The sequence below is a fragment of the Meleagris gallopavo genome, chromosome 3, assembly GCF_905368555.1.
Source record: "Meleagris gallopavo chromosome 3, MGAL_WU_HG_1.1, whole genome shotgun sequence".
In the NCBI taxonomy this organism is placed as follows: Eukaryota; Metazoa; Chordata; class Aves; order Galliformes; family Phasianidae; genus Meleagris; species Meleagris gallopavo.
The window spans coordinates 92,824,010-92,945,905 of NC_139406.1; the positions used below are offsets into that span (position 1 = coordinate 92,824,010).

At 44.8% G+C, this 121,896-nt stretch overlaps 7 protein-coding genes and 1 pseudogene across 10 annotated transcripts in view; 1 reads left to right on the forward strand and 7 right to left on the reverse strand.

Moving 5' to 3' along the window:
• Positions 1 to 3,984, reverse strand: part of LOC100540894 (lymphocyte antigen 6E) — a 5,928-nt gene extending 1,944 nt beyond the window's left edge. Inside the window, exon 1 of the mRNA XM_003205321.4 lies at positions 3,800 to 3,984. Within this exon, the coding sequence (XP_003205369.2) occupies positions 3,800 to 3,851 (52 nt within the window). The 5' untranslated portion in view covers positions 3,852 to 3,984. The remainder of the gene's footprint in view (positions 1 to 3,799) is intronic.
• A 10,955-nt stretch (positions 3,985 to 14,939) lies between these two features.
• LOC104910461 (lymphocyte antigen 6E-like) lies at positions 14,940 to 25,267 on the reverse strand. The gene is made up of 3 exons (XM_019614253.3): positions 20,621 to 25,267; positions 15,970 to 16,089; positions 14,940 to 15,321 (listed from the first exon to the last, which is right to left on the reverse strand). The coding sequence occupies exons 1-3, from the start codon at positions 20,670 to 20,672 to the stop codon at positions 15,110 to 15,112; spliced, it is 384 nt and encodes a 127-aa protein (XP_019469798.1). The 5' UTR covers positions 20,673 to 25,267; the 3' UTR covers positions 14,940 to 15,109.
• Positions 25,268 to 26,319: 1,052 nt separating this feature from the next.
• LOC100541044 (lymphocyte antigen 6E-like) lies at positions 26,320 to 31,540 on the reverse strand. Its single transcript, XM_003205322.5, has 3 exons — positions 31,383 to 31,540; positions 27,743 to 27,862; positions 26,320 to 26,971 (listed from the first exon to the last, which is right to left on the reverse strand). Exons 1-3 carry the CDS (start codon positions 31,432 to 31,434, stop codon positions 26,763 to 26,765), a joined length of 381 nt encoding a protein of 126 aa, XP_003205370.1. The 5' UTR covers positions 31,435 to 31,540; the 3' UTR covers positions 26,320 to 26,762.
• A 3,648-nt stretch (positions 31,541 to 35,188) lies between these two features.
• Positions 35,189 to 39,059, reverse strand: LOC100541197 (lymphocyte antigen 6E-like). Its single transcript, XM_003205323.4, has 3 exons — positions 39,008 to 39,059; positions 36,104 to 36,223; positions 35,189 to 35,602 (listed from the first exon to the last, which is right to left on the reverse strand). The coding sequence occupies exons 1-3, from the start codon at positions 39,057 to 39,059 to the stop codon at positions 35,394 to 35,396; spliced, it is 381 nt and encodes a 126-aa protein (XP_003205371.2). The 3' UTR covers positions 35,189 to 35,393.
• An 11,032-nt stretch (positions 39,060 to 50,091) lies between these two features.
• Positions 50,092 to 67,932, reverse strand: LOC146544812 (lymphocyte antigen 6E-like; annotated as a pseudogene). The gene is made up of 3 exons (XR_014882749.1): positions 54,574 to 67,932; positions 52,851 to 52,970; positions 50,092 to 52,226 (listed from the first exon to the last, which is right to left on the reverse strand). The product of XR_014882749.1 is annotated as a lymphocyte antigen 6E-like (transcript).
• A 151-nt stretch (positions 67,933 to 68,083) lies between these two features.
• TOP1MT (DNA topoisomerase I mitochondrial) lies at positions 68,084 to 79,841 on the reverse strand. Of its 2 annotated transcripts, none has more exons than XM_010709344.4 (14): positions 79,596 to 79,841; positions 78,350 to 78,465; positions 76,552 to 76,673; positions 75,659 to 75,781; positions 74,995 to 75,182; positions 74,526 to 74,670; positions 73,486 to 73,629; positions 73,101 to 73,286; positions 72,352 to 72,420; positions 71,403 to 71,517; positions 70,832 to 70,959; positions 69,983 to 70,077; positions 69,008 to 69,157; positions 68,084 to 68,527 (listed from the first exon to the last, which is right to left on the reverse strand). In XM_010709344.4, exons 1-14 carry the CDS (start codon positions 79,691 to 79,693, stop codon positions 68,425 to 68,427), a joined length of 1,782 nt encoding a protein of 593 aa, XP_010707646.1. In that variant the 5' UTR covers positions 79,694 to 79,841; the 3' UTR covers positions 68,084 to 68,424. The 2 variants fall into 2 exon arrangements, with proteins under 2 accessions (XP_010707646.1, XP_010707647.1); XM_010709345.4 differs by lacking the exon at positions 79,596 to 79,841 and adding an exon at positions 79,018 to 79,293.
• A 658-nt stretch (positions 79,842 to 80,499) lies between these two features.
• On the reverse strand, positions 80,500 to 86,966 carry LOC146544813 (uncharacterized). The gene is made up of 7 exons (XM_085221769.1): positions 86,923 to 86,966; positions 86,639 to 86,729; positions 86,461 to 86,525; positions 86,206 to 86,299; positions 84,392 to 84,450; positions 81,508 to 81,580; positions 80,500 to 81,375 (listed from the first exon to the last, which is right to left on the reverse strand). Exons 1-7 carry the CDS (start codon positions 86,964 to 86,966, stop codon positions 80,512 to 80,514), a joined length of 1,290 nt encoding a protein of 429 aa, XP_085077895.1. The 3' UTR covers positions 80,500 to 80,511.
• A 3,613-nt stretch (positions 86,967 to 90,579) lies between these two features.
• On the forward strand, positions 90,580 to 116,775 carry RHPN1 (rhophilin Rho GTPase binding protein 1). Of its 2 annotated transcripts, none has more exons than XM_085221770.1 (15): positions 90,580 to 90,778; positions 98,811 to 98,929; positions 102,157 to 102,285; positions 104,276 to 104,351; positions 104,757 to 104,834; positions 105,950 to 106,074; positions 106,472 to 106,638; positions 107,209 to 107,396; positions 107,528 to 107,684; positions 109,170 to 109,289; positions 111,273 to 111,467; positions 111,603 to 111,679; positions 112,901 to 113,047; positions 113,978 to 114,136; positions 114,450 to 116,775. In XM_085221770.1, exons 1-15 carry the CDS (start codon positions 90,677 to 90,679, stop codon positions 114,642 to 114,644), a joined length of 2,034 nt encoding a protein of 677 aa, XP_085077896.1. In that variant the 5' UTR covers positions 90,580 to 90,676; the 3' UTR covers positions 114,645 to 116,775. The 2 variants fall into 2 exon arrangements, with proteins under 2 accessions (XP_085077896.1, XP_085077897.1); XM_085221771.1 differs by having other exon boundaries at positions 98,814 to 98,929.
• Positions 116,776 to 121,896: the final 5,121 nt, after the last annotated feature.

A 121,896-nucleotide genomic window follows, 5' to 3' on the forward strand; every position in this document is an offset into this window, starting at 1 on the left:
ATACCAAGAGCAGGTCCATGTCAACCTGAAACACAAAAACAAGCTCAGGCTTGCAGGCTGGAGTCTGAAATTTAAGCTTGCTCACCTTTGCCACAGTGGTCACTGATGGGAAATGCCCAAGGTGTGATGTGACTACAGGTTTGAGTTTTTCATGGCGTGCCTTTGGCAGCAGGACACAAAGCTCAGCCTATGCTCAAGCTAACACATGGTAGAAATGATTTGCTAGCAAGAGCAAGCCCAGCATTTCAGCAAGGCCTGCAAGGACTTGTACTGCCCTGCTACCCAGGGAGTCATAGCATTACGATGGCAGCATAAGCAACAAACTCTTCTAATCTGGGGCAAAGGGAGAACAAATGAGCATGATTTCCTACATGGCAGACCCCCTAATGTGGTCTATCCCCTACATTAGGGGAATGGATTGTACTAGGCTAGCTCCCTTCTCACATCCTTCAGGTCTGCCCATGTAAAATCAAAGATTGGGAAACAGTATTTAGTGGAGGGAAATGGTTGCAGAAACAGCCTGGACCAGTGACTCAGCATTGACATGTGTATTTTGCAGTGGACAGATGATCTTCTCTGTATTTTACATACAGGAACATCACATCCACACTGCAACTGTTGACCTACATACACAGAGAGCTGGTCTATTCCCAACGCTTGACAGGCTCTGATTTTGGAGCATTCAGACTGCAAACTCTTCTGTGAAGCACTGCCTCTCTCTTCCTTGTTTATAGGATGCAAAATGGAGGAGAGGAAGATTCAGGATGGGGGGAAGTACAAGGCTGCCTTGTACTCCTGCTCCTTATCCCTCTCACTCCCATGGCAAACAGATTATCCTAAGAAGGGGATATCAGAGAAGCCCTGGATGATTTTGCTAAGACTTGGCAGTCCCTGCTGTGGTATATTTTGAAGAATAAATTGGAAAAATGTTGATAGCAGCTGCCCCATTCTGCTATGGGCCTGCATGACTTCTTGAGGTTCTTCTCAATCTTGTCTCTCTCAGAAAAAAAAAATAAAAAGCCCTTTACAGGAAAACTGGGGGAAAAAAAACAGTTGTGCTCAGAAGAATGATTTTTGAGCAGCAATGGCCAAGGCAGGGGAAAAAAAAGAATGAAGCAAAAACATAATAGCAAATCTCACAGAAACAGATCAAAGCAGGTTAGGGGTTGGGCCTGAATCCAGAGATGAAGCCAACATCACAACCCCCTAGCAAGAATTTCCTGGACTGTCTCATAGAGCCTTCAACCATCATCATCAGTCTGCCAACAAAGCAATATTACCCCAACATGCCAACAGCGCAGTCACAACCTACATAAAGCATCTGGGATTACCAGTTGACACCAGTTGAGTCAAGGCCACAGGGCAGATTCCTCATTGGAACATGCCTTTGGGTCTAGGAGAGGAGGAGGACTTAGGAGAGGAGGAGGACTAAGAGAAAGGCAGGACTGAGCCACTCATTGCAGGGCTATCATTGACTGTCAACGTCATTTCCATGGATTGGCATTCTTCACTTCACTGGCCAAAAATCAGCCGAGACATCCTAGGAAAGCCTGTCTCCCTCCTTTTTCCACTATCCCCAGTATGTCCCTACTCTCAAGTTTCAGCTGACTGTCCCAAACCCTTCTTCTTGCAACCACCCTGATTGCAAACTGAGGCTCAAGAAGGCAAAGCGACTCATTCCATCTCACTGGAATCATCAGCAAGCAGGAATTAAATGGATTATAGACTTTCCATGAGCATTATGGTAGCACATCCATTCCCGTAAGCATTCGCTTATTATGCTGAATGCACAAGTTGAGTGGTGCAGTACTATTCATTATGCCTTAAAGATTACAGATACATACACATCAGAAATATTTGTATGTACAAATAAAAGTGCCTCTAGGCATTAAATCTCCTGCCATTAAATCATTGTTCTTAACACTGTCCTGTCCACACCTTTTCCTTTGTCACATCTATCTATTACTCTTTGTCTAAGCGTAGACTAAGTCTTTCCAGGATGGGTAAGTCTTGCAGCATAGCTTAAGAGAGGAAATATTCAGTCTTAATTAACTACTGCTGCTTTCTGCTTAGGCAAAACAGAACTAAATGACCGACTGCAGAGTGAGGAGAGCAAGCAGGCTGCGTACTTCAGACAAAAGGCACAAGAGGGAAGCAGAATTATTTTACGCAGCTGGAGACAGAGCAAAGAGTTGGAGCTCAAGGCTAAAGGAAAAAAAAAAAAAAAAAAAGACTGAACAATGCAAAAAGAAAGCCTCGTTTTCATCAACTAGAAAAGGCAGTTTTCTTCAATAGGAAGAATTTATGTGTTTATTTGTTTGCTGCTTGGTTCCTTGGGGGAACAAAGGGCTTCTAAAGCAGAGCATATCATTTGGGATAATTCTTCAGATAAGAGGTTGAACCCCTCCTTGCAAAGAGCAATGCAGGGACAACAAAAAAGCCTTTAAAAGCCCACTCCAAAGCTCAGCAGCACCAGTGAAAAACGCCGAAAAATGCTGTTGCTTCGGCAGCTCTCCATTCATCCCTACGCCAAATGTTCTTTTCCTTACACTGCTCTTAGACAAGATTCTTACACACCATATGCCAGCTCTTCGGGGTACTTTGAACCCCAGGCAAAAAAAAAAAAAAAACTCCCTGGATGTGCTGGAAATGTTTGCAGATAAAGCAAACTCACAGCAAAGCCTTTCGCCTGGGTAAGAAGAACCTAATTTTAAGTGGAAGTGGGTTTTTTTGGAAGGGGCTGGGGGGGTGGGGGGATGTATGGGGGGGGGGGAATGCATTAACCTCTTCTTGCCTGGGCCTGAGCACATGCCAGCTGGGTTTTGACGGAGACCCAGAGCTTAAACTGCCAGTTGCTTCACAAACCCCAAGAGTAGGGGGATATAAGAAGGGCAGAAAACAATTAGTTTATTCTCATTGGTGTCCTCGAGAGCCACAGAGAGAGTCTGTGCTTTCTGACAAGAGGGTCAGATGACAAAAAATTCTCCCAGTTTGCCCTTTGTCTAGCTTTCTCCAAGAACTGCCATACGAAAACAACGCAGGGTTTTGCATGGCCCCATGGAGTTCGGCTAGGCAGAAATTGAGTCATGAAGACTGCAGACCTGCAACTTAGCCAACTTGCAGTTTCGCACCCAGCAACAGGCAGCACGTTGACCCTGGGTTCAAGAGCAGCTCCAAGACGTTGCTCCATACGACCCTGTCCCTTCGGGGTGCCACCTCCCACCTGCTGGCCATATCAGCCTGTCGTTAAGAACGCTGGGGAACAACAGCAGCTCAATCTCAAGCGGTTCTGCCCAGACTCGACTCCATCTGCCATTACCGGGGCAGGTCTCCATCTCACCCCCTCCCCCCCCATCCTCCTTCCTCTCGGCAGCATCTCAGCCCATTTCAGCGCCGTTATCCCGACTTGCTGCAGCGAAAGGGGGGAGCGGAGCCACCCCTGCTCTTTGTTCGAGCTGCAACTGGGAAAAGCTCCAAAATACAGACGTGCACAGCTGGAGGTGCGCACCTATAATACAGACACTGAAGTTCCAGCTGCAAGAGGAACACTGCTGAGAGGTCTTGGCAAGATCTCCCTCCCTCTCCCAGAACCTCCGCCAACCCCCTGCACCACTCACCCCCGTTCAGGGGGGAACGCCGAAAACCCCCCCACCACCACCACCTCTTTTCGCTACCCGCATGCCTACAACTTCCAGACCACCTCCTGCAAGACGCAGACCCCACTAATTCGCTCCCAAAGCAGCAAAAACCTTGAAGGACCTCGGGAAGATGTGATGGTATCCGGGGGTAGCCCTCTTACCTCTCTCCACGCACAGCACCGCAGCCAACACGGCGAACAGAAACGCCTTCATGGTGCGGCGATGGGGCCGAGGAGATGCGCAAAGAGACGATGAGCGCGCTGTGCTAGCGGTAGGGCTGAGCGCTGGGGGCGGGAAAGGGGCAATGGCGACGCCCAGCGGTCCGCCTCCACGCCCTGCGCCGCCCTCCCCCTTCGCCTCCCCGGCCTCAACTGGTTTCGTTTCCCCGCTCGGTCGCTCCGGAGGCCGGGAAAGGGGTAGGCGTTGAAGGGGGGGGCTTTGGCGCCCGGAGTAATTGGAGGCTACCTGAGATCAAAACCAGCCTACCTCTGGCTCCTTGCCTCCCTACCCCCATTTCAAGGCTTTTTCCACCCCGCCCCGTTCAGTTGATTTCTCTGGGGGAAGGGCATCAATCAGCAGGGGAACTCCTTACATGCAGATCTTCATTCGTGCATAACCCTCTTCGTGAGCAAAGCGTTGCATTCACAACTCTTTTCATCTGCTGTATTTATGACCCCAAAACACACAGGCACAGATCCCCTGCGTGCACGTGTGCTCCTGATACATCCACAACCAGCCTGCATGCCATGTGTGTGCAGCTCCCTCTGTGACCAAATTCCCTGCCTGCACAAACATATGCAAGACTCCTGACATGTGTGATGCCTTCTTTTCATGTATGCTGCATGCACAGCCCCATGCATACAAAACTAGATGGACTAGATTATCTTTAAGGACTTTTCTGACCTTAATGATTCTAAGACCCAAGCAAGTAAGGAACCAACTTTCTGACCTGCTTACCAGATCCGAAATGGGATTAGACGTAGACATAGAAAGTGCTAAGCTAGTCAGCAGAGACAGCATGGGACATTCTGATCTACGAGGCAGGACAGGTCTTCAGAGCACAGAGTGGTCCAATAAAAAGGATTGCAGTTGTGACCCAGGTTCGGTAGGTCCCAAAGAAATAGCGAAGTCTTGCAGGAAATGAGCTTGATAGAGGCCGCTGAGGGAGGGAGCCTAAGAAGTTTGCTGTTGAAGGGAGTCTGGGAATGCAGTTTTGACAAACTCTGTATGTCACAGCTGGGTTTAATTCTGCAGAATCAGCATTTTCTAGCAAATGAGTCTGAGTCTTGTCAGAAGAAATTCCAGCTCCTGACTTTTCAGTGTGCATTCAGAGTCCTCTACTATGAAACCAAATATGTGCCCACAAGCTCCCTCTTCCCTCATTTCTTTCACGGCTCATTTTTATTTATCATTACCAGTTATTCCAGCAGGAACTGGGTGTGTGTGGTGTGTTTTTGTGGTCTAACATCTGCTGAAATCAGCTGCTAGTGCTGTTTGTTGGTTTGCAACTCAGATGCACAAAACCTGTCAAGTTTCAGCTTTGAAATAGCTTGAGCATAATTCAGTTGCTCTGTGCACCATCGGTCACATTAACTCACAAGATACCAGTATCAGAGAGTGCCCAATGACCAAGTTCAGGCATTATCTGTGAGTCAGTCTGACTTTTTGTAGTCCGTATGTGAGCAATCTCATGGCACATCTGGTTATCAGGAAGGCAAAGCATGTTCTTTCATCCTTCCTGTTCCTTTGGTGTCTTGTATGCTTCACACATTCTCAACAGAAACATACAACACGTACAGCTCTCTGGTTTTCTCACCCTCAACAAATTTAGCATTATCAGTTCCATTACTTCATGGGGAGAGTTCTTTCCTCTGCTGGGAAGGAAGAAAGAGGACCTTAAAGTTACAGGACTACAGGATCTGGAGTCATCCCAGTAATACTGAAATGACAGGGTAAGGACAGCAATAATTATAGGATGCTGCCAGTAGAATAGGTGAGCAGAGTGCCTAGGGACCAATTTGCTATCGTAGATAATATGGAAAAAGTACCAGGTAAGGAAGCTCTTCTGAAAACTCACTGATCTAAAACCCACATCTCCCACTCCACAGGTAAGGAGGATGGCAAAGTTGTGATTGTCTCATGGCAGGGCTTTCTTTTCTAAAGCAACATACAGCCAAACACTGCTGAATAACCCAGCCTTGTAGGTTTGGGGCTTGTTGAATGAATTTACTGAAGTGTAGGGTTCCTACTGTGAATGGAAAGTGGAAAAATATGTCGTCAGAGGCAGTGAAAAAGGCAGAAGGGGTAAAATCCAGCAGCAGGAATGTGGTCTGCACTGGGGAGAAGTGGATTCAGGTAGAGATATGCTCAAGGTAATCCTTTTACCTTGGGAGGTAAAAAGAAGTAGCTGGAACTGAAAGCAGAGTAATGCTAGAGTTAAGTATTACACGGTTTGCTCTGTGCTGGGGAGAAATGGCCAGTTTGAAAATAAGGAAATGGAGATAATGGCAGCTTCTTTCATGGGTCAAGAGAAGGGGTTAGCAGGGATTAGTGCAGCAATTAAAACTGGAATTACTAGGTCTGCAAGGTTTTAGGGCTGAACTGGCACTTTGGGAGTTTGCTCAGCATTTGCATAGGCTGGTGGCATGCAGAGAGTTTCCTTCACTATATATTCTCTGTTTCAGGGCTTGGGGAGAATGCCTGACTCTGGCCATGGCTGTTTCTGTGAAGCACCTTCAACCCAGTGGGGTTTGCAAATGAGGTGTTTCTCCTGCTAGCGGAGCAGAATGGCTTCCCAGAGCAAATCTGCTAAAACCACTTTGCAAAGAATTCTCATTGGCAAGCCAAGCCACAGGTGTTTCTTTCGACTTTCTTGCCATCTACAGTACCAAAATACTCGCTCTCCATCACCTTGACAAGACACTCTTTGCTGCAACCCATGGGGACAAACCTGAGATAGCTGAATATGTGAGTGTGTAGACTTTGGGCTGCAGTATATACTAGAATAGGACCTTCATCTGATCAGTGCAAACAGAAGTCAGGAGCGTGCAGTCATAGTCAGGCTGACAGATTTATGAACTGTCGTTTGTAGTTGGTGTCAACATGTCAGATTTCCCTCTTTCCCAGAACCATTAAGGTGAAGGTAGTTCTCTGACTGCTGCATGTCCAATCAGTATCCACGGCAGCATTCTACTAATTCCATTCTGTATGACTCACACTCAGTCTTGCTTGTTTATTCTAGGCTTTTTGAACTGTGAAGCTTTAAGCAGAGGTCATTACTTAAGTAAAAGGTTGCATTCTGATTGCTGTTGTTGAAGTGTACTGGAGGATATGTCCCTGTCTAGAACAGCCAGAATGCCTCCAAATAAAGGTTGCTCTAGAATGATGCCCTCCAGCATTATAAACCAGCTCCTCTACCCAAACCTGACCCTTCTGTCCTTGTCTGGACTATGTGGCTGGCATGCATATCACCAGCCTTGTCAAGAATGAACCTTGGAGCCATGCTGTCATCATTTTAACTCCAGTTCTGTTTTTGGCCTCAATTTCTAGATGGCCAGTGGACTTAAGCCTTTTCTCCAGCCCTTTCTGCTTGATGACCCTTGGACCTGTATAGTACATATCCCATTTCCAGTCCTATCTCCATTTCCTGGCTGAAATTTGGACACATGTTGTAGCTTTGTTTCCATTCCTGGCATCTTTTGAACTGTAGTGAGGTTCTGCAGCCTTTCTGCAAAGGTTTCTGTGCCTGGGGACTTCTGTCCAAGTGCAGGGCCTTAAGTGCCTGGTGGTTCTGGGAAGAGAAGAAGCATTCCAGACCTTTCCCATCCCTTCCATCAAAAATGTGTCACACTGAAGCTGTAGGCAAGATGCTGGACTTCGGGAGATTTGTAGTACAAGTACTAAGTTCAGCATGAGTAAAATATGGTTGGATATATGTCTATGTGTGTGAAGGCACCCAGAAGAAACAGAAACACAAGGGTTAAGAGGAAATGCATGTGTTTACTGCTGTATTCACCCTTCTGTATTGGATTGCTTTCAAACAAAGCAGAACAACAAAGTGACATTAAGTAAGAGAATGGAGATGGGATGGGAGCAATAAAACACCCTGATAAGCTAAACAAAAGAACTGGGAAGTTCAGGATTTTTGAGTTAAAAGAGGCAAAATAAAAGGAAAAATGAGCCAAGACAGCTTCTTTCCTTCCAAAGGGTATAAGAGGCAAATCCAAAATCAGCTTGTGCTCTGTCAAGTACCTTAGAAGTATGGAGAGGACTGCATAGCTGTCATTTCTTGTTTAAGTGTGGCATAGAATTGACAATGGCCAGGTCAGCTGGCCAGTGTCACATATGTGCTGGTGCTTGTGAGAAAGTAAATAGATTAAATCTGTAAGAATAAGTTTGAGAGGGCAAAATCAACCTGCTTAAATATATTGTACGACAAAATTGCTTTCTTCTCCCGGAAGTTATTGCACTCCGTTTTATTACACTCATTTCCTCTAGACTGCAGAAAGAGAGTTTCTTGTTCCCAAGAGCACTGTCTGCAGGTTATCTAATTGCTGATTACATCTAATGCTGGAGCAGGCCCTGGAGCCACGGCAGGCCCCAGATGAACTATTGTGAACACCAGGCACAGAGCCAGTGCTTGCTTCCTGGTCCTCCTGCACCAGCACTGAACTTGTTTTCATGCATGATGAATCTCATTGTGCATAATGACAGTGCTCTGCATGGTGTTCAGGAGTTTACCTGGGTGAGAAATCAGCTGAAAAAGGAGAAATCCATATCTCATTCGTATTATGCAGAGCTGTGTCAGCAAATCTGGTGCTTGTACTGCTGATGCTGGGAACCCTGGAGGTGTTCTGGGGTTGAAAGGATGTCTAATCCTTTGGAGTGATCTTCCTACGTGATGTCAATGGAAGAGCATTTTTGGGTTACGTTTGGTTCTATAAAGCAAAGTCAAGCCTGAATAGTACAAGACAATTATGCTTTAATGAAAAAATCATAGAATCATAGAATCACCAAGGTTGGAAAAGACTTCCAAGATCATCCAAGCATCCACCTACCAATATTTCCCCACTAAGCCATGCCCCTTAGTATAACACCTAAACATTTTTGGGCTAGGAAAGGAACGGTAGCCAGAACCCTCAACAGCTATGAGAATGAACAATAGGAGGGAGAGAAGAGAGATGGAGGGGACCAGGAAGGATGTCCAAATTCATTCTTCTTCCCCAATAGACACTAATGAGATGCTGAGGACAGTATTTCTATCATGCATCTGGATAATGATAGTCAATCTGCTGATGCTGGAGGCAGTTCTCCCAGCAATCAACTCCAGCTCTTCTTCCCTTAGATGCTAGAAACCTTTCTGATCCTACCTAAAAACTCCTTTGTGGCCATATGAACCAACCCTAAAGCAGAAAGTGGAGAGAATGCAGCAGCTCAAGCTTTCCCACTGGGGAAGAGATTGGAAGGATCTCATCAAACTCCAGTTTACACTGCCCAGCGTGAAGTGTGCAACTTTTCCATAGATGTAGAGTTCAACAAGGCCTTTTTTTGTTCTGTTTCCCCAAGTACGAAAGATGTTAAATGCATGATCTATTGTAACTGCAACTTCTTTTTCTGCCAAATTACTGGAAGAGGTATTTCCTCATCCTATATTTGTGCGGATGATGTGTTCACAGTAACAGTATGCTTACCCTGTTCAGATTTCATTCTCTTTTGCAGATTCTCCTAGTGTGTCACCTGCAAGCTCAATCTATTTATTCTTTATTCTGTCTGTCAAGACGGTAATTAAAATATTGCATCATAGCAGAACCATGGCAAGCTGCAGAGGATTCCATTTGATACATACTTCTTGTTTGACAGCAAGCCATCGACAGTTATTTGCTTTTAACTAGTTTCCTTATGAGGCTGTCATGTGCTATGGTGGAAAAAGCTATATTAACGCTAAAATATGTGATAAGTACCAATTTTACCTTATCTACAGATTTTTCCACCTTGCCACAGGTGGGAATAACACCCATCTGTCACAAAGCTCTTGCTGTTCATTGCCATCTCCTTGATAGCCCCTACACCATTACAAGTTGTTCAACATTTTATTTCAGTTTTCTTTCCTGGACTGACTGCTCAGTATTTCCCCATGGTTTGCCCATCCCCTTTATAACAATGCACACTGCATTTGGGAATCCCTGGTTTCCCACCAGAAAAAAGAAGAGCAGATGAAACAAGCTTGGTTGCTATGATGTGCAAGATTTCTTTTCCTCTGTGCCTAGTTGCCACTTAGTTTGGTTAACACCCCTTACTGATGTGCATATGGAAAAACACACCTTTTGTTTTTGGCCTGCTTCATTTTCATGTTCTTGGTTTTGATGTGCTAGTTGGCACATCAGTTAACATGTATTAGATGTGGTTGCTGTCTCCACCTGCCTTCCCTTTTACCATGCATCTACTGCAGGCTGGAAGCAAAAACACATCTCCCAACTCTGGGTGTGGAACTCAAAGTTGTTGTGGGATTGCAGAACAGGAGCACCTCTAAGCATTATCTAAGTGTCTGCTCCCAGAACAGATCTTATGCTAAAGAAGCATCTCTAAGCATCATCTGGATGTCTGCTGCCAACAAATGCAGTTAATGTTGGAGATCACCAGTAGCACAATCCTGGGTATGGCTATGCACTGTTGCTTCATTGGAAAAGGCAAAATTGATTCTTCCCATGGAGGAAGAGGTGATTTGTCAGTCTATGCCCAAACTCCTGGGCCATAGGAACCCATATCTGTGACCTGCACCTTTCTCCAGCCCAGGAAAGGTCGTTACCAGTGTGAAGATGAGCTTGGATCTTATCCAAACAACGTATAACTCATGGCTTATGCCCAAGAAGGACAGAGATGTGATGGATTACCCATCTTTGAGACATTCCAGGTCAGGCTGGATCTAGCTATAGGTGTCCCTTTTCGTTGCAGGAGAGTTGGACTAGATGATTCTTAAGAGTCCTTTCCAACTCATTTCTATGACTCTACGTGTCCCTTTTCCTCTTTATTTCTCTCAAGGAATTTCAGTGATTTCCCACTCAGAGCATCAGCTTTGACAAAGTCCAGTCATAAACCCTACCTGAGTAGTTACTGTTGAGGGACATTCAGCTCCTCATTCACAACTGTGGGCTTTTAGTCTGGGAGCTAAGTGGATACAGGCATGACTGGTGATGAAACGGGTAAATCCTTTTAAAAAAATACTTAAAATAGTGAAAATCTGAAGGCATTTTTCCACAAATATTCAATCACCATAATCCTTGTACATCCAGGTGCTCTGGAATCCAAAAATTTCAAGAAAGGAAGGGGTTCCCTCTGAATCTGGAGACAGGGAGACATAGGAACTCCTCTGTTCATTTTGTCTTGTTGGAGATAATATTTGTTTGGGTGCTATCAGCATGCAGCACAAGGGTGTGTGGTGAAGAGAAAAGGAAGGCAACTTGAGTCTGCCCTTTGCACTGTACTTTTCTCAATCTTTGGCTCCTTCCCTCCCCGCCAGCTGACCTCTCTTTGCTTTCTCCCATTGAGTGAAACTGGTTGAGGCATAAATTACTCCTGCTTCCCCTTTCCTGTGCTAACTTGTCTGATGCTAAAGACAGTAATAGCTCTGGCCCTGAGCCCAGCTTTCCTAGAGTTTCTGGAGAGCATCTAATGTATTGCAGGGCCTCTTGGAAGATGTGCCTTCCATTTTCTCTGCATAGGGTATTTGTGGTGCACGTTTTTATGGTTTCAAGAAGCATCATGGTCACCATAGCCTGTAACATTGCTGCCAGCTCCTTCCCTTGGCAGAATCATTTCCCTCCCAGACATAGAATGAAATATCCAAAGCACGGGCCACACACCAGGCTCTAGAGATCACAGTGGAAACACAAAAGGTGGTCATCTTTAGCTGGTCATAGAACCATAGAATGTGTTTGGGTTGGAAGGGACCTTGAAGATCACCTAGTTCCAAATCCCCTACCAACCACTAGGTCTAGAACTCCAGGACTCTAGAACTCCAGGACTCCAACTTGGCCTTGAATGCCTCCCAGGATGAGGCATCCACAACTTCTATGGGCAGCATCTTCCAGCACCTCACCAATCTCTGAGTGAAAGATATCTCCCTCACACCTAATATAAATTTATCCTCCCTTAGTTTAAAATGATTCCCCCTTATCACTATCAGAGTATATAGGAAGTCTGACTCCCTCCTGATTGTAAGCACCTTTTAAGTACTGGAAAAAAACCAGTTGCTTTCTATCCTGGCAGTGTAAAACATCTCAAAAATAACAGAATCACAGAATGGTTGTGGTTGGAAGGGACCTCTGGAGATCATCTAGTCCATCTTCCCTGGTTGGGGGCTTATGGCCAACTTTTTGTCCACTCAGATTCCCAGGTCTTTCTCTGAAGAGTCGCTTTCCATCAGGTCTGCCTCCAGCTGTCTTGGTGCATAGGGCTATTCCTCACCAGTTGCAGGGCCTTGCACTTGCCTTTGTTGAATTATAAGAGGTTCTTCTCTGCCCATCCCTCCAGCTTGTCAAAATCCTTCCAAATAGCAGCACAGAACTCTGGGGTATCAGCCACTCCTCCCAGTTTTGTTTCATCAGCAAACTTTCAGAGGAGGCTTCACCAGAATCACTGATAAATTACTTAAACAATACTGGAACCAGTGTTGACCTCAGAGGATACTGCTAGCTACAGGCCTCCAAAAAACTCTGTACTGCTGATCACAACCCTCTGAGGCCTGCCATTCTCAATCCACCTCACCATCCACTCATCCAGCCCACACTTCCTGAGCTTGCCTATGAAGGTATCAAGGGAAACTGTTGCCTTGCTGACATCCCAATAGACAACATCCACTGCTCTCGCCTCATCCAGCCTGTTGTCCCATCACAAAAGTCAATAGGTTAGTGTAGCATACCCCTTTGCTGAATCCTTCTTGTCTTCCACATGCTTAGAGACAGCCTCCAGGATAAGCTATTCCATCACTTTCCCAGGAACTGATGTGAGGCTGACTTGCCTGTAGTTTCCTGGATCTTCCTTGCCCTTGTTGAAGACTGGGATGATACTTGCTTTATGATATTTGCTTTTTTTCCAGTATTCAGGCACCTCTCCTGATTGCCAAGACTTTTCAAAGATGATTAACCATGATGTCCACCATCTCCCCTGGTACTTGTGTTTGCATCCCATCAGGATCCATGGATATATGGATGTCAAATTTGCCTAAATGATTTCTAACCCAGTCCTCCTCAACCAAGAGAAAGTCTTCCTCTCTCCAGAATTTCTCTCTGGTCTCCTGAATCAGAGATTCCTTCATGCTGATCTTTGTAGTGAAGACTGAAGCAAAGAAGTCCTTCAGTATCTCTGCATTTTCTTCATCCTCTGTTGCCAGTTTTCCTGCCTCATTCTGCAGTGGGCCCATATTTTCTTTAGTTTTCCTTTTGTTGCTGATTCATTTGAAAAGCCCTTCTTGTTGTCCTTGACATCCCTAGCCAGATTTAATTGCAAATGTGCCCAGGCCTTTCTTTCACATTTATGCCTACTCTGACAATATCCCTATATTCTATCCTGAATGGCCTGTCCCTGCTTCCACTCCCCACACACCTCCTGCCTATGTTTGAGTTTTGTCAGGAATGCTTTGTTCATCCATGCAGGTTTTATATTCACTCTGCTTGATTTCTTGCCCACGGAGATGCATCATTCTTTAGCCTACGGGATGTGATCCTTGAATATTAACCTTGGATCTCTATTCCTTCTAGGGACTCTTCTCATAGTATTCATTCAAGAAGGTCCCTGAAGAGGCCAAAGTTGGCTCTCCTGAAGTCCACTTTTGCAGTTCTACTTATTACCCGGCTTTCTCCTCAAAGAACACAGAACTCCATTGTGAAAGGCCTCACCTGCTTTCTCCCCCGATCAAGTAGCCTGTAGCAAACACCCACAAAAGTGTCACCCTTGTTAGTCTGTCCTTTAATCCAGCACTTGATGGAGGTATCCACACTTCAGCTTTGATTTGCTATCTGGGTGCTCTCTGTAACTCTCCTATTCCCCCCGCTTTCCTAGCTTAAATCATTCCTTACCGGGTTGGCCAGACTGGCAAGGATGTGTGTTCCCCACTTTCTGAGGTTTATTCCATCTCTTACAATTAATTGTCGATCTTACTGAGTCCCATGGTTATAGAAACCAAGATCCTGTTGCCAGCACCAGCAATGGATCCTTCCAGATTTGCAGCCAAAAATATGCTGACTTTCAAGACAATGCTTTAGACAAATCATCTCATAAAAGATCTCATTTAGCCAGCAAATAAAGCATCTCATAAAAGGAAAAAAGAAAAAAAAAAAAAAGAACCACAACAACCACAAAACAAAGACTCTGAATTGTTTGGATGAGTCCTGGTGTCAGAACACAGCTGAGCTAGTGTTGCTGCCAACTCTTCCCTTTTTTATTTTTGTTCCAGAGAAGTGAGCTTGCAGCAGGGGTTATAACCAGGAAGCTCTGGGCTATTTATGTTAGTCTTTAGCTGCCTGCCCCTCTTCTCTGTAGACATCTCCAGGCCTCATACAGAGCTTTTCTGCCTCCCTTCAGCTGCAGCTCTTGGTGGGAGAGGAGGAAGCAAAGAGCCTAGAATCTAACAAAGCCCAGCACAATCAATCATTTCTATGCCATGGTTTTCTTAAAGCTATCTCACAGTCTCTAAATGACTGGGTTTGGCAATAGCAGTTGGGTTGGGTTGGCCCTGAAAAAAAAAAGGAAATAGATATGGAGACATTTTCTTTTCCAGCTGGACCAGGTCTGTGTATGCCAAACCATTTCCTTCTCTCTTCCATCTCCCCACTACCAGACATTGTATCTCCTCTCTAGGTCACATTTGTTCCTCTTTGCCTTTTCTCCAAACTCAGTTGGCACATCAGAGCTGGGAGATGAAGAATGCTCGTGATACCCTTCCAAGTACAAATTGCCATGGGAGCCAGAAATTGTTGCCGATTGAGGCTGGAAGAATTTCCAGAAATTTCCAGAAACAAGATTTACCTCTTCTTTCTTGTTTATGAACTGATGTGTGTTAACCAACGTATTGTGACCTGAAGAAGATACTGAACTTCTCCGCTGTGCTGACATAACTATTGAACTATTACCTGTGTTTCTGGCAGGGTGGATTGCTATTCCACATGGCGTTCAAAAACTCAAAGAGAAAAAAGTGTGTCTTTGAGAATATCTTCAGAGCTGTAATTATTTGAAGCCTGAACATGTCAAAAGGGTCTTTTACATGTTTTCTTAGATGACATGACTGTCTGAAGGCACTTCAGATTCAAGGAGGATTAGGAAATCAATGGGAGTTCAGCGTCTAACTTACTGAGATTCTTGAAAATCCCAGGCAAAGCTCATCTGCAAGTCATGAGCTCTTAAAGCAGTAATTATCCCAGTGTAACACACTTTTATTTCAGACAATAATGCCAACACAGGGTGCTTTTCCTAACCCATCACTGTCCACAGGCAAAAATGTAAGTGATACTAGCTAGGACACCCAGGAACGTCGCTGCATAGCTGCCTTGCTTGCTGCTGCCTCCATTCACATTGCACAATGGTTTTTCACAGCATGAAACATTCCGATGGGCTTGGTTTTGTTGCTGGCTTGTTTCTGGACACGTTGGAGAGCACATCTTAGAGATGACATATTTAGGCTTGTCAGAGTCTAATGCAGAGGAGAAGGGAAAAAAAAAAAAAAGAATAAAATGCAAGGATTATTGCTATAATGCTTTCCTAGCTAAATCTCCACTGGTGATTATTAAAAAAAAGAAGGGCAGGAAGCAGTCCCCAAGGCAAAATGTCCTCTCAGGACTAGCAGCAGTCTGACCATGTCAATACTGCTGATATATGATGAATTACTTCTCTGGGCTCCAAGTTAGATCAGTCTCTAAAGTGAAATTAGCATAGAATCATAGAATCGTTTGAGCTGGAAGGAACCTTTAAAGGTCATCTGGTTCAACTCTTGAGCAATGAACAGGGACATCTACAGCAGCTTGGTCTTGTTTGACCTTCAAAAGTCTGGGGTGAGTAGTCAGATGCTCTGTTGAACTTTTTCATATTACTCCAAAATAGACAATAAATAGGGAGTTTTAACCAGAATTATGGTTTAGCTGATGTTGCTATACATGGTGTCAGCATTTCCCCATCTCTTGATAACAGTATTAAGTGACACTGCAGTGTTTGCTATAGGGAGCAGCAGGGTTTCCTAACAATTGGTGACTGGGTCTATTGTTCCCATATGTGGCTGTGACTAGCATGAATTCATAGGACTCCTTTTCCTACAACACAAATAAAGAGTTGTTCAGTAACTTACTTGTTCCAACATTGTCACGGACAGTCACACAATATTTGTCTTCCTTTGTACACATGGAAATGGTTAAACAGTCCTTGTTGGACTCCTGTTCTTGGCACACATAGCACATAAACGGATAGCCTGGGGGGGGAAAAAAAGGAGCATGTTTTGTGGTTTAGGAACTGCAATACTGCAATCTAAATATCTACATTTTTCCTAGTTATATCCTGACAAATTCTCATGTGTGGATGACCAGCGACTTGCTTTATCCCTTGACCTGTAGCAGTAATGTTAAATCCCTCTCTGTCTCATATGTCTCAGACTGAGAAGTATTATTGATCTGTTTGCGATCTCTGGCAGCAGTAGATGTGAGTGGAATTCAAGGATTTGGGGGACGTTTATGATGGAGATTGTTGCTGAGCAAAAGCTTCTCTATCCTGAGAGGTCCTTCACATGGATTGTCAATGACTGCTCATTTGCTTCTCCAAAAGGGTTTGCCATGGAAAATTTGAGGATGCCTGAGTCCTGAAGTATTTTGAGGAGATGGACATTGCCTAGTGTCCTACTTTTCTTTCAGTTGTCTTGGAGAGTACTGTCACGTATCTTTTCTTGAGGTCAGACACCACTAACTGAGCTGGCCTAACCTCAGTCCTAAGGAGCCTGGGGAGAGCAGTTAGATGCTGTGTTGAACTTCTGCATACTGCTGTAAGATAGACAGTAAATGGGAAGTCTTAACAAAAAGAATGGTTTAACTGTATTTGTCTGAAATACAGATATTGAAGGTGACCAGCAGCACAGGCAGACAACGATGAGTTGTCCTGTCTGTCAAGGATGCTTATGTTTGCTGTGAGATACAGAAGGTTGTAAGGTAAAAACGAAAGCCTATGGAAAGTGATGATAAAAGGAGAGAAAAATTAAAACAGCAAACAAAAAACAAAAAACCCAGAAACACGGTGTGCATGAGAAACTAGATCCTAGCTCAGCAGATTAACCGATGTATAGACTTGGTTGTGGCGATTGCATTCTGAGCTTTCAAAATCACCGAGAGCAAAATATGTGTTTGTGTGTGTAGGAGAGGGGATTAGTTTATTTAAAAACACAGATATTTTTGGAAAGTGAATCCATGCAAAACGCTTGCCAAGCTCCTGGTAGATGTGGGGACACTATCAGCACGGAAAGGGCAGAACGCAAATAGAGGACATGAGTGTGGTTTTGTCTGATAAGCAGTTGGCTTCAAAGAAGTATAAGGGCAATGTAGTTCAGAGAAACTATTAAATTAGAAGTTCCTGATGATCATGTGACTGTTAGGTGAAGTCCTCAGTGACTCGAAAAAGAGAAATATCACTCCTATTCATAATAAAGGAAGGAAGGAGAACCTGGGGAACTACAGGCCAGTGAGTCTCATCTCTGTCTGGGAAGGTCATGAAACAGTTCCTCCCGGAAGAGATGTTAAGGCACGTGGGGGATGAGCAGGTGATCTGAGACAGCCAGCATGGCTTCACCAAGGGAAGATCATGCCTGACAAATCTGGTGGCCTTCTATGTGGAGTGATGGCATCAGTGGACAAAGAAGAGGCAACCAGTGTCATTTACCTGGACTTGTGCAAGGCCTTTGACATGATCCCACACCATATCCTTATCTCTAAATTGGAGAAATGTAAGTTTGAAGAGTGGACTATTCAGTGGATAAGGAACTGGTTGGATAGTCATAGCCAGAGAGTTGTTGTCAATGGCTCTATGGCCAGATAGAGGTCGGTGACTAGTGGTATCTCCAGCTGTCTGTCTTGGGACTGATACTCTAACATCTTTATGACATAGATGATGGGATTGAATGAATCTTTAGCAAGTCTGTAGATGACACTAAGCCAAGTGGTGCAGTTGTGTCAATAGTTTATGGGCTGGTTCAGCCCAGTTCTGTGACTAATGGGGTGGGGAGAACCCATGGAGCATCTGTAGCTCCCAGTGTACTACATGATGCTATGATGCAGAATATTGATAATAAAAATATCATAAAACCATGACAAGTTGATGCAGCAGAAGGAAGAGACCTTGAATAAAATCTGAAGGTGAGCCCTTATCATGAGGTTCAATAAAGCCAAGTGCAAGGTGTTGCAATTATGTTGGGGCAGTCTCAGGCATGCATACAGACTGGGAGAAGAAATCTTTCAGAGCAGCCCTATGGAGAAGGTCTTGGAGGTCTTGGTGGATGAAAAGCAGGACATGAGCCAGCAGTGTGTGCTTGTGGCCCAGAAGGCCAGCTATGTCCAGGGCTGCATCAAAAGATGTGGATGGCCCATCCCTAGAGACATTCAAGGCCAGGCTGGATGGGGCCCTCTGAAACCTGATCTAGTGCTTAATCTAGTGGTTGGCAACCCTTCCTCCAGAGGGCTTGGAACTAGATAATCTTTGAAGTCCCTTCCAACCCAAGTCATTCTATGATTCTATGAGAAAAAGTAAGGGAAGAGCAAGGAAAGATGGGGGAGAGAAGGGAAAAGGTCGGGAGGGGAGGTGAGGGGAGGGGAGAGGAGTAGAGGGGAGGGGAGGGGAGGGGAGGCAAAATGGAAAGGGGAAGGGAAGGGAAGGGAAGGGAAGGAAGGGAAGGGAGGAAGGGAAGGGAAGGGAAGGGAAGGGAAGGGAAGGGAAGGGAAGGGAAGGGAAGGGAAGGGAAGGGAAGGGAAGGGAAGGGAAGGGAAGGGAAGGGAAGGGAAGGGAAGGGAAGGGAAGGAAGGGAAGGGAAGAAAATCACTGAAAATGTACTGTAAGCAGAGTTCTAGGTGATTTTGATCTGTGGATGTAACAAAGGAATGAAAAAAAAAGAACGCATGCGGTTCAATAAAGAAAAGTATGTTGTACTAAGATAAAAATTGACCCCATAAATGTAGGATGAGAAACAACAGGTTGTGTTACAATTAAGAATGGCAGTGTAAACAGTGGGAACCAACAGTGTCACACTGTAGCAATGAAAACAAACATCACTCAAAGGAACACAGGCAGCAAGGTCATGTGGAAGGTATGCAAGGTGGCCTTTCCACTCTGTCAAGACCTCAGCTGAAACATTGATGTCCAAATCTGTATGTGGCACTTCAAAAAATATGCAAAGCACTTGGAGAGACCAGAGGAGAGGGAGGAGAAGTGGTCAGAGATCTTGAAAATACAGCCTTGTAAAAAATATTTGAAGCATTTAACTTTCTCAGTCAAAGCAAGATAACATTGAGGAAAGACACAGTAACTCTCTTCAAAGAAGAAAAAAGAAGCTGCATGGAAGGTAATAAACTCCCTATGGTGAAAACGGGAACTACACAATAAGAGATGGTCATTAGATATTTAGATTAGCTCATTGAAGGAAGAAGTGTCTGAGCAGTTCTAGGCTGTTTTATCTTCTTTTTTGGAAACTTTCAAAGCTGCATCTGACAAACATCTTCCTGATCTGGCCCAGCATTGGAGTGGGGAAAAGGATCTTGACCTTTTAAGATTTCTTCTGGTCATATGTTCTATACTGCTGAGATCATGGAAACAAATGAAACAGAGCATGTTTGTTGGGCTGTGAGACCAGATTGATCAGAATTTGACACAGGAATGGACTGGAACCCCAGATACACGAGAAGAATAAAATAATGGTTGTCTCCAAGTCTGCCTTTGTATTAGTATGGAAAGTTGTGATCTTTTAATCTTGAGTGTAGAAGTCTTGAGTTAGAATTACTAGCATTCTCTGATCTAGACTGGTCTACAGAAAGATGCTGTATAAAAAGCTGTCTTAACATCCATTTGCAAGTTAATATCAACACAGAACATCACCAGCCCACTAGATCAATAAAGTACGCCAATGAAATGTATTCTGCTAGAGTCTTGGATCTCACATCACTCAGGACTGGGCACAAAGTCATTTTTTTGTACAGTTACATACCCCTTTCCTCACCCCAAAACTGTCCAAAACTTGCAGGCACACTGAAGAGCCATCTGCCAGAATAACGTGGGAGTAAAGGTTTGATACATCAGAGAGCAAGAATTAATTAAATGCCTCTTTCTCAACCCCTGCTAGATATGTATCATGGTTTCTGGGAAACCATAAGGCGTGGGGAGATGTTGGCAATCTGATCATTATTCCTACGTGTCAGTAGCAAAGCAGCAATACACATGGATCAGTCTCAGAAAGCAGACACGCATTTAGAATACTTCAGGCTTCTTTTTGGAAGAAGTATGCCTTTAACATTGTGTATGCAAGAAAAGTTCTTTCACCTCTGACTCTGATTTCACCTATAAAAATCCTCACTGCTTCATTTCCTAGCGAACAGAACATGTGACACAGCACATGGCTCCCTACAATGAAGGAAGCAGCAGCATGGAAAAGAATGTAAAATATTTAAAACCAATATGAATAAAAAATATGCCTTCTTATGTCTTCTGGCACTTTCAACTTGCATAGCTGAGAAGGATCCTGTAGACCACTGTATGAATATAACCCAGCATACAGTGCAACATAGGACTATATCACTCAGTACTGCCTGCTGGAAAGAATTACTTTATCAGGATCTTATATCTGCAGCAAATAGAGAGCTCAGTGTTAATCAGGGTATATTTGGAAGTTGGCAGTTAGCATGGCTGAGCACTGCAATACTGCAAAGCTGTTGATAGCTCCCTAAATTCCATCATTGGTAACAGCATTAGAGGCTCACCTTGCTCCACACACAGGACAGCAACCAGCAAGATAACAGGAGTAGTCTTCATCTCCACCAGATCCTCTCAGCTCAATTGGGAAGGTGTTTGGAGGACAGGTTATATACCTTTTGAACAGCAGCAGTTTTACAGGTTCCAGGCATGAAGTCAACTGAAGGGTGTGTAAGGTGCATGTGGGAGTTCTCCATGCTGGAGCCCATGGTGCACGATAGCACATTGAGGAAAAGTCCCTTTAGCACCTCATTTATTGCTCCTCCAGTCTTATGAGTAATGGGAAATGGGAGCTGTCTCTTCTCTCCCTGATTGCCTTTACTTCCTCCTGTCTTTCCACAGAACCAGCAGCTGCACTGATGAAATAGCGGAGCCTGCAGGCAAAGGAAAACAGTCTTGGCAGTGCATTTTTGTAATCCCTTTTCCAGGGCTCATACCGTTGTCTTAATTGCTACACAGAACCAGAAGGCCAGACTCACACCTACGCTGATATAGCTCCAGTAAAGTCAATTTTACACTAAATGAAGTTGGATAATGGTTATTCAAACAAAATATTTTTCTCAAAATTTTGTGTCAGCCTTCATTTCTTTATCATTTTTTTTCCATTAGCTGCAGTTAATCCCTGTGTGCTCTCCTCTCTTCGTTGTATTTCTTGAATACCTTCTGAAATTCCATAAATATTTTATTTAATGACGTTTTGCTTCTATTTTAGGCATCTTTTAGAGAGTCTGCTTTTCTCCACATCCAGCACTTCCTGGAAATCAGATCTCTATTTACAATACCACAAATTGTCACTCTGGAATTCCTAGTCTATTTCAAAAAAAAGCCATCTCTCACAATGTCTCTTTTTCAATCTCTCCTCTTAAATAAATCATTTTCTCTCTATTCCTCTGTGTATCTCTCCTCTGAATTTCTTAAGATCATCTTCTGACATTCTGGGAAATAGGACATGTCTTGTAAGAGCTTGTGCTTCTACTTCAGTTTTCCTCCGAGGTGAGACTTGTCCTGCACAGCAGGGAGCAGAACGCACAAAAGAACAAGTTTTCAAAACCCCCTTTTTCTGACAATTATGGAATAACACAGCTGGTGGTTTTTGTAGTAGCCATCAGTAGTGTATTTTATTGGTCTTTGCGACACAAAGTGTCATTTCCTTTGTGTCTGAATCGTTTAACACTGGATGATTTCCTTATCCTCATGACATACTGACACTTTGCAGGCTTTTCCAAAACTTATCCAGCAATGGCATAATCAGGTGGTGAATTCCAGAGTTAATCAAGACCAATGTCAAAATACTCATCTCTTACCATGTTGTTGGAGATTTGTCAGGTTCACAGGGGACATGCTGGTAAAGATCAGATTAAACCTTTTTTTTTGCAAGAGGCAATCAAGTTTATTGTGTCTTATAAACAGGTTGTTGTTCATAATTAGTGAGTGTCTCTTTCCGCTGTTATTTTGCAATGAGGGTAAAAGGAAGCAACCATTTTCCCTTTGTTTTTCTCCTATTAATTATCCCATAGACTTTTGTTCTGTGTATTTCTTCACCCTTTCTCCACGTGTGAAAGATTGCTCTATTTATTGCCACAGATCCTTGTTTTGCCAGTGGATAGAGTCAGCACAAATGTCACAGACACCACGTTAAAGAAGTGTGTTTACTTCTGCTTAAATTTAAAGCAATTAGATAATAAGTGAAAGGATACAGCCAGAATAATACAGATCAAGGCAGTGCACCTAACCATTACTACATGACGATAGCAATACTCAGGGTTTCCACTTGTAGGCAAGGTCTCCAGCTTTGCTACAAGAGGGTCCATCTTTTGTATTGTTGAACAAACAAGATTACATGATAGGCAGAAACATCTGGTTTCATTTTTCCTTTGGAATTCACCTCAAGCCTGGCCAGGGCTAAAGGAGAAACAAAAGAAGTTTGTGTACTAGTTGGCCTTGACACTATACTTCTAAACAAGGAAAGGTTAATTCATTCTCATAGTGCTTTATCTAAGCTACATCTTTTGCTAATGAGATGTTTTGTCCAAGATACACATTTCGCTAATTATCATACATATTTTGCTAATGATCAGATACTGATGATATGTAACGCTGGGTTGTGAGATTCACTTAGAGGTCAACTTTGATTTGAGGCCTACTGTTCAGGCCTTAATACTTCAATCCCATCATGCAAATCTTGCCAACACCCATTTGTTTCCACATGAACTTTAATGAAATAGGATTTTGGCTCGCTCCTTTTATCAGATCTAGCTTATTAGTCATCAAGAGCAGCTAAGAACTGCCAACAAGTGTGTACTGAGTTTAAGAAGAGAAAATTGAGTAGGAAACTGCTGTATGTCAAACAATTATTTGGGAGCTGTTCTCAAAACATTAAAGTCTTTGCTATTCCCTGGGCTTATTACAATGCTGGAGCATGCTCCCTTCCCAGCATTTAGAACTAATTTGCAGCCCAGTGACTAAGTCACAATGATTCCTTATTTCCCAAGAGGACAGATTACAAAACTCAGAGCAGTCAGAGACAACAATTAAGCACACAGAATAGGGAAGCAAGCATCTCCTACTGACCTTAGCCTGGAGGAAGGCCTGAAGCTGGCCAATCAGGGGCACCAAGTGGGAAGAAAGATTGAGGAAGATCAAAATAGCTGTGGAGGCTGAGTCACCTCTGTAGAATGATCTCATCGATACCCATTTGGAAAATCTAAAATGGACCTCAGAATGGAGCTATGAGTTGTCTATAAGTCAATAGAGCCAAAGCTAATTTTGAAAAAGGGTTGGTTTTGCCACCTGTCGTGGTTTTCAGAAGCATTTTAGACCCTCTGAAGACCTTACTCTGATTTTAAACACCCACCTTGTCTCCTCCTTTGTCCCTGGTGCACTTGTCAATCTGATCTGCGCAAATAAGGGAAGAAAATTGACATTGTGAGGGAAAAATAGGGACAACACATTCAAGGAGAGCAGAAAGCAGCATAGAAATCTGTATCAATGGCGATAAAGCCTTGAGTTGAGGGAAAACAAGGGCCGAGGTCAAATCACCTCCTACACATGCCTAATTTAGTCAGGGCAAGGTCTCCTTGTCTGATTCAGATCCTGGCATTGTAACTGAGAGCACTGTAAACCGAGCTTTTATGTAATCCATGTAGAGAGAGCCAATTCCACCAGGAGCAATCCCAGCTATTTGAGTGAGGTACCAGTTTCCCAAGAACCCTCAAGGCATCTCAAATGTCTGCAAGGCAGATTGGTGCTCCCACGGGAAGAGTGTGTAGTCACTGTAGCCAACTAGAAACCCTGGGTGGAGAGATATGAAATTAGGCATGGAAGATGTTACATCAGGATTTCTCAGGCAGGCTAGCAGAGAGGAGTCTCCTGTTATACAAAAAGTATTGCCAAGGTAGCTTTACTATGGAAGAACCTCCTGTGCCTCAGGGCAATTGCTGTTCCCATCTCCAGATAAGGACCATTTTATGTAACATGAGATGTGGGTCAGTCTTGATGGGTTGTGTTGCTGGGCAACACAGAATGTAAAACCTTTGGGGTCACAGAATCACACAGAATCACAGAATGGCCAGGGTTGGAAGGCACCTCAAGGATTGTGAATCTCCAACCCCCTATCACAGGCAGGGCCACCAACCTCCACATTTAATATTAGACCAGGCTGCCCAGGGCTCCATACAACCTGGCCTTGAACACCTCCAGGGACAGGGCATCCACAACCTCTCTGGGTAGCCTGTTCCAGCACCTTAGCAATCTCATAGTAAAGAACGGGGAGAAACAAGGTGAGGTGAAGGCAGGCTGGGGCACACAGATAGAGCTGCTCCCTTTGGGACAGGATTCTGGCTTCCTCCATGCAACAGCCATAAGTAGAACATAGATCATAGAATTATAGAATCATTAAGATTGAAAAGACCACTATGATCATCTAGTCCAAGCATTAACTCATCAGAAATGCAGTCTTGAATGAAGTCCTGAATGGCAGAAGCAGGCTCTGTGACATGTCTTCAGATCTTTTGCCCACACATTTTTCTTTCATGTCTCAGCCTTCCTCTGAGCCCAGAACAAAGGAACCTTCCAAGCTCAGGTAGCACAGAGCACTACCTTCTTTTAAACCTTGATGCCAAGAACGGGTTTATATTTCCAAGTTCACCAGGACAAGACGTGTCCTGCAATCAGTGCAGTCACTATTACTGTCCCAGCCTGATCTTGGCCTGTACCAACTAACCTCATCCCTAAGAAATCCTAAGGCTGGGGATAGCAAAGAGACTACTTCAAATAGTCTGATTTTCACAACCATATGATCAGGTTTGGGGGCAGAGCATGGCCATTTGAGGGCAGAGCGTGGTCACAGAAGTTCTTGGCTTGTTCAAGATGTTCAGATGTGTATGCCACAGAAGTATTATCTTTAAATTTGGAAGGAGGGAATGAAAGGTGAAGGCAGTAGATTGGATAGAAGGCAGGACCAGCTCAGCTGAAGAGTGGCAGTGCAGAAGAAAACATAGGGACAACAAAGACTCTTATAGCTAAAGATGAATTATCCTTGGCCAGCCTTGCATTTGCACCAAGGAGAAAAAAAAGTGAGATGAATCTCTAGAAAGAAAATAAGTATTGGAAGCAAAGTCCAGGCTGGCATTGGATGAAGAAGGAAGGCTAGGAAATAGCTGGAGACTATGTAGTCAGATACAGAAGGGAGGAAGGGTGGACAAAAAGGGACAGGAGCAGGTTGAGTAAGCTGGGGCTGTAAGACCACATTTCCTTTGCAAACCTGTTATAAAGATCCAGATATTTCTCACTATTGCCATTCCTCTGCTCTCAGCAAGTCCCAGTTGAGTGAGCAACATGTACAGCTGCTCTCCCTGTGTGGTGAGTCTATGGAGTCAGAACCAGCTGAGTGAGCTGCACCCAGCTAATTACCCTGGGAGATCTTTGATGGAGTAATCCTAATGGAAAGCTTCTCCAGCTCAGGAGAAAGCATTTCAGCATTGAGTGACTCACTCTGAAAGAGTTTCAGTGAGCAAATCTCTCATTCACAGCTATTATCCACAAGGAAGGTCAGCAAAGGGGAATAAGTTCCTTCAATTTTAATACAGGTAGAAAACTTGACTAGCAAACATAAGAGATTTGTCCTCAGAGTTAATATTTGTTAAACACTCCAGCACACACAGGGTAGAAACCGCCTGTTTTTTTTCTGATGAGTTTCCTTTAAGTTCCTCTAGTTACTTTTCTTTCTTTTCAAGATAATCCGTAATGCTTATAAAGCAACTTCCACTAGAAGAAGTGATTTCTTAAATCATTTTAAGAAAAATTTAATGCTCAAGATCCCTTCATTTTCAGTCCTACCTTGTCCCCTCTGTTTGCCTGCTGAAGAGCTCAGCAGCCATTTACTTTCTGCCAGCTGACCCAGAAGAGAAATTGAAAGCAAGTTAAATAGAATTGAGTTTACTCTGAAATAGACTTACAAAATGACACTTCTACCAATACAAAAAAAAAAAAAAAAAAAGAAAGAAAGAAAGAAAGAAAGAAGGAAAGAAAACAACACATTGGAGGAAAACCTTAGAAGAGGCTTCCCAAAGTGAATGCAAAGTGAATGGAATATACTTCAGTGTTATTTCCGTTCAACTTGCAGAGTAACACTTCCACTTTTGTTGCTGGTAACGTGGATGCACCCAGCCGCTGCACCCTATGTGCCATACCACACACTCACACAACAGACTAAAATAATACTTTATTGTGCCCAGATTCTGTTTAACAAATCTAATATCAAACGGGAGAAAATGGTATAAAGGGAAAAATGGCACAGGAGAATGGTAGGGCCAAAATGAAGGGGAAAAATGCATGGAGTTACAAAGTTGAGTAGTAGGAGAGATGATGCCTGTATGGTACTCTGTGTATGGTACTCTGTGTATGGTACAGAGCATACATGGTGTTCCAAACACCATTCTGAGGTAGGGTCATGCCCTTGTGCATGGCTGTCAGAGCATGAAAAAGTATTAGTAAATTAGTATTAGTATTGAGTAAAAATATTTACTGATGGGATGTGACACACCAGGTTGAAGAGACAGGATGGCATTCACCCTAGCAGAAACTTCTGTACAGATGAGATACTGAACTCTTGCAGTGCAAGGCCGCATAGCTCCTTTCCCCCCATCCCATTTAGAGCCCCAGGCGGAGGATGCAGGCAAGACTGGCCAAGACACCCACAGCTATCATGGTGTAACTGGTTTTCACACTGCTGGCCCCACTGATGTTGCACAAGGAAGTCTGGCAGCAGTTAGTGGCAACACCTGCAATCCCTATATTCAGGTCAATTGTTGGGCAAAATGCAGCACATCGCTTGGTAATACTTTGCTGACGGTCATCACCTGAAGTGGGAGAGAGAGAACAAGGGGAAAAGTCAGATTTTTTTAATAAATGATAAATTGTCTGCACAATATGCAGTGGGGAATATATTGTTCTATACTGAATGCTGATGGTTTTCCCTTGGGCTTTGGCACGCTGCATCATTATTTGTTTATATATGGAGACCATCCCTTGACTTTAAGGCTCCTGTGCCATGTTCAGGCCTAGCTGAATGGAACCTGAAGCATGAATTCAGAGATCTAATGCATTTGTTTAGTGCAAGATGGCCACATTTCTGGAGATGTTCAAAGCCAGGTTGGATAGGGCCCAGGTCTAGTGCCTGATTTAGCAGTTGGCAAATGTGTCTATGGCAGGGTGTTGGAACTAGATGATCTTTGAGGTCCCTTCCAACCCAAGCCATTCTATGATCCTCTGTGGTTCCACGATTCTATGAAGATGTCATCATCATTTTGCCTTGGCTGTCCCTTCCACAGCACCTGGTCTTTTCTAGTTCCAACACTCTGTCAATATATCTTTAAGCCTATAGATTAGACAAGGTTGTTGTGCAGAGAAATCTTCACTTTTCCATTGTTTCCCTCTCCTGGGTGTGTTTTACAAGCGTTGTTATGATATATTGTGACAGAAATGAATTAGCTGAGTTCACACCCGAAGTAATATTTGATGTCTTTGTGACATGATCCTTCTAATTCTTCTGTCACATCTCCTGGTGGGAGGGCACCTGTAGTCAGCCTAATCTTTTGTCAAGAGAGCCCTAGGAAAAGCTTCACACTCACCGAATCCCTTAGTAGAATATGTTGTTAGACAGTACTTCTCATGGTCAGCACACGTGGTTGTACTGAGACACTGTATGTTGGAAGTTGCATCTTTGCATGAGAAACATGTCAAGGAGAAAGCTGCAAAAGAAGTGCACAACATCCATCACTCATCTCTAGAAATATTTGTAGGAACACTACAAAACTGGTGTCGCTAGTCCAGACTGAATATCTGTCAGCAGCCACAGGCAGGCATCCAGATTTGGACCAAAATTGCTCTTTGGGACCAAAATTGCTTTAAGTTCAAATTCTTGTGGTTTGCTTATTTAGTAATCTTCTAGGAACATCCCTTCTGGATACTTGAGTCTCACTTGAATCCATTTAAACTTCTTGCATCACAAATGTTTGTTGGAAAGAGTTTCTCAGTCTACTACTACTATAAGCATGTGGCTTTTGTGGACTCTTTCTAACCCAATTTCTAACACCTCTCCCCATCTCCATTTTCTGGCCAATAGTTGTTTTATGAAAAGAAACCAGCTGATTCCTGTCCACTCTCTTTCGTATCCCTGTCAAGTTATCTGAAAAGTCCTGGCCTATACATCCTTTCTCAGAACAGACAGGTGGACCAACATTGAGTTCTTTTAAAAATCTTGAATCCTAAAAGGAAGAGAAATTTGATATTTGTTATACTGAGTGTGACTTTTTTCCTGCATGTTCCCACAACCTATCTCAAATAAGAGACAAGCCATGTAGCTCTCCACCTCGGTATTTGGTGGGAAGAGGAATGCATGCATCTGATGAATTCATTCTTGGAACTTTCCTGCACTGGGAAGCAATCCTGGCTCTGTGGATGACATGGCTCAGCAAACCAGCTCCTCAGCAGCAGCACATTCCTTTTTATAGCCATCCAAGGGTAAAGACTCACTATTACTACAAATTTGGTACATCTGTAACACTGTGCATCTGCAATGTGCTGTGCTAATAGGAATGAATGAAAACAGCTTGTGCTCAAGTAAGCTAAAGCAGTCATTCATGGCAAAGAGATCCTTAGGGAAGGTTTCTTTGCATGATAACAGGAATTTCCTGCTCATCTGTTTATCTGGAGCAAACACTCCTGCAGTAATGCCACCCAAAGGGGATTAGTCTCATTCTTCTCATTCTCAGGCTATCCCTGTCTGTGACCAGTTAATATCCATCTTATTCTTGTGCCAGCAATCTCTCTTAGCTTTGTTTCCCTGCTCTTCTTTTGCTCCATCCTTCTTCTCTCTTGCCCAAGGTCCTTTGCCCTTCTTGGTACCATTGCCAGAAATGTCCTAACTGCATTTCTGCCCTTGTTTGACCCAAATAGGAGTCAAATAAGTCTGTCTGACCCAAACAGAATCTCCACTCCCTACCATTAACCCAAGTGACCGGAGCATGCACTATATCTCATAGGAAACCACAAAAATGAATTTTAGGGAAGAAGAATTTATCTGTCTCTGTCTCTGTGGAAGCTCCTTCCTCACTACACTGCAGCTAACAACCCATTTTCCCTTCCCATAGCTACTCAGCACCGACCTTCACTTTCCTCTTGTGGCCTCTAGTCCTCGCATATTCTACCTCCTTCTTTTATCTCTTGATGATGAACACCTAGCAGAGGACGCAAAATCTGGGTGGCTGGGCAGTGTCTCAGATACCATCTCTCTCCTTTCCCAAGCTCAAAACTTGTGTTGCCTTGCTCACTTCTCTTGTGCAACCTGCAACCAGGCACATATCTACTCCACCCCACTGGAAATCACCCTTTCCACCTTGATAGCCATACACTAGAGCAGAGTCCTCAGTCTGGGTTTTCTAGACGTTATACATTTTGTGCTTTAATCACAATAACGAGAAACTTTCTGGATCTATGCAGGAAACTGTGGAGCTTGTTGGATGCCCAAGTCCTGTTTCATCCCAGCTTGCCAATGCTAGTAATTTAAGAGTCCTGTTGCCATGGGAGGGAGAAAGCAAGCGATTTTGCCAACTGCACTTTTGTAAGGTTTCTCTCCCACTAAGCATTTACTGATTTTTGGGTGGCCCTGTGTGGAATGAGGAGTTGGGCTTGATGTTCCCTATGGGTCCCTTCCAACTCAGGATATTCTATGATTCTATGATTCTACTAAAGATGACTCTGGAAGCATGTGGGTGCCTTGAAGGTATCCTTCCTGCATCTAGCAAGAACAATCTCTGCTCTAAATGAAATGGAGTATTCTACAGTGAAGATTTTCATGTGAATAATTTGAGCCACACGGATAAACAGTTAACATTTGTAAGGCATTAGAAAGTACAGGTTCTGGCAGATGCAGAATTTGCACTGTTAAAATCATTCAGGTTCGAGATTAATTGTAACAGCTACCAGCCTTCTGGCTAGATTGCACAGCAAAGTGGTGCTGCCTATGTTTTAATTTTCATTGACTCCTTTAGTGAGTTTGCTGTCTCATTATGTGATTTTTTAAAAAATGTGATTATAGTTGATAAGCTGCAGGAAGGGATTGGCTTTATTGCCCTTGAGTTTCTCAATCCCATTGAGTACATGCCAAGTTTAAAGCCTATGAAGTCCCATAGTATAAACATTTATAGCTTCAAATTAATTATGAATCTTAGTGCTCTGCTAGGTGGGGACTAAAATTGATGGTAATTTGCAGTTATTCTCTAGCTCTACATCTGAGTCAGAGAAAGATTAGGTTTATTCTAGGTTTAGAATAGGGCAAAATCCATCTGAGCTGAGGAAATCAAATATTTACCCTGAAGTAGTCAGAGGGATGTTCAGATTAAAAAGAAAAAGTTATCAGAATGAGGATGGGACCCTGTGGCTCCATCCCAAACCTGGGATCAGCATTGACAGAGGAGCTGCAGGAAAGAGATGGGAGACAGAACTGCATCTTCTTGCAGCACAAACACCTCTATCAAATTAGGTGATTAAGGTTTGCAATTTCAACCAATAAATAAGCAAGAAAAAAAAAGTCAGGCTATATTTTCTTATAGGTCAAATTTGCAGCCTTGTTGGAGATATTTAAAGTCAGGATCGAGAGGGCTCTGAGCACTCTGATAGAGCTGTAAGTGTCCCCGTTCATTGCAGGGGAACTGGACTAGATGACTTTTAAAGGTCCCTTTCAACTCAAACGATTCTATGATTCAATGATTCCATGTTGCCAATGATTCTATATTACCCTTCCAGTTCTGTATAATCCTCAGCTAAGTCCCCTTCTCATGGAGCTCCACCAAGACTCATGGCTCTCAGATCCCTACACAGAGCCACTCCAAATGCTGGAGTGGGTTGGAAGGGTTGGGTGAGAGAGCATCTCAACCCCCACTTCAGCTCCTCAGCATTATTTCAGCCTGGATCAGGCTCTAACAACCCAATCTAGCCATATATGTCCCTGTTCATTGCAGGGGAGTTGGACTAGATTACCTTTAAAGATCCCTTCCAACTCAAATGGTTCTATGGTTCTGCGACTTCTCCTGGTAGGAAAGCAGCAGCCCACAGAAAGGATCGGCTGTTCTTATTCTGAGGAATGGAATGGAGCATAATGAGCTTCAGCATTACCGTTTGTGCTGCAAAATCCTTTCCTCAGCCTGCAATGTCAAAGACTTGCCCCAGCTCTGGCCTTTTGCTCGCACAAAACAACCCTTGGCGACTCACCGCTCTCCGTGCACAGGGCAATGACAAGTACGACAAGAAGAGAAGCCTTCATCCTTTATAGTTCTCGCAGCCTCCAAAATAAGCAGTGAGCACGCGGGGCAGTTTTTATACCTCTGCAGTGTGCTAGGCTATGCTAGGATAATAACTATGGTGTTGCAGTGTGTCAGATGATGAGTGATTGAGAGTAACGTGTCAGTGCTTGTATGGGGAAATATGCTTTGTTGGAAATCTAAACAAGCGTATATTCTCCCCCCTCCCCCCCACAATTCTTTTCTGAGTTATTTCACAATGTGGCTTACTCATCTGGTACTAAGTATGCAACAGTTTCTAATTCTGGATAAGTGGAGGAAAAGCAACACACGAAAACAAAACAGAGTCCACGTGAGAAGAGAGCGCTCGCCTTTCCAGGCTCTGAGCAAAGGCTGCATCCTCCAGGATCCCATCCTCACACACTGTTAGTGCATATGGAAATCGATTGAATTTGAAATTGAAATTGGGATGGAAACGTCTTCAAAATGTCTCCCAGGATTCTCAGTACAGCTAGATCACAAGAGCAATCTCCTTCCACTGCATTTCATAGGGGACCAGATATAATTTTCTTGAGTCTTTTCAATACTGCAGTTCAAAATCCTAAATGTTTCTGTTCAAAAAAGTGGATATTTTATATGAGGGAAGATATTCTCTTATTGGAAAATAAATTCCACTAGGCAACGAAAATGACCACCTAAATTAGAAAATAAAAATATCATCCACCCCCATCACATTGAGCAAGCTGTGAATTTTCTCACAAATTGCAAAGAAACAAATGTCAGGGAGAAAAAAAAACAACAACAGACAAAACATTGAAAACACGGAGAGTGAGGGGCTGCCTGATCAATGTTCTCAGCTCATTAAGTCTTCAGAAAAAAAGAATGATAGCCAACCAGTATTATTCTAAACACCTGACAGAAATACTCCTTTGGGTTTCCATACGGTGCTCTTTATTTCTCCATTTTTACCATATTTCAACCTCTCTCCCTGTACAAAATCAGATCATTCTTCATTTTCTTCTCATCTCTATTGCCTTTTCCTCCCACTTTTGTCTTTCTGCCATCTATCCATTGGGATGGAGGCACAGTCCCAAAAATGATCCAGCTGGGTCCCTTGCACGTGACACTCAGAGCAACCTGTGTGCCCCAGGCTTCTGTCAGGGACTCTGCCCCTTGCTGTTCTCCATCTGTTGTATTTTCTTTTTTTCTTGGTCTCAAAATTGCTTAGATTTCCACCTCCCACTACATAGTTGAGCTTCCAGTAGGACCCACCTCCAATCATTATCTCATTGGAAAGGCATGCCCAGTTCTTCAAGTGTTGTAAGTCTTTCCAGTGTCTCGTAAACTGAATGTAGAAATATTGCTAGTATGGAAACTTACATGACTAAGGTGAGGAAATTTCTGCTTTCTCAATCGGTAGGGAATGAAACTCAGCTGGAACAGAGGCAGCAATTAACCAAGAAAGCTCAAAGGAGCGGTGTTGTTTGACTGTGGAAAGCCAATGCCTTCGTAATGTTGTACCAGGCAGGAGGAAAATAGAAGCTTGCACCCTCCATACCAGGGACTGCAGCCCTCATTTCCTTGAAATAGTTTGTTATCTCCAATCCAGAAGAGATTTCATGCGTTTTTATTGGCAAATCAACTTTTACTGTAGACTGTTCAAGGTAACAGCAGAGAAGGGTGCTCCAGCCACCAGGCAATGTCATTCTGCAGCCTGTACCTTGCACTGCAGAGGCAGCCCACATTCAGTTTTATTTCAGCCAGCAGCATCCATTAACAGGTACAGAAATAGCAGATCTGCCAGGCACTTTTTTTTTCTTCCCTTCCTTGTAGTTTCATCTAAGCAAAAACCAAAATATGTCTTGTCTCCTGCAAGCTGCTGAGATCTGGAGATGGAGAGAATGTATTTTTTAAAGGAGGTATTGCAGGGTTTTTGTATGCTCCTGCAACTGGCTCCATGTGTGTCTCTGATGTTAATGCTATCTTCAACTCTTATCAATACCAGGTGAAATAGATTGAAAAGAATCCAAGCGGATAGAAAGAGGTCACCAGATGGACCCAGGCAAAAGAGAAGAGAATATTACAGCTTACAAGTGTTTAGATGTTATGAAATTCCAGAACATTTTGAAAAGAGAAACAAGGGATTTAAATGAGAGTGAGGGGGATGTGTGTTTTGCTTGTCATGTTTTACTCATCTTGTTCTAAACCGAGTTGAGGTCACCACAGGAGATGGATGAATAATTTCTTTATTTTGGTGAAAACATGTATTTTTTCATGAAATGAAAGCTGAATTTTAAAGTTAATCATGGTGCCTAATTCAAATGTTGTTTATAGATTTTGCAGTTGGCCCAAAGCCTTAAGAATAATTTCAGAAATTAATGTGGTTAGTATACAGGAAAAGTGATGATGAAAGCGATTAAAGAGAAGCGCAAAAGCCAAGTTTCTGTTTCTCCTTCCAAAAAGAAAAGCCACAACACTTCAGCTGTCCCATCTCATATTTCAAGGAATGCCAGGACACCCTCGTCGCCCAGAAAATAAATCTTTACAGAGTGACTAAGCCTTTCATAGCCTTCAGCCAGCACTGTGGTTTCTCACTGTGGTGTGGAAGTTCATGCCCTTTGCACTTTGCCTCGAGCACTGATGGAGCAGAACTCCCTAACCCAGCTGGGCTGCAAACAGGAGTTTTTTCCAGGCGTTACTTTTACTTAAGCTCTCCTAAAATGTAGCTCCTGTATGGTGTTCCACCAGGAATTATGCACCCTCTTGCTCCAGGAATGCAGGTCCTTTGACCATCTCCGTTATCTTAGAGCTCTGCTCTCCAAGAGCTCTTCTAGGATCTCCATCTCTCCCATTCCCAAGCCTCAAAATACAACAGCGAAAGAGATCACTCCATCTGATCAGGCATTGCCACCTCTCCAAGCTCTTTCTGCCCAATTCCCATCCCTGTTGGCGTGAGCAATCATTTAGAATCATAGAATCATGAAGGTTGGACAAGACCTCTAGGATCATCAAGTCCAATCTTCAACCCATTCCCACCATGTTCCACTATACCATGTCCCTCAGTGCCACATCTCCATGTTTCTGGAAAACTCCCTGGGGTGGTGACTCCAGTATTTCCCTGGGCAACCTGTGCCAATATCTCACCATGCTTTCAGAGGAGAAATTTTTCCTGAACTACCCAACCAACATCTTCTCCAAGCTGGCACAGAGGCCACCTCTCAATGAGGAGAACTCTAACAGTACTGTCCTTATCTTGAACATCCCCAGCATCTTGAGAACGCACTTTGACCCATTTTAAGAGGTTAAATCATCCACATTGCAGCGATCACATGAAGACTTGTTAGCACTGCCAAGAGTGCAACTTGCCAAGCTCCCACTCCCATGTGCTTGTAGTCACAAAACAGTTCTCTCTGCCACTACAAGTGCCAGCTTGCAGTGGGAACAACACAAATGGCTTTGACCTTTCCGCATTGACGCCTTCATTCATCAGCTCTGAGTGATCAGGCAGAACATGTGGCTTTATGGAGTATCTTTCTTGAGCTGCTGGATGCAATTGAGTCAATGGAGAAAGGCAGCCAAGAGAGTACTCCCAGACACTAAAAAAATAAAAGGAATTTGATGTGATGTAGAGATTCAAGCTGCAGCACTTTCTGGCAGAACTGTTTTCTCAGGCTGAGCTTAGTGTGGATATATCAAACACGCTCTAGAATAACATAAAACTTTATTTTGTCTGACGGTTGTCACATATGTGCAATCAAAATAGCTTTCTCAGGGAAAATTAGTACAAAATAATCAGGGGAAAAAAAAATAGGAGCTATACTGCCATGCCAGTTTGTGGGTCAGATCTGAAAAAGAAGTGTTGGAAAAAAAAGCAGAATAGCATAGACCTTGATGGAGACATTTGACAAAAGATGTTATTTAATCTATTTGGCAAGAGCATGTGTCCTTGGGTCATCACATCTTCTCCCACCCTCAACCCTCATCACAATCCTGCCCTAATGACGCAGATCAAACTGGCTACTGTTCCCAGGAACATCACAGCATAGCTCAATTTTACACTGTTGGCACCACTGAAATTGCACAGGGAGGTCTTGCAGCACTTGGTGGAAATGGCCACCACGCCAAAGTCTGTGTTGGTCTCAGGACAGTCTGCAGAACATTTCTTGGTTATGCGATATCCCATGTCTTTGCCTGGATGAAAAGACAAGAAAGAAGAGTTGTGAAGTAAGATTCCCCTGCAAGTCCTCACCAGAGGAAAATGGGAGGAGTACAATGCTCTGCATTTAACTTGCAGTGCAGGAATAACAGAGATCAGCAGATTTGATGCGTACTGGGTGAGAGTTCACACAACTTGGCTCAAGTGCACAACGCTAGAAAGTCCTTGATAGAAATCCATGCCATGCTTCATGCAGGACAGCAAAAAATCACTGCCAACGCATATTTAATCTCTAAAACTACATTCCTAACGACTAACCCCTTTCTGTCCTATGTCACAAGCATGGGTATGAGCTTCCAGATCAAGCCATGAGGTCTGCTCATGAGAATATCTGTGTTCCACCTTATATGATGTGATCCTCAAGCCCTTGTGATCAACTCTTTCCAACAAGAGCAGCTACTGCCCTGAAGAAATTATTGCCCATCGCTGTCCTTGGAGACAAAAAACATAATTCTTGAGGTGTTATTAGTACTCACCAAACCCAGCAGCACTGTATGTGGTTGTACAGTATTTCTCATGGTCTTCACACTTGTAGGTTTTAAGACAGTTCCAGTTGGAGTGCTCATTTTCGCATGTGTAGCAAAACAAGGAGGAAGCTGGAAAGAGTATACATGACACACATCAGTGGCTTTAGCAATGCCCTCCTGGGAAGAAAGTGTCAAAAGCCATGTCCCTTTTTGGAAAATAAAAAGTACATGTTACAAATGAGTCTTCATGGCAAGTGAAATAAGAGGTTGGTTTTGATTAATGAAGCTGAAAAGGCAAGCAAAAGAAGAAAACAAGTTTTCTCTCTTTACTTTAGATTTTTGGTGATTAAATCTGAAAACACATTTTTCAGGTTCAGCAGTGCTCTCCTGTGACTTTTCCTCCAGACTAAGCTCCATCTCTCCCATGTTTTATGCTGGCCTGGTTGGCAGCCAATCTGCAGAAGCAGAACTTGGTATAGTTTAGCATAGCACAGTTTGGGCAAGGAGAGGATAAGCTGGTGCCATTCTCAGCTGAGAGTTTAGGATTTTTTTTAGTATTTTCAGAGTGCATCTGCAAAACATTGTACAGGCACGAATTAATTAAAGCCTATGATACCTCTGTGAGCTAAATTACTAAGCAGAGTCACGTTAAAGGGAGTTCCCTGGGAGAGGTTGCTCTGAACAATGGAGCGATTATTCCCACCATTGCCTCGAACAACATGTCCTCGGTGACATTATAAGCAGGTCTCAGCAAGGGCTATTACAAAGATAGGAGGTGGAAGGATATCTATTTCTGAACAAAACTGTTGTAAATTGATTCAGATTTCCAAGTTTGACACCTGGCCAAGCAAGAAACACAGGTGTGTTCCCTGGAGGTTGGTTCACAATTGCTGGGAGTGGAAAAATGGTTCCCATCCTGTTCAGAGTCCCATGACAGTGTCCTTACTTTTCTGGTCAGAGGTGAAGGAGGCAGTCAAGCAGATATCAAAGACAGCCTGCTCCATTGCCACCAATGGTTAGAATTATAGAATCATAGAAAAGTTGGAAAAGGCTACTAAGATCATCAAGTCCAACCATTAACCCATCCCCACCATATCTGCTAAACCATGCCACTCAGTCCCACATCTCCTCTTTTCTTGAACACCTCCAGGGATGGTGACCACAAGAACCTGCACAGCAAAAACCCCAGTGATTGAGGGTTCCTGATCAAAGGTGATAAACTGTCAACCCAGAGAGGGTTTTCATTTAGATCAAAATTTCCTTACTTCAGCTCTTTTTGGCTTTTTCAAGTTCTTATTTCTGCACACAGCAGCTCCTTTCAATTGATTTTGAACCTGTTTTTTTAATCTCCTTCCACTATTCTCTGAAGCCCAGTTGATTCAAACACATCCCTAAATTTGAACCTGCCCGTAACATTTGGTTAGACAACTCCAGAAGCAGCTATAAAAGAGAATATAAAGCCATTTTATGCCCAAACTCCCCCAGGTCAGAGAAGAAAAAGCTACTTTCTTTGCTGCACAAAGCTCAAGTGCCTTGCATACAGATCTGGAGCTTGGAACCTCACCAAACAACCGATCACCTTGTTCTGAAACCTTTCCAGATGGTCTTTCAACTTCCTTTTGAATTGACACATCAACACTCATTTCTTCTCTATCACTTGGATGAAGCCCCATCCCACCTTTCTCTCTGAAGGTCCCCTGACTCAGGCTGTGGATTGATATCCTTTGCATACCATGCAATAGCAATTCCAGACTTGCTATCTGACCAATATGTTACCAGATTTTTCAGTCCTTGTAGTCCTCCTTGATCTGTTCCTCTGATAAATCACACATAGCTATTTGAAAACAGTTCCTTCAGAGCTGAGATTCCAACACATGTGCAAAAGCAACTGAAATGCACTCGTGCTCTCTTTCACTAATGTAAGACAGGAAACCACTTAAAACACTGTAGTTGTTGTGAAGTCTTGCCTATGTTTGGCCTCCACCCTCCATTAGCTCTTGTTTTGCAAATGCAGCCAGAAATAGCCTTAGCAGTGCAAAAAGGCTTGCAGTACTCCTTGGGATTACAAACATGCAGGGAGAGCAACTGCTGTTGTTGGTTTTTTGTTGTTTTTTTTTTTTATTATTTGGTTATCTCCAGACAGTTATCAAGTCATATCTGCATCTCCTTTTGAAAGAGGCCAAGCACAACTTATTGTGGATCCCATTACAAATACACTCACTGTGAGGCACTTAAGAAAGCTCATCAAAGCTGTGAACAAAGAGCTCTTGGGTTTTCAAATATCTGCCAGCAACCCAGTTTCTTAATTGCAGTGCCACTGTGGGAAATAAAGCGAAACACTGGCAGAAGATGAAGCCTCAACATTAGCCCAGCTATCTTTATCAGCAACTCCAGCAGTTTCATTCAGGAACAAAAAGAAAACTGAAGGCAAAACCGTGAGCCCAGCTTAATTCATAGAATCATAGAATATTTTGAGTTGGAAGGGGCCCACAAGGATCATTGAGTCCAACTTCTGGCTCCGCATAGGACCACCCAAAGATCAAACCCTATGTCTGACAGCATTGTCCAAAAGAATTCTGACAGGCTTGATGGTCCTCAGCTCTTAGCATTTTTCAGTTCATGTATGTATCTTCAGATGCTCAGAGCACAGTACTCAAGAGTGAGAGAAACACAAGTGGTGAGCTCATCTTCTGTGAGGTATGAGCACCTTGTAGAGCTCAAGCAGAGCCTAAGACTCAACCTCACTAAATATTGTTTGAAGTAAGGAAGACCAAAGAAAAAAAAGTGCACTACCAAGACTTCAGAAATTGCAGCAAAAGCAGTCAAATCCTCTTGTTCTTGTATTATCTCTAACTTCTCTTCTGGCATTTCCATCCTCTCCACCTGGCTGCCCCAGCCTCTGTACCACCTTACCTTGCTCGGCACACAGGACTGCCACCAGCAGGGCAACAAGAAAAGCCTTCATGATTGTTGTACCCTCAGAGCCCGCACAGTGTGGGATGATGCACCATCGAAAGGTTTTATACTGGGACTGTGTTTGCTTCGACTTCATCTGATTGCATCAATTTGAAGTTTTGGGGAGTGACAGCCCATAATGTGGAATCAGCGCTGGGTGTGTTTGTGCGTAGGAAATAACCCATCACGCACAGCAATTTCTTCTACCTCTCACTCAGATCCAATCTGTTATTCCAACATCTGCAGGGCTAATTGGAGGAACAATTTATGATTCAGACATGGGAGTCCCTTCTTACTCTGTAGGGTTGAGCCACAAAACTTAGAGCAAGGCTGAGGCAGCCATGCCAGTCTGGTGTGGCTCATTGCTTTCATGATAGGTATCATCTGGCATCCTCCATCCATGATAGGACAGCTTCATATCTGTCATAATGAAAGTGGGAGAATAGGTAAATAATGGGATTTTCACTGGCTTGCCCATAGTCCTTCAGAATTAACACACTTGTACCGAGAAAAGTACTTTAAGCAGAAAAACACTGTACTGTAACATTCCCACAATACAAATAGTTGTGCCTGAAGACTGTCACAGAGGTTCTCAAGGGCTGGAGCAGGAATAGGGTCCAATGCCTTTGTTTGTTCTGCTTCTCTGCCCTCCAGAAACATTTGGGGTTTCCAAGCGACAATGCTTGTTGTTATGTCAGGATTCTATCAGGTTTTTCCAGTCCTTGGTGACCTCCTCAGTATATCCAGGCTCCCTCCCCCTGCTCTCACAACCACACTGTCACCTCTTGCCACATAGCTCAGGATGCAGCAGAGGCAAAAGAGAATGGGAACATCTGTGGGAGTTAAATTGGGAATGATCAGAAATGAAAATAAGAAAGAAATGAAATACATGCTGGTCAAGAGGAGATTTCATCAGACCAGGAGTCTTCAGAGAGAGAAAAGACCAAGGGGAGTTCAGAAGCAAGACAGATTTGCTTCTGGGGTTTAGGAACATGGTTTATTGGGAAATATTGGTAGGTAGACAGTGGACAGTGGAATAGAGGGCCTCAGAGGTCTTTTCCAACCTTAATGATTCTATGATTCTAAAATTTAAAAGTCATGGAGTGTGTGGAAACAGAATGAAAAGCATCCAATTGTTTTTTCTTTTCCCTACATTGCTCCCCAGCATGTTGGTTCACAGTCTGTATATTCAGGATCCTATGTAGATGGCTTCTTGCCATCTGCATCCTATGTAGATTGCTTCTTGATTTGTCTTTTGTTTCCAGTCCTTCTTTTGTCCAATTCCTCATTCCTTCTATCCCCAGTGCTTTCTCTCTCTGCTTTGCCTGCAGCAGGATGGAAGCATCCTATTTTCAGAGTCCTCCATTCTTCTTTCTAGATTTGCCCTGACCTTGAACATGAATCTTTAATCATCTCTTCTTTTAGCAAGGTTGTGTGAGTCCCACATGACAGCTAATGCAGCAGTGATACTTAGGAAATAATCTGCAAAAAAGCCATACTCTCTGCACCAGACATTGTACAAATACATGCATGAATGCTATTAGGAAGGAAATACGATCTGCTGGAGAGTGGAGGGAGCAAGGATAAGTATTAGTCCACATTCTTGTTTTACTTACAATATCCAGCCTCCAGCTGGCCAGCAATGAAATAGAAAGGAAGAACTTTCCTCTCCGTCTACACCGAAAATCCAGAAAAGAAATCGAAAGAAAGAAAATAAATTGAATTATTGCTCTTAATCCAGCCTGTCTTGGAGCCAACCAAGCAGAGAAATGCTTGTCCTCAGCAGGAAGAAAGGAGCAGTGCATGAACACAGACCACAACAAGAAAGGAGAAAGGCTTTGAAATTAAAACAAATAAATGAGCAGTAAATAAATGACACTGTTAAAGCACAGTGCAGCAGAACAGAAAATCTACAAGTGAGAAATGGGCTGTAGGAAGTAGAAATGTAGGAAAGCATTTAAATAAATTAGAGAGAGGGAAGGCTAATAATAATAAACAAGATTAATTTTTCAGCCAGAACTGGAAAGAGAGAAAGAGAGAGTTGAGAAATATTGTTACAAAGCAAAAATAAATCAAATTGAACAGACAAAGCTCTAGTGGGGAAATAATTAAAGACGGTCAGAGGGAATGGGATGGGAGGGAAGGATTGGTCCTTCACTGTGTCCCCTGTGGTGGCATTACTTAATCACTGTGCACAGTGCACATGTTTTGTGCAGATGCTGCTTAGGTTTTAACCACATCGCTTTAGGTCTGAGGAGTATTTTCTATAGCTCCACAAATCTCAGCTGCAGTCCTGTAAAGCCTGGGGTGCAGAAGGCAACTAGAGCATCATCTGGCCCCTACCCCTGTATCCTGAAGGAGAAAACTGCAAAAACTTTCAGATCCAGACCAGGTTCTGGCCATGTCTCAAACTGCTTTTTTCTTGCATGGTGTTGTTATTGCAGTCACGCCCAGGGCCACTGCCAGGGCTCTGGGCTCCCACCAATACCACCAAAAGGAGCCAAGTATGTCTTGAAGGTCACTTTTTAAAAGGAGAGGAAAAAGCTAGGGGGGGAAAAAAAAAAAATAGAAGACAAAGGGCACGGGATGGGGGGGGAGAGCCAAAGGTGGGCTAGGTGGTCACCAACCTGATGGTACCATGGAAGGTGTAAAAAGTTAACAGAGCCTCAGGGTTTTAAGGAAGAAACTTTAACCCACTTTGTGTTTGGCAGTGGTCAGCACGTGTGTTTGTGCCAGACCTTGGGAGCACATTTTTCAAAGCTTGTCCCCTTTTATGTAACTGCAAATAGACAAAGAGTGTTCTCAATGCACGATGGAGCAGATATATGTTACAAATGTCAAGGTCCAAGAAAGTTTTACTTTCAGTTCCCTCTGATTTCTCTCTTTTTTCTTTCTGGAGGATGGCTCCAATCACAGAAATTCTTCATTTCAGCTCACGATTGCAAACTGCCGAATGTGGGAGAGAAGAGATCGTGGGACAATAAGAAAAGGAACAAGTTATGAGCTGTGCTCATGACATGCCTGAATCACGCAACTGGAGCATGCAGGGCAAGCAGTCCAGCTCAGCCCCAGATAGAATCAGGCTGGTCAGGTTGTGTCCTCTCCTCCCTCCTTGATGGGTCAGGGGAGGCTCCATATTTCATTGCAGTGGCAACGGAGTTAAGTGTAGAGGCATCTGACTGGTAGAATCAAAGAATCATTAATGTCAGAAAATACCACTTAGACTATCAGGTCCAACTGTTGACCCTTCACCATGATGAATATTAAACCATGTGGTCAAGTGCCACATCTCCTTAGTTCTTGAACGCCTCCAGGGATGGGACTCCACTACTTCTCTGGACAGCCTGTTCCAGTGCATTATCACTCCTCTGGGAAAGCATTTTTCCTGACATCCAACATGAACCTCTCCTAGTGGACCTTAAGGTCATTACCTCCCATTCTAGCTCCAAACAGAACAAGTAGGCTCCAAACAGGACAGAGACTCCTCAAGGCAGTCTTATGGAAGCTAGTGGAGGCTACCAAGCCTCCAGCTAGGAAGCACAGGACTTGCCCAAATTCACCTTGTCTGGCTGAAAACAATATGAATTTAGTAGACTTTTATCTCAGCATGACAGCTGACTGTCACGAAAAGTTTTGCCATTGGTCACAAGAGTTGAATAACAGGAGTAGTAAGGCTTGAGAACAGGTTGCCCAAAATTGTGGAAGCATTATAGACCATGTTGAGTGGGGCACTGGGCAGCCTGATCTAGTGGATGGTAACCCTGTTTACAAAAGGGAGATTGGAACTATATGATTTTTGAGGTCCCTTCCAACCCAAGTCAGTCTATGATTCTATGATTCTATGAGCATGAGCCTACTGGGGCCATGGCTACCAGCCACGAAGCTACGAAAACCATTCTCACATGCCTTGTACCTTCAAGGTCGTGAGAGATAACTCATCCCCATCAGCTTGGGACACATCAGACAACTCATAGAAGCATAGAATCATAAAGGTAGGAAAAGGCCACTAAGATCACCTAGTTCAGTGACGGGGTCAAGTATTCTGATTCACATCCCCATCAATGTCCTGGCTCAAGGATCACATCCAGAATAGCAAACAGGGCACAAGCCCAGCCTTATCCATACCATCAGACTATCAACACAGTTTGGGCACACCCCAATCAGCAGCCCTCACATGAGAATGTTCCTTGCAAGCAATTTGGAGGTCACCACCCTGTTTGTAAAGAAAAGAGGCTGTGAATGTGAATCATCCTTCTTGGATTCAGAGCCAAGGTTTATGTTGATGGTGAGATCTCTGTAGCCAGGAGGAGGGATACTGGAAGTCTGTAGGGTCTGAAGGAAAAAGGACAGTGGAAAGGATGGTTGGGATGAAGAAGAGCTGAAAGAGAAAATTCCCTTGGCATACCCTCTAAGGAGTTAATGCCAGTTCTCTCCAAGGAAGACACTACTGGTCACCACTGTGTTTGGAGAGACATTATCTTAGACAGGTTTATTGAAGCTACACTTGTAACACAGCTCAGCTGATAATTCTGCCATTGCATTTCCCTGAATGTGGGATATCTGGAGGTTCAGCCCTCCTAAAATTCAAGATCCTAGAGTCACGTGGAGGTGCAGGGAACAGTCATTTGGAGCTTCTAGGGATATGTGAGAGAAACTCATCAGTGAAACAGCTGTGGTAGCAACTGGCCTTGTGAGAGCCTTCACAGGGACACCAGAAAGTCATGGTGTACTTGTCCATTTACCTTCTTTCAGAAATATAATTTCCCTTATCTACCCATTATAAAAGCACCCAGCATGCCACACATCCCCTTCTTCCCCAGAAGGCAAGGAAATAGTCATGCTTTGCAAAATTGTTCTCTTTTTTTTTTTTTTTTTTTTTTTTTTTTTTTAATTTGCTTGACTCATCCAGTGATTTGACTGATGGTTCTTTCAGGGCTGGAAATATCTTCTGCTGTGCAACGTGCAACCTGATAGCTAAAATTTCCATGGTTAGATGAGAGCTGAGAGTGAAATGAGAAAACTTTCTTTCTCCATCTGGGGGAAAGCTGTAATGAGCTCCATAGACAACCTGTCTTCAGTTCATTTGTTTTAAAAATTCTGATTCTGATTTCTTGCAGGTGAGACCCAACTAAGAGTGGAAAGTGAGACTCAGTTGAGAGTGGAAAAATTCAGCACATGCGTGGGAAGATCAGGATGCTCCAGTTTTTCTCCTGACCCACTCCTGCTCACCCAGCAAGGCGTCAATACCCCAGTTGCATGGTGAGAAAAAGGTGCTTGTTACATCTAGAAACTCGTCACACCTTGGATAATAGCCATGCTGAAACCTCCACAACTGCATCCTCAAAGGCAGTCAGGGAGAGCAAGGAGAACAAGGCTGTCTCTGCAAGAGCTGAACCCACAACAAGAGGAGGAGCAGTGGATGGAGGAAACATCCTGGCTGAAACCATCCCAACCCGAAAGGTGTGTTTTCAGAAGGGTAGAGAAACAGCAGGATATCTGGGAACTCAATCGTATGCCTAACGGAGCAAGCAAGAGGGTATTTTCCCAGGAGGATCAGCCAAAGAGTCTGAGCTATGTGGTTATTATTTTATTTTATTTTATTTTATTATTATCATGGAGAAAATATGGTTTTATGTTGTATGTTTTCACTGGTGGTCAAGCAGAGGGAAGGAAAGGAACTGGTCTGTCTTTGCAGCATATTACAGCCTTCCCAGGTTTGGTTCTTTACCCCCATCCCTGCTGCTCTAGGTTATGGGGAGAGAAGCTCTCTTGCCACAGTCCATGCCGTCTATTGGTGGAGCAGCCCCTCCAAAACCCAGCTCACCAGTCACATAGCACAAACAAAAGCTTTGAAAATCTCATGGATGACAGCCTGGGAAGGGCATGGGAACAAAAAGCCACCCACACCATGCCAGGGAGCAATAGCAGCGTGGAAAAACCACACTGGGTTTGTAGATACCATTGTGCTTGCCAAGAAAAGGGCATAGTTGGAACAATGTGTCCCAGTTTGACTGTATACACTGGGTACTGGGTTTTGACTCATTCCCAATTTGAGAAGCATGCCCAAAATCACTGGCATGGTAAAGAGGTGGATTTTGCTGCTGTAGCTGCAATTGCTGCTTTCCTTTGCAGCCCAAAGCACAACCAGGGCAGGGAAAGGAATCAGGATCTCTGATGGGAAAAGCAGCTCTATGAGGTTTTCCTCTCTCTGATTGCGTGAGGCAGGGAAACATTCTCCCATTTCTGAGCTGTAAACGCAGGGAGCAGAGAAACACGGCTAGGAAGAGGAGGATACAACACACCATACTAAGCATGCAATTACTGCATGTGCAGGAATTGGGTTGCACAACATGGTTGTGCCCTCTGAAGTGCTCTGATAATAAAAAGGAGATTTGAACCTACATCTACACCAGTAAATAAGTCAAGGACAAGGGCATGGGCTTGCTCATCAACACAATTCCAGAGGTGAATTTTTCACCAATGTCAAGACCATGTGCAGGAGACAGCCCTGACCCAGTGGGCCATTTTTCTGTAATGCTTGGGATGTGCTGAGCACCATTTGTGCTGGTTTCCTTGGAAGCAGGAGAGGATCTCAGGCAGGACTGGGTTTCTGCCACCACGCCTTGGTGACAGTGGGTATTTTGGGAAATTAAATTCCCCAAATCTCAGCAATTCTTCAGGCTTTTCTTCCTCTGAATCCTTCAGTCCCACAATGTGGACAAGCCCTGGGGGGAGCATCAATCTGCAGTTACATTGAGCACGGCAGCTTTTCCCCACACAGCAAAAACTCTGAGCATGGGAAAAGGAGAAACAAAGAGCCTGGAGAGGTTTTTAAGCTGTGCAGAGGGGACAAAGCACTGCCTTCCCTTGTCACCACTGCTGACATCCAGCTGGGAGCTGGAGTCAGGAGTAGATAAGCTGGTGTCCCAGGTTTTCTAGGGTGGAGGACATTTCCAAACCTTCTCCTTGCTCTCCTCTCTGCTGTCGCATTTATTTACTCTGCCCTCCTCACCCACGCCAGTGCTCTCACCCACTGCTTTTAGAGGTTTCCTGAGGACACAGGACTCTATATCTTATCTTGCTGTTGGGATCATCTCTGGGGGACAAGTCCTGGCCCTGCAATCTCTACTCTGTGCACCACCCGGATCCTGATGGTTAAACATGAGACTGATGGCTCATGAATCCTTTCAGATGGGTTTGAGCTCATGCTTCTGACTGCGAGACTTGTGTCTTTGCTGTCACCAAATCATGCTTTGGCCAAGCAACCAATACACTGAGCAACATCCCTTGCTCTCACTTCCAATTGTAAAATGGTCCTAATAGAGCTCCTAGCAAGAGCTCCTCAGCTCTACAGTGAGTCGAAGAACAGCATTTCTGTAGGAGGGAGCAACGTGGGAGCAGCTCTGGTTTTGCCATGACAGATTTCTGTGTTGCATGAAAGGAAGGATGAGTGTTACATCGGTTATAGCAGAACAGCACTGCAGGATCTGAGCTTTGCATGGCACCAGGAGGGCAGGTTTTAAGGGTTCATGAGGGGGCTAAACCCCATGGATAAGGAGGAATGGAAAGAGTTAGTGGAATTTAGCATTAGAGAGGGGAGATGATGTTAAAGGAGTCATTGCAAAGAGGGAATGTGCAGGAAAATCAGAAAGAGGGGACAGATTCATCCATAATTCAGTTTGGATATTATGAGAAATTTATTCTCAGAAGGAGTGGTGAGGGATTGAAACGGGCTGCACAGGGAGGTAATGGAGTCACTGTCCCTGGAGGTGTTCCAGAAACATGTAGCTGTGGCACTGAGGGACATGGTTTAGTGGGCATTGTGGTGATGGGTTGACAATTGGATTAGATGATTGTAGTGGTCTTTTCCAACCTTACTGATTCTATGATTCTGTAAAAGCACAGATCCCTCCAGTTTGATTCTCTCTTCACTCCCTAGGCCAGGGGACTTTGCAGATGCCAAGTAAAGAATGTTCCCTGCATAAAATCCAGCAATTGGCAGGACTCTCAAGAGCACCACAGGAAGGAAGGGAGGTTTGCATCCCATTTCCAAGTATCCCACAGCCATACGCTGCGGGCTGAAACCTTGCAGAGCTTGGTACCAGCTTTGGGCTTTGGATATTTTGTTGGATGGGACTATGGACAGCCTGGTAGTGACTGGCAACCCTGCCTATGGCGCAGGGGCTTGGAACTTGATGACCTTTAAAGTCCCTCACAACCCAAATTATTCCATGGTTCTGTGGTTCCATGATTCTATGAGTCTATGCTAGAGCAAGAACAAGCTCCCCAGGAGTTGGTATGAGACAAACAAGAAAACCCTATGCCAACAAACAGAGGCACGTCCCCTGCTGCCGACAGCGTGGGAGTAAGCAGACGCTGGAGGCTCGCCAGGGCTGCTCACACAGTCTGGTTGGTTTCCAGCAGAGCCCTTGCATCCCTTGCATGGCTGCTGGTTTCTGTCTCTGTTCCCTTGAAAATTGCTCTGGCATTCTGTAGCCACTCCAGTACCGTACAGAGGCATCAGCTCCCTCTCGTGGGCTTGGATCAACTCTCATTGTTGGAATCCAGCCAGGATTTCCCAGGAAGGTGATTTTCTTTTTTCTTTTTTTCTTTTTTTTTTTGACACCTGCCACTCTGAATATTCACTAACACAAAATTGAAGTTTTGTGGGAATGTGTTGACTTCTGTCAGGTTTCCTTTCTATAAGTATAAGGAGTCTTATTTCTCCCCTTATTTTTGCAGTCATTATTTTTATTTTGTCAGTGATTCAAAGCAACTAATTTGGAGAATCACCCTAAAGTGTCCAGTTTTCTACTAACTCAAGGTTGATGCATCCAGAATTGAGATACATCAATGAAGGCCATGGTGTAGCTTCCCAAAGGTTGTTTCACTTCCTACTGGTTGAGAGGTGGTGGATTCACTGTTCCTGTACATGTTCAGGAAATGTGAAGATGTGGCACTGAGGAACATGGTTGAGTGATTTTGGTGATTGATTGGCAGTGGGACTAGGTGGTCTTGAAGGTGTTTTCTTAATGATTCTATGATTCTGTGTTCTGTGAAGTCAAAATGAAAATAAAAATAAAAACAGGTGGTTTCAATCTGTGCAACAAATAAAAATGTGACTTGACTCCATACAGAGCCTCAGAAATACTCTCATTCTAATTTCTGTTTTGAAAAACTCCCCAAATTGCTGGAATTTCCCTCAAAGTTGAGATCCCACCGTAGACCCCAGCAGGGAGGTGACATGAGTCCACGGAGATGTAAGACCACAAAAATGATCCAAGGGATGGAACACCTCCCCTGTGAGGACAAGCTGAGAGAGCTGAGGCTGTTCAGCCTGCAGAAGAGAAGGTTCCAGGGAGATCGGAGGAGCCTTTCAGTATCTAAAAGGGGGTCTGTAAGAAAGAAGGGGACAGACACGTTAGCAGGGTCCGTTGTGATAGGACAAGGAGAAATGGTTTCAAACTAAAAGAGGGGAGATTTAGACTGAATATAAGGACAATTATTTTATATATTTATTTATTTATTTTGCTATAAGGGTAGTGAAGCACTGGAACATGTTGCCCAGAGATGTGCTGAGTGACATTCAAGGTCAGGCAGGTCCAGTCCCCGAATAAACTGAATGAGCTGCAGATGTCTGTGTTGCAGGGGAGTTGGACTAGATGACCTTCCAACTCAAGATGACCTTTGAACTCAAATGATTCTATGGATCTATGTTCATCCAGCTCCAGTCCCCTGCCATAGGCAGGGTTGTCTGCAGGATCTCACCAACATCCTAGTGAAGCTCACAATCCCACAAAGAAAACAAGGATCTGACCCACACGCTAAGCCCTACAGAGAGTTGGGCAACAGTTTGGTGGAACCACTCTTCAGAAAGGTGGTTTGAGGTTTTCCTGCTTGCCTTAACACTCATCTTGTTGGTTTGGGTGGGCGGTGACCATAGAAAGGCTTGACTACCTGTATTTGTCATTTGTCCTAATCTTTGCAAGGCTTGACGGCTCCTGTTGGCTTCCTGCACTCTTTCATCTTTGTTCACACACTCACAGGTTGGGCTAAATTTATTGCATGGGTTTGGCTGTTGGAGGCTTCAAGTTTATAGCTGTGATGCTTGAGAAGGGTTATAACCAGCCATAGCAGATCTGAGCATACAACCATCTGGCCCCAAAGCAGCTACGTCACAGCTTCCCCTTCCTTCCATTTGACTCATCACTTAGGTATTTAAACTGCTATTTATTATCTGCAATCAAGTACTTATTATGTCATCTGTAATTGTGTGTTTCTTCACCTCTATGCTGCACACACATGCCAGCTCCAGCCACTGAAAGGATGCAGTGTTTGCCTTTTGCCATGCTCAGGCACTTGTTCTTCCATGTGCTTCTCTCCTGTGTCTACCATCACTTTGGGAGACAACCTCAAAGTGCTCTTCCACTTTATGCCATGTGCTAGGACAAGAAGGGACTGGTGCAGTACCCATTCCAAAAGTCTGATTCAAATTCTTGGGATCCACAGGGTAATTCTCTGGACAGCCTTATCCTTGTGCTAATGATTGCCATCTCTCTGTGGTCCCCATCAGCTCTAACTGCTGGGCAGAACCAGTGGTTAGACATGGCACCTAAGTCTTTTTTTCTACCCACACATCTTAGATAAGAGCTTTTGCTCCTCCAGGATGGTTTTGTGCCATGGGAGGACGTCACATTTTGATGTCACAGAGCTGCAGTGCCTTTTGCTCTTTGCATTTATGTTCCCTTATATTTACCATGGGGTACAAGAAGGCTTTTCTGCAGCAAGGATAGAGCAAACCAAGCAAGCAAACCAAGCAAAATAAGACAGTTTTGCTTTAAAATGGCCAAAAACAAAAAAAAAGAAGGGAAGAAAACAATCCTGTCTTTTCCTGCAGGCTGCAGGGGACTGTCTCTGCTGCCGCAGGATGTGTAAATCCAATGCAATGAAATATTAATTATTAGAGTCTGTCCAACTGGGATTCCTTTCAGAGAGCTGAATAATTCTGGCGCGCTGAAAAAAAAAAAAATACACACACAAAGTCGGGTTCTTTTACATTAAAAAATTGTGTCTGGAGTAAATTAGAGCTTTTGAGCACTCAGGCTTAGAGACAGGAGGGTGCTGTGATTGCTTCAAGGCGAAAAGAAGAAGCAGATTCCTAATTAGGGCATGAAAAAGATCGTGGTCTAAGAGGTAAAGAGAGGTGCATTGGTCAGCACAGCTTCTTCAGCTCAGAGAGCTGCGCTTGCAGCTTGGTGTAGGGGTAAAGGAAAAGCTGAAGTCGATTAATAAAAGAGAGCATGCATCTCTGAAGGCTGCCGTTATGCAGCACTTCAGAAGGAGGCATTCATCCGGAGAAGCCATGGCACTGGCCCTAGGGAGATGCACTCTGCAGGGCTCAAAGCCCCTTTTGTCCCCTTGTTTACCAGTGTTGGGTTGGAAGCACCACACAGCACGGAGCGTCATCCTTTGGCTGAGCAGCGCTTTGCAGATTTGAAAGCTCAGAGAGTTGATTGTGAAGCGAGTCCTGGGCTGCAAATGTGCTCTGTTTTGCTCATGGGAGTGTGGTGTAAAGGTTCAGCATCCAAATCATGGCCCCAGACCTGAGAAGAGCTCCTCCACCCTCCCAGCTTATCCAAGTTTGTGCATTTCCATTCTCCTCCAAAAAGTTCTTCTTGGGAAGAGGGAAAGGCACGCAGCAACACCTCTGGCAATGGAGAATCCCTGAGCTCTCATTGTCATCATTCATTTTTTCAGCTTCCTTTTACCCTCCATTCTCTGCAGCTTCTGGAAACATCTACATGAAATACTCAAAAATCTGTATTCTTCTCTCATAAACCTTTCCAGATGTTCCTCCCCAGATTGACCCAAAGGCTGCAAATACTTTTCATTACCCTCCAGTTGCTCTGAGGGATGTCTGAGGGATGGGTAAATGAATGACTCACTGTAGGACATGCATTGCCAAGAGGTAGATCCAGGGGAATTGGTTCACTTGGCTCAAAGAGCAGCCGCAAGCAAGCAAGGCAACATGAAGGCGATGGCCAATGAGAACCCCTGGAAATGGAGGTGGGGACAAAGACTGCAGATAAGCAGTTTGTTTTTTATAAAAGTGTGGCATCATGGACGGAGCCAAAAACAACAAGAAGATCAACAGCTAATGGCATGGTAGCACAGGGATGTCACTGGCACTAGCTGGAGACAAGGAGCAAGAGGCTGTACAGAGGGAGGCAAGGAAGAAAATCTGTGGTTGGGATCCATTACAAGCTCAGAATTTTATACTGTTTCCCTTCCCCGGCACACATGATGTGAGTTTGTACAGTTTACTTTGAATTGGCACCAAGAAGTACTTATTTCTGGTCTACCCTCTATCCCAAGGCTGGAAAGCTGCTCTTTGCTGTGTGGCTCCCAGCTGCACCCAAGATAAGGCAAGACTGCAGGAGAAATCCCTCTAGAGAGGCACAGCCCATGCAGAAGCAGCATCTCCCTCCTCCAAGCTGCAGAGGACATAGCATGGCCACTTCTCCATCAAAGTGTTGGGGTGACAGAAGTCAGGCATGAGAAGCAAGTAAGAAGTTCCAGATGGAGAGGTAACACAGGGCAGGAGGTGGCAACCATAACATTTTATCTACTTAGCATGCATGCATAGTGTCCATATCATAGAATTGTAGAATCACAGAGTCATAGAATCACATAATCATGGAATCATAGAGTCAGAATCATAGAGCGGCTTGGATTGGAAGAGACCTCAAGGATCATCAAGTTCCAATCCTGCTGCCGCAGGCAAGGATGTCAACCAATAAATCAGGTTACCCAAGTCCCTGTCCAACATGGTCTCAATCACATCCACAGTCAGAGCACCACAACCTCTCTGGGCAACCTGTTCCAGTACTACATCATAATCTCATTGAAAGACTTCCCCCTGACATACCCTTCTGGGGAAATCTGACCATGTTCTTCAAGCCTTCAGGAGCCCTTCTCTCTGAGCAAGTGAAGGACACTGATTCAGGAACCCCAACATTTTATGGTCGAGCAAGCCTGGGTCCTGGACAGGCAGGTAGGTTGCACAAGAAGGTCTGGCAGCAGAACGAGGTGTAGGTAGCCAGGCCCAGGCTGAAGTTGTGGTATGGACAGGTCCTGGAGCACTTCTTAGTGATCCTCTTCCAGAAAGATAAAGAACCTTGATCAAAGGAGAAATGGAAGAGCAGTATTAGTAGTGTGGACTTCCCAAGAGCCCTTCAGTCTTCTAGAAGAGGAACTAATATCTCTTCCTGTCCTGAGGACCAGCTCGGTCAATAAGACTCCTCCCAGTCTCACCCACTCAGTGATTGCCAAGACCATTTAGTATCTCTGAAGGGCATCCAGCACTTCCCAGCATAGATTCTCATGCTGGGTCATTATTAGGTGTACAAAGATGGCATACATAAAATCATATAATATCCTGAGGTAGAGGGGATCCACAAGGAATATTGAATCCAGCTCTATGAAGCTCCATGAAGGAATGTTCTTGCCTGGATTGAAAGCACGTTGCCAGGTTTTATTTCCTTCTGCATCTCACTAGACCTTTTTCAGTATCCTTTTACATGCAGGCATAAAACAAGAAAGAAGATCCCAAGCTGTGTTGGGGAGGAATTTTTCAAACTCTGCTAACTTCAGCACTGCCAGATTGGGCTATCAAAATCTCCACCTTCCATATGTCCTTCCCCATGATTCCTCAACTCATCCATTCACAAAGGGCAACCATACAAATCTAGCCAAAACCCCACATTCCATTCCTGAGTCCCTGTGCACTGACAGCACATACCTATTCCTACAGCGGCAACGTTCGTCACACAGTACTCATCTGTGTCTGAGCACTTCTTAGCCTTCAGACAGCTCCAGTTGCTTTGTTCCCACTCACAGGTGTAGCAATATAGGGCTTTTGCTGCAGGACGAGACACGAGAAGATGGAATATGAAAGATGATGACAAAATGCTATTACTCCCACTCGCAAAAATTACCACTTTCATTCCGTTGCCCCTCAAGTGCACAACATGCAAGTTTGCTGAAAACTATGGATTTGCAAGACTCAGACTCAACTCACTCTGCTCTCTGCACACTTGCACATTTAAACCCAACACATGCACCCAGGTGCAGGCATCTGTGTGTAGAAGTTCCTGCCCTGCACTCAAAATACAACACAGTGAGTCAAAGACACTGGGTTTGATATGATGCAAAGAGCAGGGAAGGTCAGAATCTGCTGTAGGAGTCTACAGGGATGTCCCTACGCTTGGATTCACTTTTTCTAGCTGCTGGGGACACTATAAATAAGAGTACAGCCAAACTGGTCCATAAGCACTGGCAGTTGTTTGTCCCATTAATTCGGACCTCCATGGCCTGAAGTTGCCAGTCCCCACAATAAGGGTCTATGGGTGGAACTTCAATGCCCTCAAATCTGTGTTAAAACACCAGTGAAGATTATTACATTTAACTCTTAGCTGTGTGAATTCAGCCACAAGACATGTACAGCCCAAAACTTTGTTTTTTACTGCCTAAGTTACCTAACTTGAGTTAAGTTGCTCTTGGTTTTGGTGCTGAAGACAACCTCTCTGTCCCCTGGGCCTTGTTAGCACTTGGAAATTTGCAAAAATCACTATTCTAGAAAGTGAACCAAGGTAAATAGCAGAAAGGTATTCTTAGGCCACAATGAGACAGAAATAACTATTCCAAGAAATTACTTTTCTACAGCAGAAAATATGGCAAATTTCCAAGAGCTGGAGAACCTTATTTCTCTCTACAAATCAAGGATGACATTTACTCTCCTGGTTGCTTATGCATTTTGTCAATAGTGCATATAGGACCATACACTTTCAGAGGGCTCAGATTTCAATCTCAGTAAAATAAACAATACAATCCATAATGCAAATAAGATGCAAATATTCTTCTCCACTCAATATCCCAGCAGAAAGACACTTATCCCATATAGCTCACCACCAAACTTCTCCCTAATTCCCCAGTTTGACTCCAAAGACCCAGAAATCACTTGGGTAGGGTCTTTGAGAAGGGCAGACAGTAGGGGCATTCAGCAGGAAGCTGCACAAAGGAAAATGCAGATCTGGCCATATCCCACTAGAAATGGTGTCAATAGCTGCAGGAGGAGATAGGAACATGAAGGTATGGATGCACTGTGTGATTGTAGGCTGGAGCATTTCATCAAGATATAGAAATAACCACAGTCTTACAACATCTGAACAAACAAACCCACTGGATAGTCTTTTATCAAAGACAGAAAAGTGTCAACTGCTTCCTATTTTTTTGTTGGTCTTGCTTTCATAAAAATCCAGCAGTACGTGAGTTTATAAATGCACTCAAAAAAAAAAGCAAGCCTTCATACATTCAAACTGAGAAATCAAAGAAGAGTTCCATTTCTTCAGTAGTTCCATTGCAAGCACTGAGGCACTACAAGCACTGAGACATCTCTTCCCACGAGTCCTCTCTGATTTTCCAACATCCAACAATTCTTTGTGTAGTAGAAACCATGCTCTTACCTTGATATGCACATAGGACCAAAGCCAGAAGAACAAAGAGGGAAGCTTTCATCTTCTCTCAGTCGTCTTCACAGCTCAGGAAAAGCACCCTCATCTGGGGACAGGATATATATCTCGCCTGCGTTTGGACTGAGTGATGATGAAGACAACAATTTTAAAAGATGGGCAGGGATCACGTATTATTTGATAGGATAGGAATGCACGTTGGTTGTTTTCTCACCTTGGCATTGCCTTCAGGCAGGTCTGATGGGTCTGAAGATGAGTGAAAGCACCACCAGGGCAATTCATTCCATTTATTGCTTTTAATGCTTTAATGTCTCTATGGTCAGGCTAGTAGTACTATCAGTGTAGCACTACTGCACCACATCTATGGCCAGATAGTTCAGCAAAGGCATCTACTCAAAGCAAAATGGCAATAAGTAGCATAAATTAATGCCTTCATTGTGGATGACTGCCAAGTGCCTTTCCAGGGTTAGACCTGGAGAATTCCCTTATGTCTACAGTCAGAGTACATATAGCTCTGTATTCATGGTTGACAACAGGAAATGTTTTATGATTTCCTGTAGCCTATAAAAGCTGCTGGTTACCTATGAAGTCCTAAATGCTTCACATCCTACTTTTGAAAGCACCTGCAGCAAGAGAACAATGGCTTTGGTGTTCAAACACAGGAGCAGGCACGTTGGAAGTTGGTTTCCAGCTTTGCTACACCTGAGAAAAGTGTAAAAATACCTTTGTGCCTCTTCTACACAGAGCATCCAATGCAAAGTCCTGCTAGATAGCATTCAAATGTAAGGTTCCCAGCCTGTATGACTTCTCTGTCTGTTTATCTATTTGGGTGGAGCTGAAGCTGATAATTTAAGACCATCTGGAGCCTCTGCTTGACTGCTTGCTACACTTCTGCTTCTAAGGAAAGAGCTACCAGGAAAATCGGTGCACGGAATCTGCAGACTTCTCCATGAATCATCATAGACCCATCCACCAAAGAGCAGAGAGGACAAAGCAGGAACAGATTCTCCGCCAGATTAAAGCTGCTTGGTCTGCTCAACTCCTCCACCTTGCAAGACTTGGCTGAGGAAAGAAAATGGGGTTGAAGAAGGAGAACAGGGACCTGGATACAACCTGGGATTTAGGAGATGGAGATGCAGAATAAGAATAGGCTGAGACTCAGAGAACATGTAGACGAGCTTAGATGAAGAAAGGGAAGGCAAAAATACCTGGGTGAACTTTAGGTCCTGAATAGATCAGACAGATGCGTGAGCAGCCTTGAAGCAGAAGTCATGAGCATCTTGCACATTTAAGGCACCTGATACAACTACTCATTGCTCATCATAGTGAAGGCATGGCCAGAGGAAGTTCAGAGGGACACCAAAACCCATGGTATCATCCTTTTCGATGGAAAAAAACAAATGGTGAGGGGGAGTACTGGTATTGGGGGTAGTAATTTTCAAGTATTTTTGAGGTTTCTGACATTGGCTTCAAACCACTGGGGCTATCCGTACTGCTGACATGAAGCAGGATTAACAGGATGGTGAAGTCAGCCCTGATAACCTCATGAGCATTCATCATTCCTCAGCAATAGACATACAGCTTCTGGGTGTGGAGAGGGTAAGCCACATTGCTTACCCAACAGATGAAGTTCTGCCAGGCATAAGGACTGCTTGCCATTGTGGATGCTGAAGGAGGTGTGTCAGTGCTCCTCGATGTCACGAGGCAGCAACCAAAGAGCTAGACCCACTGCAGAGAACAAGGATTGCCCAGTGTGATTCACAAGGTGATGTCCTCCTGCAGGGATGATTCTTTGTAAGGATCTGGAAATCAGCGTGGGAAGCCAAGGCTGAGTGTCCTGCAGCCAAAGGACAAAGCTCTGCATAGGCAAGGAAGCAGTTTGCTTTAATCTGACTTGACTCTTATTTCTGAGGAGGAAGTAAAAAATTACAATAATATGATTAACAAGTGCATTATTGAATCTACAGGGCTTGCTGAAAATCAACATAGGCTTAAACTCTTCTTGTTCCAAATTGCTGAAGGACTTTGAGCTTTGGCTCTGACCCCATATCCCATGTGCTCACAGTTTTTCTGAGTGCTCTGAAGGTACCTGGGTGCTCACCATGGGAGTCCCACCATGGCACAGAGATATTCAGGTTCAACAACACAGCATGGGCATCCTGAGGGCCAGGTTACACAGAAGTGTTGAAATCCTTTGGAGAACCTGCCCTTTGGCTCAAGGAAGGAAAATGGTGCCCCAGGGGCTTCCCAGTACCATATTATCTAATTTGCTTGTAACAGGGGGATCCAGTTGTGCTACAGAGGAAGTCACCAACCTTCCAGCTTCCCTGAGGCTAGAACCATACTGAAGAAGAGCTGTCACGGAAACAGCTATATCTATCCCAATAATACATGAAGAGTTCAGTCATAGTTTCAAGGGCTGTCCTACAGCATGAGAACAGTTGTCCATGTTGTTTAATTATTAGCACAGTTTTTGCCCGAATGACTAAGACCATCTCTGACAATTCTTGGACAGGGTGCAGGACTTATCCCAAATTAGACATACTTTCCAATTGGTATTTTGGATTCAACCATTTTATTCTGGAGGTATATAGATAGGTACCAGCTAACCTCAGGGCCAGAAACAGATCCAGGAGCTTTCATTTGCTTATATGCCTTCCCCGTGATGTCCCAACTCCTATCAGGACAGGAGAGTAGATGGTAAAATACCACTGAATATGTAAATTAATGATTTTCTAGATGCCTTTCTATGCACCCTCTTAAATTTCTGCCTGGCTGAAGCAGTAGGAGACACGCTTTGCTCCGGGGTTGTGCTGATGAGGATAATATCCTCCTCCTACTCATCTCCATTTGTTTAGCTCTCTCTAATTGCAGGAACAACCAGACCATGCTGCTTGCAAAACTCCAGCTCTGCTGTGAGTCAGCTATCAACAGACATTTCCAAGATGGGTGTTATTTATTTATTCTCTTTTATTTCATGGTGGCCACAGAGCCCTGTTGCATGAGAAACTAGAAGATTAAAGGAAGGATCAAGTCAGGTTCAGACTGGCCTGTCCATGTTTGATCACCAGTTGTTCAGAAGACAGATGAGTAAAACAACGGGAGGAACTGGGAGACCAGAAAGGGCTAAGAGACTTGCATGGGTTAATCAACAGGAACCCAATCTTCTAGGGCATCACAGTTCAGTTCAGAGAATGGACCTGCTGACACTGAAGTGCAGTTCTCAGCAACAGGAAGGGACATCTCATCCCGGATGCCTCATTGTATCTAGGATGAGCGTTAATGACCTTAAGTTGTTCCAGGGGAGGAAACATTTATTCTCTGAAAGAGTGGTATGCATTGAAACAGACTGCAGAGGGAGGTGGTGGAGTCAGCATCCCTGGAGGTTTTCAAGAAAAGGGTAGATGTGGCACTTAGGGACATGGTTTATTGTAGGGTATGGTGGTAATGGATCAGCTTTTGGACTTGATGATCCTGATGGTCTTTTCCAACCTTAATGATTGTACAAATCTATAAGTGAAATTGCAGTAGCTGCAGAATTCATGAAAAGCAGATAACAGACTGCAAGTTTGCAGATTTGTTGATCACCTTCCACTAGATCAAGAGACAAACAAAAACAACCCATGAACCTTTGTCACAAGGGCAAATCCTGTGTAGAGATCACCCAAGTCTGTATGACTTATGGTTTATTTAATTACCCTTTGTTTCTCTGCTCAAGCAAATTGGGCTTGACCTACAACCCAACAATATTTGAGTTTCCCAAATCCCCAGCAATGGGGAACATTTCAGACCCCAATCCGCTAGAACAGAAACAGCCTCGCTGAAAGTAGATCTGGAGCACACAGGAACATTGGGCAGCAGGGCTAGAAGGCCACAACCAGCTAGGTCATGGCCACGGGACTCACCAACAGTGATCTTCACAATAGGAGTCATGCAGACTGTCTCATTTCTGACACATCTGGAAGCCTCCAGGCACAGATCTTTGCTGGCCCGGTTGGTGTTGACATAGCACATCAGCAAGTTGGCTATGGGAGGGAAACACAGACTATTTGTATGAGGTCAAAGAAAGAATCTCCTTCCCAGTTGGACTCATTCCCATCCTTCTGTAGGCCACGGGACATTAAGACAGTGTGGTTGTGTAGATCCAGCCCTTCTACTGCCCTACACCCAAAATTGCTAAACACCCACTTCTCAGTAGAAAAAAACTTCTTTACAGGTGAGATCTCAGGGCATCAGGCTCTCAGCAGATGCTGACATTCAACTATCATATTACAATATTTGACAAATGGTCACAGGACCAGAACAGCAGTAAAGGCTGCACTCAATTTTTAGCTCACAGTTCAGCTGTACTCCCCACAAAAAGTGCAGCATTAGCTCCAAGCTCCATCCGAAGCTGGGATTGGGTTTGTAGCAAAAACAAAAAGGGCCCTTTCTTGTGATGTGCCATGAGAATACAGAAGGAAATTTTGGTTTCCTCTGTGGGCAGCTAAACGATGTAGGGTGTCTAAGAACAGGGCCCTGCTGCAGTACGGTGAAAGAGAGGCAAAGCTGACCTTGCAGAGCTGCTCTTTGTGCAAGTAGCCTGTTGTCTTCTTAAAGACCAATGGGTTTAGAATTTAAGAACATGTCTTCTCCAGGAAAAAAAAAAAACAATAGCTCTCACTCTCCCAGCCTAACACTTGCATTAATCCTGAATAACTCACTAAAGTCCATACAGAGGACAGCAGACAGAAACACCATCAGGAGAGCATTCATCTCAGTTTGCTCTTCTCAGCCTGCACGCAGCAGGCTCCCAACTCCCTGTGAAGTGCTGGCAGGGATGATGGCCAGTATGAAGGCTGGTTCCTGGCTGGCACAGATCACCTGTGCTACTGATACATTTGCACACCATGCATAGCCTGGACCAAGGTTTCTTGTGGAATTTTGCAGCCAGTGCTTTGCCTTTTCCCAATCTGTATGCATAACTAGGATTGCCCCAACCCAAGTGCAACATCTTGCACTTGGCTTTGATGAACTTCGTTAGGTTCACATGGGCAGACCTTTCAAGATTGTTCAGGTCCCATTGGATAGCATCCCTTCCTTCTGTTGTATCAACTGCACCACTCAGCTTGGTGTTGTGGAAAGTGTTGTTTCTGCATTGATCACTGAAAAGGGGCAATTGAACTAAAGAATTAAGCTGTAACATAACTTTAGAATTAGTTGATGTGGAATGTAATAATAGCATATACATATTAGTAACATATTTTAGAAATATAGTTACCGGATTGCCTAACAAATACTTTCTCACAAAGCTGCAATAGAACTTAAATGTTTTAAACAATGTGGGTATAGCGTTCTAAACTAGAAACATACTGTGAAGTTGTTCATTCGACCAGCAAGAGTGAAATATATTTAACAAACTTTCAAGGAGTCAGGGCCTTGACACAAAGCAGAGCTGTCCCACTCTGTGGGAATGTGAGGATGCCACATGCAGGCTCCAGGATACTCCCCTCCATTCTCCTTTTGAACTTATCTCTATGTAAGGACAAATAAATGACCAGAACAATGACCCAGTGTAAAGGGGGGTAAGTGACAAGGGGGGTAATTAAACAATTAAGAGGCTATAGTTGTAAAACAGTCATCAGAAAGTTATGATCAAACACTTGTTAAGAAAGCAATTGTTAGAAAGCAATTAATCAGTTAAGATATTTGTGTCTGAGCGGTAAAAGATTTGTGCTTACTTGGCATTTGTATGACTAGTGAAGTGTCGTGAAAGAGTGTGAACCTGCAGTACTCAGCCAATGAGGAACCAGGGCAGAAAGAGATAAGTGTGGGGCAATAGGGCATAAAAGATGTAACGTTGCTTTCTCGGCGCGCTCCTGCTTGCGGGACGCCCGCCATTGCAATCGCAAATAAAATCTGCTTTATCAGAGAAACTGTCCTGGAAAATTATTTGGATATTTCCAACAGTGTCATCCTCAAACTTGCTAAGAGTGCACTCAGTCCCTCTCAAGCCCACTGTCTATGTCATTGATAAAGATGTTGAAGAACGTCAGCCCCAACACAGACTGCTGGAGGACACCACTCATCTCTGGTTTCCACCACATATCTATTGCGCAAGGGCACTATGGGGGGAGGAGAAAGATTTCTTCATCTGCTCTTCACAGAGATGAGGATCCAGTCTCCCTCACCTCGTGTGATATTGGGGCCTGAAAATAAACCCAAAGGAAAGCAAATGCCACTAACATAAGCAGTTCCTCTTTGAAAAAAAGACAGGAGGATTAGGAAGTGGTGACCAGCCTAGGAGAAATTCAGGCCTCCTGAAAGGGGATAAGGACTCTCAGACTTGCACACTATACAAAGTAGATTAGAACTGAAGAAAAGGGGAAATGTGTGCAAACACCCTGTGGACTGTGACTAATACTGCATCTAACCCACTGTCTGTACAGTTTTGTTGGAGCACTGGCACAAGTGAGGTGATGAAGTCCTCCTTCTTAGAAACCTTCCTTTCTTCAGAAACCACCTGGACATGGTAGAGAGAAGTGACGGAGTCACCCTCCCTGGAGGTTTTCAAGGACAGGGAAGATGTGGCACTTAAGGACTTGGTTTAGTAGGCATGGTGAGGATGGGTCAGCAGTTGGACTAGATGATCTCGGTGGTCTTTTCCAACCTTAGTGATTTTGTGGTCTTGGGTAAACATCTCTGGGTGTTCCTGTTTGAGCAGGGGTTTGAGCTGGTGACCTCCAGAGGTCCCTTCCATTCTCACCCATTCTGTAATTCTGCCTCCCCTTCCATCTTTAACTGCCCAATCTAAGTTGAAGCTTCAGATTAGAGCTAGGCCACTAGAAAAGCTCATAACTTCTGAGGCCACGTGGATTTCCCTTTGGTGACTTGGTCCAAGACTACTCTACTAACTCCATTACCACCGCTCTGAGATCAGCATGGTATCAGCAAGATCAGAAGAGCACAAGGGAATTAGAGAAAGATGTGCTTTTGCTACAACATCAACATTTTGTCTTATAGGCAAAAATTGCAACCCAATCTGCAATTGAGATGCTTTTTTTGTTTTCCTGTTACCCCTAAACCATAGCTGGTCCATCTTGGTGAGGTACTGGAACAGACTGTCCATGGAAGTAATGGAGTCACAATCCCTGGAGATGTTCAGGATAGATGTGGCAATGAGTGACATAGTTTAGCAGGCATCGTAGTGAGGGGTTGACAGCTGGACTAGATGATCTTACAGGTCTTTTCCAACCTTAATGATTCCATGATCTCCAGGTCTGCATTTCTCCAGCTGGCCAGTGATGAGCTGTTAATAACCAAGAACCTCCAGTGCCAGTCTCAGCCCCATCTTTTCTTATTCACATCTCCACTTTTTCAGATCTCTGCTGTTATACCAGACCTGTTTTTCTCTACATTATATCTTTGTGTCTGTGCCATAAATACCTCACTGTATACAGAATAATGGATTGTTATTGCTATCTATAAAAGCCTACAGCTGCATCATACAAAGATAGATAAAAGTAGAACAAATTAGCCAAAGCCACCTGGTCAATTAGAAAATTACTCTTACAGCTTAGCCAAGTGAAACAAAGCCTCAGGCAGGTCAAGACAAACTCAGTCGGAGAAAACCTTGCAAATCTAAATCCTGAGGTCTCACAAACTCATTTAAAAGTTTATTGCCCATTACCAGCAATAGCAGCACCAAATTAAGGTGCTAAGGGATACCAAACCCTCTTGTCTTAGAATCTAATGAGGGAAAAAATAGCCTGAACAATTTGGTTTTATTTATTGTATTATGTATCCTGTTTAGTTTTTTTTCTTTTCCAGTATACAGAAAGGCACTTTAGAAAGCTGGATAAGAAGTGAAACTGTATCTGTCCAATATAGGATATTAACAAAAAAGGGTGAAAAAGTGAGTACAGAACAATAATAGAGTACAGAAAAATAATAGCATTCTGCCATGTGCCTGGGTTAGGAGAAGCTAGGAAATGAGACCAGACCTACAGGGCCCTATTCTTCATCTCTCATCTCCACCTTCAAGTCTTACCTCTAAAAGGGCAACAAATAGGATTTGCTTTCACAGGGAGCCTGAGTCAGGAATCCTTTGTCCAAGTAAGAGACCAGGAGCCCCAGAATCCATTATTTATGTCCAGAAATGCACAGGAAGAGGAAACAATGGAGATTTAACCCTCCCATGTTCTTCTTCTGATATAAGTAGGGTTTGCAGCACCAGGAATGAACTACAAGGACTCTTTCTGCCTGAGAGAGAGCTTCCAAGAAGGAGACGTAAGCCCTACTTACAACTGGTTGCAATAATTCCCACCTAACTCAAGAGTCCATCTTAAGAAATAGAAGAAATTACAGAGAATGCCTATAAAAAACAAAGAACTCATTCACATAGAGGAAACTTCTAGGAAAGAATTAGAGAATTCCTCACCTGACTCACCTTAGTAGGTAAATGTCCTGTGTGCAAGAGAAGGGAAAGTTGTACACAATCCACTGAGCTAGAAACACATTTTTTTAAAATATCAGCTACCCAGCTCCCTATCCCTCCTTTACAAGCCTGATGCACTACAGGCTAGCTAGAATCTGCCTTGGCTTGCAGAGATATCACATCATGCTCTTCTCAGGCTCATGGCAGCAGAAGGAATTTATGACGCCTCCTGCAGTTATTTAAAGGTTTATTTCTGAGGCAAACTGATCACTTATAATTGCAGCCCAATCCAGGTTTGGATTAAGAATTGTAATTAAGCAATTTATTGGAATTCCTCATGCCCCAGCTTGCAGCAGCTCAGGATTAAGATCTGGAGAAGCTGTTCTCAGCACTTGGGATGGGCACAGTTAGACTGAGATATTCCTGAGCCTGTGTTGTTCTTTTAAATAATGCATGTGCTTGACCAGCCAAGAATATGGCAATTATTTCCAAAAAGAAGCCATAGGACAAACCAGTCAGCATGTCATCTACTTGCTCCCTGTGGGATGCTAGTGATGGGCAGCTATCCCCCTCCTTCCAAAGCTGGGCACAGTGCCACGAGCTCTCCTCCTCACTGCACAAACTCGATATCCTAGAGTTTTATCTTTGCCTTGGCAGCCCTTCCTCTTCCCCTCATTAGACTGCCCTTCATTTTGTCACAAGGATCCAATTTCTTGTAGGTCAATCGTTCACTTTCCTTTGCAGCCGCTCACCTTGGCACCCGCAGCACCACATTTACAAACACATGACATGGGCTAATGCCCATCCCAGCGTAGCTTATTTTACAGTCGTCTGAACTTGGCCAAATGTAGATGGACACAGAGTACAACAGGGAGCTCCTGAAGCACGTATTTTATTAATGCCAAAACACAGCTGTGATTTCCTGTTACTAAAGGGGGCTGGATAAGAAGTTATTCCATTTACTGCATTCTGAGGAAGAAGGCCTGAAGCCCAGCAATAATGGTCTCGCTTAAATATTTTCCTATCACACTAACAAAAAATATTCCCCTTTAAAGTTTCTGTTCCATTTTTCCCTTTTTTTTTTTTTCCCTCCTTCAGTTTTGCAACATTAGGTCTCATGGGAAGAAGGTGGGGGGAAGAGAGAAGAACCCTTCAGCAATCCTTCACATTTCTCTTCCTCACATCCCTGCAGGAATTTCCCACCTCTCACCAGTCTGCCAGCCTACAGCTGTTTTGTTTTCTCCTTAATCCAATGGCTCACCAGGGAGCAGACACAGAGTGTAAGAAGCAGTCCAACAGAAAATACTCCTTGCTAAAAAGCTCTTATCACACCCACTTCCTTCTCTGCACCGATGATGATGGATCACCCCAAAGGCTGTCTCTTTGAAGAGCCTACAGGTGAGCAAAGGCCATGTCATTAAGCAGATGAAAGAGCAGCTTATGATAGAAACTTGGTCACTGAATACATTCACGGTCAGGCTGGACAGGGCTCTGAGCAACTTGTTTTAACTCTGTGTGCATCCCTATTCGCTGCATAGGAGTTGGGCTAGATGGCTTTTAAAGGTCCCTTCCAACTCAAACAATTCTATGGCTGCTCTTCTCAAGTCACATAAATCCCTTCTCCCCCCAACACTACCTACCCTGCTGCCAGCCCCAACAGAAAGCAAGAAGCAGCTCCAGGAAAGGAATGAAAGGCTGATGCACGCTTTTTGTCAATAAGCATCAATAATCTGTTGGCTGTGCCTCAACAGTTTGACTCATGCCCAGGAGAAAGCACTATGTGAGAAGGTTGCTGATAAGCAGCAGCTAGGACCAGTTGCTGCAAAGGGTGTCAACACGCTGGCTTTCTGTTCCTATCTCTTCAGGCTGTTGATGCAGAATCTTAGAATAGAATCAAAGAATAGCCCGAGGTGGAAGGGACTCATAAGGACCATCAAGTCCAATGCCTGGCTCTACACTGGACTGCTCACAGACATGGGATTTGAGTTTTGTATGGTCCTGTGTGATGCCAGAGGTTGGATTCAACAATCCTTGTAGGTTCCTTCTAATGTAGGACACTATGTGATTCTATGAAATTACTTCCCCTATGTAGCAGGAGAAGCATTGCTCTTACCCCTCAAAGCTATATCTTGCCACCTCCAGCCACGATATCCTACCTCATCCCAGATTGCTAAATGGGGGAAGAAGCAGTTTATAGAATCATAGAATTGTTTGAGTTTGAAGGGACCCTTACAAGTCATTTAGTCCAACTCTTCAGCAAATGAACAGGGATACCTACAGAGCAAGCGGGGTGCTCAGAGCCCGATCCAGCCTGACCTTGAACGTCTCCAGGGACGGGTCATCCACCACCTACCAGACCTGAGAAGGAAAACAAACCAAAACCTTTGGCACAGCAACACTTAAGCACTTAAAGAAATAGCAGAGAAAGATCTCTGAAAGATCTCGCTGTAGAAGGGCCAGAGCAACTCAAAGAAAGCTTGCCCTCATTGGAGCAGGAAGTGGTAACAGAACTGTCAGAGACCCTCCCATCCTCAGCATTTCTGAGAAGATGTAGATGCCAGTGCAAGTCAAGAGGAACTTCTTGCTACCTCCTTCCCATAGATTTAATCTCAATGAGCAGCTACAGCATTGGTACTGTCCTTCAGCATCACACAAGGTTTTAGGTGCCTACAGAAAAGTCACCCCATTGGAAAAACTGAATTGAAAGCACCCCTGGAAAGGCCAAGGAAGGCAAAGTTCAGCTGAGCATGAGTCACCCAATGGTGACTGCTCTTATGGACGCCTGTGATGGAGGCACAGTCCTGCTCTACAGGAGCAGTGGAAAATCCCTTGCAAATTGAAAATTAGGCCAGAACACCATACTTTGCCATTGTGATGTCAGTGTTGAGAAATCATATCAGAGAGCAATTTTTCACTGAAAGGGTGGTGAGGTGCTGGCACACACCCTAGAGGTATTCATGGCCAGATTGAATGGGGCCATGAGCAATATAATCAAGTGGATGGCAACACTGCCCAGAGCAGGGGGCTGGAACTTGGTCTTTGAGATTCCTTCCAACCCAAGCCATTCTATGATTCTCTGAAACCCACCTTCCCCAATCTCTGGGTTGCTTGATTATGGCCACAGGCCAAAAGGACACTCCTCAGACTCGTCACCTTCTCTCTTTAAAGCTCAGCTAGTTCCAAGGTATTGCATTGCTCAACCCAGTAGTTGATACCTAGCCAAACACATGATTTCCCCACCTTGCTTTTGCTCTATTGAATCTCCAATCTTTTTTTTCCCCTCCAATGAGTTGTGTTGTTTTTGTTTTTTTTTTTGACAGAACTTGACAAGCCCTACATGTAAACGCAAAACAGGTTAACAACCTCCTGGGAAAAAAAAAAAAAAAAAAAAAAGTAGATGCTTTATTTAAGCTCCTACATTACAACCAGTAACTGTTTTGCTGACACTGGCAGCTCTTCACAGTCCTGATTTCCAGAGCATCTGAGCATGGCCAAGAAGCCCTTCAATACTATATATATCCCACATGCAGCTGCTGTTATTAAAACAGTTCCTTGTGAGAAAGATTCACTGAGCTTATCCATTTGCATCTTGTTCCTTTATTCTGCAATAACGTGAGCATTCCCTCCCTCTCCCCACCCCTGCGGTTCCTCTGGAGTTACCCCCTTATTTGGGACGGTATAAACTTCCAATAAATCTTTAAAAAAAAAAAAAAAAAACACAACACTTTTTAAAGCCAGGAAATATTTGTTAGTAGGTAAATAATTCAATGCATTGGAGCCAAACTGGGTCTTTTGTATTTGTAAGTACAAATTCAACATAGGGGTCAAGGCATGCTTGGCAACTTCACTGATAACTGGTCTAGCTTTGCCAGGAAAATAAAGCCTCTCTCACTTTTGCCACCATTCAGATCCCTGTTTTAGAATTCAGTTGCCTCACTTAAGCTCTATATAAGCTCCCATGGCTTGGAGAAACAGTACTGTTACATCTCAGCTAAGTCATGGAGCACTATTACATTACCCCACACCAGTACAGAAAAAATTGCATTGGGTTTGCTCACGCATTTCTCCTCATACCTGAGGCATAGAGGCCCTTAGGAACCAACCACAAATGGTTTGAGATCTGCCAGGAGGTTCTTCACGTGAAGGCAAAGGATTTCATATCAGTTTCTGCAGGCAACTCAGCACATATACACACCCATTGTAGAGCCCAAGCACAGAGCTGGAGCATTAACTCTCAGCAGAACCACATCCAGTTTGAGCTGCAAAAAGGCCCCTAGCTTCCAATCACATATTCAGAAAAATCACTTCCAGTTGTAATAGCTTCCAAGTGAAATAACAATTTAAACACAAGAACAAGTGGCTGCAAACAAACCCATTATATGCACCAACTACAGCAGGTTCAATGTCAGCACTGAATTATAAGATTTTGCTATTGATGCAACAGCTTGCTTACACTTGAGGTTAACTGACAACTAGGCTAACCGTACACAGAAATATCACTTTTTTCCTTTCTCTGAAAAGCAGCCAACTGAGCAAGCATCTGCATTGTATGCAATTGGTCTGTGCCTTCTCCATGTCCATTGGAAGGATGCAGACTGCTGATTGCTACCACTCCCCAGTACATCTGCATCCCACCATAGTCTCATAGCCAGCATTACACTTTCCCAGTGTGAAGTCAGTAGCTGGAGACCAAGATGAGATCTCCTCTCACATACCAAAGGTTTGATGATGCAGGGATGGAACAGAGTACATATCACTCATTTTCAGCATTCTACCATTAAACTCACTTTCTGACCCAGCAGTTTCCCATCCCTCCTTTTCAAGGATGCAGCTGCTCCTTCAGTGATATTGGCTCCCTCCCAAAGTGTTTCCATTTTGATTATATTTGTGCAATTGCAGTTTTGTCAAATCCCAAGGATGAAAGGCACAAAATACCCTGAGATTTTTTTTCCCTTTACTCCAGTGCATCCCCTGACCCAAGCCCAGGTCTTACACTGCAGCTGCCTGTTTCAGCACATCATTGCCTCATGTTTCCACATCAGGATAATTCAGAGCATCTAAGAAGCACAGCATTTCTCCACAAGGAGATAAGATTACACAGTTAATCCTATTTATTGGCACAGTTAAGGCTCTCAATCTTCTTCCAAGATTCTGGACGAGGAGGAAGGAAGAAGATATCCAAAGCACCTGGCAGCTCTAGAGAGGAATTAAAAGTTCACATTTAATTTGCACTCAGAATGAGTGTCACAAGTCAGTAGTATTTGCTTTTAACACTTGGTTTCTATTTTTTTTTAATACAAAAACCAGCATGAAACGCCTACAAACTTGTGTTAGACAACCATCCCACCTCTGTAACAACTGCAGCAGCACATAAAAAAAGTTATTAAACAGCACCAGATGAGCATGAGGCTAACAGGAAAGGTGCTTCCTCAGAACTCAAAGTCCTCATCAGTCATGTCGATTGCCCAAGCAAACTTCTCCCTCTGCGTCTTGTTGAAGATCTTCTCAATGGGCACACCAAACTTCTTACACCTATGGAGACCACAACGCAATGGGGAGACATCCCAAGGGATGCACTACCCATCCCAATTGGCTCCCACCATAGCCCACCATGTTCACTTCTGCAATTTCCTTAAGCCCCCAGAGGAAATTCACTTCTGCAATTTCCTTAAACTCCCAGAGGAAATTCACTTTTGTACCTTGCCTCTGTTGATAAATGTGCAAATTGTCCCTTCTGGTTTTAAGGCAAGAAGTGTCATCTTCCCTTGCTTACAAGGTACTGACTGCAAGGCAAGTTGCAGTTTTTGGCTTTGCTGATGGTTGGACCGGATGATTTTAGGAGGTTTTTCCCCAACTTTAATGATTCTGTGATCAACTCCAGAGCTTGGACAGGTTTCTCTGGCCAAACACCAAGTTTTTCCCCAAAGGCTCGAGCATGTACTTCTTCCCCAAAAGCAGGCAATCTGCACATCTCTAGAGAAACATCTTCCCCAGAGCATGTTCAAAGCTTACCAGGCTATGCTAATCCTGGGATCCAGGTAATTCAGCTTGGACGTGCCCAGAGCTATCTGTTTGTTCTCCTCCTTGTCTGTGGCCTGGACATTCAGCTTGACCAACTGTTCCTTCAGACGTTCCAACAGCTTCTTTTTCTTTTGCACATTGCTGAGGGGAAAGGAAGAGCAACACAGGGAGCAGGTTAAAAGGGGAAAAGCAGCAGAAGTGAAATACAAATTAGTTTCTCCTGTTTTTATGCTTTTTAGGAAAATGATGGGAAATGAACGAGCTTCATCTCAGTGATCTCTACACCCACTGAGTCTAGAAATAGCTCTAGGATGGCAAAGTGGAAGATTTAGTACCAGACTATGAGAGAAAAGTAGAATCACTAAGATTGGAAAATACCTCCAAGGTCATCAAGTCCAACCATCACCACCGTGCCCACTCATAGATTAATTATTTGAGAAATAAGATTGATTTATTTTTTGAACATTTTTGTACAAAGATTGGGGAAGTAGCAGACTCCATGTGCAAATGTGATCTCAGACAACCACGCTTGGGCTCCAGGAGGAGTAAATTCAGACAAGACTCACACTATGACTGCCGCATAGATTTGATATGCCACAGTCTACAGGAAAACACATATCAGGACCAGTCTGTGTATAGTCAGCTTCAACCCCAAGTTAAGCACTCTATGCACCACAGCATTTGTAGGATGACCCAGCAGTTTGCATTGAAGTCTAAATATTCATAGAGATGTGCCCTACTATAAAAGAAATGAATCTCTACAAGGAGTTATTTGGCAGTCCTACTGCTGCAGAGAACCATCCACAAAAGACCTTCATCCATCTGCCAGGCTCCCATGGGAAAGGAGGTACCCAGAAACGATTTCAGTTCCAATTAGCTGCATATAGGGTATTGGACCACAACATTCCCACCCACAGATGTGGGCAGAGGTCCCTCTGCTAACAAGAATTGAAAAGAATCACTCACGCCTCTGCTTTGGCATCTTTTTTGTCTTTTAACTCATCTTCAGCTTCTTCCAGCTCTTGTCGGGCTTTTTCCAGCTGTTCCTTCTTGGCATCAATCTGAAGTAAATAGAGTGAGTCCCAGCTCATGCCCCTCCATAGAGATTTCAGCTACCCTTACGACACCACATTGCTCCTCAATTTCTCATCAGCCCCACTGCAGCCCCCAGAAATAGCCCTGAGACTCATGCTAGAGCTCACATTACTGATGTCAGAAACACTTGCAGCACTTATTCACCTTATGCAACTGACCAAAGCTGTCTGGCTTATAACAGCATTGAGCCACAATCACAAAGGCCCAAGCTTGCTGGTAGGCTGTGAACAAAAGAGCTGAGGACAAATACAAAATCATAGTTTGTAGCATTTCTGTAGCAGACCCATTAAAATTTCAGCTGGTTCTCCTACAAGCCATCAAATTGTAAAACTTACTTCCATGGCCTTAAGCCATGCACCCAGCTTCATCTGAAGACAACAAATGATTGAAAAAAACAAACATATTCATGCCATTTGTGCTTATCCCATCCTTATTCCCCTAGATTGCTGGTATCTCTGCACTAATTAAAAAAAGGTGCTATTACTGATTCATTCCTTCATAGAATCGTTAAGATTGTAACAGATTATCCAGTCCAACTATCAACCCATCACCATCAATGTCCACTAAACCACTTCATCACTCAATGCCACAAAATTCCTTGCCATGCTTGCTCTATGCAGTCTCTTCAAGCATCGTGTTTTTCCCCCTCCTTTTTCCCCATTCAAGGGATATCAGCAAGGTGGGAACAAATCTGAGGACTCTTAGTTTGGTCAGCCTCACCTTGGTTTGCAGATTTTGCATTGACTTCTCAAAGGTTTTCGGCGTGGATCTCTGATGGTTGCACAGGATGGCCACAGCTCGGTTTGCTCGGTTGTAGGAGAGAAGCTTTCCAGCAACACTGTCTTCAGCTGGAAATGAAGCGCAGCATCACTATTTGTTTCCTTTCTGGGAATTGGGGAAGGCAAAGAACAGACCAGAACATCAAGTTGTTGGCCTTTGCCATAGGAGAGCAATAATGGTGGTCCTTTACCAATTTCTACAACCAAATGATCATGTCTCATCACTTGAAGGCAGGACAGAAATAACACAACCAACCAACAATGTAAAGAAGAGGAAAATCTACTCCCATCTTGATTGTCAGACTACCACTTAAGCAGGTGATTTGATTTTGCCACTTTGCATGGCTCCCAACCTGCTGCACATACCCATAAGCTACATACTACTCTGCAACATGATCCATGACCAGCCAAGGAAGAGTGGATAATGAGGACACCAAGGCAGTGGATGGATATCTGAGCCCACTGCCCCTACAACACAGTTGGAGTCACCACAAACATGATTAAGAACTAACGGTTTGTGAGGGCCTTGAGCTGCTCCTGCAAGGTGATGGAAGCATTGTAGGTCCTGAACACTTTGGCAGTCAAACCATTCATCAGCTCCTGAAGGTGTTTGTTCAAGATGACTGTCTGGAAGGCAAATGCAGGACAACATAGAGAGGAAAAAAAAAGGAAGAAGGAACAAGCAGAAGTCAAAACAAATCTTTTTTTCAGACCATCTTCTTCCTAAGCAAACTAATTAAACAGATAAGCTATACCTTGCATATTTACCCGTTGGCTCACACCCTAATGAAGACTAGGAGAAACATCACTAAAATTCGGAGAACCTTTGAAATTCAATAGCTTCTGCCCACATATATCCAAGAAGCCACATCTCACACTGAGTATTTCTCACATAAATTGCATTTGATATCTTTGTTCTAAAGAGCAGATGGGGCTAAAATCAGGCCAGAAGATACGAAAGGCCTATCACAGAGAAAGTTGATCCAGGCAGAGAGGAGCAACTTCTTACCTCTAAAGTTGGGCTAGCGGCTTTGTAAGGCACGTGGGCAGAAGGGGAGCATGGGGGGCAGCAGTCAATATCACATGCTGAAGAGGAGGTAAGAGGTTTTACCAAGGGGATAGCTTGGGAGAAGGCTGCAGCACATCACTCCAGCATGCTCTCACACTTCCACTGAGCCCCAGTTAGGTGTGGAAGAGCCAAATTGGTGAGGTTTGACACCTCCAGCAATGCCCTGAGCAGCATGTGGATGGGCAATTCCTCCCAGACAGGTCAGAGCAGAAACCACCTCCTTAGCAGGGACATGCATTACTTATGGGTGCATGCAGACATCTAGGCCTGCATTTGGGAAATTAGAGATATCACCAGTGGAAGAAGAATGGGAAGAGAAATAGAATTGTGATTGAGATGCTGAAATTTTATGGTTCAACAAAGGGTTCAAAAGTGGAGATGCAAAAACTTACAGAGAGCCTATCAAAGAGGTCATCACCCGGGTCTTTGTTCTTCATGAACAGCTGCAGGTTCTTGAACACCTAGAGAGGGAGAAGAAAGGATGGCCCTGGTCAAGGACAAAGAGCAAATTGACTCCAGACAATTCCCTCATCTCCATCAGCCTTCCCAAACAGCAGCACTCTGATTTGGACTTGCAGAATATACATCCTACCAAATCACTCACTGAATTTCAAGGACTTCCATTAGGACCTCAAGACAACGTTAGTGCCACAAGTTGTTTTCTCCATCACCCCTACCAGTAGCATTCCATCATCCCACACAAACAGCATCACCTATCCCATGGGCACACAAACAAACAATGGGGCCCGCGTTCAAGTCTTAATTCCCAGTAGTCAACTGGGGATGCTTCAGCAGGAAGTGTTACTTCTCTCATAGTTCATGGGCTAAAACAGCCTTGAAAGCCCTAATCCAAAAGTCTCCCCCCTTTTTGCAGGCCAGGAGTCAACACGTATACATTCTTATTGCACTGTACCCTTACAGTAGTGGAAAGGGGACAGTTGGTCTAGACAATCTTAGATGGAATCACAGAATCATTAAGGTTGAAAAAGACTTCTGTCTCTTGCACATACTGTTAATAATGGGGTCAAAACAATCTTCAGATACAGATTTGGGACTGATGACTATTAAATGAGCCAAGCCATCCAGTGAACCTTGTGCCACACTGCCACATGGCCATGATATCCATCTTAGCCACACTTACTGGCTTTTCCACCGATACTTTGTTGTAATAACGGATAGAATCTTTCCCAAGGAAGTCAAACTCCACCACATGCTCCTGCCCATCCAGCTCAGAGTGCAGCTTGATGTGCTCCACACGTAGGGAACAGCAGCCAACTGTGTCTGCAGTCTCCCCTTCTTCTTTCTCATTACCAGCTCTCAAGGCCAGCTGAAAGGACACACAAAGCCATAAATCAACCACTCCAGCCCACCAGAATTCTTCTTGAAAAGGTGAAGTAGACACAAACATCAGGAAAAAGAAAATCGTGGAGCTAGTAATATCCAGTCAATAAGAAGTGGATCAGGTTAGATAATGCCAACCTCAAAAGTAGCAAAGAAGCAAGGTGCCAAGGTGAGGCCACAGGTACCTTATCAATGAAGTAGAGGGCCACTGCTCTTTGTCGCTTCTTCATCTCTTTGGATTTCCAGTCAGCCTGGTACTGAGCACGGATTTTGTGGACAACATCCTTCAGTCTCCGGGCTACCTCAAACTTCTGCCAGTCCTTTTCCCCCTGGAAAGAGAAGCCAATGCACTGTCATTCAGCATCTCATCTTATTTCCATCCATGCCAGCCAGACTGTTCTGGGAACACAACTTCCAGGGTCTAAAAATTCAGAATATAGTGCCTTCCTGAGGGAAAAAAAATAATAATCCAAGAAATCCAGGAAAAAAAAAAAAAAAAAAAAAAGCAGAAACAACTCAACTGGAGTCTCGATGCCCTCTGCTGGCTGCCCTGGACTCAGGATCTTCACAAAATCTGAGCTGCTCATTGTCTGGATGCATCTTCTGCCAGCTTGTGGCCAGCATAAGACAAGCAAGGAGTCAACTGTTACAACACTGCACAGCTATAGCCACAGATTTTCACACACCATTAGTGTGGAATGACACATAATGCATGTATTCGGCTGTGCCTAACTTGCATGCACTTTCCTTATTTGCTTTGAAGAATGGAAAAAGCTTTAAGTCACCTTTCTCTCCCGTTCATTTCCCTCCCTCCCACAGTACTACAGATGGCCATCCCACCTCCTCCTGTCCTCCATTTGCTGACACAAACGAACCAAACCCCACGGACTCTAACTCCCCATGGGTTTTCTCAGTGCAAGCCCAGCTCTCAGCAGCCTTACCAGGATGCACGTGAGCAGCACAACACAGGGACAGCTCTACAAGTAGCAATCTGTCCCTAAAAACAGACTCAGTACTCAACAAAAACACCTTTTTCCCTCTCCCCCAACCACAACCAAGGGCATCCCAACTAATCTAGTTTTCTGCCTTTTTGAGAGAAAGTACATTTTCATTGGCATGCAACATCTTTGCAACATCATTCTATGATCTTCACCCCTATGACCTTTCTTCCTGGAAAGAGAGGAGTGACCATAGAGCTCCTCACAAAGAGCAGCATCTCACTGACCTTCAGCTTAGAGCTGGGATTCAGCATGATGTACTTTAAGGAGTTCTGGATATTTTCAGTCCACGAGGCCAGCCAGGTGACTGTGTTGTCAAAACGTACTTCCTTCCATTTATGCCCCACTGGTGGCTCAGGGATCTTGGAGTCCCTGTGGATAGAACAAGGATACAACCATTGGTTATATCAGATGATCTTAGAGGTGTTTTTCAATATGATTCTATGATTTGAAAGATCACAAAGGAGAAGAAACAGGTTGGCATCCCAATCATTTCTTCCCAGCAAGCTAAGGATGCCCAAAAAGTTGCATCATTGCTTACAGAAAACAGCCTGCTCAAAATTACTCCACAGTGCTATCAGTCTTTACTCTTTGGATGCAAGGCATAACAAGAGAACTAACTAACTTGTTTCCACTTACAGGAAACGTGTTGCTTACCCCATCCCCAAGAGTTTATCTCTTATCTCAGCAACTCACTTGCTGCAGTTGATGATCACATCTTCTGGCATAATCCTCTTCTTCAGCATTCCCATTTTGGGGTGATCACCACGTCCACGGAACAGCCCTGGAGGCTCAGTTTTGAAGTTGCCTATCTTCTCCCTGTGCCCATCAAGGATGCAATATCCATACTCCTCCTGGATCTTATCTGCCTCCTCCTTCAGTTTCTGAAACAAGCACCGTGTCAACCCATAAGACTAAGTTGAATTCCTATGACTTCTTTCCACTAGGGAAAAAAAAAAAGTGAGCAAGCACAAGGCAGTAAAGAGAGCTCAAAAGGTTAGAGAAAATTGATCAAAGGTTCAAGTTTACTTCATACACATTTATCCTCATGCACCTTGCAAACTCATATGGCAATGCAGTCCCAACATGACACGCTAATGAAGCAAAGGTCCACCATTTTCTGGACAGAGCAGAACCTCAACCCATGGACTAAGGATGACTGGTACCTTTCAAAGCCAGGAAATGTGCACTATTTGCAGAAAAACTTAATGAAAGATGTGATGGATGTGGTCCAAATGCCAAAGAGTTCCCAGATCAGGGCATAACCCACAAGGATGGGAGGCAAGAAAGAACTAAAACACCCTAAGCTGCTCCCAAAGCATATCGGTCAGTTCTAGGTATCATAAGAAACAGTTCTTACCTGCTTCTCCTCTTTGGAGAGTGCTTTCCGTGCCTCATTTTTGTCCACAAAGTACTTATGAATCTCCCTGAAGTCACACTTATCCAACTGCTTGATTATCTCTTGTTCCTGAGGCGTCATCTCCTGTGGAAGAATTGAAGAAGGCTGAGTATGGCACAGAGGGACATGGTGTAGTGGACATGGTGGTGATGAGTTAGCAATTGAACTAGATGATCTTAGTGGTCTTTCCCAGCCATAAAGTAATTAATGTAGGTGGCAAAAACAACTCTGTAGTGCTTTTTGGCTATGTTTCACCTCTGGAGAAAAGGAAATAAAGATCCTCACACCAGTTCATAAAAAAAAAAAAAAAAAAAGGCAGAGGGATGCAGCCAACCCAGATATTTTAGCTACATCCACCCAAGAGTAGATAAAGCTGTACCAGCAAGCGGCCAGGCTGCTCTGGACCCACAAAGAAGCAAAACACAACCAGCTGTGGAATGGAACAGACTTAAAGCTCTGCTACAGAAAGAAGGGGCTCCAAGAGCACACGCAGATGGTACAGCCTACAGAAGTGACACTGAAAGGTGGGATGTGCACAAGGAAGTGTCTCATTTGTGCATAAGGAATTTGCCATAGCGCTGCAGGACCAGAAGATTAATCTTTGAGAGGGATGAACGCCTCAGAGAAAACCTAGGGTCTATTTTGAGATAGTATCACTAAAACTCAGAAGTCCTAACTTGAGGAACTCAGGGATGCTTAAAGACAGCAAACCATGACCTATCCCCAAATAAACACGGAAATAAGAAGATACATCCCCCCAAAGCATCCCCTCCTTCCCACACGCAGTCCAAGGTCTTAACACTGGGTTTTAATGCAGAGGATTGACAGCAAGGAAAACACAATATGCAAGATACCTTCCTCCAGTCATTAAAAAAGTTGTTCTGGAAGATCTCTTTAGTCGTGTACTCATGATCAAGCATTTTTGCATAGAAAGTGGCAATTTCTTCCGTGGCTAGGCTCAGCTTCAGGGGTTTACCTAGAAAGGCAGAGGAGCATTAGCATTGGTTATAGGGACATCTCAATCCAGCAATCTTAGGAGACTGCTTGGTTGGTCCTCACGTTCAGCACAGTGCCCAGAGCAAGGACAAAGGCAGAAAATGGACACTGGCAGCCCACACACAGTTTTGCCTATGGATCAACACTGAGCACTCAGCACAGCAGGATGCTGCCACAACCAATTTGAAATCACACGCTATGTGTTCTTTTCCAGGAGAGTAGAGATCCTGAATTACACTGAGCTTACTGAGCCACAGCAGACTCTGTGCAATGAATTATAAAATCACTACAGTTAAAAAAAAAAAGACCTCTAAAATCATCAAGTCCAACCATAAAGCCATCAACACCATGACCACATCACATCCCTCAACAATGTCCCTCAGTCTCAAACTCTTGACTTAACAGGACAACATAGAAAGGTTTGCTTTCCCAACCATGGTCAGTTCCAGGTGCATGCTGAATAGCCAAGATACCACTCAGAAGTTTCACATCAAATCACATCCCACAAGATGTGGGATGAAACAATCAATGTGGAAATTCCACAAGTCATTTAGTGGAGGTGGCAAAGCCATCAACCTCTCTTGAATCAACGAGCTCAGGAAACATCTTGGCTCCTGCTAGAAAGCAAACATTTTAAAAATACCTTTTCTGGACAAGCCACAAAAAAAGCACCCTTCAGAGTCCCAGAGATGGTTCAATTCTGCACTAGATACTGATTTTGGGGTGTTGACTCCCACCTGAACTGCAGCAATAGTGACGGCACCTCCCCAGATCCCAAACTAAAGAACCAGCCCTGATGCACACCGCACAAATGGGTCTCCAGGAGCACAGAGGGCATCCAAACCCTATGCAGAACTACAAATAGCTGCTTCACATAGTAAAAAAAAAAAAAAGTCACTGGCAAACCTATCAATGTCTTAGCATGCCCTCTACTGACTGAATTGCCACATATCACATTTTCTCATATTGGCTTTTTATTTCCTCCCGTTATGAAGAACTACAAGGAATAGGAAGCCTCAGTGAGAAGCTGAGGACCAAGGCTCCCTGGGACTCCATGGGCTCCTTATTCAGTTATCCCTTAATTGGAACAGACTGCTCAGGGTGGTGGTAGAATCACTATCTCCAGAGGTGTTCAAGAAACATGGAGATGGGGTACTGAGGGATACGGTTAGAAGGAAAAATTGGTGATAGGCTGACAGACTTGATGTTCTTAGAAGTCTTTTCCAGCCTTAATGATTCTATGATTCTTGCTTCCATCCTTCAATTCAGAGGGAAGGATTCAGGGCTGGAGAATGGGGAGAAAGAGAGTCCAGCAAACACAGTATAAACCAAAGGAGAACAGTAGAAGCCTGTATCCATCCCCTCCTGGTCCACCTTTGCAAAGTTAGACAGAATCTTAAGGTATTGGCACTGATATGCATTGCATCACTTTGAGATACTCAGGGTCCAGCCCTGAGCATCCCACAGGCAAAAAAAAAAAAAAAAAAAAAAAGGCTGTAAGCAGAGGATCAAATCCCAGGTGAGGTTTACTCCAAAGGGATATTACGGCTCTTTTAATAAGTTCTCTGCAGCTTGCCTCTCCTATGTAAGAGGAGATACCAGCTCCTTAGCCATGCAGAAGACAACACCATGTGCCCCTTCCCAGGGTGAACCTACCATCATAATAAAATTGCACATCATCAGGCAGAGGCTCATAGAGAGGGACAAAGTAGGGTCCTTTGTGTTCCAGCTGTTTCCACTTCACCCCATCATTTGTCTTCTCTTCTTCCCACCTGGGATAGAAGCACATAGATCAATGAGATCAACCCTACCTCAGTGTCTGGGAACTTCTCCTGAGTAGTACCACAACATTTAAGTGAAATTCCATCACTCCAGACAATGCCTCAGTTTCCCCATTCTTTCAAACATGGAAAACAATGATCCAACCAAGGGAAAAACATCCTGGAGGAGGCAGAATGACCCAATGAGACACGTTCAGTGGGATGTGAAGGAACTGAGGGAGGGAGAGCAAAAGGAGAGAACCATCGACCAAACCTCCGGGGACAACCACCAACATGCCACCCCGAGCTACAAAAGATTCTCATTTTGCAAAGATGCAAGGGTTAAAATGGACAGGACATCCAGTCCTGTCCACTAAAAAATGCAAAAACAAAAGGGATCACGGTCATCCCACCATCCCATATTGCCTATGGTGTGATCTTCATGCAAATAGGATCTTAACGCACCACTCCCCCACCCCTGCGTGGCAAATAGGATTTTAAAAATGACTGCAAGTTGCAGCTGTAAAATAAGGATGCAAGTTAGATAGATTAAAAAACACTCACCCTGAAAAAAAAAAATTATAAATATTTTAAACAGAATATGAAAAAAGATAACTGGGGTTTGAGTAAAGAGGAAGAAGCAGCAGGCAATGCACGGAGACAAGCAGGGGATCTGCACCCCACGACTCTCAGAGAACTCCCAACATCTCTGGGAAAATGGAACCAGCAGGAAAGAAGAATAGCAAAATTTTACCACTGGAAACAAGCAAGCAAAAAGAAAAGCAGAAAACAAAGACTAGGAATGGAGTCACGTTGCTCGGCGGTACCCCGGAAGTGTTTCAGAAGAGGAATGTTCCACAGGAGAAGATTGCATCAAAAGCCGGATAGATTGCATCAAAAAGCACATTGTGCCAGGAAAATAAAAATATATGGGGAAAAAAAAAATATATATATATATATATTTTAAAAGATAACTAGGAAAATATAAAGATAAACACATATTAAATCAACAGGCTGCAGAAAATGTGGCTGAAAGTGCCTCTGAGAGGCTAGCAGTGATTTGCAGAGCGCTGTAATGCATCCACCTCTCCCCCCAAACCCATGCAACCCTCCGGCCAAGCAAAGCAAACCCCTGAACTCACCTGCTGCAGCCCCCTGACCCTGCACGGAAGGCAGTGGGGATGAACGGAGGGCGAGGGACCCCTCGGCCAAGCAGCGAGGTGGCCAAACACCGATACATCCCACCCGCAGCCCACAGAGGTGGTCATCCCCAGCATCATGTCCCAGCAGCCTGTTACCAGCTGGGGCACGCTGGCATTGCCCAAAGCATTGCCATGTGAAGAAAACACCCGCTGTTGGTTGGGGTTGTGGCACTTCCCCCACGTGTTGGAGCAATGGAGCCTTGTGGGAAATGTAGTTCTGTGTGTGTGTGTGTTTGCATGCTTTGAGGCAATTCAGCCTAACACACGACTTAAGCAATGCAGCAGCACTGCTTTTTATGGAACAGGATTTTTTTTTTAAATAAAATCTATTTTCAAAACACGCTGTGTCCCACAAAATCATTTCCTAAGGTCTGGGGTTGTTGGAACTAAATGATCTTTCCAACCAAAGTTGTTCTATCGTTGTATGATTTGGGTGATACCCATGAGCATCCCTGTTTGGGATAACTGGGATAATGCCCAGCAGCTCCATACAGCCCAGAGTTTGTGACAGGCTGGAAAGGGGTTTGTTGATCACCTCCTTTCACCAGCCACGAGCACCTATCTTGCTTGGTTGGACATCAGCAAAGCCAGTTCAGGAGGAATATGTATTCTTATAGTAGTACGTACCATAAAAATATCATATGAATACTATTATGTAGTCACAACCTCCTGTTATCTCTCACCTCCTTCCAATTGCCCAAAGCATCAAGTTCAGGACCTCAGAAAATACAGCCAAGCAGTTAATAAAAATATTAATAAAAAATAGAAAAGTTTCAGTTTTATCCTAAGAAATAAAATTAAAAGCCTCATTACATTCAAGTTAAATCTGCTCAGAGGCCAAAAACATGCAGGATGCTTACCATTTCCACTTGTTTTCTGTTTCTTCTTTCTTTTCTTTTTCTTTTCTCTCCTTTTTAACCTTTTTGTTGTTATTCTCCTCTCCTTCATCCTTAGATTTTCTTTTCTGGGTTTTCTTTGGGGTCTCTTCCTCTTCACTCTTCTCCTTATTTTTCTTCCCCTTCTTTTTCTTTCTCTCTTTTGGCTTTTTCTCTTTGTCTTTCTGCTTTTTCCCCAGCATATCTCCATTCTCCACCTCCTTTTCCTCAGTCTCTATGCTCTTAATCTGCCCCCATCCCTTTTCATCCATCTCCTCCTCCTTTAGTCCTTTTCCATCTTCACTTTCCTCTCCTTCATTTCCCACTCCTAATTCCTCACCTAAGCTTTCCAGCTCTTGCTTCTCATCCACCTTTTTCTCCTTCTTTATTTTCTTCCTCCCCTGCTCCTCCTCCTCCTCCACTTTTACCTTCTTGCGTTTCTCCCCTTTCCCTTTCTGCTTTTCCCTTTCATCAGCCCTTCCCCGTGTGCTGCTGCTCCCTTGCTTGGCTTTACCCTGTCTGACTCCACAATTCCTGTCCCCATCAGCACCATCTTCCTCCTTGATGTCCTCCATCACATTCCCAATGCTTTCCTCAACGCTTTCCTTTTTGGTCCCTCCTTTTCTCAACAAATTCTCCTTCTGCTTCTTTGGCTGTCCCTTCTTCTCTGTTTCTTTTTTTCTTTTCATGCCTCTGGCGTCCCCTTTCTGTACTAGGACATGGGGGTCTAGCTCTTTTTCCACACTCTCCCGCAAAGCAGTGACCTCCACAGCCAACCCTGAAGCCCCAGGCTCTCCAGAGAGGAATGCAGCCACACCATTATCACCTCTACTTGGCTTGAGGAGCTGCAGGAAGCAAAAAACAGGGGAAAAAAGGTTGACATTGGGAAAGGAGGCAAAGCAAACAGATGCACAGAGGAGGACCATAACACACAAGATTGGGTTTGGGGAACCATGGTCACCCCATAGCTTTCCTACCCCAACGTTGTCCTCTCTCTCTGAAAGCTGCTGTCCCACTACAGGTCCCTCTCTCCGGGATTTACTCTTCGACCTGTAACAAACACACAGCCTCTTCTCATAGCAGAATGGCTGAGGTTGGAACGGACTTCTTTGTCCATCTGATCCAAGCCCTGCTCAAGTAAGAGCAAGTTGCCCAGAAACAAAATTTTAGGCACAAGAGGAAGGACGTAAAACTACTAAAAGGCATCCAAAGGAAGACCATGAAGATGGGGAAGGATCTAAAGGGCAGTATATAAGAAAAGCAGCCAAAATCACTGTGTTTGTTCAGTCCAGAGCAGAGGAAGCTGAGGGAGATCTCATAGCAGCCTACAACTCCCCAGAGGGACAGTGCTGAGCTCTACTCTCTGGTGACAGTGACAGAACCAGAGGGAATGGCATGAAGCTGTGACCCTATGGAGAGGGTCAAGTGGATGTTAGGATCTTCACCAGAGTGGTGGGCATGAAATAGGCTCCCAAGGGTAGTGGGCACAGCCCCAGACTGTCAGAGTTCAAGGAGTGTTGTGACAACGCTCTCAAACATAGGATTTGGATTTTGAGTGGTCCTGCATGGAGCCAGGAGTTGGTCTCTATGATCCTTATGGGTCCCTTCCAACTTACAACATTCTGTGATTCTCAGCTTCTCCACTCAGCAGAGCTGCTCCAGGTCAAGAAGCATCTTTGTAGCTATTCATTAGACCCTATCAAATATATTCAGGCCTCTCTTGTACTGGGGAGCTCAGAATTTTAGTAAGATGCAGCCTCTGCATCTTACATAGGGAAAAAATAAGGGATTGCTCCTGAACACGATCACATCTCCTCCAGCACAGCAGCACTCCATGCTGCAGCAGGTGAAGATAACCCAAAGCAGCATAGATCAGCCTTTATAGGAATGGGATGGCCTGTTTGCAGCTTACAGCATGACATTTCCCCTGATGGGATAAGAAGAAATGTTTTCAAACTAAAAGAGACTGAATTTAGACTGAATATAAAGAAGGTTTTGTTTGTTTTCTCTTTTACAGTAAAGGTAGCGAAGCACTGGAACAGGTTACCCATTGAGGTAGTGGATGATTCATCCTTGGAGACATTCAAGATCAGGCTGGACAGGGCTCTGAGCACCTGCCTGAACTGTAGATGTCTCTGTTCACAGTAGGGGAAGTTGGACTAGATGACCTTTAAGAGGCCCTTCCAACTCAAACAATTTTATGACAAAGCTCAAATGAGCAGGACCATGAGATCTCCTGATCAAACGTAGACACATCATGCCCATGGACATCTCCAAGAACCCCTGCCTAGTGAACAGGACAGTTCTGCAGGGTTTGGTGAATAAAGGACATGGAGGTGGCATCTGAACATCATGGAAACAGTGGAGGAAGTGGTAGCCTTTGGGTAAGACAGGCTTCCATGACTCTGAGGATTTGCAGACAGACACCCTCACATCCCTCTTAACAAGGGAAACAGAGGGTCAGCACGATAAGGAAGAACAGAACCCCTTAATCAAAATAGGCTGCAGGATGACAAGGAACATCCAGATCTGTAATCTCCACTGGCAGCAACGTGTGGGGAAAGCAGCAAAATTTTATCAAAGACATCAGGTGAATGTTTGGAAGCTCTGTGGCATGTGCCAATACCATAAAGAACCAACTTTCCTGTATAAAGAATGCCAGAGCATCAAACAAGCAAAATCAATTTCAACAATGGGAGGGAGATGTTCCACTAATTTCTAGGAGAGCAGTGCTAAGTTACTGGACTGCAGGACTCTAGAGCAAACTAGGCTTCTAGAAAACCGTCAGAGTTTCTCAGGGTGGAGGAGAAAATGCCCCAGAAAGGCAAAAGCTTGGGGATCAGCACCAACAGCCTATTCTGCATCAGGGAGGAATAACCCTAGTTGCTGGCATCAACACTTCATCACAGCAAGCCATTTGATGGGGTCTTCCCACCCTGTCTTCAGATCCCTATGAAGAGTCAGCATTCCCACTCTTCACCAGCAGTGCCTCATGGCTCCCTAACATATCAAACTCAAGACCCTAAATAGCTCTCCCATGTCTCACCAGGCTGCCCCATGTGGGACGCACAGCCTACAGCCAAGTTAAAGTATGGCTTTGCAGTCAAATCCCTGGAGAAGAACTTGTTTTCCCACAGCCCAAGCCCCAAAGCAGCCCTGGGGAAATGACACCAGGGAGATGGCCCAGTCCGGATGCATTTTTGGAGTATTGCACAATTTTCACTAAACTCATTAGTGCAAATAACTAGGCAAAATACACTTCAATATTATTAGGAGCCAGTTGATTTGTGACTCAGAAGGCAAAGTCCTGCAGCCTTTTCAGAGGAGATCCTTCCCCAAAAGGTCTTATTAGAGGCTTCTCACTGGACATGAAAGCCCCTGCCCCTGCAAGGTGGAGAGGATCAGCCTGCTGAAGGCCAGCATTATGAATGCAGGTTCCTATCTCTACCCAGATCTAGCATAGGGAGAGGGATAGAAACACCCTTTTCCCAGGCACTGTGAGACTGCTTGTCCCCCTTAGTGTTTCCTCACCGCCTACTTTCCACATTTATGTAGGTATGTGCAGCCAAGCAATTGTGTCTTGCTGACTTGAGCATCCTTCTATGCTTTGAGAGGTCAGATCAGGCCAGGAGCCTCCCACATCCACCCAAAGCCCAGGTTACACACTCAAATTCTACTTGCATTGTTTTCTGGCCACCTCTGGGGGCCCACCAGAGGCACCAGTACACATCCAAGCCCCATAAAGGCATGAATAGTGGGGTAGTCTCAATGATAAAGGAGATAAAGGATAAGTTTCCATTTCTCTGCACACACACGCACAAAAAAAAAAATAAAATAAATCAAGAAAACATCCTGATTTACCTGGATGAGTCCTTCAGTCCCACTGATGACCCTTGGTGGAAGGTGGAATCAGTTTCTTCCTGGAGGGGATTAGCAGCATTGATGCAGCAAGGGGTTAAAAAGGCAGAGTTTGCATGGGTATCCCAACAGCAGCATTGCTCTCAAGCAATCACCCAGCTTCTTTGACAGTAGCCACCCAGGCCATAGTCCCTGCATCCCACGAACATCCCCTTCCTCAGCCACCTCTTCTAGAAACCCAGAGCCCAAAACAGTGGGCATAAATTATCTCCAAACACGGAGGCACCTTTGAGGTTTTATTAGGTTTGGAAAACCATATCTTAACTTCACTGCCAAAAAGGTATTTTGTAGAGCACAGCCACAAGAAAAATCATCACCCGCTTTATCCATATGCTTATTAGATGTACTGCTGTTACTGGGGACACTGGGGCCAGGATGCTAGAAAGATGGGAGTGCTCCAAAAAAGATGCTTCTAATCACAGCTTACATGCATTCAGGCCAGCTTATTCCTTACAAGGTTAAACAGCCATTGTAGCAGATGGCAGAAAGAAAAGAGATGCAAGGGGCAAAGCCATAGGTGGGAAATACAATAAGAGGGAACAGCAGGGAAGGAAGTGAAGGAAAAAAGCAAAACCACAGGAGAAATTGAGGACAGGATCTGGAAGCAAATGCACTCAGGTTGGACTCAGAGCCCCCAAAATCTGCCAACCAACATACAAGGCTATGTCCAACGACGCACTGCCCTGAAACCCATGCCAGCTTCAATCAGTGCTTGCCAAGCACTGGGGATCTTGTTAAGAAATTCTGACTCCCTGAGTTTCTCTTTCCAAAAGCTTTCAAGGGAGGCCAAAACCACACAGGGATTTTTCTTGAAAGCTGCTCATGAGAAGCATCTGGGTTAACTCATTAAGGGGTAAGAAAGCTGAGTTAATTATAGGTTGGTTATGGCAATATGCACTTCTGTTCTCTGGGAATATGCCTGCTCTCAGATTCACAATCATCCAGCCGCCATCAGAAATTAGGTGGTCAATTCCAGAGCCAGGCTTTTCCACAGAAATCCTGCATGCAAATGCTACTGAGAATGGTGGCAATAACAGGACATCAATCACGATGCTTTTAGGTTTCAAGGCTGCAACACAGCTCCAGTTGGGAAAGGTCAACATTTTCAACACCATTTGAAAGAAAGATGGAGACTCATCATGGGAGGGTAAAAGCATATGCCAAGTATCCCTAAAGCAGCAAAAAAAAAATTCACCAAGGGTTCTGCTATGGCAAAAACCTCCATGGATTTATTGCCAGTCCTGGATATCAATACAAAGTACTGCAAAACTTCTCCTGAGGTCTACGTGGAGATGGGGCTCCACCTACCCCTACCCAAGTGAGATATATTAACGTGGGTAATGCAAGATATACAGAGAATTGCCTTGGATACATGCTTCCTAGCATTATCTCAAGAGCAGCAGCAAGTCATACAATCATAGAATAGGGAAAACTATTAGCAAAGGCTAAATAAATCAAAGGAATGTTGTTGGGATGAGACCTAACCCAGTCTCATGCTTGGGTGAGCCATCACTGGGTGCTTCCCATTAGGGCAAGCTCACACTCTTGATCAAACACTAAATACATTGGATGCAACCTCAATGCCACCCACATCTACTAGTAGGAGCACACAAGCTTCAGTTCTTTTATTTAATTGAAGTTGCTCAAAGGATCCTTTTTGTGGGCTCACACCAACCTACAAGACACTATCCCCACAGCTCCCTTGAAAGTAAACTAAGAGTGTTTTTGAATCCCTTAGCACAGAGACCACCACATACCAACAAGGATGCATCTGCCTCCTTCACTTGAATCCCATCTTGCCAGCTTGAGCTGAGATCTTTCTCTTCTGCAACCTCATGCCTTAGAGAGCTTCTTGGACAGAAAGAAAAGAGAAGACACGTTTTTTCCAATTAATAAAAAAAAAAAACTACTTTAATCATAATGATGATTCCAACCTGGAATAGGCAAAGCCTCACAGCTCCCATCCCCTCCCAATAAATGCCTTCAACCCTCCCATCCAGCTAAGGAGTTACCTACTGATGGTGTTCTCCTGCAGTGGCTTCTCCTTGACTTTCTTCTTCCCTTTCAGCACAGCAGTCTACATACCAAGAGAAAGGAGAAGTTAATGCAATGGGTTTAGTGCCTGTGAAACACCAAGGCACACACAAGAATCATCTCCATTGCCCAAGTATAGAAAGAGCTGTTAAGTACCTGCCCCGTGCATGGTATTTCTTCTGGTTGCTCCTTCACCTGAGTTGTCTTCAGCATCCCCTGCTCCTTTTCCAACATGCTCTTTTGCTTTCTGAGGATGATAGCAAATTTATCCCATAGAGGCCAACCTCTCTGCAAACGCTTTGGTGACAATAACCCATAGCATACAGCTGCACTGCATGATCTTACCAGAAAAAAAGCACTCCCCAAAAGGACAATTAATGAGCTGCCTACTAGAACTAGCTGCAACAACATAAAACCCCAAGCCCCACCATGGTGCCCACCGACTGCTGCTGTCCTTTGTCTTTTTGGTCCTTGAGACCCCCATGGCTTCACTGATGCCTCGCTCTTCAGGATGGGACACAGAGTTAAGGCAGCATTCCCAAAGATGTACACTGCAAGAAGATGGAGATGAGTGACAACACCCCAGCAACGCTCTCAGGGGAAACCCTACTGAGTGCTCGCTCTGTAGCTCAACTTCCAAAAGGACAAGCAGCAAAGCATTAAGCTTAGCTCCTAAAATGTTGATAGCTTCGTTTTCAATGCTCTGTCCCAAAATAAATCCCCATGTAACATTAATAGCTTCATAAAAGTAGACAGGGATTGTGTGCTGGGCTGGATTAGCACCCAAAAGATGCAACACAAGTTACTCATGGCACTGAATATACTCAAAAAAAAAAAAAAAACGATCAGAGCCAAAATATAATAAAACATAGCAAATATGCAAATGCACAGTTAAGAATTTGATTTTACAGTTAGGACACCATCTCCCCTCCTTTCCACTGCTGCAGCAGGAAAAAATCTCCCTAAAAATTATTGCTTCCCCCTTGAAACTCAAGGTCTAAAAGAATGCAAGAAATAAAGCTCTGATTTCAATGACATTAAGGTGATCCTCAACTATGAATGTGCTTCCCATCAAGGAAAAATAGTGAATTTTCTAAAGACTGAAGAGCAAGCTATAAAGAACCATAATATACCCTAAAAACTCTCTAAGAAATAAGAAACACTTTGAAGACTTCTTCTGTTTCACCAGCACTTCTAGAAATGTGAGAGCTTACAGCTGCTGGTAAGACTATTTTCACCCAGCACAGGGTAATATCCTCAAAACCACTCAAGCTAGAGAAAGCCTCAACCTCCACCCAACTACTCCCCAAAAGAAAACATCCCCCATGAAGTCAGTTTATTTCAAGACTCTCTTGGTCCTGATTGGAGGCTCCCAGCCTAAAATACACCTGGGGAAATGAAGCTTTCAGCCCCCAAAATGAGTTTAAGGAGAAACCTAGCAAGAATGCTTTTAGCAAGAGGACAAAAGGACTTGGTATGACTTTGGAAAAAAAGCAACCTTTTCTCTTCCAGAGGATTTCACCCCTGCTATCAGATAATTAGAAGTCTAAACGCAGTCTTTCTCACCTGCTTCATACCCATCAGAGCCCCATGGTTGAAAGCAGAGAGTGTTTAAACCCAGGCACTGGATGCAGAGCTTGAAGTCTCATAGGTACTTCTGGCCATAACTTTCACCTTGAAGCATTCACCCATGCTGCTCTCTCCAGCCCTACTCAAACAGGTGAAACTATTGATTGCACCTACACTCATTCCCATCCAATACCTCTTTGCAGCTGAGGATCTCCTCCTTTGCAAAGGGATCTCCTCATCAGCAGCATATGGGGTTGGTGGAAAAGGGGCTACAGGTGACTCAGAACACTTCAATCTCAGTTGTGCTCGTGGACGTGATCTGTGTAGTTGTAGATTGATGGTTTTGACATGATGATATTGATTCTTTTCCAACCGGAATGATCCTATGGGTACTTTGCATGGCACAAAACATGACCTTTGCCCCAAAGTTTGATTCTAAGGAAATTTTTACCCACTGTCCCATATTCTATGATTTGGGCTAGTAGCTCTTCCACCATAGATCTGGTGCTAAAAGGGATGTTGTGTAAGGTGGTCTCGGATGTGGTAGATTGATGGGTGGACGTAATGCTTTTAAGAGTCTTTTTCCAATCTATGTTATTAAATGGGCATTTTGCATAGCAAGATACGTGACCATTGCCTACCAAGTTTGGTTTTTAAGGAAACTTTTCAGCATCACTCCATATATGGGTAAATAGCGGGGCCCTGTGTTCCCTTGGGAAGGTGCCGAAGCGGAAATACCCCAAGGCAGGGCTGGCTCCAGGAGGATCCTCTTTGATCCCATTGCGCCACATAGAGAAGAAGCACCCAAGCCACCTTTCTTGCTGGATGAGTAAAAGTCATCAAGGGGTGGGAGCCTGCCCCAGGGCAGGGAGCAGGAGCATGCTATGGCTTGTTTGCTCTTGGAAGCCTTCTATAAGCTGAAGACCAGTGTATATTCAGGGTTGGTTTTTGTTTGTTTGTTTGTTTTTGTGCCTATATGGATTTATTTAACCTTGATGAGGATTTCTCTTGAGATCAGTGCTGGTTGTGTTGTCCGTGATGGGAAAGGATTGGGTTTGTAGGGTAGATGAGCTGGGAAAAAAACCTATCCCCAGCCACAAGTACTCCAATTTGCATATCTCTCCTCTCCAAACAAAATCTGGATTAAAACTGGATATATATTACTTATTATTATATGGTTTTCCATTGCAGGCGCTAAAGCTCCGTGAAATGGGAGCAGGATAGCACCGTGTGGGGCTCTCCAGTGGGATCTCTGCGTGGTTTGGTAATGCCACGGTGCTGTCACCCTGTTGGTGGCAATGTCCTCATGAAGTTTCAATGCTAGCTAACTTCCTCACCAGCAAAACATGGAACAGAAAGAGAAAATCCCAATGGAGACAGTGCATGAGTGCAGGGAATTTCTTTTCCCACATGCTCCTTGGCTTGTGCATCAGGCTTAAAGCATTTGACTCTGCTGTGATATTCAGCAGAAAAGGCATTGCTGCCATTCTAGATTAAATGCTGTTTTCGTCATTCTGTTCCAGAAGCTCTTTTTGGATTGGGAAGCCAAATGAGAAAACCCCATTATAACCCATTGCTTTCCTCAAGATAGCATGAAACACTCAAAGCCTCGAAAAGGGAAAATCATACAGGAAAGGCGGATAGGGTTTAGTTTACTTTGGCTGTTATGCAATGATCTAATACACACTAGGCTAATATTTCCCTTCAATTAACAGCTGAGAGGAGTTGACCTGCATAGGACTCATTGTACACAAGTGTACTCTCATTAACTTCATTATAGAAACAAAACCAGGAATATAAGGGGCCTTTTGGGATGACACACGCATCGCTGCGATAGATGCCGCATATTTAAGGGTCCCAAGTGCAACTGGGAATTATCATTTTCCAACCTCTGGGTATTTTCCGTGACATTTTGCTGCTTTTAATCCAGCTCATATACTGTGGAAAGTAAAATGCTGACGTTTGTTAACCAGACGGCTCACAGAGGTGAAAGCAAGGCAGAATTTGCTTGTGAAAATTATTAAAAAAAAAAAAAAAAAGATTTTATTTCATTTTTAAGTTCTTTTGACATAAAAATTTAAAAAAAAAAGATTTTCTTTCTTTTTTAAATTATTTTTAATTTTTGCTGTAAAAACTGCTGCCATTAAAAAAAAAAAAGTGTTCTATTTCAATTTTACTTGTTGCCTATTTCAGTGGTTCTTTTTGCTGGTGTAGGACAAAAGCCCTGGATGATGCAGCTGTACCCCCATCCAGATGTGCCCAGGGGCTCCCAGATGCGCACAGGGGGGCGGGGCGAAGCACTCCGCGAGGCCCCGCCCCCCTCGCGTGACGTACAGCGTTCTAATTCCCACCGTTGCTATGGCGACGGGCTCCCTTTCCCCCCTCCCCTCCGTTCTCCTCGCCGCCCTCCATTGGACGGTGGCGCCGCCCATCCGCACTCTTCCTTTTTCCTATTGGCTACTTCTTCCGTTCGCCCCGCCCCCCCGCTTTGCTTATGCTCCGCGCCGCCCGGCGTTGCCCTCAGTACTGAGAAAAGGGGGGGGGGGGGTGAGGGGTACAAGGGGAAAAGAGCCCCTGGGGGGAAGCTCCCAGTGGGAGATTTGGGGCTGTACCCCCCCCTCGGAAATGATGCCTCCTGCAGAGGACGAGCAGAGCACGGTTGAAGGAGGAGAAGGAGTTGGGGGCTTCGCCCTTTTGCGAGCCCTGAAAAGCAGCAGTGCCCGGAAGGTGAGACCTGGGGTGGGATGGGGTTTTAACACCTCTTTCCTTATTCTCCTTTCATAATAGCGTTACTTAGGGTTAAGGTTTGGAGGAGAGTGGGGTGGCAGCTCAGTCTGAACTTTCAGTGTTGTCTTAAGGTGTTGTTTGGGGGGGAGAGAGGGAATATGGGGTTCCCCCCTACTGTCTCTGGGTATCTTCTGGGGATGAGGTGGGATATGAAGTCGTCGCTAAGCCCAGTATCATCACCTGAAAACCTGCTATGCTCCTCCTAAACTCAATTCTTCCCCATTTCCTCTCTTTTTCCCCCTTTTCTAGAAGCCCACCCCATTTCTGGAGATGCTGTCAGCCCTGTCCCTTTATCCCAGTGTGATTTGTCCCCCTTATTCCAGCAATTACCCAGCTGGTGCCGCTTGATTAATTAGTAACAGTAGGATGAGCTCTGTCCTCGGGTGCCACCAACCCTACCTTGAGTGCCAAGGTAAGCTTGCACCCTCCTGGCATTACTCTTTAAAGAGCACAACAGCCATAAAAGCTGCCCCAGTATGTGGGGTTTTTCATGCACCCACTCTGTTAGTAGCTAGAAAAACCTTCGCTCTTACCCCATCCCTTTTGCAAAAATAGTTTTCCAGGAAACTTTTTTTTTTTTTTTTTTTTTTTTTTTGCAGGGTGTTGCTGCCTTTCTGCAGCCCTTTAGCCAAAAAAAAAAAAAAAAAAAAAAAAAAAGGCATGGATTGAAAGTGCAATCTGTGGATTAATCTGACCCTGAATCACTCAAGCCACTGCAGCTCTGAAGGCTGCAACCTTAAACCAGGCTGAGTTCACTCAGGGCTGTTTCTTGATAGCAGGTGCCAATTTGCAAAGGGAGAATAGATGGGCCCCTTTTTTCACATTTACCCGTGTGAGTTTTCCTTCTTTCAGTTTATTCTGTTTTAAACTGGTGGGAGAGGATAACACAGCTAAACACTGCCAAGCTTTGAAGGGGTAAAACCTATCAGAGGACATGCAGCATCTCTCCTAACAAGATTTTCCCTTTCAAAGAAACAATCCAACGACATTTCCTATTAGTACTATCAATTTTGGAGTACGCTCTCAATATAACCAGCATTTTTTTTTTTCTTCACTCAGACTGTGAGTGTGTAGCCTCATGTGTTCATTCTCTCATAGGGGAATCACAAATGCTATGGTGTTGCTCTTTTTTTTTTTTTTTTTTTTTTTTTTTTTTTTTCCCCCCCTGGGTTAGTTTTGTGGGGCCATGGATTTGATGCATCTGTTTCCTGCTGGCTCCGTGCCCTGGCTCCCATGACACACACACAGCACTGCAGCAACTGCATCTTTCCAAAAAATGCAAGCTCCGAATTGAGATTAAAATGCCCAATGCCACATTTCCTCCCCCTTGCCTTTTTTTTTTTCCTTTTTTCTTTTTTTTTTTTTTTTCCCCTGTGGGCACTTTGGGAACTTTAAAACCTTAATCCTCAACCCATTTGTTAAAGGGCTGTGTGATGTAACCATATTCTCAATAAAGGTTTTAGAGGATTTTAGCTGGTAATGTCTCCCACAGGAAAAACAGCTTTCAGCCAGAGTGCTCCGTGAGATTAGTTCTGTGATAAGGACTTTTCTATATAAATAGACATGAAAAGAGCAGTAGCTTTCACCATGACCAACCTGTTGCCTTGCTGTAGCAGCTCACGCTCCAGTCTAAAATGGGGAAATTGAGAAAATACTGATGATTTTCTAAAAAGGAGACTTTTAAAGCCTTCTTCAGTGCTTGGAACAGCTCTCTGGGTTTTGTTTTCCCCTGTCCCATGGCTAAACCAGGGTCACTTGGCCACTTATTCTGTGCTGACCTAATCTGCGACTCATGGGTTGCAGTGGGGAATAATAATGCTGGGTGACAGCTCTGGCTGCACTGAAATAGCAGGGCTTTTACACCAGAGTTGTTCTGTGAAGAAGGTGTAGAGAGCCTGTTGTCCTATTGCTAGGGCAAGCTTTGTGGCTGCTGGACCATCTGAGCATGTTAAAAAAAAAAAAAAGTCCCTTTTGGGGACAAACCCTTGTGCACGACTGTTAGGAGACAATATTACATCAGAGATGGATGGAAGGAAGTACCTATCTTATTTATGAGTTGGAGCTGTAGTCATCAATTGCTGGAGAAGATTTGGAGTGGGGTGAGACTGCATCCATGCCCAGTGTAGAAGGTTGGGGTTGTCTTTGGTCTCTATGAACTTTGCATGGGGTCACCCACCTCTGCCCGCATTACTCTTGGATTATACTTCTGGGAGCACTTCCTGGGTGAAAGTAGTTGGGTTTTCCTTGTACCTTTGTGCTCTTTTGCATATTGTTTTGCATGGAAACTGCGAACTTGCAGTGCTGGGCAGGTCAGTGGTTTGCTTGGTGGTGTTGGGTACCGTAGGAGCTCAATACCTGGGACTCCCAAAACAGCTATGGAGGACAAAGACCTCTAGGATTAGCAATAATCAGAGGCCAGCATCAGCATGGCTTTGGCATTGCCCATAAATCCTGGTCCCACCAACAGGACTTCCACTTTAGACAAGAAGGGTGGCTTGCACGTGAAGGCTCTATCTGGAGTGTGCCTCTCTTGGCTATCAGATGTCAGTCTCATTTTGCAGCCTTGCTTGTCTTTTCACCCTGAAAAATGTGTTTATTAAGACTCTACAGTGTTTGGTACATGTAGGAGTAGCACCTGGGTTGGCTCTCACAGGAGCAGATTGGGTAGAAGGCAGTGAGATAAGGGTGGGTTATGGAACCAGACTCCATTTATGCTCCTGACGTTTTGTATGTATACTTGGAGCAACCAACCTTGAGTTCTGGTGCAAAAAGCAGAACTATGGAGGTCAAGGGATTGAAATCACCATGGAATGTCCTCTCTTAAAATAAAACAAGCTATGTATTCCCAGGGAAGCAAAGGTTAGGTTCTATAAGGCACATGTACAGCAATGTGGGGTAATGAAGATGCTGAAGGCAGTTGAAATAGCAGGAATATAGTAAGCTGCACATTGTAAATAACTTTGTTAAATGCAACTGGGCTATGCTTTGTGTATTCCGGTATCCAGCATCTCCTGGATTAATTTAAAATTGGATGCTGTGATGGATTTAATCCTGGTGTTAATCCAAGGTCCTGAGCTATATATCTGTCAACTGCATTGCTCTCCATTGAAAGACTCAATGTTGTGTAACATTGGCAGTGGGAATGTGCTCCAGCCCATGTGCAATGCATGACTTGGGCTACAAATCTGGGGGCAGATAATTCAATTTGCATGAAACCAGATGACTTCCCCCACTGGAGAGGGTGGAAAAAAAAAAAAAAAAGTGAGTCCATGGCTTCTCTGAAGGCAGCAGCTCACCCTCTATGTACTGTACTCCTGGCACCAAAGGTTTCTATATGTTTACATATCCAAGTACTTGATAAGGACTGGCTCATGCCTTGCTCCCCTGCTACTTTCTCCTTGAACCTCCACCGGCAGGTGTGGTTGGGTTGCTGGGTTGTACAACCCAGGTCAGCACCAACCAATTCACAACTGCAGTACTATGAATGTCTATGGTTTAGGCATGAATTAAACATTTTCAGCTTTTCTTTGTTATTCTGTGGGCTGTGGGGTACCTCCCATAATCCAGCCAGTCTCTCCAGGTAACCAGGAGCAGTTGCTGCAATACCTCTTGGGGCTATAACTAAACTTACAGCTGTAGACTCCATTTTCACTTCTCATTTTGATAGATTCATGCCTGGCTTGTTACCATACTCCTAAACTGTGAAGTCCTCTTCAGACAGAAATGTAACTTCTTCAACATCAGGATCTGCAGATGGTAGAATCCCTCAAGCAACATAAAATCATAGATAATCTCAAGTAAGGATCGTTGAGTCCAACTCCTTGGCTCCACAGGACCACTCAGGAATACAGTCATACAATATTCCAAGTTGAAAGAGATTCCTGGATCTGGATTTCCATTTTTCTTGCTTATAACTGTACCAGCACATCCCAGGATTCCTTTTCCTTCTAACAGGTGTCATGCTGTTCTTTGATGACTTCAGGTACTTAAGTTTTGCTTTCCTCCAGTCACTTCTGAGCTCCCATTCTTCCAGCAGAAACGAAGAGCAGAAATTAGTCCCTTTGTACATGTCTTTGTTCTTTGGACTTTCTGGTCTCCACCTTTTCCCACAAGTGATTAGTGTTGTCTGTTGTTATTACCTGGAAGAAAGCTGGAAGGCAGTGGCCTTGTTTTTGCACCCAGGTCATAAATAAAACCCTGGGTGTGCCTTGTCACCCAGGATACATCCAGACTTCATGTCCTGGTGTTTACTGGAGACACAAAGAGCAACATGCACTTGATGATCATCTCTAAGCAAACGTTCCCTAAGGACTTGCTTAGACAAGGCAACCTAACCATGTAATTGCCTTACTTAACACTCTATATGGGTGCTCTTAAATGGGGAGAAGTCACCATTATATCGCTGTCTATATCAGCACAAAGATAGGATTTGAGTTGACACAAACCTTAATGTCCCTCCAGGGGGATGTCTTTTGGCTTAGCCTCATCTTTATGTTCAGCACTTTCTGTCATCTTTGAATGTTGAGACTTGGACGTAATGTTATTTGGCAGATGTGCCATATAAAAGCATAAAATGGCCTTGCTACAATAATACTGTCTCTAATCCTAATATCAGATGCTATGAACTTCAGAGCTGGGCACAACTTCTGTAATTTAATGGCCCTCACCTCATCCATTCTTATGGCTTTCCTAATGTGTGCTGCATGCTGTGGGCATATAAAGTATTCCATTCCTGGCTACTACACAGTTTAGAGCCTTCTGTTAGAAGAACTACGTGCTTGCTTTCACAAAGGAAACCTGAGAAGTCTCCTGTTCAACCTGGCCACTTCCTAGGTACCCAGCTGTATCCCTGTACCAATGTCCTTGAGTGCACTGAAGAGGCTGAAATACCACATCTTTCTTCTGACCTTGAAAGGGTTGATTTCAAGAGCTTGTACAAAGAAGAATTAAGTGAGGAAAATGCCTTGTTATAACCAGCAGTGGGGTTTGGGTTTCTCTCTGTGTGCTCTCTTACATAAAGCTTGCTTAAATCCATCACAGCTTACTTTACAAACTCTGTGCTGTAGCATTTAGCTCTTGGTTGCAATCTGAAGAGCATGGCTAAAATACTGGGTTCCTTTGGAGGCTGGCTGTCAGAGGATGGGCATGCTCTGCTCCTCTTTTTCCACCTAACCTAGTTTGCAATTGAAATATTCCCTTTTAAAACTGTGACGTCTTTAAACTTGTGGTGGTGTTTCCATCTGTATGGAAGTTAACCTGGGCTAGTCCTAGAGCTGAATTTCCTTTGCACTGCAATATTTGTGAAATAATATAACTTCTGCAGTGTTCCTGGTTGGACGCTAGGCACAGCGGCCTTGGTGCAGTGACTATATAGGTCTGTAGTGGAGGCCAGGCATGGACATTCCCCTTGGTGGCCTTGAAGTTATGACTTTGATACATTCTGGCCAGTGACAGTTCTTCAAGACCAATGGCAGAGTTTGGAGGCTGAAAACAAGACATGGGGGGACCACATCAAGTCTCTAAAAGCAAGAAATCTCAAGATCCTGCTTTGTCATCTTTACTAGGCTTTGGTGTTGCATCACATGCTCCAATATCTGACTTCCCAGCAGGTTTTTGCTGTTGGTGTAGAAGCTTGTATGGGAATTGATAACTATCTTGCTAAATCCTATTGAGGAGACATGCAATGTTCAGGCAGAAAAAACCTTGCAGCTGCATAGCTTAGTGTCTCTTTTGGGGTGAAGCCTAGGCAAATCCAAATGCCAAGACGTCTTGGGTGTTGTCAGAGCATGTTTACATCAGAGCTTGCAAGAGTTCCTGAAAGGTGCCTCCTCTGTTCCTGTCTGCAAAGCCAAGGTGATGGATGATTATCAGTGCTGCTGTGCTTGCATGCGTGGAGAAGGTCTCGTTCATCAGCTTTGATGTGGTAATGTCTTGAATTTTGTGCCTTGGTTACCTCTTCCTTCCTTTCTCAGCAGCAGTTCTTCTGGCTTTCTGTTCATGTCATCCAGGTTGTCTTTCTTCTCCTCTCCCCCAGAATGTCTTAAAAACTGACTCCAGCTAAACTTTTCCGGGAGGTGAAAGCATCTAAAAGGTGACCAAAGCTCTTCTTGTGCAAGAAGAGGATGCTCAGCTCTGTTGCTTTGTCACCAGCAGTGTGTTGACCACAGCATTTCTGGATGCTGCTTGTGTGGGGAGCTGCTACTGGGGCTGTTGATGTTTTGAATGAGGTTTTATGGCCTTTTTTTCTGGGGGGGGGGAGGTGAGAGACTCCTCATTTTTTTCCTTCCTCCAATTTCTGGATTTTTGCTTCCTAGAAAGCAATATGTGCAAGATGGTTGGGTTTGCCCATGGTGAATCCAGAGGCAGCATTTTCAGAGCACCCTTTTGTGTCTTTGCTCTTGAGTGTCTTGACTTGGGATTTGTGCAGCTGTTGGTGTTTTCCATAACGTCCTACATCATTGCTGTTGCAGAATAATCGAGCTGAAAGCATGGAGCTGTGGTTCTTCAGCAATTTTAATGAATTTGTGGATTACTGTAAAGCGCTAATCCTGCAGACTTACAGTCCAGATGGAGTGACTCTGATTCTTCAGTGTCCCGTGTACCAATTAGGAGCTGAAATCATATTACTTTAATGAAAAAGTCAGTGTTAATCCCAGAACTTTTTCAAACTGAGCACCTGTTACTGCACATCACATATGAAGACATGAATTCCCAGAAAGCTGAAATCCATTAAAATGCAAGCTTTTCATTCCCTACTTCTAATTCAAAACTGGTTTGACGCTTTTTCCTCCCTTTTCCTCCCTTTTTTGGCACCCCAGAAAAATAACTTGAACAAAGAATTTGGAAAGAAGTCCTCCCGGAGTAACACTGGGATCTAGAGAGGTCTCTGGGGATGTAACCAAGCACTGTCCTTAATTTTTGGATTAAAGACTGCTGCAACCCATCCTGAAGGATGGGCTGAGAGCTGAGGAGACCCATCAAGAGGGGGGAAAAATGATCCAAAAAGGTGTTTTGGGCAGGGTGAAAGCAGGCACTGTTGGAGCTCAGTCGACCCTCTTGAGTGGCAAAATCTCCACTCTTAAATGGTTTTACCAGACAGTATTTTTACCCAGGCATCTTTCTTGCATGACAAAAAAAAAAAAAAATCATCTCTGCTTGGACAGAGCTTTTGTGGTCGTGGATGCAGAGATGCTCTTCGTGGCCTCCATTCTGCCTGGAGCATCATGTAGTAACCTCCTGTCCCTGTGGGATGCAGGGATATTGCCATCTGCTGTTTCCTGAAGCCAGCAATTAAATGTGCTCCCCATCTGCAGGAAGTCTGAGCTGAAGCTCATGTAGGAGGCAGGGATGGAATGAATTTATTGCTTTGTGCAACTTGCCTCTCCGTCCTGTGAACTTTTGACTTGCTTCCTCTTGATCCCCTGTAGCCAGCAGGAGATGGTAGCACTTACAGATGTAGCCCTTGAGCTCAAGAACAGATGTGATGCTATGTGAGCTTGTCTGCACCCCCCAGGATGTCTCTTTTCACTTATATTGTGTCCAGATGGCAAGTCCTTAGTAAGGAGATGCTTAATTCCTGTATCCCTTCACTGCAGTACTTAAGAAGCCTTTTCTGAATAGCTTAGAAAACAAATTTACTGTAAGTAACAGGTGTTATAACATTTTTCAAGTGGCTCTGGCTCTGCTGCCTCCTGCAATGCTAGTCCATTCCCAGGCTTGCACCCAACTTTCTCTGCTGCAGATCAAGCAAATGTCTTGCAAGCCTACAGCCCCTGGCATCACTGATGTGATTTTTATCCTCTAATAATGGAATTTTGGCTGTTGGAGAGCATCAGCCCTAAGCAAGCCCAAAACCTCTGTGAACATAGCAGTGATTTGGTGATGCAAGACCACTCATGAGAGCAGCAGGGGATGGAGCAGGACGGGGCCAGCTGCCACGATGCCATGGTGAGATCCTTTCCCTTTCTCTCAGCAGGGCTGTGATCCCTTTGCCCAGACCCAACGCAGCAAACTGCAGCACAGGCGGGCACGGATCAACCAGCAGATCAACAAGGAGATGAGGATGCGTGCTGGGGCAGAAAACCTTTTCAGGTGAGTCCTGGCCCTTGAAGCATCCATCTGGTCCAAGGATTTGGCTGGGGAGTGGAAATGAAATTTCATTGTATAGAGAAGGGGGTATAAAACTGTCCAGGAAGCACCTGCAGGCTGCTTGCAGAAAAGGAACAGCTTTGGATTATCAGTTGCTTTTTCTTCACGTTTTTCAATCTTTTTCCCCTCCCCTAAGAGGCAGTTTTATCTCCTGCTTGCTCAAGGCTTTTCGTTTAAACCGCTATGAGCCTGTCTGCAAGCGTGTATCAGTCACTAAACGGCTGCTTTTTGCCCAAGTAATGCTTGCTTAGGGCTCCCATGGCTGTACTTTGCTTGGGCTTTGCAGCACTCATCCTGGAAATGCCTGCCCCGTGTTCAGTGCAACGCTGATGCAACGGGGGTTAATGAAAAGTGGTTGTTTTAATGCCCTGCAAGCCTGTTAGAAAGCAGGCAGGGAATGGATGCAATTATGGGAACAAATGTCGAACTGGGATTGAGCTCTTGAGTGCAGACGTTCTGCATGATACCCCCCAGTAAGTGGGTCAAATCCAGCTTTATTTAAAAGAAAAGAAAAAAGCTGTCCCAGTAATTCCATCCAAGGAAAATCTGTTAGAAAACTCAAGCATTCCTTTGCATATAGACACAGCCCAGCAGCTCTCCATCCTGCTGCGAGGGTGCCTTTATGGGATGGTGCAAAAACTGCTGCTTCTGCATGGCATTCAGGTCACAGCTGGTTCAGCACATTATTGCCATTCCTAAAGAGGGGTCGTGATGAAGTCATGATGCAATAACGTGATGTTTTTAAAAAATAAAACATCTACTGTCTTTTTAACCTGTAGATGACCTTCTTTATAGCTTTAGTGTATGTATCAGGTTCCTGTAATAAATCCGAGCAGGTGTGTAGGCTTGTTAAGATATTTTCTTTTATGAAGACTGCTTTTTTTTATGGTTATCTTGTGATTTTTAATGTTGTTCCTCCCACCCTCTCCAATAAAATAAACATTTTTTTCCTGTTGGATCGGGGTGATTTGATGTCAGTGATATGTGCAGCTGAAAGAAAGGAGCTATCAATGTTCTACCACAGCAAGAAATGGAGTTTTGCAGGGGGCTGAGAACAGCAGGGATCCCCTGGAAGAAGGGATCCTGGGGACAGTGAGGTATGAGGCCCTGAAGGACCATAACTCGTCTAATTAAAAAGTCCATGGGATCTCCATGTCCCACTCCACTTGCCTCACCTTTTGTTATTAAGAAAAAAAAAGAAATTCCCTGGAATTGTGCAGCCTCAGCAGAAAATGTGCCCAGCTGTGGTTTTGGTGTGAAGTGCGTGCATCAGAGCCGTTCTGCCTCCTCCCTCACCAGGGAGTGAGCAAAAATATGATGCAAAAGCCATATTAATTACTTGTCCAGGGAAGGGAGGGATTGTTTTTCTGCAGGGAGGAGACAAAATGCACTGTTGGGGCCCTTTTTTGCCTGGATCAGCGGTTTGGATGTGCTTTGGTAGCAGTGATGTTTCCTTCCTCCCACCTTCCCTCCAGTCTAGTTTGCAGCTGATATGTGGTTTGGGGGGGAGAGGGGGCTTTTGGAGTTGGTAAACATGGAGGGGAAGAAAGTGAAAGTTGTGCCTTAAATTAAAGCCTGAGAGGGGAAGATCATAATAGGTTTTGAGCAGCAGCCTCTTTAGACTTGACTTGTACTGACCTAACAAAACTATGCAAAATGCAAAGAAGAAACAGTGGTGTGCTCAGCCCGGAGTGAAGTTTGCAGTTTCTCCCTTTTCTTGGTTTAAAAAAACAAAACAAAACAAAAAACACCACAAATCTCAATGCAGTTTCCCAAGCTGTTCAGTTCAGCATATCAGTCTTCTTTCCTGGAGAAGCTGCCATGAATGGCACCACTTTGGCAAAAATGCATGTGGTGTTTGCTCAGCATTATGGGGTTGTGGTTTTTTGTGTGGTTTTTTTTTTTTTTTTTTTTTTTTTTTTTTTTTTCTGGAAAAATAAATCAGCAGTGGAAACTCTTTCCTTGTTCAAATACTGGGATGCAGAGAAAATAAAGGTGTTGCCAATAAACCAATTTTTTTTTTTTTTTAATTCAGGATTATTTGTTCAACATTAGCTAAGCAAACAGCTGATAACTCCACTTTGTGTGCTGTTATAGAGATCAATGTGTATGTCTGAAAATACCAAAGCATTTACCAGCAGACATTTGCTCCTTGTGCTACTGGTAAACAATTGTTTGCTCCCAAAATCACCTCTCTGAGAGGTGTTATGCTGCAAAAAGCACTTATAGGGTGCAAAATGGAGCACCCCAGGGTTAAAAATGTTTGTTCTAAACCTGGTAGCAAGCAAAATTGTCCCGGAGGTGCAGAGGAGGAGACTAATGGGCCATTGTCTTGAAAGAAAAACAGCATAGCTCCTTAGGTCAGAGCTAAGGGCCCTTTAGGATGATGTCAGTAATAAACAAAATCAATGTGCTCTGCAAAAATTGGGGGTAAGTGTTGCCCTGGCCAAGCAGAGCTCATGCACGTGGTATTTTTACTGCATCCCAGTGGGGCTTGGTGTGATTTAGGGGGAGCAGCCAGAGTCCCTTTCAGCCAACAATTGCTCACCATTGGCTTTGCCTGGCCACTGGGTTATCTCTCCCTGCTTTAGTTTGGAGCAGATAAGGAGGGTATAATCAGCCTGAGAGCTTGCTTTGCTGAGAGCAGGCAGCTTGCTGCAGCTGAAATCAATCCTCTGTGTTTACATCTCTTGACATGCATGAGGGGGAAGGGTGGGGGGGGGGGGTGCTGCTAATGGCAAACCTGGCTCTTGCAGAATGGTTATTTGCACACACAAAGAGGTTTTTCTGCTCTAGGTGGGGGTCTAAGCATGAAGCACAGCTTTTGTTTGGTGTGGGCAAACACCTGAGTGCTTATAACCAAATGCAAGGATTTGCTGGAGGTAGGAGCATGGATGAAGCTTGTGAGGGATACTGCTTGAGAGTGCAAGTCATATGGGTTGCTCTGGGGGGAGAAACAGAGTCGGCATCCCCTACAAAATGCAAAGAACCAAAATTTTTCTCTGCGTTATGAAGAAAGGGATGGAAATAGTTAGCTAGGAAGGTTTGGATGGATGTAGGGATGGCAGGGGAGATGTAATGGTATCACACCAACAACTCACTTAGTTGCTGTTCTTTGACTCAGCCAGGCTTTTACAGGGAGATTTGATCCATGCAGTGCTGTCTTTCAGAGCCACCAGTAACCACAAGGTCAAGGAGACGGTTGCATTGGAGCTGAGTTATGTGAACTCCAACCTGCAGCTGCTGAAGGAGGAGCTGGAGGAGCTAAACAGCTGCATGGATGTCTACCAGAATGACAGGTAGGGGGGGTTTACTTGAGGGGTGGCCAGAAAATAGAAGATTGGGGCATGGGACAGATTGGCCAGAAAGAATTTTTCAGGCAGAGAGCATCCATCTGTGCTTCATCTACAAGACTATAAGGAGACCAAACTCAGCACCTTTCTTAGCAGATCCTTTAGGAGGCATTTCTGTGTGGGGGGTTGTGTCCTTTAGATTCTAATATCCCAAAGCAGAAGGAGTAGAGCAGAAACAACCATGAATCTTCCTTTACCTCATCTCCTTGTCCTGAGCATCTTTCCAGAGCATGATGATTTCCAATGGGATATTTAACAGAAGTAGTTAAAACTGTACCCAGTCTCTTGTTCTAGTTGATCCTGGGGTGATTTCTTTTCTCAACAAGGGTATTAGATTTTTTCCCCTCTTTTTGGGGTTAGACCTTTTGCTAATTGAGAGTTTCTGTTGCTTTGAAATGCTCACTCAGTCACCTCATGCTTGATTCATTGAAGCCATTTCTAGGAGGTGAGAAAAGCAGAAATCATGAAAGCAGAAAAGGCCAGAGATGCTGCAGCTATGGGTGTTCGTCCCCAGCTGGATGGTGTCCATACATCCCTGTGCTTTGCTCATTGTCTGGTCCTCCTTTGAGAACATTGTTCTGCTTCTGTGGACAGAAAGAGCTGCAGACAGCATCACTGACTCCATCCTGTTGGCTGCACTGTTGGCTGCTTCTGCTAAATGCAGAGTAAGGACAATCTGGATGTGTGGATGATGCATTAGGGTTACAGAGGGAAGAGGAGGCTTAAGGAGATCCTACCTGTGGCCTTTGATCCCTGGATATTTTCTCTCTTCCCCAGCAGTGGGCTGGTGATGGAAAATTGCAGTTTGGACTCTCAGGATTGCAAGCATCCTCCCTGAGCTCTGCCCAAGTGTTTGTTTGTTTTGATTGAAAAAGGAAACAACAGCAGCAGCAACCCCCAAACTGTGCCCAAGCCAGACAAAAGCCCCTTTGTTTGCTCTGGGCATTGGATTCAAATAGAAATCTTGTTAGAGAATGAGCAATAATGGCTTTTCTGCTCTAATTATAGCTCTTGAAGCTGTTTATTCAGTGAGTATGAATAGACCAAAGTGTGGGTGCAACCACTGCTCCCCAGTTTAACCCTCCTTGGCCTGTGATGTGCTAATCCATGTTTCTGCAAACGTGCAGTTTCTGAAGATAATGAGACATGGCTGTTGTGCAAATCTGGTCTGTTGAGGGCCTGATCCTGCCTGACCTGCCTCCCTTCTTACATTTTGGGGAGCCCAGTTGGGAACCCATCAAGGATTCTCACCTGATGTCTGTGTACAGGAGGCAGAGGATGGGACCAATTTGAAAGTTTTTGCTGAGCAACAAGATGGTAATTTTATGCATGCTCAAGGCCCTTGGAGACCATCACTTCTTGGCAGCAAAAAAAAAAAAAAAAAAAAGGCAATAAAATCCCACAAAAGATGATCCTCCCTCAGTTCTGTGCAAATGCTCTGCTTTACTGTTGGAAAACAAACCACTCCCAGCTGGGTGTTACCAATGTCATCCTAATCTTCAGCATTTTACAGTATTGACCTGGCAGTGCGATAAGTGCTATTAATAGCCAACTGCTTTTAATAGAGGCAGCAAATTTCAATATCAGGTGGAGCTGCAGTCCTGAGCTGGTCCTTATCAGCAAGTCCTTATCAGCGACAAAGCCCAGATTAGCACGTAGGAGCTCATGAATCCATGACCTGTGCACACATCACTCCCATTTCTCAAGAGCTGTTAATTAAAGCAGCTTCATCATTGCAGCCTGATGTGGTTGCTGTTGTATCTGTCAGAGATAAAAGCAGAAATTTAAGTAATATGGCAGATTTGAGGTTATCAGCATGTTTTCTGTGCGTATCTCAGTGCAAAGCGTGTCCCTCTGCTGGGCAAAATTGAGTTCTCTTCTAGTTTTACTCTTCAAAAAAAACCCATCCATCAGAGAGTTTCTTGTCTTCTTGCAGTGAGTCCATCAGTGTCCCCATGATTCCTTTGGGCCTGAAAGAGACGAAGGAGCTGGATTTGCTGGTGCCACTAAAGGTGAGTGAAGAGAGTTTGCACCTGAGATGCAATGAAGATGGATGGAAGAGTGCAGACTTGCACTTTGGGGATGTTTCTTCACTTGGTCATGGTTGGGAGCTGTAGAGAAGATGCCACATCAGTTCAGTTTTGGAACAATTATAACAAATATATTTACGTGGAGAAAACGGGGGAAAAAGGAGATGGGGGTCTGAAGCAATGGGGAAGGGAAAGAAGGAGATGGGGGGGGTCTGAAGCAAGGGGGAAAGGAATGTATTTTCTGTTGTAGTGGAGAGGAATAGCTGAGTGGGGAGATTACTTTCCATACTGTAAGTTTTCTTGCAGGGAGAGCTGCACGTCACCCTTTAAATCTTGAATACTTATTTCTAATGTTTATTCATATTTTTCTTTTCTCTTCCCATCCAGGATTTCATCAGCGAGCACTATGGAGAGGAGGGTGTCATGTTTGAAAAAGAAATCAAAGAGTTCATGGAGCTGCGGCAGGTCGGTGTCCCTTGAGAAGCAAAGCCTTACTTTGATTTGTCAAGAAATACTTGTTGGAGGTGCTGTATTTTGCTCTGGGTACCTCAGTGCTCACTGCAAACTGCACCCTTGTCCTCGTGTCTCAGGATGCTGCATCCCTGGCTTCAGTTACAAAAATATTACAGACCTTTTGGTAATTGTTTTCTGTCTCCGTAACGGAGTCCTTTAATGACCTGATAACCTAGAATGAACAGCAATAAAAATACCATGCCATCCATTATTGTTGTTTTATGAATAGTTCACCCCTGGCAAGGCTAAATGACTGCTCTCTCTCCAGCTAACACGCAGCGTAGTGCTTGGAGAAGAGGAAGTGTAGAGCAATCCGGTGAAGGTGAACTTTATTCTCTCCTACAAAGCAGCTCTCATAAGTAACCTCAGTTTTGCCTTGCCATGAAGCTTTGATCTTAAGAGCGGAAAGAAAAGGCTTTCTCAGGCTGTATGAAGGTCCTGATCCTGTTCTTTGGGCTGTGGGAGTGGTGCCCTGGAAAGCCACAAGCTGGGAAAAGACTCGTGACTGAAACTAGGAGAGCTCTGGCACTCCTCCCTGTCTCGAGTCAAAAGCCCAAGGATTTATCTGTTTTGAGGAAAAAGTCTTGTTTCTTCCCTAGCATTAATTCCATCAGACTTTGCATGAGTTTCTCTCTTAAAAAAAAGTCAAATCCCAGCTTGGTTCAGACGAGTGTTGCCACCAGCATTCCCTTGCTGCTAGGCTGCTGCCTCTGATCTGGGTGCCCCAACGTAGTGTCTCCCCAGCCAAACCATCAGTTGCATGAGGGTTTGCCTCCTTTCAACCTTCTGAAAATCAGAGAAGCCACAGACATAAAGCTTCTTTGTCAGCATTAATACAACCCTGCCCCTTGCCTGCATGTGTTAGGGTGGTCCAGAGGAGATCAGCTCCGTGCCAGCCCCCTTGTTCCCTACAGTCTTGCCCACAGAGCCTTTTGGATGGGATTTCTCCCACCTGGGCTGTAGCCCATAGGATTGACCAGCATGTGCAGCTCCATAAATCTGATTTTTCCCTCCCATTCTCCTCTCTTCCTTCCAATGTTTTTCTTCCCTCTCTTCCATCCCTGCAGGCGATGCGTACCCCCAGCCGGAATGAGGCTGGACTGGAGCTCCTCATGGAGTATTATAACCAACTCTACTTCCTCGACAGCCGCTTCTTCCCTCCCAGCAAAAGCCTGGGTGTCTTCTTCCACTGGTGGGTGCATCTTTTCCAATCTGTGTATCATTACTAATGGGGAGCAGGGAGGGAAGCAGGGCTGGGCTTCCTCCACTGTGCTGAGTTTTCTTTGGGGTTCATCCTTCCTCTGAGCTCCATCACAGAGTCAAGAGCTGGGTTTCATTCTTGCTTTTTGTTCGAGGATGTTGCCTTCGATGGATCTGTTGAAGGATATAGGGGAAATTGAGGCTCTAAGGATGCATGGTGGTGGGAAGAGAGTCTGTACAAAATGCAGAAAGTTCTGAAAGTCCGTTCTTGGTCATCTTGGACTAGCTGAACCTTAAAGGTTCCTGCCAACTCAAAATTCTGTGATTAGGTGGGAGCAATGGCTGATGGCCTTGATATTCTCATCCCTTCTGTCTCTTCCCTTTTCCAGGTACGACTCACTGACTGGGGTTCCATCCCACCAGCGGGCACTGGCCTTTGAGAAAGGCAGTGTCCTCTTCAACATTGGAGCCTTGCACACCCAGATAGGGGCACGGCAGGACCGTGCCTCCTTGCCAGGGCTCAACCAGGCTATTGATGCCTTTCAGAAGGCAGCTGGTATGTGGGTTTTCCTTCTCTGTCTCCTTCCTCACCTCTGGGTAGTGGTCAGAGCAGGACTAATAATCCCTTATGGCAGGGATGATGTGAAGGAAGGGAATCAGTTGTGCAGAGCAAGTTAGAGGAGTCTCTAAGAGATTGCTGTCATCCAAAGCTCTGAGAAAAAAGCTGCAGGGACAAGAATGGGTTAAGAAGCAAGGTAGCACCCCTAGAGCTTATTTGCTGCAGTAGAGTTGCGTGTTATGGTAAGATATTTGAAATGCACAGCCCATCTGGGGGAGCATCCTGGGCTGTTCTTGGTGGCTGATGTTCTCCTGTATCCTCGCAAAATCCCAAAATGGTTGAGGTTAGAGGGGACCTCTTGGTCCATCTGGTCCAACTCCTTTAAGTTGAGCAAGACCACCTTGAGTAGATTGTCTAGGACCATAACCAGGTAGCTTTTGAGCATCTCCAAAGAGGAAACTCCACAACCTTTCTTGGAACCTGTGCTCAGGCATGGAAAAACCTTCATGCTCCAAACCCTCCTCACCTGTAAGCCTAGCAGCTTCTAGCATCTTCTCCCTTGTACAGGTGCCTTTAACTACTTGAAGGAAAACTTCTCCAATGCTCCCAGCCTGGACATGAGCACTGCTTCCCTCAACATGCTGGTGAGGCTGATGGTCGCCCAAGTCCAGGAGTGTGTTTTTGAGAAGGTGACCTTGCTGCATGCCCAGAAGGACTTCCTCACGTGGCTGCAGCTCGCTCAGGAGGCAGCCAGGGTAAGAGCACCCCAAAAAGATCAGCAGAGTCCCTGATTCCCAAGAGGAATGACAACATGCTGTCACTCCCAACCAATGAACATGCTAGATTCCAACCCATACATCACCTATTTGTGCATTGACACCCACAGGTGGAAGATGTCTACTCACTGGTGCACCAGACAATGACCCAGGCTCACGTGAAGGATTATGTTCCCTTCTCATGGACCACCATGGTCCACGTCAAGTCAGAGCATTTCAAAGCCTTGTCCCACTACTTTGCTGCCATTGCTCTCTGTGACTGCCCAGGTGAGTGCTGTGGCACAGAAACAGCTGCTTAGCTGAGTGCTGTCTTCATGTCTTGGTGATCTTAGAGGCGTTTTCCAATCTAAGTAATTCTCTGATTCTGTGTAGCAGCCTGGTGTCGGGGGGACATTGTGAGAAAGAATTGAAAGGAATCTTGCATAGCATTCCATGCCTAGATTTTTTGGGATGCTCTGAGCTGCTGACCACACTGATGGATTCACTAATTTGTACACAGTGCAGATGTCCCCCATATTTCTGTTCATGACTTGCACAGTGCTTGCAAAGTCCTTCCAAGATGGCCAGCCAAAAAAGATCTATACAGTTGTCACCTGCTGTCCCCCTTGGTTCTGGGTGTGTCTTCCCAGCCAAGCAGCCTTCAGACCCAGTTAACTATACATTGGACCAGCAAAGGACTTCATGGAAGAAAAACAACAATAAACTCACTCAAACCAAGAAATCCCTGGGCTACTTGAATTTACTTGCCAGCCTTATGGATGGCTGCCTTGAGTGTCTGTGTGCAGTGTGGCTGTACCAGAGCTAGGTGACGTGGCTATGGGGAGCCAGCTGGAATGTGGAAGCAGGATGTGACCTATAATTTCCATCTGTGCTGTCACCATGTCCCGTACAATCGATTTTGTGTCAGGCTGAGGGTTTGGAGGCGGGCAGCTGATGCATGCAGGAGCCTGTGGTGTTGAGCCGCTATGTGCTAAGGACAGAGCTGGAGGGCTCCTGAAGGTCTGCCTCCTGAAGGTCTTCTAGAGTAGGTTCATCTTTTTGGCCGAAAGCAGCATTTGCGGCACTGCTGTGAGCCTGGGAGTATTGCAGGGCTTGAGATTACCGAGCTGCTGGGCTTGTGCATTTCAGAAGCAGGATTGAGCAAGGACAGCTTCTGGGGTAGGGGTGGAAGAGGGTGGGATGCCATGTGGGTGAGGACAGAAATGGCAGAAGGATGTGATGGAACCAGATTTGCATGAGGTTACAAGGGATGGAGCCAAACTCTTCCCTGAAATTCTGAAGCCCTTTCCTGTCCAAATAACATGAGACATTGGAGGGAGCACAAATCCACAGGAAATCCGTGAGTCAGGGGGTTTGTTTTGCACCAGCACCCTGCAGAGATCTCATGTTCCCACTCTCTGTATCTCCAAGTATGAACTCTGGTCAGGAATAGTGAATCCTTTGCTCCTCCAGATGGCTGGCAATAAGTTCCTTATGCTGCTGTGGGTACGGGAATAGGACAGGCCAGCCCTGGAGATGCTCAGTACCAATGCCAGGCATGCTGAAAGGGCTTTGGCATCTCCTACTGTTTGGACCAGCAAGTCCACAGAGCTGTCTTACTTGCTTGTGCCCAGGAGAGGAGGTTGCTGTATAAGCCAAGGAGACAGGGAACAGCTCTGGATGAGAATAATGGTGTAGAAATCAAGCCTGCTGCGGTGCTTGGAACAGTGTCCTGACTTTTCTGTGCATCCCCTTTTTTTTTTCTTCTGTTAGCGGCATCTGATGCTGAGCTGCCAGAGCACGAGAAGGCTTTTCTCCAGTTCCACATCACCATGCCTGAGGGACCATCACTTCGTGTTCTACTGCAGGATCCTGAGGAGAGAAGGAAGCTGGGTGAGCGCATCCATAGGGGCAAACTGCCAGGGTTTGGGGAATGAAACCCTGAATCCTCGTGGGAATGGTATTCATGGAATTATGAAATGGCTTGGGTTGGAAGGGACCTCAAAGGTTGTCTACTATCAACACCCCTGAGCTTCTAGTGATGAGCTTCTGCAGGACCTCTCTATGCAAAAACACTTTTTGTTGAAAAGAATCTCTCCTGGAAGGCAAGGAAGCATTATGGTGTTCCCTATTAAGATGTTGAGGACAACTCATGGTGCTTGTATTGACACATTTCGCCAAGTTTAACAGTAAAACCCCAGGCACATGAGACAGGTAACATCATGCAGTGCAGCTCAGAGAAATCCATGGGGATCTGGAGCTTTTGCAAACGAGCTTGGCTCAAGCTTGCGGCTTGATGAGGAGAAGCAATGAAGGCTGGGGGTGGCTTCTTTTTTTTTTTTTTTTTTTTTTTTTTTGCTGCTGCTGCATCAAAAGGCTTGGGAGACGAGAGCTTCCTCCCACGCAAATTTTCAGCTTCAGGGAAGAGACACAGTGTTGCTTATTCAGCTGAAGTCATGTTTTAGCAAAGAGGCAGGAGTGAGAGCAAGCTCAGTGCCCTGCTTCTGGGGTGTCGTCTTCTGCTTGCCTCCTCCACAAGCTGCCTTTTGGTCTTCTTTTTCCAAAGTCTCCATTCAGTGTTGGCTTGTGAAAAATTCATGTGCAGGCACCAACTTCAGCTCTAATTTTGGTCTGTAGGAAGGAAAGAAACTTGCAGCATTATAACCATCTCCCTGGAATGATATTTTTTTCTCTTTCTGTTGTCTCATGGTCTTAGAACATTGTGTTTTATTCCGCCAGTTTCAATAAACTGGAGCCAAAAGCTTGCACAACTTCTATTCCTGACCTGTATTCTCCATGCTTTTATCTATTTGTTCATCAGTGTAAATGCAGGAGTTAGTGATAAGTCATTAAAACCTACTTAATATAGCACTTTCTTGCCCAGGAATGAAGCTGGTTGTAGGTGCTTAGCATAGAATATGATTGATGCATTCGATAAGATTATTTTGGAGAGTTCATTCCTCCCTTTTTTTCATGCAGTCTCAAAATCCTTCCTTGATTGATTCTTGCGCAGAGCAGACGTAGTCCCCATCACTCAGAATGAACTCCATCATCTCCCTGGCTTATGTTGCCACCGTGTGTCCTAAAGGTGGAAATGCTGTAGGCGCACATGTATCTATGATACATCCCTCTCTCTTTATATATTTCTATGTTTTCTTTAGCTTACATTGGATATGTGTACCGTTGTCGCAGTCTCTTGCAAAGGAGTTGTTTGCAGGATATTCATAGGGCATTTATTTGCAGGTCATTGGGATTTCTTTGGCTGCTCTCTTCACAATTTGTTTTCACAGAGTTGAAAATACTTTCATAGTCAGTTAAAAAGTGGAAAGTGAGAAAGGGCACCAAAAGGGATCTTCAGGGCATGGTGAAGGCTGTGCTTAGCCTAGAAAAGAGGCACCTGCAGCAGACCTCCCCAAAGCTAAAGTGCTGTCACCAGGAGGACAGGGCTCAATTGTCCTCTGTACCCACTGGGGACACGAGGCAATGGAGAGAAGCTAATATGCAGAGATTTAGGTTAAGCAATAGGAGGAACTTTGGGGGCGGTGGTGCCAGCCTCCCTCTCCGGGTGACGGCAGCATCGTCAGTAATTTTTTTGGGAACATCTGCCAGCCCATCTCCGGATTCACTCGGAGGAGTGAAGTAGGTCACCCTTCAAGGTCCCTTCTCAGCCCTCCATTGGGGGCTTGAGCTGACGGCTGGGACCTACTCCATTTAGAGCCCGTTGGCAGGCTGCGAACGTGACGGGGCCGTCCCTGAGTCACGTCGGGTGACACAGCCGCGGAGGCTGCTTTAATCCGTGGGCAGCTGAGCGAGCGACAGAGCCTGAGCTCGGAACGGTGCTGAGCTCTTGGGCTGCCATCTCTCCGCTTTCCGCAGGCAAAGCTCACCTAAAGAAAGCCATCATGAAGCACGAGGAAGCCATGAGGATCCACGGCTTGTGCAAGATCTTACGGAAGATGGACATCCTCCAGGAGGTCCTCTCCTTTGCCCACAAGCGCTCGCTGAGCAAATACTCAGAAATTGACCACGAGGAGGATTTTTTTGAAACTGGAGATGCTCCGGATATTCACCGTAAGTGGTTTTCAGTGTCCTGTGGGTTTTTATGGGTTGCACCTTTGCTATGTGGGGAGCAGGATGCAGAGGTGGCAGCTGCCACTTTGGCTCCTTCTTGACCTGGTGAATGTGCTTTTCTCCCCCTTCCGTTAGCCAAAACGCACCAGAAGCCGGAGATCAAATCACCCAGCTTCTCTCAGGTGAAGGTGACAGATCTCTTCCACAGGCTGGTACGTATAGCTCTGAGATGGGGTGGCCCCATGGGAGCAAATGTCACCTCCTCCCCTGCATGCTCTGTTTTCCTGCTTTCCTTCTTCCTGGTGCAGCTGCTCTCTGAGAAGGACGAGTCAATTCCTTGTAGAAAGTACCTGGGCAGGAGAAAGGATGGGAGAGCATGGGTCCATTCCCACAAGACCTAAATGGGTTGAGCCAGATTCCAAAATCCACCCTGAATTTTATTGTGAATCTCCTCCGATGCATGGGGAAGAAGGCATGGGTGTTTTGGGTGGGTTTTGGGCTATTTAGGGGAGCAGAGCAAGTTCAGGGTAGTGTTGTCCCTAGGGGTAACACTGCTCTATCTTAGGTACATGATGTTGACCAGCTAGGGACCAGTAGGAAAATCCCACCATGTCCTTTGTCTCTGCCATCAATGGGCTAATGGGATCCTGGGGAGAAGGGCTGAGCTTTGGGGCTGCTTTGGAGGCTGCAGTGACTGCACTGTCCCTATCCCCCATGCAACTGAAGCCTACGTAGCACCTTGAGGAGAGAATGAGTTGACTGGGATATAACCAGCACTTCTGCTTTCAGGCAACCTTAGTGAAAGGCAGGCAGGTATATCCTACTTCTGGGAGAACAGGAAAGATTTTTGGAGTGGTCTGTCTCTGAAAGTGTGACCCATCCCTATGCTTTGTGCCCTGCTGTTGACCGCTCCAGTCTGGCTGTGTTTCCCAGAGCAATGCTGAGGTAAAGACATCTTCCATCTCATCACTCCCTTTAGTTCCAGAAGTGGGGAGTTAAGGAGCCAGCTCTGCATCGAACCTTGCTGTTTCATTTCTTCAAGGATTTCAGTGTCTGAAATGATGCCAACTCCCTGACCTTGATGAGACCTTCTCCTGGCTTGCAGGGAGGATGTCATAGAACCGTGACCTAGGTTGCTTCTAAGAGAATAGGAAAGGAGGACTGAGGTCCTTTCTAACATGCACTAGTCTGGACTGCTGCTCACAAAGCCATGTTACAAGTGCCTTTAGCTCCTTTGGCTTTATTGGCCATAAATGTCCTGGGTTTGTGGACATGCAGGCATGGTAAAGCACTGGGCAGGCTCATAACTGCATTATCAAAGAAGTGCAAAGGACAGGCTATCTTGTTCTGCCTCTTTTCCATCAAAGGTTGTATGTTCCCATTGAGTTGCTCTTACACTGAAAGGTGCTTTCCTCGTTTCTGCTTTACACCAGGGGCCCCTCTCAGTTTTCTCGGCCAAAAACAAATGGTACCCAATGCGGAGAGTCCATCTTATGAGAGGAGAGAATGGCTTTGGGTTCACACTGCGAGGAGATTCCCCTGTCCTCATCGCTGGTGTCATCCCTGGAGGCTGTGCTGCTGTGAGTACTCCAAGCTCTGCTGTCCTTATAGGGGGTGCTTGAAGTGGGGGGATCCCCTCACTGAGGGATGTGATGTGGAATGGAGCATGATGTCAGTGCTGTGCAGACTCGCCATGCGAGCTTTGCAGTGGATGTTTTCTGACAGAGCCTTTCTTGAAGCATCCTGGTGGGATGCTTGGGTGGACCCCTCCATCCCTCATCACTGTGCCGCATCCTCTGTGCCACCCAGATCCTAGAATCTCCTTAATAACAGGCTCTTTAGCAGCAGGATTGCATCCCTTTGAGGGAGATGGAAAGCTTTTTAAAGCAGATCTAAACCACAGTGTGTACCCTGCGCTACCAACCTTCATTGCACTGATCAGGGGTGGGATTGCACTCCAGATAGACACCAAAATGTGGGTGTTCCCATGTGGATAAGTTACTAAACCTCCATTGCATCTAGGCTAGCATGTCCTTGCTCTGAGTTACTCCTGACTGTAATGTCTCTGCAGCTGCAGCCCGGCACATGCTTTGCTTCAAGCACTTCAAGTGCTTTGTTGATTCCTGACACATGGAATGAGTGCATAGGACCTTGCTAAGCTTGCTCTGTTTTCCTAAGGGTCAAAGCTTGCAGGCACTAATTTTTTATTTTGTAGACCTATAGCATTTACTCTAAGTTGAAGCTGGATATGCTCTTATCAGAGAGCTTGGGAGTTCACTGCGTGCTGGATACTGAGTGTGGCCATCACCACATTTGTGAGCTGCAAAGCAGCTGTAAAAATCATTAGTATGATGGCTTTGAGTATTTCATGCTGCAGGCCATACCCCACCCTTCCCACACCCTGTATTTCTGCAAGATTGGAACCTGCTGGATGGGGAGGAAAGCAATCAGGCCTCATGTTGCACTATCTTTGGTCAAAAATGGGTGATTCTTCTCTTTTCTCCCTGCAGGAAGCTGGATTGAAGGAGGGTGACTACATCATCTTGGTGAATGGCAAGGATTGCAGGTGGTCCAAGCATGCCGAGGTGGTCCAGCTGCTGAAGAGCACTGGGGAGGAGGGTGTGGAGATTGGAGTGATAACCCTGCAGGGCTCGGAGGGGCCAAAAGCTGTAAGTCACATTCTGAGCCTCAGATGGGAAGCTGAAGCTTTGGGGGGTGAAGTGGGCCATGATCTGCTTAAGGCTCAGCTCTTCTCCAGTGTGCAGCACGTTAGTTTGCAACCAACTTGGCAAATACAAAGCAGGTAGCAGCTTGCAAAGATGGAAAACTTCTCCATTTTGCTCTTAACCTCAAGAAAACCAAGCTGGTCTGCAGCACACAGAGGTTTCCCAGTGCCCTGGGGCAGGGCTGAGACTCAAGCATTGTGTTTACACTCCCAGCTCAGTGCTGCCCTGCCTTTACTCATCTCTGCTCCCCAAACAGGCGGAGAAGAAAGCAGCAGCAATGTCCTCTGGCAGCGGGCTGCTGAAAAGCAACAAGGAGAACAGCCGGAAGAGCCTGATGAACAGCAAAAGCGCCAGCACACTGCTTGCCTGGAACAAGAAGAGCAAGCGGAGCAAGAACAGCACTTACAGCATCCCCTTCACTGCCGTGGGAGACAACGAGGCCATGTACTGAGGCTAGGTTGTGTCCCGTGAGCTCTGGGGCTGGTTGCCTATTGATCCTCAGGAGCTCTGATTGCTTCTATGGGCTGTGCTGGTGTCGTGGCCGCATGGAGCATCCCTGGTCCAGAGGATGCTGGGACCCCCCCTCCTTGGGGATGCACCGCTGGTCAAATCCTCTCCAAAGAGGTGAGAAATGCATAGCCACTGTTGCTGCTGATTGCCAGACTCCTCCTCCTCCTGTGTTAAACTCTATGGGGAAACACTGATTTATTATTTTTTTTTGCTCTTAAGGGGTTGGGGGAAACTGTGCTTCAGGATAAAGCAGAGACTGGTTTGTCTTATGCTCAGCACGAGGAGCAGCCAAACCAAACCCAGCCATTAAAGCAAAAGCTGTAGCCTTCTCTAGCATCTCTCAGGCTTTCTCTGCAAGGTAGAAGGCAGCACTGTCGCCGTACCACTCACTGCCCAGTGGAGCCAAGTTGTTCAGAAGCATCCAGAAGATGGAGAGGGTTTCAGTTTTGCAAGCCCCATGTTAACAAAACCCTTCAGGGCAAATGGAGATGACGTTTGACTCCTCTATTTTTGGGAGAGGGTTTTGCTCAGGCACCAGTGATGTGCACTGTGTGTGTTTTGGGGTCCAGCTCAGACCTGCCTCTTGTTAGGCAGCACTGAGCTGCACGTATGGGTCAGGCTGGACTGGGCTCTGAGCAACCTGGTTGAGCTGTAGATATCCCTATTCTTTGCAGGGGAGCTGGACTAGATGACCTTTAAAGGTCCCTTCTAATTCCAACAATTCCATGATTCTATCCCTGCTGTGATACAGCTCAGGGACATCCCAGCAAGCTAGGATGGCATTAATCATGTCCTTACCATCCACTGGCAATGTATCAGGTCTTCCATCAGATAATCAGCAGAAGGGCAGAGTTTGGGCTACACATTCCCTTGAGTTTTGCAAATAGCATAGAGTTGGTCGCATCTAGGCCAGCTCAGATAGAAATAAGAGCATGAGTTAGTGCTGTGCTGAATTGGGGCACCTGTGCAGGCTTTTTTTTTAATGGGAAGCACAGCCTGGCTGTACAACCTGCTTCTTGGGAAGAAAAGGGAAAGACTTAACGTGCATTTGTTGTCTCGTTTTTTTTAATAAGTAGAGGTGGATTGCCCTAAATATGTGAGTAGATTAATAGCTAAGAGCCTTGTTTCTTACTCGGTATGAGATTAAAATTCCAGGAAGATAGCTCCTCCAGATTATTAAACTACTAAATTTGTGCTAGTATTGGATCTTGCACACGTTGCTAATACCCTAACACTGTGCTGTCAGCATTCGTACCAGAGCTGGCCTGATGAATACATGCATCTTGGTAATTGTACTGGAAATGCAAGGAGACTCGGAATACGCATAGATAGATTGGCAAAATTTTCTCAATCTCATTTCTGCCTCATGCATTAGTTTTCTGAAAGCTAAAGAGCTGTCTGGTCCTGAGTGCTTGGATGATCTTGGTAGGTATAAAATACCCTTCAGAGATGCAATTGTATTTTTGTACTTTTTAAGTTGTGATAAATTCGTAGCGAGAGATTCATGAAACCAAGAGCGGGTTGGCTGAGAGACGTCGCTGCAAGAGCATCCCCCAGGATTTGACCTCCATTTCCCCTCTGTGGCCCCGTGCCCACGTGCCAAGCTTTCAGCTCTAATTTTATTTAAGGAGAACTGGAGGGAGCGCTTCCAGCTCTGCCTTCCTTCTTGAGAATCCTCTCCGTTTGTGCGATGCGAGACCTAGACCTCGTCAGACAGGATTATGGGTCTGGCTGCCACCACCAGGCCATCTGCTGCAGTCAGATTTTCTGCATAATCTTGCCAGCTGCTCTGCGCGGGAGTGGTGAGATATACAGAAAATGGCTGCCTTGCCCTTAACGCATCCTGAACACCTAAATGTCTTGGAGCTAGAGATGTATTTATTTAAAAGAAGCGTGGGCATCGTGGTTCCTCCCGCATCACCCAACCCTTCTGTTGGCGTTGCTGGAGGGGTTGCATTTTGTGCAAGTTGGATATTTTTCTTAACGCCAGTGGGGTTTTTGTTTTTGTTGTTGTTTTTTAATTTGTACATGGACTCTCACCTTTTATGGATTAAAAAGCACTGGTTTGAAAACACTTTGTGATGTGTATTTTTGCCAGTTATAAGTGAATTGGGTACACTAGTTGTGACGAATTGGGTTGGTGAATGGGTCAGTTTTATCTAAATCTGAAACAGGGAGAGGTGGTTTGGCTCTAGTGTGATCTGATCCAAGGCAAAGCAATCTTAAGCATCCAGATCAATCCAACAGCCTGTGCTGAGCCATCTCCATCTCCAGTATGCTATAGGGAGAACTGGTGGCTTTGTCACACGAGTTATTTCATGGAAGTAAAGCAAGAGATGGGGAATGGAGCTCAGACTGAATCCCTCAGAGGCTTTACTCCTGAATAGAAAAGGAAACCATTCAAACAAGTCATCTTTGCTTCAAAATCTGTGTTTCTGTTGCTGGAAGAGCCTTCACTGAGGATGAAGGCATCACTCCCAGCTGGAGGAGGAAATCACTGTAGAGTGGCCAGGTCTGTGGCTGGAGGGGAGATGGCTTCCAGAACCCATGATTCCACCCCAGAGCTGAGTCACTCGAGGAGCATACACCTCTCTGCTCCCTAGAGGAGGTGAAAGGACAGAATAAGAACTCCTTTCCTGAGGCAGTGAGGAGTTCAAACCCCTTCAGGAATGGACCAAGGTCAATGCTTTCAACACTAAGAAGTAGGTGTTGCTCTGCTCTGTTTGGACTCAGCTACTCTTCTCATCTGCCAAGCCAGGTTTAAAATAACATCTTGCATCTTTTTGACTTCATTTTGCAATATAAACATTTAGGACTTGTTTTTCCTTTGATCAGGTTTCTATGCCCAGCACCAACCATGAAGCCCTGCCAGGTTTTAACCAAGAAGGGTCTATCAGGTTTTTAAAGCCACCTACGAGTCTTCTGCTGCAGTAGATCCTCTTTCCACCTACTACTGACATAGGAAACTTGTGATGCTGGAGGCAGGATCACCTCCCCCTGTGATGACAGCTTTTCAGATGTGTGCTCTATCAGCAAGAACTCCCCACTGAGCATCTGCAGAGCTGGATTCTGCCATGCTTCTTTTCTCCATCTGAACCAGAGAAAACATAAGAAGGAAACACAAGAGCCATTGCAAAAAAAAAAAATAATAATAATTATGAATATGATGATGTCTCTCTAGCCACCATCCCTGCAGTGAGGAGCTCCAGGTGTGTCTAGGAATTGAGGCCATGCACAGCTATCTTTGAGATAAACATAAACATCATCATTTGGGACCAGGTAGCACATGTCAACTTATGGCCAGCAAGGGGGTACAATGAAGGTTTTAATCCTTTGTTGATTTCTAAGACTCTTGAGACAGAAAATAGTGGTGTTTGCAGTCTTGGAAACCACCTCAGGTAGAGCCCAGCAAACCCATGGCATTTCAGATAAGTTTCCTCCCTTTGGGTTTGACTTTTCCTTTTCTAAAACTCTACTGGCCTACCTATCAGTCATGAGGAGAAGGTCTTTTGATTTTCCCCTCCACTGAGTGCACTTCTCTTGAAAGCACAACCCTCTTGGGGCTTAGCTCCTTGCTGCATGGCTTATTGATACCATAACTTGTAATGATTCCTTGGATAATAGGTGCTCCTGTCCATCCCTTGGGGATATAAAAGAAAGCGTCTAATGGATTAATGACCACCAGCTCCAATGTGGTTTGGTGCTGGGGTGTTGCTCCCACACAAGATGCTCTTGCTACCTGCTCACTATGCAGAATTTACAACCCACTGGCTGTTTTTAGCAGGATCAGGTCCTTAAGAAATGGCCAACACCATTTTCAATATGGCCTGAGTGAGGGTAGATGAGTGAAGTTGGTTTGGTAGGAGGGTGTATCAGAACAGACTTTCTCCTGCCCCAGGGAAGGGGAGTGATTTTGTGCCCACTTGAATCATAGAGCTGTTTGAATTGGAAAGGGCCTTTAGAGATCATCTAGTCCACCTCCCCTTGGACTCCTACTTCATCCCCTGTCTGGCCATGGAAGAAGGCATCATCACAGAGTGGTTGAGGTTGGAGGTACCTCAGGTACCATCTGGTCCCATTCTGCTCCAGAAGAGCTCCTAGAGCTGTGTTCAGCCCCCCTGCCCAGATGGGGTTGGAGATCCCAAGAGCAGCCCTCAGACCCTCTATGGTCCCCGTGCCACCTTCAGCCCAGAAGTGATGGGGGAAATCCTGGGCTCCAGTTGGTCCCACAGCCTGGCACTGGGTACTGTTGGCAAGAACCCTGCTCTGTTCTCCTGTACCTCCTTGTACAGATTTATGGGCATTTCTGTCATCCCCCTGAGCTCCCCCTATCCCAGACTGAGCATTCCCTGCTCTGTCAGCTTCTCATCCCATCAGAGCTGCTCCATGCCTTTTGGTGGTCCTTCATTGGACTCTCTCCAGCCTGCCCCCACGGTCTCTCGTGTACCGTGGGCCCAGCACTGGTTCCAATACTCCAGTTGTGGTCTCACCAACCATCCCTCGCCCTCTACGCATCCTGATGAGGAACAGCGTGCCTTCTACCACCTCCCTTTCCAGCCTGAGCCCGCTGGAGGGCAGCAACACTCTGTCCATGCTCCGCTCATTGCTGTAGCAGCACCTGCCACCCAAGGGTGAATGGGAGGTATCCCTGGGGTGCTTTAAGACGAGTGCAAAGAGTGGCATGAAAAGTGGTTCTTAGCCCTATATTCTTATGGGACAAGTAGTCCAAAGGAGGACTAGGGAGGAAGCTGGTCCTTTGTGAAATTAATCTAGACAAATCCTGGTGCATTAAGAGTCGTCTTTTATAAGCAAGTAGCTTTCCCACAGTCCACCCTTCCTTACTTCAATCTGCAAAATTTTTACCCTAGGCAAAGTGTGAAGCTGTCTCGCTTTGGAATCACCATTCACACATGAGGAACTGCCTCCAGTTGTCACTGGCAAATGGCAAAGACCAGAGATTAATAAATTTCTACACAGTTTGTGTGTAGAACAAACTTCACTGGCATAGAAGAACTGATTTCAGGGCTTTTGCCAGCTGCAGGATGCACTGGGTGACCAAACTTTGGGCTAATTCAAATGGTGAGGTCCAGAGGGCTATGCTATGGGTCATGGAGATCGTGCAGTGGTAAAACAGAGTCATGTCATGGAGCAAAGTAGATATGCTATAGAGCAAGAGGTCACGTTGTGATGAAAGCAGGTCATGCTGTGAAGGAAGAGGGTCATACTAAGGGGCAAGAGCATCATGCTGTAACACAAAGGGGTCTTGTTATAGAGTGAGAGTTGAACTATATGATCTTAGATGGTATTTACAGTTAGGCTACATGATCCTAGAGGTCTTTCCCAACCTTAGTGATTCTATGATTCTAAGATGGCCATGTTAGGAGGTAAGTGGGTCATGATGGACAAGGGAGTTGTGCTATAGAGCGAAGTGGGCATGCTATGGAGCAAATGGGTCATGCTGTGGAGAAATGGTGTTGTGCTAGGAGTCAAGAGAATCATGCTATAGGGCGATGAGGAATGCAATGGATCAAAGTGTTCGTGTTACAGGGCAAAGAGACTTCCAGGGTCCTGGAACTCACTGGGGCTTCTCAAGTGATGGAACAAGCCCAGATGATGTGATCTCACCCAACATGGCTGGTGCAGCAGGGCTGTAAGCCCAAATCTTGCACTGAGCAGAGCCAGCAGCCAACATGACCATCCCAGAGCTATAGGTCCTGCTCAGCTCCTGGGGACGGGGGATAAATATACCCCACAGCATATGAAGCAGATGAGCAGATGAGCACAGATATTCAGACCTATGCACCAATGCAGGGCAGCAATGCCAACACAGCTTTCTACCAACAGAAAAATGAGTCGAAGGCACATTAGTCTGATACTGGTCTGTTTTCTGACTGTTTGCCTTTAACCCCAGACACTCCCAATGAACTCATCCCATTTTTTTCCTGTCTCAGGAGCAGTCCTTCTCTTTTTCTCTGCACTCACAAAAGGCCCCATCTTTAATGGGAAGGACAGAACTGAGCCGTTCGGAAATGGCTCCTGAATCTTTAATAAAGCAAACATTGCTTGGGCCATAAACATATGATGACAGCAACAGAGGCTCTCAAGCTTATTGCCTGGCCGCTAGTTCTTTACTTAACTCTGCCATAATGGCTTTAATAGCCCGGGAGGGAGCTGAGGTGAAAGTCCTATTAAAAAATGTATTTCCGAATTTAATTGAGGCTCCATCTGTGGGGAAAGACAGAGGAGAGGTCGCTCCACAAGAGAGCCATGAAAAAAGAGCTCTCTCCTCCTCCACCTCTGCCTCCCCTCCCTGCTTCTATCCTTGCTGGTTTGTGTCTGGCAGCAAATCTCACCCCAACTGGTGGCCATGGGGACATGGAACATCCATGGGATCTCCTTGGGGAGACTGCCAGTCCACTGAGACCATCTGCAGCATAGGGAGGGGGCACCCCAATTTGTGATGCTTGTCTTCTGGGTGTCCCCTTTGCAATTGTCCATGGGTTCCATCAGCATATGCAGGCAGCTCAGCCAACCATGCCAGGCAGCAGCACCTGCCTGCACCCAGGCTAGCCAGAGATATCAGTGGGTGTTTGATCTGTCTGTCCTCCCATCCATCTGACCCTCACGTGGCCCTTCTGTTATCCATCAGTCTGTCTAACAGTCTTCACTAGCTTCTATTCACCGGGACACGTATACATGTATGCATAGAATCAGAAAATTGTTTGAGTTGGAAGCAACCCTTAAAGGTCATGCTGTCCATCTCCCCTGCAAGGAACAGGGACATCTGCAGCCAGATCAGATTGCATAGAGCCACAGGGGTTGACCAGTGGGACAACCTTGAATGTCTCCAAGAATGGATCATTCACCAGCCCTCTGGACAACCTGCTTCAGTGCCTCACCATTGTTATTGTGAAAAACTTTCTCCTTATATCCAATCTAAATCTCTCCTCTTTTAGTTTTGAAATCATTTCCCCTATTCCTATCACAGCAGACCCTGCCAGATCTGTCCCCTTCTTTCTCACAGACCCTCCACTAGATACTGAAAGGCTGCTCTCAGGTCTTCCCGCAGCCTTCTCTTCTCCAGGCTGAAGAACCCCAGCTCTCTCAGTCTGTCCTTGCAGGAGAGGTGTTCCATCCCTTGGATCATTTTTGTGGCCCTCCCCTGATTCTATTATATACAAATATATGTGTAT

Coding starts and splice junctions, on each gene's coding strand:
- LOC104910461 (XM_019614253.3), bottom strand. CDS start 20,672: ATGAAGACTACTCCTGTTATCTTGCTGGTTGCTGTCCTGTGTGTGGAG. Junction 16,090..20,620: donor TGTCCTGTGTGTGGAGCAAG/GTGAGCCTCTAA, acceptor TTCCCCCCCCAG/GCTATCCGTTTATGTGCTAT. Junction 15,322..15,969: donor CCGTGACAATGTTGGAACAA/GTAAGTTACTGA, acceptor CCTCTGCATTAG/ACTCTGACAAGCCTAAATAT.
- LOC146544813 (XM_085221769.1), bottom strand. CDS start 86,966: ATGGGGGTCTCAAGGACCAAAAAGACAAAGGACAGCAGCAGTCG. Junction 86,300..86,460: donor CAGGAGAACACCATCAGTAG/GTAACTCCTTAG, acceptor TTTCTGTCCAAG/AAGCTCTCTAAGGCATGAGG. Junction 84,451..86,205: donor AGGCAGATGCATCCTTGTTG/GTATGTGGTGGT, acceptor AATCCCCTCCAG/GAAGAAACTGATTCCACCTT.
- RHPN1 (XM_085221770.1), top strand. CDS start 90,677: ATGATGCCTCCTGCAGAGGACGAGCAGAGCACGGTTGAAGGAGGAGAA. Junction 104,835..105,949: donor AGTTCATGGAGCTGCGGCAG/GTCGGTGTCCCT, acceptor CCATCCCTGCAG/GCGATGCGTACCCCCAGCCG. Junction 109,290..111,272: donor TGAGGAGAGAAGGAAGCTGG/GTGAGCGCATCC, acceptor CGCTTTCCGCAG/GCAAAGCTCACCTAAAGAAA.
- TOP1MT (XM_010709344.4), bottom strand. CDS start 79,693: ATGTATCGGTGTTTGGCCACCTCGCTGCTTGGCCGAGGGGTCCCTCGC. Junction 74,671..74,994: donor GTGATCATCAACTGCAGCAA/GTGAGTTGCTGA, acceptor TTCTATCCACAG/GGACTCCAAGATCCCTGAGC. Junction 70,960..71,402: donor GCTCAAGGCCCTCACAAACC/GTTAGTTCTTAA, acceptor CTTCATTTCCAG/CTGAAGACAGTGTTGCTGGA.
- LOC100541197 (XM_003205323.4), bottom strand. CDS start 39,059: ATGAAGGCTTTTCTTGTTGCCCTGCTGGTGGCAGTCCTGTGTGCCGAG. Junction 36,224..39,007: donor AGTCCTGTGTGCCGAGCAAG/GTAAGGTGGTAC, acceptor TACTCTTTCCAG/CTTCCTCCTTGTTTTGCTAC. Junction 35,603..36,103: donor ATACAGTGCTGCTGGGTTTG/GTGAGTACTAAT, acceptor CTTTTCATCCAG/GCAAAGACATGGGATATCGC.
- LOC100541044 (XM_003205322.5), bottom strand. CDS start 31,434: ATGAAGGCTTCTCTTCTTGTCGTACTTGTCATTGCCCTGTGCACGGAG. Junction 27,863..31,382: donor TGCCCTGTGCACGGAGAGCG/GTGAGTCGCCAA, acceptor CTTCTTTTGCAG/CTTTCTCCTTGACATGTTTC. Junction 26,972..27,742: donor ATATTCTACTAAGGGATTCG/GTGAGTGTGAAG, acceptor CTCCCACTTCAG/GTGATGACCGTCAGCAAAGT.